General features: G+C 42.5%; 3 protein-coding genes across 11 annotated transcripts in view; 2 read left to right on the top strand and 1 right to left on the bottom strand.

Moving 5' to 3' along the window:
* The first annotated feature begins 41,440 nt into the window (after positions 1–41,440).
* On the top strand, positions 41,441–105,125 carry LOC147887013 (uncharacterized). Of its 8 annotated transcripts, none has more exons than XM_087394022.1 (6): positions 41,452–41,701; positions 59,964–60,060; positions 77,384–77,434; positions 93,588–93,645; positions 103,768–103,815; positions 104,149–105,125. In XM_087394022.1, the coding sequence occupies exons 1-6, from the start codon at positions 41,676–41,678 to the stop codon at positions 104,211–104,213; spliced, it is 345 nt and encodes a 114-aa protein (XP_087250148.1). In that variant the 5' UTR covers positions 41,452–41,675; the 3' UTR covers positions 104,214–105,125. The 8 variants fall into 8 exon arrangements, with proteins under 8 accessions (XP_087250145.1, XP_087250150.1, XP_087250148.1 ...); XM_087394023.1 differs by having other exon boundaries at positions 41,453–41,701; positions 103,768–103,831; positions 104,142–105,125; XM_087394026.1 differs by having other exon boundaries at positions 41,454–41,701; positions 104,142–105,125.
* On the bottom strand, positions 96,768–97,763 carry LOC147887014 (D-amino-acid transaminase, chloroplastic-like). Its single transcript, XM_087394877.1, has 2 exons — positions 97,058–97,763; positions 96,768–96,971 (listed from the first exon to the last, which is right to left on the bottom strand). Exons 1-2 carry the CDS (start codon positions 97,761–97,763, stop codon positions 96,850–96,852), a joined length of 828 nt encoding a protein of 275 aa, XP_087251003.1. The 3' UTR covers positions 96,768–96,849.
* Positions 105,126–142,360: 37,235 nt separating the features above from the next.
* LOC147887012 (UPF0481 protein At3g47200-like) overlaps positions 142,361–144,179 on the top strand; it is a 2,127-nt gene continuing 308 nt past the window's right edge. The window contains exons 1-2 of one of the 2 annotated variants that reach the window (XM_087394847.1): positions 142,361–143,432; positions 143,569–144,179. The exon at positions 143,569–144,179 is cut by the window's right edge and continues 308 nt beyond it. In XM_087394847.1, the coding sequence (XP_087250973.1) occupies positions 142,417–143,432; positions 143,569–144,179 (1,627 nt within the window). In that variant the 5' untranslated portion in view covers positions 142,361–142,416. Of the gene's footprint in view, positions 143,433–143,556 lie in introns of both variants that reach the window. The other variant, XM_087394846.1, reaches the window with a different exon arrangement.

The following is a 144,179-nucleotide window of genomic DNA, read 5'->3' as shown; positions in this document are numbered from 1 at the left end:
TGTTTTTATTTCTACAATTTCAATCCACCTATTAATGTGTTCTACTTTCTTTAGAGACACAGACAGGTTGCTGGTGCAAGAAACATAGATAACCAAACTGTCTTAATAGAATTACTTACTGAAATCAAAATGCTTTTCAGAATTTGCACTATATAACAATTCCATCAGTGGGTGAATGGCAACTTATTTTTTAAAAGCTAAAGAAATAACATATTTAATTGTTTTACTGAAAGAATGCTTTAGAAATTAGCAGAAACAAACTATTTCTGGAATGAATAACCATATTAATTGATTTTATTTTCTACTCCAATTTAAAAGGAACTTTCAAATACTGCTACAATCGAGAAAAGGAAATACAATAGGAAATTGTTGCATTCTTTCAAAGAAGAAACAAATAATAGTTCACAATTTCAGTTACTATGTTCTATGTAATGGAAAATATACAAAACATTTTGTTATTAATTACTGAAAAGTAAAAGTGGAGGTTGACAATAGTAAGAAATAATAGATACAAAGTTAATGTTCAATGTATATTACATTTTTGGAATAATGATACATTTTCATAAATATGGAAAACAACTTTGAACAAAGATGCTCTTTCTTTAATCTTTACATTAATAGTCCATATGGAATGTTGGGGGCTCCTACTATACCTATCAGACAAGCATAACAATTACATATAGAGTTAATGCATAGGAACACTTCAACATAAAGAAGACCAAACAATATATGAACATACACAAGACCAAAAGCATACAACAAGACCAACAGCAAAGTACTTCTCTCTCACACACAGTATGTAGCCGAAGAGCTACACAAAAAGAGCTTCTCACAACATAGAAAACTCAACAAACAGGAAAGTACATAGCGCAGTCTAGCAGAGACACTCTGGAACACTCACTATGTAGCAGACCACCTACACAGTAAATATCCAACACAAAGAAAAGAGACCTCTATACCATTGTGTTAGGCTATGAAATGAAAAGAAGAAGAGGTCTCTGTGCTCAAAAGTAGAGCAGACCACCTACATAGTAAATATCTAAGAACACAAAGAAAAGAGACCTCTATACGGTTGTCTTAGCCTATGAAATGAAAAGAAGAAGAGGTCTCTGTGCTCAAAAGTAGATCCGAAACGAGAACAACATGAACAGGCCAGATGGAACAGTCTGTGACATCGAAATAAGCACGGACCAAACTTTTGTCATGCAATAGTTAGAAGAGGACCACACCTTCACAATCAACCATCTTGACGTCCAAAGCGAATGAGATGCCACAACCAAGACTCATAAGTGGAGAATAAGCAACCGTGTACGTTTCACAACTAGGCATGTTTATATAGACACAAATGCTTCACTGAAACGAGATAAGCATGGACACACAGGAAGCACACACTAACCTATATTGATTCGGTACAGCTATAAGCTGGCCGAATCGATAAGCCCCCGTTTACTTACATAATAGACCCCTTAATCATCTGACAGAGAATAGAAATGCTCGTCACATGTGGGGCCTTTAGAAAACTACAATAATCAAGAATGTTCATGGAGAATGCAAGCCTGTCTGACTCGATTCGCACCTACAGAACTAATACCTGCATGAAAGAAATAATAATTGTGGGGGTTAAAGGTCACTGTGCCTTTACCCCGGTTATGTACAATACTCAAACACATATATAAATGAATGAAAAAGAAGATTAGGGTGGTTCTGCACCCACCAAAACTTGTGGCTCTCTGTCTCTCTCTCTCTCTCTCTCCTTCTTCCGTTCTTGCTTCCGTTGAGAGCACTCTTAACTGGTATCAGAGCCTGGGTGATCTAGCTGAGCGTGCGTGAATGCTTGAAGCTCAGCAGCTCTGTGGGAGGAAGGAGAAGCTCTGTGGGAAGCTTTGTGGGTGACTTTACTTGCATCTGAGTGTGTGGAGACCTTAGAGGAACCTTTGGAAAAGTCACTTTGGTTTTGCAAAGTGGTTTTGAGAGCCTGTTAAGTGTTTTCAAAGAAAAAGTCGTTTTTTGAGCTTTTCCCTGTTCCGTTCGATGACAGAGACTCCATATTGACTTGTAGAGGCAACTATTGCTTGCTTTTGGTGTCCACTTCACTTCCGGAGCTTGGACACACCTTCATTCTTGAATCTGGGTTCATTTCATTGGATTTCTGACTCACTGTGTCAGTTTTTGCGTTTTTTGCCCGGGTGTTGGAACTCAAGTTTGGAGCAACCATTTGTAGATCTGTCAGTTCCAGTGGACTCAGGAGGTCCTAAAACTTCTATGTTGCTCATCATTCGTACTCCGGTGGAGTTTACAAATAGCTCTGTTTCCAAAAACGTTTTTCAGTCCGTGTGTTGGACCCAGTGATTGAGACCACGGTTTCCAAAACCGTCTATCCCATTGTGTTTCGGACGCCTAAAAACCCCTACCTATTAGTTCCTGCACGATTCGGTGGAGGATTTTCAGAGTTATAGATCTCTGTGTATTCAATTTCATCTCTCTGTTATGCATTTTTCATTCTAAAGTTTTTGAAACCTTAAATTTATGCCACATGGCAGTGGATAAGTGTTGACTCCCATTTCTCACTCATGAGTTGGGATTTTGGAGTTTTGGCAGAAGAGAGATATTTGCAGATTTTCTTGCTGAGTCCAATTATGCAATGGTGCCCATGTTTTGAGGCATCTCAGATTCTATTTTCAGTAGCGGTCATTACCGTGGGACTATGATTTCTTGAGCATACCTTATGCAGATCACTCTGGTTGCAGTTTAAGCAGTGTTGTGCACTCATTCGTGGTATGCATTGGGTTGCAGTGGATGATTTATAGGCCATTTGGATGCATTGCGGTCCTTATTGGATGCACTGATAGGCCCAAATTGCCTTGTGGGATGCTATTTTTATGGACGCTTTGCACATGGATGCTATTTTATGCTGAGGGACAGCTTTGACACATTGCAGGTGATGCACTGATAGTGCTATGCTCTCTTGGATGAGATATTATTACTGCATATGCCAGTGGACGGTGTTTATGCTTGAGTCATTTGGCACTTATTGGCATTTTGGATTGCCATTGCAGTTGGCACTTTCTTTTGGGCCAGATTTGCTCATATGGATGCATAGTATATGCACATGAGTCAGATGCATCTTTTGATGCTTTCAGCTTTGAGTTTTGGTGATATTTCACTCTATTGTGGCATACGCATTTGGGTGCACCTGATATTTGGTCTGATTCTCTCTTGTAGGCACTAGCATTTGGGATTTTGCTTCATTTGCATCATGGCATCCTCTTCCATGTCTGAAAAGGAGTTTTTCAGCATTAAAAAGTTTGATGGGACAAACTTTTCTTTGTGGAAAGAACAAATAAGGGATGTGCTTATTCAAAAGAAGTAGACTAAACCCTTGGCAGGGATTGAAGCTAAGCCTGCAAATATGTCTGAGCATGATTGGAATGAGTTGGATGCATTAGCAAAGTCTACTATTAGACTTCATCTTGTAGAGTCAGTTTATTTCACAGTAGTAAATGAGCAGATTACGGAAGATTTGTGGAAGAAACTGTGTGCCACTTATGAGAAGGAAACTGCCTCTAATAAAGTTTACCTCATGAAGAGGTTTGAGCTGCAGATGAAGGAAGGGGTCTCCATTGCTTCTCACTTGAATGAAATCAATATTATTTTCAGCCAGCTTCAGGCTCAGAAGATGAATTTTGATGTGGAGACTAAGGCAATATTTCTCTAATGTTCATTGCCATCCTCATGGGATACCTTCCATACAGCTGTCAGCAACTCTGCACCTGGTGGAGTACTGAAATTTGATGATGTTGTGGGTAGCTTGTTGGCTGAGGAAATTAGACGGAAGTCTATGGATGGCAACAAGCAGGATGTAGCCTTAAATGTGCAAAGGGGCAGATCACAGTTCAGGGGGAAGTCCCAAGAAAGAGGGAAGTCTCCTCGAAGTCTCGTAGCCAAGGAACATTGAGTGTTACCACTGTGGCAAGAAGGGCCATATGAAAAAGGATTGCTACAAGCTAAAAAGAGAGAAAAAGGATAAGAAAAAGAAAACAAATTGGGGTGCAAACCAAAAGGAAGAGAATCCAACGGAGGACAAAGGAAAAGTGAAGATCGAGGAGATCAATACAGTCACACATGATAGTGACAATGACGTTCTCTTCATGTCTAGTTTATCTGTAGAGTTGCTTACCACTTCAGATGATGCATATTCCCAAAATTGAATTTTGGATTCTGGTGCTTCATTCCATGTTACTCCCCATAGGGAATGGTTCTCCACTTATGACAGTGGAAAGACAGGTTGTGTGCATCTTGGAAATGACTATGCATGTGACATAGTGGGAGCAGGTGACATAAAGTTTTCTTTTGCAAATGGGTCTGCATTTGTTTTGAAACATGTGAGACATGTGCCTAAGCTGACCAAGAGTCTTATTTCAGTGGGTCAGCTAGATGATGCTGGTTTCTACACCACTTTTGGCTTTCAGAGTTGGAAAATTCAGAAGGGCTCTATGCTTTTGGCCAGGGGTGCCAACTGTGGGACTTTGTATCCCTTACATGTATCAGGGGTATTTGATCATGTTGTTGCAATAACCAAGCAGCCAAGCACTTCTTTGTGGCATTGCAGGTTGGGGCACATGAGCCAGAATGGAATGAAACTCTTATGCCGTTTGGGTTATGTACCGCATTTGAGTTTCTCTGATTTTGAATTTTGTGAGCATTGTCTCTATGGGAAGCAGATTAAATCAGCCCATAAAAGAAGGGGAAAGAAAGAGTTTGAAATGCTTGATTTGGTGCATTCAGACGTATGTGGTCCCATGCCTACACAGTCATTAGGCGGGGCTGAATACTACGTGACATTCATTGATGATGCAACTAGGAGAGTGTGGGCTTATGCTATAGCTCGGAAGAGTGACGTGTTCCAGGTATTTCGGAAATGGCTGGCCTTGGTTGAGAATCAGTCAGGTACAACGCTTAAATGCCTACGGACTGACAATGGTGGAGAGTATCTCTCTCATGACTTTCAACATTTCTGTGATACACATGGGATTAAGAGGGAGCTCACATCCCCTCGTACTCCAGAGCAAAATTCAGTTGCAGAAAAGATGAACTGTACCATTCAAGAAAGGTTGCAATGCATGCTTTCCAATGCAAGTCTTTCTGGTGGTTTTTGGGCTGAGGCAATGAAGACTGCAGTGCATGTGATCAATAGATCACCTAGTAAGAGTTTGGATGGTGGTATTCCTGAAGAGACATGGAGTGGCAAGAAGCCCTCTTACTCTCATTTGCATATATTTGGGTGTGAGGCATATGCACATGTGCAAAAAGAGCTTCGAAAGAAGCTAGATCCTAAGTCTAGGAAATGCATCTTTCTGGGTTATGGTGAAAGTGGAGAGATGGGATATCATCTCTGGGATCCAAAAGCAAAGAAGATCATACGGAGCCATGATGTGGTCTTCAATGAGAAGAAGATGCATAAGGCACCCATGAGGGATGTGGAAATGAGAAGAATCACTTTCCAGGATGTGAATCCACCTACATATGTTGATAGACAGCAAGCTGTCCATGCACCAAATGTGCAAGAAATGGTACCACCAAGTACTCCCACAGGTATACAATCAAGGGTAGATGATGGATCATCTATTGGTGGAAATGATGAGCCAAATGTGCCTGATATACAGGTGGGACAGCAAGCTGAAATGCCATTGAGAATATCTTCTAGAGTGTCTAGACCGCCTGATAAGTTTATTCCAGGGGTAGACTATGTGATGCTTACTAATTGGGGGGAGCCTTCTTGCTGCAAATAGGCTATGATGCACGAGGATCAACGCAAGTGGGAGTATGCTATGCAATCAGAGATGAGTTCACTTATGAAGAATAAGACTTGGGACTTGGTTTCTTTGCCACATGGAAAGAAAGCATTGCCATGTAAATGGGTCTACAAAATGAAGGTCACAGGTGATGATGTGCCTAGGTACAAGGCCTGTTTGGTTGCTAAAGGGCTCAAGCAAGAGAAGGGTGTGGACTTTGATGAGATATTCTCTCCGGTTGTGAAGATGACCACACTTAGATGCATGCTTGGACTAGTGGTAGTAGAGGATATGGAGCTTATGCATATGGATGTCAAGACAGATTTCTTGCATGGGGATTTACATGAGGAAATTTACATGGCACAGCCGGAAGGCTTTGAAGAAAAGGGCAAAGAGCATTTAGTTTGCAAGCTTAAGAAGAGTCTCTATGGTCTTAAGCAAGCGCCTAGAGAATGGTATCAGAAGTTTGATGCTTTCATTCGGTCGTAGGGTTTTAGAAGGAGTGAAATTGATCACTGCCTCTACACTAAAAGGGCTAAGGATAATTGCATGATAATCTGGGCACTATCTGTGGATGATATGCTATTGGCTAGCAAGAATACTCATGAGCTAGATGCATTAAAGGCCAAGTTGCATGAGGCCTTTGATATGAAGGATTTGGGACTCGCAGGTCATATTCTTGGTATGCGTATCACGCGTGATTGGAGTAGGAAACTCCTTTGGCTTTCACAAAAAGAGTATGTTACAAAAGTATTACAGCATTTCAATATGGAGGGGGGGAAGGCAGTGAGTACTCAATTGCCTCCATATGTGAAACTGAGTCATACAAATAGTCCCAAATCAGAAGAGGAGAGGGCCATGATGGCCAAGGTTCCTTATGCATCAGCGGTTGGGAGTCTTATGTATGCTATGATAGCTATTAGACCAGACATTGCATTTGCAGTGGGAGTTGTTAGCCGGTATATGGCTAATCCAGGAAAGAGGCATTGGGAGGCAGTTAAGTGCATCATGAGGTACATGAAGGGTACCAAGGAGATGTGCATCTGCTTTATGTTCACCTTTGCAGGTGGTGCAGTGTCGTGGATGTCTCGCGCACAGAAGTGCGTTGCTTTGTCTACCACAGAGGCTTAGTATGTTGTAGCCACAGAGGGTTGCAAGGAGGCTATATGGCTTGATCGGCTAGTGGGAGATTTGGGGATTCATACAGGTGTACCGACATTGCATAGTGATTCCATGAGTGCTATTCAGCTAGCACGGAATCCAGTCTTTCATGCAAAGACCAAACACATTGAGGTCAGGTACCATTTCATCAGGGAGGTACTTGAGGACAAGCACATGGAGCTTGTCAAGGTTCATACAGATGATAACCCTATAGATATGCTGACGAAGAGTCTACCTAGTCAGCAGTTTGAGTATTGTCATGTATTGATGGGCATTGGATAGTATGCTCACTGGTTGTTCTCCCTTAAAGGCACATTGTCCTTTAAGTGGGAGGTTGTGGGGGTTAAAGGTCACTGTGCCTTTACCCTGGTTATGTACAATACTCAAACACATATATAAATGAATGAAAAAGAAGATTAGGGTGGTGTTGCACCCACTAAAACTTGTGGCTCTCTGTCTTTGTCTCTCTCTCTCTCTCTCCTTCTTCCGTTCTTGCTTCCGTTGAGAGCACTCTCAATAATAACACTTGATTCACCAACCAATGAAAGATCTGCCTCTTATGGCAAATCTGCATGCAAGATCCGCACTATGGCAAATCTGCATGCACTAACAAAATAGTGAAATATGGAATACACAAGCCAGCTGCAGAGATCAAAGAAGCCTCTAAGAGGAGCGAACACACAAACACATTTGCGTTTTTAGATCCCTGTGCCTGGAGCGCTGTAGGACAAATCATGGTTCAGTTCAATAGCCAGCACCTCAAGTTCACTGTCCATGAGCTCCGCATGCAAAGGAACTGAGCAAAGAGTTCCTTCCTATTGGTTTGCAGTAGTGTGCTTCAACGAGGCCGGGGTCACCAATAGCAGAATAAGGAATACGCAAGCCAGCTGCAAAGATCCGCACTTGGCGTAACGAATATGCAAGGCAGCAGAAATGTTTTGAGAACCGGCATGAAAGCCATTGCAAATAGCCTATTCATCTTCGCCACCAGGAGAAAGAAAGCCATGGTTGGCAAAAACAACAGGCTGGTATTAGCGAATGAAAATAAAAGAGCCACCGATTTCAAAAGAGCTACACAGAGAGGATTGGAGCGGGAGAGAGCCACCGATTTCAAAAGAGCTACACAGAGAGGATTGCAACGAGCAAAGAGGAGAGAGGATTGTAGTGAGAAGAGAGGATTTTGGTGAGCAGACAGGAGAGACGAGAGCACCAGGGAGAGGAAGATCAATCCGGAAAGCATAGCTGCCACCTCCAGAGAAGACAAAGTCACTTACAACCTGACAAGAGAACAAAACACTCAACCCTAAAAAAGCCTAACTCACCTATTAAACAAATAAAACTAACCCTAAACCTAACTTAAACCACACTTAGTCTTAGTCAAATTGACCAAATGTACTCAAACAAAAACAATGGCTCTACTTAGCACACAATAACACCACAACCCCATAGGACCCTTGCAAGGCTAAAAAACAAGCTGAATGACCTTTGTCATTCATAAGGCGTGCCTAGAAGAAGTTGGAGGTGCTGGAGGAACAAGGGTGCAACTTCTTGGCTTCATTGCGATGGCTACATTGCGATAATGTGGGCATGGAGATCCTTGCAATTAAAATTTTGAAAATAGCAAAGACCAAACACACCATGTAGTGAGTAATGTGTGATTCACCCCATCCATCTACCATGGCTTCAATGAACTCTTTCACGATGACTTTATATAGTTGCACATCATCATCGTCTATGGAAGGCTTCGTCAAGATCGTTACCGGATTATCCAATTCTTTCCAAACACGAATTCTCAAGGTTCTAACATGAGGATCAGCTTTCAAATTAGTGGTGCAATCACATAACTTTTTCCAATAATTCCAATGTAGATTTAATGGATGTTTTCCATGATTGGACAAAAACCTTCGTGCCTTAGAGCCTCCCATGGACACTTTATTTGGAAGATTTCCTGACAATTGTGCGTCTTTGATTAGCTTTACATTCCCCGATGTAGGCCCATGCTCAAGAGTAAAGCTTCAACCCTTGCCATACATGATGCTGCTCTCTCCTCCGGTTTCATGTTCCATGCATATACAATGTGCAAGTAAAGCAATTTATCAATGAGCCGCATCTCCGCATGTAACCACAGAAATGCACTCTTTGTAATGGAATGTTTAAAATTGGATCCCAATTTTTATCATTCTGATCTTTGTTGGGCGCAGCATCCTTGCAGCTCATTACTCCATTGCTCCAATACATCCCGTTTGTTAGCCTCATCATCTATTATGTCATTCATTACGCCTTTAGCATTCCCAAAGTCTTTTCCTTTTTTAACTTGCTTTTTCCCTCTATGTATTCCTATGTTACTGCCTCGAGGTTGGTGCGAGTGCATACAATAAAGACATGGATATGTCGCATTTGCACTCAATTCCATTCCAAAATACACTTCAATGTCTTAAGATCTCCTGCCATGTGCCATTCAAGTTTAAATGATTCAAACCCTTCAACTTGAAGCAACTCTCCTTTTGTTTGTGCATCTATGACACTTGGAATTGGAGATCTATCAAATACCCATTTCAAGAATGAGTGTCTCTTTAGGAAGTTCCAAATATGCTTTTCCGATTACACACTAAAATCTTCCCTAATTTCCTTATCTTTGGCATGTCCGAGGGCTTTATTCATCAAAGTAATACTAACCCTCTCCAACTTGTGGCCGTTTACAACCTCACACTCATCCAATTTGATAATGAATACTAACTTTCCTTCATAATTTGAAAGATTAAAAGATTTACATGATTAGAAAAGATTTCAATAAAAATTCTAGCTCTCTAAACAATATAATTTTACCATACCCCATGCTTTCATGTTGTAAAACTCCACCATTGTAGCTTGGACCCTACATACATCCAAAACAACATTATTATGCTCTGTGTACTCAAAGGTTCTTGGTCCTTGCTTTGCCCCTTTGGTAGTTGGTCCTCCTTTCTTTTTGCTATGTTGGACATTTGTCTTGTTTGTGCCTTCCAATGTCATGCTTTCTAAGTTGTGTATAAATTCACCCAACAAATCTTGAACACCATAATTTGTTTCTTTCCTTGCATTTCTAATGTATATTGGTCTCGACAATAGAGGATTCTTAATGCCTTGACCTCGAAGTGCATTTACAAAGACATTATACACAGATAAGTACCCTTGCCGACTAATGCTAGCAGCATCACATGCATGGACAACTTCCGATGGATCTACAAGATTCTCTAAATCAGTTGCAACCTCTTGTAATATTGCATGTCGCAATGCACGTTGGTGAGGGTCCCTAAGAATAGAAATGAATTCTTTCTTCTCAACTACACTCTTTACGGCACAAAGTTTGTCAGAGGAATTTCTTCCAATAACCTCCTCCATAAAATTTTTGCAAAAATCATGATAACATTAGAAAAATAAATGACTCATTTGTAAGTAATGCTTCATAATTACAAAATAGTCCAAATATACATACCTGTAGCTTTCACCATGCGTTTCCTTGCTCCACCACCTTCCTTCACTTTGCATTTCCTTGCAAAGTGCTTAAGATAGAAGGAGTATGAATGTGGGATTGGAAGATGATTACGGTGATAAGGAGTAGGATTTAGATGTTGAAAAGTGATTTGGGTGCATAGGCATGGTTTGGGGGAAAGTTTTGAAGAGTTTTGGGCCATTTTGGGCACTTTTGAAAATTTTCAAAATTTTGGGCTAGGGTGTATCCGTGAGACTTTTTGGGAATGTGAACCACCTAAAGGTTGTAAAGAGAGCTAACTTTTTGAGAGTAGGGGGGCCCTTCAACTGGGAGAGGGAGGTGTACTTTTGGGGACCACCAAGGACCTAGGGAGATGTACTTTTTTGTTCCCATATGGGGTGATGGGACCCTTTGTAGGCCTTATTAGTTCTTAATTCATTTTGCTAATCCACTCCTTCTGAGGCCCTTTTTTAGTCCAAAAATCCCCTAATGAGTGAAACTCATTTTAAATTGTTTAAAAAAGAAAAATCTAATTTAATTCAAGTTTTCAGAACTTTGTCTTTTCACACACTTTTCAAGTTTCCACATGTTTTTGTTTTCACACACTTTTCAAGTTTCCACACATTCGTCGTTTTAAACACAAGGGTTCATAGTTTAAAAACAGGTGAGAAATTTGAAATTCAAGCTTTCACACATTTCTCTTTTCAAACACCAAGGTTCATAGTTTTGTTTGTTTAAGTTTCGACTAAATCACACACCAGGGTCGATAGTTTTGTTGGAAGGTTTCCACAGTTTACATTCTCCTTCACTATCTCTCCTCTGATATCCCTCATTGATCATAGCTCCCACATCCCTCCATCAAAACATCTCTCCTCTATCCCTCCTTGATTGTCGCGCACTCATTTCTCCTCCTTATTGGTAAGATTTTCTCTCTCTCTTTCATTCTTACTCTCTCTCTCTCTCTCTCCCTCTATCTCGTACTCTCTCTCACTCCCTCCCTCTCTAAATTTTCATCTCTCATCTCTCTCTCTCTCTCTCACACGAGTACGCTTCTCTCTCTCTCTCTCTCTCTTTCCTCTCCTCTTCATTTCCTCTCCCCTCTCCTCTCCGTTTCCTCTCGTCTTCATTTACTCTCTCTCTCACTCTCTCTCTCTCTCTCTCTCTCTCTTTCTCTCTCTCTCTCCCTCTCGCACTATTGCTACTGTGATAGTGGCCCTCTCTTCCTTCACCTCTCTCTCTCTCTCTATCTCTCTGTCTCTCATGCTACCGTGACAGTGCACCTCTCTTCCTTCACCTCTCTCTCTCTCTCTCTCTCTCTCTCTCTCTCTCTCTCTCTCTCTCTCTCTCCGTGCCTCTCTTCCTTCACCTCTCCCTCCCCCCCCCTCTCTCTCTCTCTCTCTCGCATGTGCATGCATTGCCTCTCTCTCTCACTGCTGTGGCAGCGCGCCTCTCTCCCTTAACACCTCTCTCTCTCTCTCTCATGTCCTGTTGTGGCAGCACACCTCTTCCTCTCCCTTTCTCTCTCTCTCTCTCTCTCTCTCTCGCTCGCTCGCGTGTGCACGTGTTGCCTCTCTCTCTCTCTCGCACAGCACGCCTCTCTCTCTCTCTCTCTCCCTCTCTCTCTCTCGCATAGCACGCCTCTCCCTCTCTCTCTCTCTCGCTGCCTCTCTCCCTCTCTCTCTCCCTCTCTCTTTCTCTCTCTCTCTCTCTCTCCTTCTCTCTCTCTCTCTTGTGCAACCCTCTCTCTCTCTCTCTCTCGTTGCCATGATAGCGCACCTCTCTTCCTTCACCTCTCTCTATCGTGCGCGCACTGCCTCTCTCCCTCTCCCTCTCTCCCTCTCTCTCTCCCTCTCTCTCTCTCTCTCTCACATGTGTGCGCAGCCCTCTCTTCCTTCACCTCTCTCTGTCTCTCTCTCGCTTCGCCTCTCTCTCTCTCTCACTACCCCAGCAGTAGCACTCTCTCTCTTCCTTCCTCTCTCTACACGTCTCCCCTCCACCTTTCTCTCTCTTGCTTTTTTATTTCTCTCTCTAAGTTCTCTCTCTATAATAAAATTTCAAAGAATAAAATTTAAAAAAAGTACCTAGAAGAAAGTTGAGATGTATGCTTGTGCTTGCTTTTGCTCTTGCTCCTCCTTTTGCTTCTCCTCTTGCTCTTCCTTGTTGAAATATGAGAAACAATGAGAGGAGGAGAGTATATATAAGAAAAGCTAGGGTTTTAACTGCTTCTCTCTCATTGGTTCTTACATATCATTGTCTCCTCTCCCATTGGCCTCTCCATCACATTATCTTCTCTTACATTTGTCCCTCCATCCAAGTACTTGCTCTTCCACTGGTCTCTCCTACCCTCTCCTCTCCCACCTCTCCCTCTTCCACCCACTCCCATCCTTCGACCCCCACCCCCACCCCCACCTCCCCCATTCCCACTCCCTCTCCCACTCCCACGCCCACCTCCCCTCTCCTACTCCCACTCCCACTCTCCCTTTCTCCCACTCCCACCCTCCCACCTCAACAAAGCATCCATGAGGATTAAATCTGACCTGCAAGCCTTGCTCAACCATTTGACCAATAGAAACCAGGTTCTTGGTGATGTTCAGGACATGAAATACATCAGACAGGTATTTCTTTTTCCCATCCTGCATAGACAAAGGAATTTTACCAATTTGCACAATAGGATGTGCAGTATCATCACCAGTCTCCACAAATCCTGGTCTTTCCATTTTCCTTGCATCTTGCATCCATTCTGCATGACCTGTCATGTGCTTTGATGCACCTGAGTCAACATACCACACATCATTGCTTTCTTCTGCACTTGTCATAGAATTGGTCATGTGCTGCACCATAAATAGATGCTCATTTCTGTCATCACCCTGTCCACTAGAAGATGCATAATTGCCTTACTGCAATTTTCCATTCATAATGTCATTCTGCTTTTTGTAGCAGTCTTTAGCCATATGACCCATTTTACCATAGTAGTAGCATTCAACATTGCTGTTTGCATTTTGGCCTCTCTGCCATCCACCACGACCTCTTTGGCTCCCCCTGCCTCTAGAGTTACGACGTCCTCCTCCAAAGGACTGGTTTTCTTGAGTTTGCTGCATATTCTAATTTCTACCACGGCCTCCAGATTGGCCTCCTCTACCTCTACGTCTACCTCTTCCAGCATTTGAGTAGAAGATAGTTTCTTTTGAAGTTCCTCCTAAAGAAGATGCACCACCATTTCTCTGCTCTTCAGAAATTAGAAGAGCAAACAACTCCTCAAAATCAAGAAAATTTTCACGGATCGCAATGGATGTCCGAAACTGTGTATAATCCTTTCCTAGACCATTCAAGGTCATAGAAACCAAATCATCATCTTCCACTGGCGACCCGATGGAAGCAAGTGCATCTGCAATTTTCTTCACCTTCATGTGGTTGATGCTCATATTTTCTCTCTACACATTGTGCAACTCTTGCTTGAGTTGCATTTTCCTGGCTTGCGTATTTGTGCTGTACATTTTTGCCAAAGTATCCCATGCCTCCTTTGGCATACTTGCATCCTGAATATGCATAATCATAGAATCTGAAATACTGATAGACAGCTAGTACATAACTTTTCTAGCTCTCTCATGCCATCATTGAAATGCCTGCATTTCCTATTGATTGGGTACATTAGGAAGAACTGGTTCTTCTTCATTTCCTGTAATGAACTCCCAATAGCCTTTTCCCATAAGGAAATTCGTCATTCTAAACTTCCATGCTTGGAAGTTGTTCTTGTCAAGCTTTTCAGTGACAATCTATGAAAGAGAATCAAACGCCATTATAGAACACTGCAAAATATTCTGTCACTGCAAAAAACACAGCTTCTACCTCACACAGGCAAATCTGCAAAACTGACGAAAGTGGTATTTGACCACACAATCACTTCCTAGTGACGATTTTGCATCAACCGGCAAAAAGAATGATTCTGTAACTCCTAATATCTCTGTGCACAGGCATACGATGCAATTTTTACGGCAACTTTTCACCGACCTGCAGAGTAGTGGTCGCACAGCAAAAATAGGGCCTTTTTCTCAGTGCTTGCGGAGAACTTTCGCCTCCAAAATGGGCCTCGAAATGGCCTCGAATCAGAAAAATAAAGTCACCATGGGCTTCGCCCTCACCCGCAACATATACTATCCTCTCGCCACACGGCGAAGGGCATCTCAATCTGAGAGAGTGCACTCTTGCACTTCCGGCTGTGCTACTTGTAGAGATTTTCTCCCAAACTCGAAAAAGGAAAGCCACACTGGTCCTCTTACTAGGACACCGCGAACTTGGTTTGCTTTCTTGAGCTCCTTACCACGAACCAGGCTCTGATACCATGTGAAGATAGTGGGAGAGAAGGAAGGAAGCTCACTTGCAACTTTCTCACATACACAATGGGGGAATATACACAAAGGTGGAGGCTGAAAACAGTTTTCCTCTTCTTAGTTGTAAAAGCCAAAAGAACTCTAGTACAAAGAAATAGAAGAACCCTATATGTGGGTCTCAAACCAAACTCAGCTAGCTAAGGTGGCATACTAACTGAGCCACAAACTAGAGTACATAAGGATGGCTGTCATCCAGCTATTATTCGTGGGTGGTGTACCAACCACATCTGCAGCTAACAAGTCGGTGACACAAATGCACAACGGTCACCCTGGCATATCACGAGTGGAGCTCAATATCTCAACAGTTGGTTCTTCCCACATTTCTAGAGGGTTTGGCTCAAGTGTGGTATGAGAAGCAGGCTGAAGACGTTCACCAAAGCTGGCCAAGGTTGACAGCAGTGATGATTGAGTATTTAGGCAAAGAAGAGGAGCCGGAGAATGTGTACCTGCACGTGGCAAACTTGAAGCAGTCAGAAGGTGAGACAGCGTGTCGATATGTGGATCGCCATGCTCCTGGACCATTTAATTGCCATGCAAGAGGACAATGCTAGATTTTGAGCTAGAATGACTCAACATGTGCTGGGCTACCTTGTAGTAGGAGTAAGTGACGAATTCCGCCTCAAGCTTAAATGGGAGAATCCAAAAACCATGGTGCTAGCACATGACCCCGCTTCAAAGAAGATGGTTGTCCCTCCGCAACCCCTCAATTCTTGCAACAACAACCTGAGGGGTCCAACTCAGGGGCGTACGCCCACCCCCCATCAGGGATGTATCCACCACCTCCACCTCAAATGTATAGTCCTCCCTTAGATGCTTATGCTCAACAAGGAGTATATCCTCAACCTCCGCCTAGAAGATTTCCCCAACCTCACCCACGAGCCCCCCTCCTTCCTACACCCCTGACCCCTCTTGCTAAAGAACTCGGAGTCAATGACCTAGCCAAGGCCCTGAATGATCTTTGGCTTGAGGTGGTAGGCATCAGAAATCAAGCCAATCACCCTCCAAGAGAATGTGCCAATGTTGTGTGCTACGAGTGCCACCAGAATGGTCATTTCCACACCGAATGTCCCAATATTCCAAGGGTGAATCTGTAAGAAAATAATACAACGTCTGTGCTTGACAGATAACAGGATCTCGTATGCAAGAGAGAAAACAAGATAGTATGGAGAATCAAAAATTTGATTACTGTAGAACTGATACAATAGATGGCGTTGCCTCCCAATCGTGCGCTCCTGTGAAAGAAGCTTCGATGGCATGTTAGAAACAGTAGAAGACGAAGGATGGATGCTAAGGAATCAGGGTTGCTGTAGCCAGTGATGAAATGGGCTTCACGGGCTTGCTCTTATATAGCCACCAGTCGTAGTCAGTTAGGCTCAATTGGGTGACCGACCCAGTCCGCCCAAAATGGTCGACTGGGGGTCGGATAGGCCACCGACCATAGGATAGAACCGATGCGCAAAACAGAGCAACTAACCTACAGTGTTCGTTCGGCCAAGAGCCATCCAGGATCATCTGAGGCTCCAAACACGGGCCTCGCAACCCGAGAGTGGGCTGCCCCGAAAAATGCTCCATCTACCCTCAGTGCGGTTAGTCAAGGGATGCCTTCCTACACTTGCATGTAGCCTAGTTGGCCATGTGCCAACTCTATCTGAAGCCGTCTAGCCATCAGGCCACACATCGCCCCCATCTGGTGTCCAAACCAGGACCTACCAGATAACCGAGCTACTCAAATTCCTTCTCCTCATATGGGGGGGCTTACAAGTAGAGTTAGCTGGTTCCCACGTAGTTACACGAGAGTGAAGCATTGATATCTAACACCCCCCCTCAATGTCCGCCTGCAAGTGAACTTACTTTTTCGGCCCAACGCCAAGTCGATGAAGCTGCCTCTCCAGCAAGTCTCTTCCAAGAGCCTTCGTGAAGATGTCTGCAGCATTCTTTGTAGTCAGACAGTACACCAAGTCGACCTCTCCATCCATGATGAGCTCACGTACAAAGTGATATTGAATCTCAATGTGTTTTGTGCGAGCGTGGAACACCGGGTTCTTTGCAATCGCCATGCAACTCTGATTGTCACATGATAACTACGTAGGCTTGTTCTGCACTTTACCCATGTCCCCCAAAATCCTCCTCAACCACACTGCCTCGCAAGAAGCAAAGCATGCAGATTTGTACTCGGCCTCGGTAGAAGAAAGAGCAATTGTGGGTTGCTTCTTGCTGACCCATGACAACTCCAGATCCAAGTGAGAAACAGTACCCTGTCACTGATCTCCTACTATCCACATCTCCTGCCCAATCCGAGTCACAGAATCTAGTCAAGATGTTGCCCTTGGTATAGGTGATGCCATAATCAAGTGTGCCTTTGATGTATTTTAGCACTTGCATCCTTGCCCTCCAATGGTTCTCCCGAGGCTTATTGGAAAACCTGCTTAGTACACCAGTCACAAAACTGATGTCCGGCCGTGTGTTGCATAGGTAAATCAAGCTGCCCACAAGCCTTCTGTACTTCACTTCGTCCACCAGTGGTGATGAATCCTCGTTTGAGAGCTTCGCATCAACCTCCATAGGGGTACCAACTGTCTTGCACTCAGCCATGCCAAATGCCTTCAGTATCTCTCCAGCATACTTCAGCTGTGAAATGAAGATATGTTTGGGCTCCTGCCAAACTTCAATCCCAAACAAAAATGCATGAGTCCAAGGTCTGTCATTTCAAACTCTCTTCCTAGTAAATGCTTTGTCTGCGAGATCTTCTCTTCATGGTTCCCTGTTATGACAAGGACGTCCACATAAAGGACCATGATCATACACCTGCCTCCTTCTCTGAAGATATACGAATTTGCATCAGATGGACTCCTCCTAAACCCGTTTTGCAAAAAGTAGGCATCAATTCGCTAGTACCATGCTCGTGGGGCCTGTTTCAACCCGTAAAGTGCCTTCCTCAGTTTGCAGACTTTACCTTCTGAACAGGGGATCTCAAAACCTGGTGGTTGTTCCATGTATACCTCCTCATTGAGATCTCCATTCAGAAAGGCGGATTTCACATCCATCTAAAACATGGGCCAACTTCCCTAGGCAGCTAAAGCCAAAACACTGCGAATTGTGGTTAGTCGAGCTATGGGAGCAAAAGTATCTTAATAATCAAAACCATGTACTTGTGCAAATCCTTTTGCCATGAGCTGAGCCTTGTATTTATCCAACGTGCCGTCCGACTTGTACTTGGTCTTGTACACCCACTTGGTTTCGATTACCTTGCATTTTGGTGGTCGATCCACAAGGTCCCAAGTGTTGTTCTTCATTATGGAGCCATACTACGACTGCATAGCCTCCATCCACCTATCATCACCCTGTGCCTCTTCACCTCTTCAAGACACTTGGGTTCATCAGCACGGATCACTTCTATCATCAAAGCATAGTTGACCAAGTGTTCCTGCTCCCTTCTTTGCTCCTCTAATCACTTGTACCATCGGTGTTCAGATGGTCCCTCCTCAATGGCTGGAGGTTCTCTTCCATCCAAAAGCTGCTTTACCCACTTCGGGAATGGCTGTTGCCGTTGTGGTTCTACAGGCTCTTCTTCATCTTCTTTCTCTTGAATCCTCCCAAGCACCGTTGGGGGAGTTCGGTCTGCTACTAGTGGCGGTACTGGATGGATATCCTAGTCCTAGTTGTTTGGAAAGGAAGCATCCTCCTCCAATTGATGCGGCTGTTCTGAGAAGACCACATCGCGACTTACAATTACCTTCTTGGTAACAGGGTTATAGAGATGGTAACCCTTCGCCTCTTCACTGTAGCCCAAGAAAATACACTTCTGGCTCTTCGGTTCCCATTTGGTCCTGGTAGCATCAGGGACATGCACAAAACAGTCACATCCAAAAACTCTAAAATGTGCAGCTGAAGGTTTCTTACCAGAAAAGGCTTGCAGTGGAGTCATCCCGTTCATAGCCTTCGTGTAGCTACGATTCAAGATGTAAACTGCAGTGTTACATGCTTCAGCCTAGAAAGTCTTTGGCAAATATTTCCCTTTCATCATACTCTGGCCCATTTCGCAGATGACGCGTATCTTGCATTCTGCTACTCCATTTTGCTGTGATGTATGTGGCGGGGGTTTCTGCCTCTTGATTCCGTGACTTTTGTAGTAACTTTTGAATTCAGTTGATGTGAACTCTCCACCTCTGTCTGATCTCAACTTCTTCACCTTCCTTCCCGTTTCTTTCTTGACCATTACATGCCATTCCTTGAACCTACTAAAAGCCTCGTCTTTAGTCTTCAGGAAGTATATCCATATCCTTCTACTATAGTCGTCGATCAGGATCATGAAGTAGTAGGAACCACCCAAAGCTTCCATCTCCATCTTTCCACAGAGGTCTGTGTGAAGAGCTCTAGAGGAGCCTTTGCCCTGTTGGCCTCTTCAGGAAAGGGATGCCGATGCTGCTTGGCCATCATGCAAGCTTCACATACATTGGGTAGATCTGAAATTTCTGGTAGGTTCGCAATCATTCCACTTTTATGCATCTCCTTCAAAGAACTAAGGTTTAGATGACCAAACCTCTCATGCCACAGCTTAGTGTTCTTCACATCCGCTCGAGCACTGAAAGCTGAGAGTTTGTAAATGTTGTTGCGCTGTGTACCTTTACCAATGACCTTCCCTTGAAGATTCAGAATCTGTGCACCATTCTTATCGAATTGAACTTTGAGGTCCTGATCCATGATCGCAGAAACGGACAACAAGTTCCTCTTGATATTATCTGGCACATAAAGAACATCGGACAACTGTTTTACAACTCCATCAGACTTGAGAGCAATCGTACCTTTTCCTTTTGCTGGACATTTTGCATCATTGCCAACTGCTACAAGATGTCATTCCCTACTGGCTATAGAGAGGTATACCAATCCGTCTGACTGGTCATGTGGTGCGATGCACCACTATAAATGATCCATAGTTCATCCACAGGTACATGAACTGCCTCTATGCAAATCTCCTCAATTGCGACGAACAGCTCTACTAGTACTGCCTGCACGCTGTTGCTGGACTATTTCTTTACTCCGTTCTTCTCATCTGCAATCTTCTTTTGCATTCTGCTTGTGCCTTGCCTTGTTGCAATAGAAGCACTTGATCTTCTTCTTTCTCTTTTTATCATCAGAAGAATATGGATTACCAAAGTCCTTACCCTTACCTTTCTTTGATCTGGTCCAGAAAGCTGAATCTTCTCCAGTCCTCGTCTTTTGACGCATCTCCTCCTTTAGAAGCATCGCATTGAAATCCTCAAAGTTGAGGGGCAAATTTTTGTTCTGTGTATTCAGTGCCATAACAAGACCATCGTACTTTGGTGGGAGAATCCGTATGCACCTTCGTGCTAGATTCTCGCTGGTGATGGTGATGCCAATCGCAGTCATCTTATCGCACAGATTCTTCACCCTAGTGATGAATTTCTCTGCCGCTTCAAACTCAGACAACTTCTCGTTCGCGAGTTGAGTCTCCCGATTTTGAATCTGCGTCTGATTCGTGGTCTCGTACTGATTTTTCAAGACCATGCCTCCTCCGCTGTGGTGACATGTTGAATTAATGCCATGACGGAATCACTAACACTGCAGACAATAGAACTCAGCGCATCTGCATTTCTTCTTGTCCACATGAGAATCTCATCTGCAATTGGTACTATCTATTATCCTACATTGGCTATATTCGCCGGTCTCGCAATCAGCCTCACGTCCACCCCAGTAGCAGTGTCCCAAAGCTTGTATGCACTTAGGATGGTCTTCATCTTGAACTTCCAGAGTGGATAGCTAGAGCCGTCCATCTTTCCGCTTTCGCCGAACGGTGGGATTCGCAGTCTTGTGGGCTGGGCCATCTCTCACAATTTGCTCGCAAATAGAAACACACTACCAAATCTTCTTGCTAGAGTCTAGGCTCTGATACCATGTAAGAAAATAATACAACGTCTATGCTCAACACATAACATGATCTCGTACGCAAGAGAGAAAACAAGATAGTATGGAGAATCAAAAATTTGATTATTGTAGAATTGATACAATAGATGGCGCTACCTCCCAACCATGCGCTCCTATGAAAGAAGCTTCGATGGCGTGCTAGAAACAGTAGAAGACGGAGGCTGGATGCTAAGGAATCAGGGTTGCCATAGCCAGTGATGAAATGGGCTTCACGAGCTTGCTCTTATATAGCCACCAGTCATAGTCAGTTAGGCTCAATTGGGTGACCGACCCAGTCCACCCAAAACGGTTGACTGGGGGTCGGAAATAGGCCACCGACCATATGATAGAACTGGTGCACAAAATAGAGCCATCTGGGATCATCTGAGGCTCCAAACAGGCCTTGCAACCCGAGAGTGGGCTGCCCCGGGAAATGCTCCATCTACCCTCAGTGCAGTCAGTGCCTTCCGGCACTTGCATGTAGCCTAGTTGGCGGTGTGCCAACTCTATTTGAAGCCGTCTAGCCATCAGGCCACACATGGCCCCCATCTGGTGTCCAAACCAAGACCTACCGGATAACCGAGCTACTCAAATGCCTTCTCCTCATATGGGGGGGCTTACAAGTAGAGTTAGCTGGTTCTCGCATAGTTACACGAGAGTGGAGCATTGATATCTAACAGAATCTTCTAAGTGGATCAGGCACCAAGAATTCTGATGCAGAGGTCCTTGACCTCAGGAAGAGAAGTCAAACCACCTCAGACTCCTCTCTAAACTGTGGACCGGGCCGCCCCAAGATGCCCCAGGAAGAAGGTGTCCTTCTTAGAGCCCTCAGATGCTGAGATGGCAGACCCACCAACAAAGAAGACTAAAAGATCTCGTAGGAGTAAGTGGCCGCCCTCGGATTTTCCTATCAAGAATACTATTCAGTCGTTCAGGACCTTGCTCATCGGTCTTTGAGCATCACGCTTCCTCAACTAATAGCATTAAGCCCTAAGGTGAGACGTGAGCTGCAGCAAGGGCTCTCAACAAGGAAGAGCAAGAAAAAGGGAAAGGTACGAGAGATTTCTTTGATGGGGGAGCTGCATGTAATATCATGATGCCTCGTATCATGAAGAAGTTGAATTTGAAATGCACCAGGCATTCCTCCACTCGAATCAAGGTAGTAGATGGTCGACGACTCACCACCCTAGGAGTCATTGAGGATTTGCCCATCACTGTCAATGGGTTGACCACCATTGTCAATTTCTATGTAGTGGACATTGAAGATATAGGCAGGAGTTACCCAGCCATACTTGGGTGACCATGGTTGAGAAAGAGTGATGCAGTCAGCTATTATCTCACTTTGGGCCATATCTCACTAAATGAATTAATACGCATGTCGCACAATGATTTTTGATAATTCATTTCACTTGCAAGAGTGAAGGAGATTAGTTGGTACGTTAAAAAGAAAGCTAGTACATGGAGATCCTTAAGTAAAAAAAGGCTTATTGAAAGAGAGAGAAATATATTAATACTTTGGAATTACAATCACAATAAAGTGGAATCTATTAATGCCTCAAATAGCAAAGTTTGTTTAATTGCAAGAATGGTAGAAGATGAGAATACTTTGGTGAAACAACAAAATCAATTCATTGCATATGGAGATTTAATACAATGGATCAAGAAGTTACAACACTTCTCATTATATTGCCTCTTGGGCTTCTTCCACCTTTGGCACAATATATGCATTCACCATTCCAAACATGTTGATTAGGAAGTGGCCTTCGACTTTCTTGTTGAAAAGATTAGACTTGAGCATGTGAGGGTTGTCTTGAAGGAGATCCACAAAGGGACGAGGTAATTGCAATACCTTGTCCACAATGCTATCTTTCAAGATAGCTTCAACCGTAGCTCCCTCTGTACTCCTTACAAGAGCCTTAATTTTTGGGATTTTTACAATAGAAGTTTTTTTGTTACATGCCAAACAAATAACTTTTTCCCGTTCCCTTGAAATTTTGTTCTCTTTGCAAAGAGAGCATGCTGACTCATACAGAGTGGCATTAACACTTGTCACGGATAATGTTCCAAGAACCTGTGTGAAAACAAATATAGTCAATAAATAAAGTAATGGAAATGAAGTTGCAATTTCAAAACACTATGATGTAGTAAATAATTCATGTTGGGACTTGGTTCCCATAGCCAATATGTTGTATGTGAGTGGTGAACACTCTTTGAAGGAAAATTGTCAAGTTTGGATCTTTTATAGGTGCAATGATTGTGATGTCCAGCATGTTCAAAGAAATGGGTTGCATGCTCTTTTTGCAACCAACATTGTGAAGAACAAATTACACTTCACCAAAGACCTTAAACCTCTTTGCCATTTTGATGTAGTCAGCACGCCTCTTGGACCAAAAAGGAAGCTGCAAGAACAATTTTCAATCCAAGTCAATCAATATTTGATTTCTTATGGTAGGTTAATAACTCAAAGGTTCTCAATCGCAACTTCAAACAAAAAGGGCTTACTATGATAAGATCATCAGGATACTCCCCATCTCCCACTATGACTTCGTCGCGCTACTTGTATGATGCACCAAGCTTTATGATTGTCACAGCTAGTGTGGCTAAAGGCAGCTGATTGCCTTTACCTTTGTTAATGAGATTCTTGCATTTCTCCTTGTATTCTCACATTGTTTGCTCCGGGTAGATCTCGAACAAAATACTAAAAGGTGGTATGCATTTAATATGTGTGGAAGGGTCAAAGGCTATGCGAAAATCAGTGGTTCCTCTATCATTTCTAGGATTCTTTGTGCATACTAAAAAGTTGGTTACACGTATGCAATCCCCAATATCAAGAAATCTAATGAAGTCACTGTAATAGAGCTCCTCTATGTGTAGAGTTATACAACCTATACCTTTTCTATCAGCGAGGTCGACCTTTAGGCATGACATTTGAGAACATACAAGTACCATATTTGTTAAGAACCTTTCCATCAAAAATGGCATTCTTAACACTCAAGTCAATGTCTAAAACTACAATAGCATTCATAATTGGTCCATTGTTTTCTTCTTCCACCCAATTTTCTACTTCATACAGAGCAAGGAAAGGCACAGTATCCACAGATGGGAAGGGTGACGAAATTTCCTCCTTCACAGCAACAATCTTTGGCTTCTTTTCAAGGGAATTAGGTGACTCAAACAGAGCTCTTTCCACTCGACTTTTATTTTGGACAATAGGGGGGGTGAAGAGGCTAGAAGGGAGGCAACACCATTGATTAAAGAAATGAGTGTTTGAAGGGGAGGCCTCTTGAGTGACAACATTCTTCTTCTTGGTGTTTAAAACAATATACACCTCTGTTCACAACAACAATGTAGTTAAAATCAGCTAGCATTACTAACTTTCTACAAAATTCTTTGTAGTATGTTGCCACAAACAGTGCGGGGTTTTTTATATTTAATAGAGACAGCACATCTGTTACAAATCTTTATGTTTGATTTTAGAGTTTCAATCACAATACAAAAGCATTCTGCTATGCTGAGAAGCAAAGAATACAACACGTGATTTTTCTAGCTGTTGAAAAACAAACACAAACATTTGCTTGAATACGATTATAACAAAAAAAGAATAAATTAAAAGTAGATCTATAAGTTCTTTTTATTTATCTAAAAAAATACAAATCTATTCCAAACATTTGTTTTTATTTCTACAATTTCAATCCACCTATTAATGTGTTCTACTTTCTTTAGAGACACAGACAGGTTGCTGGTGCAAGAAACATAGATAACCAAACTGTCTTAATAGAATTACTTACTGAAATCAAAATGCTTTTCAGAATTTGCACTATATAACAATTCCATCAGTGGGTGAATGGCAACTTATTTTTTAAAAGCTAAAGAAATAACATATTTAATTGTTTTACTGAAAGAATGCTTTAGAAATTAGCAGAAACAAACTATTTCTGGAATGAATAACCATATTAATTGATTTTATTTTCTACTCCAATTTAAAAGGAACTTTCAAATACTGCTACAATAGAGAAAAGGAAATACAATAGGAAATTGTTGCATTCTTTCAAAGAAGAAACAAATAATAGTTCACAATTTCAGTTACTATGTTCTATGTAATGGAAAATATACAAAACATTTTGTTATTAATTACTGAAAAGTAAAAGTGGAGGTTGACAATAGTAAGAAATAATAGATACAAAGTTAATGTTCAATGTATATTACATTTTTGGAATAATGATACATTTTCATAAATATGGAAAACAACTTTGAACAAAGATGCTCTTTCTTTAATCTTTACATTAATAGTCCATATGGAATGTTGGGGGCTCCTACTATACCTATCAGACAAGCATAACAATTACATATAGAGTTAATGCATAGGAACACTTCAACATAAAGAAGACCAAACAATATATGAACATACACAAGACCAAAAGCATGCAACAAGACCAACAGCAAAGTACTTCTCTCTCACACACAGTATGTAGCCGAAGAGCTACACAAAAAGAGCTTCTCACAACATAGAAAACTCAACAAACAGGAAAGTACACAGCGCAGTCTAGCAGACACACTCTGGAACACTCACTATGTAGCAGACCACCTACACAGTAAATATCCAACACAAAGAAAAGAGACCTCTATACCATTGTGTTAGGCTATGAAATGAAAAGAAGAAGAGGTCTCTGTGCTCAAAAGTAGAGCAGACCACCTACATAGTAAATATCTAAGAACACAAAGAAAAGAGACCTCTATACGGTTGTCTTAGCCTATGAAATGAAAAGAAGAAGAGGTCTCTGTGCTCAAAAGTAGATTCGAAACGAGAACAACATGAACAGGCCAGATGGAACAGTCTGTGACATCGAAATAAGCACGGACCAAACTTTTGTCATGCAATAGTTAGAAGAGGACCACACCTTCACAATCAACCATCTTGACGTCCAAAGCGAATGAGATGCCACAACCAAGACTCATAAGTGGAGAATAAACAACCGTGTACGTTTCACAACTAGGCATGTTTATATAGACACAAATGCTTCACTGAAACGAGATAAGCATGGACACCCAAGTATGGACACACAGGAAGCACACACTAACCTATATTGATTCGGTATAGCTATAAGCTGGCCGAATCGATAAGCCCCCGTTTACTTACATAATAGACCCCTTAATCATCTGACAGAGAATAGAAATGCTCGTCACATGTGGGGCCTTTAGAAAACTACAATAATCAAGAATGTTCATGGAGAATGCAAGCCTGTCTGACTCGATTCGCACCTACAGAACTAATACCTGCATGAAAGAAATAATAATTGTGGGGGTTAAAGGTCACTGTGCCTTTACCCCGGTTATGTACAATACTCAAACACATATATAAATGAATGAAAAAGAAGATTAGGGTGGTTCTGCACCCACCAAAACTTGTGGCTCTCTGTCTCTCTCTCTCTCTCTCTCTCTCTCCTTCTTCCGTTCTTGCTTCCGTTGAGAGCACTCTTAACTGGTATCAGAGCCTGGGTGATCTAGCTGAGCGTGCGTGAATGCTTGAAGCTCAGCAGCTCCTGTGGGAGGAAGGAGAACCTCTGTGGGAAGCTTTGTGGGTGACTTTACTTGCATCTGAGTGTGTAGAGACCTTAGAGGAACCTTTGGAAAAGTCACTTTGGTTTTGCAAAGTGGTTTTGAGAGCCTGTTAAGTGTTTTCAAAGAAAAAGTCATTTTTTGAGCTTTTCCCTGTTCCGTTCGATGACAGAGACTCCATATTGACTTGTAGAGGCAACTATTGCTTGCTTTTGGTGTCCACTTCACTTCAGGAGCTTGGACACACCTTCATTCTTGAATCTGGGTTCATTTCATTGGATTTCTGACTCACTGTGTCAGTTTTTGCGTTTTTTGCCCGGGTGTTGGAACTCAAGTTTGGAGCAACCATTTGTAGATCTGTCAGTTCCAGTGGACTCAGGAGGTCCTAAAACTTCTATGTTGCTCATCATTCGTACTCCGGTGGAGTTTACAAATAGCTCTGTTTCCAAAAACGTTTTTCAGTCCGTGTGTTGGACCCAGTGATTGAGACCACGGTTTCCAAAACCGTCTATCCCATTGCGTTTCGGACGCCTAAAAACCCCTACCTGTTAGTTCCTGCACAATTCGGTGGAGGATTTTCAAAGTTATAGATCTCTGTGTATTCAATTTCATATCTCTGTTATGCATTTTTCATTCTAAAGTTTTTGAAACCTTAGATTTATGCCACATGGCAGTGGATAAGTGTTGACTCCCATTTCTCACTCATGAGTTGGGATTTTGGAGTTTTGGCAGAAGAGAGATATTTGCAGATTTTCTTGCTGAGTCCGATTATGCAATGGCGCCCATGTTTTGAGGCATCTCAGGTTCTATTTTCAATAGCGGGCATTACCGTGGGACTATGATTTCTTGAGCATACCTTATGCAGATCACTCTGGTTGCAGTTTAAGCAGTGTGCACTCATTCGTGGTATGCATTGGGTTGCAGTGGATGATTTATAGGCCATTTGGATGCATTGCGGTCCTTATTGGATGCGCTGATAGGCCCAAATTGCCTTGTGGGATGCTATTTTTATGGATGCTTTGCACATGGATGGTATTTTATGCCGAGGGACAGCTTTGACACATTGCAGGTGATGCACTGATAGTGCTATGCTCTCTTGGATGAGATATTATTACTGCATATGCCAGTGGACGGTGTTTATGCTTGAGTCATTTGGCACTTATTGGCATTTTGGATTGCCATTGCAGTTGGCACTTTCTTTTGGGCCAGATTTGCTCATATGGATGCATAGTATATGCACATGAGTCAGATGCATCTTTTGATGCTTTCAGCTTTGAGTTTTGGTGATATTTCACTCTATTGTGGCATACGCATTTGGGTGCACCTGATATTTGGTCTGATTCTCTCTTGCAGGCACTAGCATTTGGGATTTTGCTTCATTTGCATCATGGCATCCTCTTCCATGTCTGAAAAGGAGTTTTTCAGCATTAAAAAGTCTGATGGGACAAACTTTTCTTTATGGAAAGAACAAATAAGGGATGTGCTTATTCAAAAGAAGTAGACTAAACCCTTGGCAGGGATTGAAGCTAAGCCTGCAAATATGTCTGAGGATGATTGGAATGAATTGGATGCATTAGCAAAGTCTACTATTAGACTTCATCTTGTAGAGTCAGTTTATTTCACAGTAGTAAATGAGCAGATTACGGAAGATTTGTGGAAGAAACTGTGTGCCACTTATGAGAAGGAAACTGCCTCTAATAAAGTTTACCTCATGAAGAGGTTTGAGCTGCAGATGAAGGAAGGGGTCTCCATTGCTTCTCACTTGAATGAAATCAATATTATTTTCAGCCAGCTTCAGGCTCAGAAGATGAATTTTGATGTGGAGACTAAGGCAATATTTCTCTAATGTTCATTGCCATCCTCATGGGATACCTTCCATACAGCTGTCAGTAACTCTGCACCTGGTGGAGTACTGAAATTTGATGATGTTGTGGGTACCTTGTTGGCTGAGGAAGTTAGACGGAAGTCTATGGATGGCAACAAGAAGGATGCAGCCTTAAATGTGCAAAGGGGCAGATCACAGTTCAGGGGGAAGTCCCAAGAAAGAGGGAAGTCTCGTAGCCAATCCAGGGCACGGAACATTGAGTGTTACCACTGTGGCAAAAAGGGCCATATGAAAAAGGATTGCTACAAGCTAAAAAGAGAGAAAAAGGATAAGAAAAAGAAAACAAATTGGGGTGCAAACCAAAAGGAAGAGAGTCCAACGGAGGACAAAGTAAAAGTGAAGATCGAGGAGATCAATACAGTCACACATGATAGTGACAATGACGTTCTCTTCATGTCTAGGTTATCTGCAGAGTTGCTTACCACTTCAGATGATGCATATTCCCAGGATTGGATTTTGGATTCTGGTGCTTCATTCCATGTTACTCCCCATAGGGAATGGTTCTCCACTTATGACAGTGGAAAGACAGGTTGTGTGCATCTTGGAAATGACTATGCATGTGACATAGTGGGAGTAGGTGACATAAAGTTTTCTTTTGCAAATGGGTCTGCATTTGTTTTGAAACATGTGAGACATGTGCCTAAGCTGACCAAGAGTCTTATTTCAGTGGGTCAGCTAGATGATGCTGGTTTCTACATATCAGGGGTATTTGATCATGTTGTTGCAATAACCGAGCAGCCAAGCACTTCTTTGTGGCATTGCAGGTTGGGGCACATGAGCCAGAATGGAATGAAACTCTTATGCCGTTTGGGTTATGTACCGCATTTGAGTTTCTCTGATTTTGAATTTTGTGAGCATTGTCTCTATGGGAAGCAGATTAAATCAGCCCATAAAAGAAGGGGAAAGAAAGAGTTTGAAATGCTTGATTTGGTGCATTCAGACGTATGTGGTCCCATGCCTACATAGTCATTAGGCGGGGCTGAATACTACGTGACATTCATTGATGATGCAACTAGGAAAGTGTGGGCTTATGCTATAGCTCGGAAGAGTGACGTGTTCCAGGTATTTCAAAAATGGCTGGCCTTGGTTGAGAATCAGTCAGGTAGAACGCTTAAATGGCTATGGACTGACAATGGTGGAGAGTATCTCTCTCATGACTTTCAACATTTCTGTGATACACGTGGGATTAAGAGGGAGCTCACATCCCCTCGTACTCCAGAGCAAAATTCAGTTGCAGAAAAGATGAACTGTACCATTCAAGAAAGGTTGCAATGCATGCTTTCCAATGCAAGTCTTTCTGGTGGTTTTTGGGCTGAGGCAATGAAGACTGCAGTGCATGTGATCAATAGATCACCTAGTAAGAGTTTGGATGGTGGTATTCCTGAAGAGACATGGAGTGGCAAGAAGCCCTCTTACTCTCATTTGCATATATTTGGGTGTGAGGCATATGCACATGTGCAAAAAGAGCTTCGAAAGAAGCTAGATCCTAAGTCTATGAAATGCATCTTTCTGGGTTATGGTGAAAGTGGAGAGATGGGATATCATCTCTGGGATCCAAAAGCAAAGAAGATCATACGGAGCCATGATGTGGTCTTCAATGAGAAGAAGATGCATAAGGCACCCATGAGGGATGTGGAAATGAGAAGAATCACTTTCCAGGATGTGAATCCACCTACATATGTTGATAGACAGCAAGCTGTCCATGCACCAAATGTGCAAGAAATGGTACCACCAAGTACTCCCACAGGTATACAATCAAGGGTAGATGATGGATCATCTATTGGTGGAAATGATGAGCCAAATGTGCCTGATATACAGGTGGGACAACAAGCTGAAATGCCATTGAGAATATCTTCTAGAGTGTCTAGACCGCCTGATAAGTTTATTCCAGGGGTAGACTATGTGATGCTTACTGATTGCGGGGAGCCTTCTTGCTGCAAATAGGCTATGATGCACGAGGATCAACGCAAGTGGGAGTATGCTATGCAATCAGAGATGAGTTCACTTATGAAGAATAAGACTTGGGACTTGGTTTCTTTGCCACATGGAAAGAAAGCATTGCCATGTAAATGGGTCTACAAAATGAAGGTCACAGGTGATGATGTGCCTAGGTACAAGGCCTGTTTGGTTGCTAAAGGGCTCAAGCAAGAGAAGGGTGTGGACTTTGATGAGATATTCTCTCCGGTTGTGAAGATGACCACACTTAGATGCATGCTTGGACTAGTGGTAGTAGAGGATATGGAGCTTATGCATATGGATGTCAAGACAGATTTCTTGCATGGGGATTTACATGAGGAAATTTACATGGCGTAGCCGGAAGGCTTTGAAGAAAAGGGCAAAGAGCATTTAGTTTGCAAGCTGAAGAAGAGTCTCTATGGTCTTAAGCAAGCGCCTAGAGAATGGTATCAGAAGTTTGATGCTTTCATTCGGTCGTAGGGTTTTAGAAGGAGTGAAATTGATCACTGCCTCTACACTAAAAGGGCTAAGGATAATTGCCTGATAATCTTGGCACTATCTGTGGAGGATATGCTATTGGCTAGCAAGAATACTCATGAGCTAGATGCATTAAAGGCCAAGTTGCATGAGGCCTTTGATATGAAGGATTTGGGACTCGCAGGTCATATTCTTGGTATGCGCATCACGCGTGATTGGAGTAGGAAACTCCTTTGGCTTTCACAAAAAGAGTATGTTACAAAAGTATTACAGCGTTTCAATATGGAGGGGGGGAAGGCAGTGAGTACTCCATTGCCTCCATATGTGAAACTGAGTCATACAAATAGTCCCAAATCAGAAGAGGAGAGGGCCATGATGGCCAAGGTTCCTTATGCATCAGCGGTTGGGAGTCTTATGTATGCTATGATAGCTATTAGACCAGACATTGCATTTGCAGTGGGAGTTGTTAGCCGGTATATGGCTAATCCAGGAAAGAGGCATTAGGAGGCAGTTAAGTGCATCATGAGGTACATGAAGGGTACCAAGGAGATGTGCATCTGCTTTATGTTCACCTTTGCAGGTGGTGCAGTGTCGTGGATGTCTCGCGCACAGAAGTGCGTTGCTTTGTCTACCACAGAGGCTTAGTATGTTGTAGCCACAGAGGGTTGCAAGGAGGCTATATGGCTTGATCGGCTAGTGGGAGATTTGGGGATTCATACAGGTGTACCGACATTGCATAGTGATTCCATGAGTGCTATTCAGCTAGCACGGAATCCAGTCTTTCATGCAAAGACCAAACACATTGAGGTCAGGTACCATTTCATCAGGGAGGTACTTGAGGACAAGCACATGGAGCTTGTCAAGGTTCATACAGATGATAACCCTATAGATATGCTGACGAAGAGTCTACCTAGTCAGCAGTTTGAGTATTGTCATGTATTGATGGGCATTGGATAGTATGCTCACTGGTTGTTCTCCCTTAAAGGCACATTGTCCTTTAAGTGGGAGGTTGTGGGGGTTAAAGGTCACTCTGCCTTTACCCTGGTTATGTACAATACTCAAACACATATATAAATGAATGAAAAAGAAGATTAGGGTGGTGTTGCACCCACTAAAACTTGTGGCTCTTTGTCTTTGTCTCTCTCTCTCTCTCTCCTTCTTCCGTTCTTGCTTCCGTTGAGAGCACTCTCAATAATAACACTTGATTCACCAACCAATGAAAGATCTGCCTCTTATGGCAAATCTGCATGCAAGATCCGCACTATGGCAAATCTGCATGCACTAACAAAATAGTGAAATATGGAATACACAAGCCAGCTGCAAAGATCAAAGAAGCCTCTAAGAGGAGCGAACACACAAACACATTTGCGTTTTTAGATCCCTGTGCCTGGAGCGCTGTAGGACAAATCATGGTTCAGTTCAATAGCCAGCACCTCAAGTTCACTGTCCATGAGCTCCGCATGCAAAGGAACTGAGCAAAGAGTTCCTTCCTATTGGTTTGCAGTAGTGTGCTTCAACGAGGCCGGGGTCACCAACAGCAGAATAAGGAATACGCAAGCCAGCTGCAAAGATCCGCACTTGGCGTAACGAATATGCAAGGCAGTAGAAATGTTTTGAGAACCGGCATGAAAGCCATTGCAAATAGCCTATTCATCTTCGCCACCAGGAGAAAGAAAGCCATGGTTGGCAAAAACAGCAGGCTGGTATTAGCGAATGAAAATAAAAGAGCCACCGATTTCAAAAGAGCTACACAGAGAGGATTGGAGCGGGAGAGAGCCACCGATTTCAAAAGAGCTACACAGAGAGGATTGCAACGAGCAAAGAGGAGAGAGGATTGTAGTGAGAAGAGAGGATTTTGGTGAGCAGACAGGAGAGACGAGAGCACCAGGGAGAGGAAGATCAATCCGGAAAGCATAGCTGCCACCTCCAGAGAAGACAAAGTCACTTACAACCTGACAAGAGAACAAAACACTCAACCCTAAAAAAGCCTAACTCACCTATTAAACAAATAAAACTAACCCTAAACCTAACTTAAACCACACTTAGTCTTAGTCAAATTGACCAAATGTACTCAAACAAAAACAATGGCTCTACTTAGCACACAATAACACCACAACCGCATAGGACCCTTGCAAGGCTAAAAAACAAGCTGAATGACCTTTGTCATTCATAAGGCGTGCCTAGAAGAAGTTGGAGGTGCTGGAGGAACAAGGGTGCAACTTCTTGGCTTCATTGCGATGGCTACATTGCGATAATGTGGGCATGGAGATCCTTGCAATTAAAATTTTGAAAATAGCAAAGACCAAACACACCATGTAGTGAGTAATGTGTGATTCACCCCATCCATCTACCATGGCTTCAATGAACTCTTTCACGATGACTTTATATAGTTGCACATCATCATCGTCTATGGAAGGCTTCGTCAAGATTGTTACCGGATTATCCAATTCTTTCCAAACACGAATTCTCAAGGTTCTAACATGAGGATCAGCTTCCAAATTAGTGGTGCAATCACATAACTTTTTCCAATAATTCCAATGTAGATTTAATGGATGTTTTCCATGATTGGACAAAAACCTTCGTGCCTTAGAGCCTCCCATGGACACTTTATTTGGAAGATTTCCTGACAATTGTGCGTCTTTGATTAGCTTTACATTCCCCGATGTAGGCCCATGCTCAAGAGTAAAGCTTCAACCCTTGCCATACATGATGTTGCTCTCTCCTCCGGTTTCATGTTCCATGCATATACAATGTGCAAGTAAAGCAATTTATCAATGAGCTGCATCTCCGCATGTAACCACAGAAATACACTCTTTGTAATGGAATGTTTAAAATTGGATCCCAATTTTTATCATTCTGATCTTTGTTGGGCGCAGCATCCTTGCAGCTCATTACTCCATTGCTCCAATACATCCCGTTTGTTAGCCTCATCATCTATGATGTCATTCATTATGCCTTTAGCATTCCCAAAGTCTTTTCCTTTTTTAACTTGCTTTTTCCCTCTATGTATTCCTATGTTACTGCCTCGAGGTTGGTGCGAGTGCATACAATAAAGACATGGATATGTCGCATTTGCACTCAATTCCATTCCAAAATACACTTCAATGTCTTAAGATCTCCTGCCATGTGCCATTCAAGTTTAAATGATTCAAACCCTTCAACTTGAAGCAACTCTCCTTTTGTTTGTGCATCTATGACACTTGGAATTGGAGATCTATCAAATACCCATTTCAAGAATGAGTGTCTCTTTAGGAAGTTCCAAATATGCTTTTCCGATTACACACTAAAATCTTCCCTAATTTCCTTATCTTTGGCATGTCCGAGGGCTTTATTCATCAAAGTAATACTAACCCTCTCCAACTTGTGGCCGTTTACAACCTCACACTCATCCAATTTGATAATGAATACTAACTTTCCTTCATAATTTGAAAGATTAAAAGATTTACATGATTAGAAAAGATTTCAATAAAAATTCTAGCTCTCTAAACAATATAATTTTACCATACCCCATGCTTTCATGTTGTAAAACTCCACCATTGTAGCTTGGACCCTACATACATCCAAAACAACATTATTATGCTCTGTGTACTCAAAGGTTCTTGGTCCTTGCTTTGCCCCTTTGGTAGTTGGTCCTCCTTTCTTTTTGCTATGTTGGACATTTGTCTTGTTTGTGCCTTCCAATGTCATGCTTTCTAAGTTGTGTATAAATTCACCCAACAAATCTTGAACACCATAATTTGTTTCTTTCCTTGCATTTCTAATGTATATTGGTCTCGACAATAGAGGATTCTTAATGCCTTGACCTCGAAGTGCATTTACAAAGACATTATACACAAATAAGTACCCTTGCCGACTAATGCTAGCAGCATCACATGCATGGACAACTTCCGATGGATCTACAAGATTCTCTAAATCAGTTGCAACCTCTTGTAATATTGCATGTCGCAATGCACGTTGGTGAGGGTCCCTAAGAATAGAAATGAATTCTTTCTTCTCAACTACACTCTTTACGGCACAAAGTTTGTCAGAGGAATTTCTTCCAATAACCTCCTCCATAAAATTTTTGCAAAAATCATGATAACATTAGAAAAATAAATGACTCATTTGTAAGTAATGCTTCATAATTACAAAATAGTCCAAATATACATACCTGTAGCTTTCACCATGCGTTTCCTTGCTCCACCACCTTCCTTCACTTTGCATTTCCTTGCAAAGTGCTTAAGATAGAAGGAGTATGAATGTGGGATTGGAAGATGATTACGGTGATAAGGAGTAGGATTTAGATGTTGAAAAGTGATTTGGGTGCATAGGCATGGTTTGGGGGAAAGTTTTGAAGAGTTTTGGGCCATTTTGGGCACTTTTGAAAATTTTCAAAATTTTGGGCTAGGGTGTATCCGTGAGACTTTTTGGGAATGTGAACCACCTAAAGGTTGTAAAGAGAGCTAACTTTTTGAGAGTAGGGGGGCCCTTCAACTGGGAGAGGGAGGTGTACTTTTGGGGACCACCAAGGACCTAGGGAGATGTACTTTTTTGTTCCCATATGGGGTGATGGGACCCTTTGTAGGCCTTATTAGTTCTTAATTCATTTTGCTAATCCACTCCTTCTGAGGCCCTTTTTTAGTCCAAAAATCCCCTAATGAGTGAAACTCATTTTAAATTGTTTAAAAAAGAAAAATCTAATTTAATTCAAGTTTTCAGAACTTTGTCTTTTCACACACTTTTCAAGTTTCCACATGTTTTTGTTTTCACACACTTTTCAAGTTTCCACACATTCGTCGTTTTAAACACAAGGGTTCATAGTTTAAAAACAGGTGAGAAATTTGAAATTCAAGCTTTCACACATTTCTCTTTTCAAACACCAAGGTTCATAGTTTTGTTTGTTTAAGTTTCGACTAAATCACACACCAGGGTCGATAGTTTTGTTGGAAGGTTTCCACAGTTTACATTCTCCTTCACTATATGATGCAATTAATTTAAAATGCAATCATTGTTCTTTTTTATCATCGTTTAATGATGCAAATGAGGTGGTGCGATTCTTCATTGATTTTTATATAGTCATCATACATGTATGTCCTTACAATACACCTCATGTAATATGTGGTGGAGCATCGCACTATTCATTTTGTTGTGTTCTAGCTATTAATGAAGTTGTAAACCTTTCCCAACACACTTTCACCGGTAGTTGATGGCACAAGATGATGAGAAATGAAAATTAAATAGAAGATTACTACCTAATGAAAGTGTAAGGGAAAGATTTATAACTTTGTGAAAGGCAAATTTCATGTGTTACGTGTGCATGGCAATCCTACAACTACTCAAAGAATTTGTAAAGATAGCACACCTAAACCATTAGCAAAATGTAACTTTAAAGTGTAATTTTAGTAACTACACAGTTTACATTACCTACTAACAATTGACATATAGTAAGCATAATTATCAAGCAAACATGACAGGAGCTTGTTGTCATATTGTATATGGGCAAAGTATACATGGTGAGCCACATTGGATATGAGCAAAGAACAAGGGATGCTCATTTAGCCAAAATTTTAAGTACAAGTTATGTGGCCAAAAAATACAAGGAGTGCCCATTTTGCAAAAATTACGATTACATTGATTGTGGCCAAGAACCAAAAGGCAATTCCATCTGAAGAAGAACAAAAAATGTTGTTGTTTTGCAATGCCAAGCTCAAATGTCAATTCGCCGTTCCGCATGAACAATTGCACTGTTTGCAATTGTTCAACAAAACTTTGAAAATGCCACACAATAGGATGATCACCACGACGGTAGCTAGGACAGAAAGTAAAATCACCAACATCTTGACGGTTATAGAGCATCTGAAAGGCACCAATTTGCAAAACTCAATGATTAAAATAGCATGTAGCCGATATGCAGATGTGCCATTGAAATATGTCAATATGTGTGTGCCTAAGTAACATGGATATAGATAACTCAAAACTCAATTCTAGAAATAACATAAACGAGTTAAAAATATGCAAATACAACATCAAAACTTATTATAATTTCTTGCTACATCTCAAAAATCTATTAACAAAATTGATGTATGTCATTACAATATATGTCCATAGGTTCTAGCATAACTAACTTGGATAGAAGTCCCACAGTTTGCACAGCCAAGGATTATCAAGAGTATCATACAATTGTCTAGCTAGAGGAGAATTATAGGTTGGACATGCACTCGTAACCTTTTAAGTATTTACAAGTCAATCCAAGTGAAACCATGGTGACATGGGAGAGCATAATAACGCTTCCTGACAGCCACGCCCACAAAATTTGGATCAAGGTTAACACTAGTTTGGTAGCATAATAGGACATAAAAGTGTCCTTTTGAGGTTTTGGCAAAAAAATCACAACTTATTGTAGATGTGTTTTTTGGTGATTTCCTCTCTTGAGCTTAAGGTAGACTCATAGGAATATTATCTAAAAATATAAGGAGCACAAAAAACTATTACATTTGATTACAAAATGCTCACAAATGTATGATAACACAGTCTTTCACCTAGATAGTACTCAGATTTGAAACTTTATCTAGCATGCCTGAAAGTAAAATTGATTTTAAGGAGCTATAATTTTTTACAAAGTGTTTATAAGTATATCAAACACCTAAGAGTGATAAAATTTTGTTTAGAAATCATTTTGGCTAGATTAATTTATCAATTAACAAGAGTGGTTAGCCTAGTAGGTTGCATTATAAGTCGCATTTCATAAATAAGCATCTTTATATATTGTACACATAATAGCCACAAAACGTCATATCTTAAGTATAATAATATTATATCATAAGGGAAAGTCACTCGTGTCCTAGGACATTTTTATGTCCTTCTACCAAACTAGTGTTAAGAACGCGGCCTCCTCCTTCGATATCTTGAAGTCTCGCGCTTGCTGATGATATGAAGCTACAATTTGGCATTGCTCCTCATAGACATTTTCAATGTCTAACCTTTGTCCAAATTGATGGTGTGATTCATTCAAGCAATTCGTTTTAGCAAGGAGCCGTTCATTTTCACTCACTACCCATCGGCATTCAAACATGGCATCTCGAACTATGATGTTGGGAAAAGTGAGATCTTTCCTTGAAGAATATGGGTCATGTTCACCGTCATCCCCCTCTGCACTTTCACGCACATTCATGAAGAGCACTGGAAGTCACAGAAACTACACGATGCAAAACAATTCTAATGAGTGCATGGTCATCGATATAACAATTATTCGAACAAATGGAACAAATTGGTTGCCAGGGTCTAGAGGCCATGGTCCAAGGTGGGAGAAAAAGTGGAGACTCCCGTTCTAAATCCATCCTAGACCACTTGATCTAGGATGATGACAAAAAGATCCCCATCCTAAACCCATGCTAGTCCCATCCATGTGCTAAGGCCCAATTTCATGTACTCAAAGTGAGTGGCCTCAATTTCGAGTGAGTGGCACTGCCTTCCAGGCAACGCTCTACCTACACTTTTGTTCCCACATAGTTTGTTGCCAAGTCTATTTTGGTTCTCTCTACACACACTCACTCACACACACTTTCTTTTTTTAAGAAAACTCTCTCTCTCTCTCTCTCTCTCTCTCTCTCTCTCTTTCTCTCTCTCACACACACACACACACAGACTTTGCAAATCTCTTTGCATTTGCAAGTGGTCGCATCGTCCATTCATCTTGACAATCATTTGCATTTGATAGAACTTAAGCTCTAAGGGAAATGACCGGGGGAGGCATTTCCCAGTTGGGAAGTGGCTCGGAAATCGATGAGCGGCCGATAGGCCGCGAGCGGTTTTTTGACCACTTCTCGGTCGGGAAATGCCGACCACGGTCATTTCTCGAGCGTCGAGGTCCAAAGGAAGGGCCACGTGTTGGTGAGGGAGCAAGGTTACCGCCATGCATCGATGAGGGAGCACGCTTATCGCCACGCATCGGTGATGGAGCACAGTTACCGCCACACATTATTTTTTGGCAACGGTTTGGTTTCATTACTGGTGATATGTGTGCCTCTCATTACTGGTAGTGGTGTGTGTGGTGAGTGGTCCACGTGTGCATGTGTTATTCGTTGTTTATGTGAGTGATACACGTGTATGTGTGAGTGGGTGTTTGTTTTGTGTTTGACGCGTGCTTGTGGTGCATGCTAATTGTGTTTTGTGATCGTGGTTGTGTTGTTTTGTCATTCTGTTTGGGTTTTGTGATGGTGGTCGAGGCTGATTGAGTTTGTTGCAGAGGGTTCAAGGCGGTGCGAGGTGGTGCGTGACAGACGTTTTGTTGCGGAGGTGTTTAGTTCTGTTGGACGCGGTGGACGATAGGCATTTGCTGCGGAGTGTCCTTCATTCGCGGTTTGGATTGTGCTGCGGATTCAAGATGGAGTCTGCTGCGGAGTGTCCTTTTTCGCTTGGGCTCAATGAGGACGTTTCTGCTATTGTGGATTTGGTTTTTGATCCTAAGTTGGTTGTCTATTTGGGCGGAGAGGCAGATATTGGCTGTGAGAATGTTTGTTTTGTTGGTAGTGCTGCATGCGACGTTGCTGAGGATTTCTGCGATCATGGACGTTTGGAGTTTTCGTTTGTGTTGTGTGTTATTTCTTTGGTTGTTTTAAGTGTTTTCTTTGTGTTGTGTGTTGTTTTAACTGTTTTCTTTGGTTGTCAGGTACGAGATCTATTGTGGAAGCTTGTGTAACTTCTGCTGTTGGTTTCTTGCCGCTTGATCCTTCTTTGGAGAAGGAAGTAGAGGGTGGAGCGAACAGGAGCTTGGATAAAGACAATTGGGCTCAGGGTCGATTTGATTATTGGCGGCGTCTTGAGGGTCTTGACGTTTCTATCCCTATCGAGCAATTGGATTTGAGGGTTTTTGCTGATTTGCTTGGTAGGTTTATACTTCAAGTGTGTAAGAAGAAGGGAGAAGGTGGGTTTTACCCTCCTGCTACGTTGCATGCTTTGTTCAAGTCTTATAATCGGATTTTGAGGAGGTTCCAAGATTGTCGAGTAGCTGCGACAGGTGTTGTTGAGGTTCCTTTCGATTTGTGTAAGAATCCTTTATTCTCGAAGGCATGCTCTTCCCTTATGAGTGCAATGAATCGCTTTGTGTGTGTTGATGGTCTGAAACCTATAAAGAAAAGCGATATTGTTGGGTTGAAGGATGAGATGGTGGTGTTGAAGGATGCGGATTTCAATGCTTTCCATCCTCGGGGTCTACATAAACAATTTGCTTTTTACATGCTGCTTCACTTTGCTATCAGAGGTGGTACTGAGCTGTATGGAATACAGGGTGTGCAATTTGTTCATGCTTCTGATGTTTTCTGTCAATATCTTTAGTAAGTGTTGTTTGTTTTTGTTTTAAGTTTTTTGCGTTTGATTTATTTGTTTCTGATGTACTTTGTTTGTGTTTTGCAGGTTTGAGGAGCGATTGACGAAGAATCATGTGACGAGCCTGAACCATTACAAAGTTGAGCATCTCTGAAAACCGTTGAAGAGTTATGAAGCGGATTTTGTCTTCACTTTCGACCAGCTTATGAAGCATATGCCCGCTATTGTTTCTGGTGATGATAATTTGTTGTATGTTTTCCTTCAGCCGATCGACAATCCCAAATCTGTGGTAGGTGTTTAGTGTTGTATCCTACTTCTATTATTTTATTTTTTGATGTTGTGCTTTGTGTGCCTATGTTGTGGGTGTGGTACAATCGGAACCGTGTTGGTGTTAAGACTTTGAAAGGTCTTGTTTCCTGCATGCTTGATACTGTTGGCGGTGGTTCTAGGGGTAAATATACGAACAAGTCTTTGAGGTCCACTGCGTTTAGCAAGTTAGCTTTTGCTGGCGTTCCTGCGGAGGTTGCGACCAAGTTCTTTGGTCATAGGTGTATTTCTTCCTTTGAGAAGTATAATGCAACTGAGGAAGTTCAGCTGCGAGCTTGTGAGAGTTTGATTGAGAGGCCATATGATCAATTTGGAAAGAGGAGGGTTTACGAGGAATGAATGCATGGCTTAGTACGCTACTGTAGTTGATGGGATTTCTTTGGGTGATTGTCCTTTGGATCTGATTCCTATTGGTGGTTTATCGCCTGTTTCTTTTGGTGATGTTGTCAGTAATAGTTGTGGTCTCTTGATTGGCGATGCTCGGGGTGTTTCTGAGGTTCCAAAGTTTAATGGAGGCGAATGTGCGCTTACTAGTTCTTCGGTTTCCTCTGTTGGCAGTGTTTCCGAGTCTTCTGGTGGTGGATCTTCTATGTAATCTGTTCCAGTTGGTGCTGTGTGTTCAGTTTCTATTGCTGATAAAAGTTTCAAGGATGTCGAGAATATTTCTGAGGCATTGAATGAAGACGAGGACTTTTTCAAGGAAATGGTGCGGTGCTGCTTTGATGGATTTGATAGTTTTGTGGACCGGATCAGTGGTGGTACAAGTTCTTCAAGCTACAGTGTTGCAGGTTCTTTCAAGGGTTGTGTCTTTAATTTTTACGGTGGAGGGCATGTGGTGCAAGCAGATGGAGGCGGTGGGAAGAAGAAGCTATAGCTGAAATTTTGGTTAAATGTACAAGTGAAGGTTGTTTTAGTATAGTATTTTGTCGGAACTGCCATTTTGGCTTTGATATACTAGAATATTATATGGAATATGGAATATACTTTTGATGTTACCTGCTGTTGCAGGTAACTGTTTATATTAATGCATACAAATGTTTAATGTTAATCTTGTTTAGGTTATTTGCTACGTGTTTAATTTTTACTGGTTGTTTTAGTTCGTTTCTGATTAAGTGTCAGATGGAAGTTTGTTCTGTTGATTATTTTCTTGTATGTCGATTTTTGGTTGATTTATTTTGCGGCGGCAATGTATTGTATTTTATTTCTGCTTTAGAAATGACCTTGATCCAACGGTCGGGATTTAATTCCGCCCGACCTCGGACCTTGACGGCAGTGCTCACGCAGTTGTTGTGTAGCTTCTATGAAAAAGCCAAGGACAGTTCCAGATGAAATTGACGTCAACCCGAGAAAGATGCTACCACGACGTTGAAAACCCCAACGAAAAGGACGCGCTTCAAGAATAGCAGACTACGTCGTACGTGTGAAAAAGTCACCATATGAATGCAGATGTCACAATCGCTTCGTAAGGATTCTTTTCGCCTCTTATAATTGCTTTGTCCGTCAAGTGTACGCAATGCCAACTCCATCGTAAGTTCTTTGTATTCAAAATTTATCTAGGCCCGTTAAGTATGCCGATGCATGGGATCAAGGAAGGCGACGTGAGGAAATCATTTTCGATTGGAATCATGGAAGGGCACTGTATCGATTTTATGGCCAGGACCTGGCTATCTCTTGGGAGAGGGACAGGCAGTCCAAGATTGGATACTATCGATTTCAACCTTGCATATTGTGAATTGCATCTGTCGGCGTTTGGGAGTATGCAAAATATTGAATTTCAGAGTTAGCTGAAAAAGTGGCCAAGACCTTATCCAGGTACTGTTTATCCATGAAAGACATACAAGCCTAAGGAAAACTCGCCTCGACACCTTTCGAACTTCGAGACCAACGGTGGTGAACTCGACCACTGGAATGACTACAGAAAAGGCTGTGTACTAGAACAAAATTCAGATTGTACATTAAAAGACTACTTCATGTACACATCATCCAACAAGCTATTCTCTTGTTTCTGGGGTCTCCAAGGGCACTCCACTCCTGAGGGAAGATGCCTGCACATTGATTGTCACTGTTTCCAAGCATGAGTAACAAGAAACCAATGCTCTTCACAACATCCTTTTGTACTCCAACTAAGAAAACTTCAATTCATTAAATCTGCAAAGATTTATGTAGTAACTCCTTTATGCAAACGGAAGCTGAGTGGAGTAAGAAAAGACTGTGCACAGCTGACTATGTGGGATTGAACTCATGGCCTGATTTTTGTTAGTAACAAGGCTATATGAGAGCTATCTAAAGCTTGCTGTAATTGCTTGGCTGCTTAATGGAGCAAGAAGGCTGGCATTTGGCTGGATCCTGGCACTTAGCTGGTTGACTGGACTCTGGGCTGAGCATGAAAGCCTGGCAATTAGTTGGCTATATCATTGCTCAAAAGAGAGAAGAAAGAGGACAGAGGTCCTGAGTGAAAAGCCTCCTGCGGGTTTTTCATGAACGTCAAGGTCTGGGACCCTTTTCTCAGCGAGGTTGATCTTCAGCCTGCCATGTCAACAAATCCTCTTTCCGGACCATTTTCTCAGGCTGATGGCTACGCCTTGAGCCTGGAAAATGATGTTGACTGCTGAAGCATGCAGATTCATCTTCCACGGAAGAAGAGTCAATGATCATATGGCCGACGTTGTCTTCCAACCAGCCCCAGACTGTGATGTTTATGTACTTTGCAGTAGGCAGAGAAGGCAGAAGTAGCTCCATTGGAGAGGGGAGAATGCAGGAGCTCCAAGGAAGGGCATTTCAATGAAATAGGGAGGAGGGCAGCTCCATGAAATAGGGAGGAGAGCTGTAAAGGGATGCATGGCCTCCCTCCCTCCCTCTATATGGGCTGGGCATCCCCCCAGAAGAAAGGGCGAGTTTTCCCTCCAAAGAAAGCGGGGATGGGTGGCCTTAGTATAGCATGTTGACCTGGTTTTGGTTATGAATCTGTCATGCAAAGATGTGCTTCTGATCCAAATCCATAGGAATCTTGAGTGAGGGTCCGCGTTGCTCCACTGAGATCATCCTAGTGAGAGATGATAGCTATAGAGCTACGACATCCTTGTACCCCGCTGGTCTCTCTGGTCTCGTCACGATGAGTCTTTGTGTAGAGGACAATTAGTTAAGGGAGTCTGGTATGGCATGGGTATTTGATGGGGATGAGACTTGGGGGAAGAGGATACACTGAGAGGGGACATAGTTAGAGACTGAGGGGAGTCGAGGGGGATTGTTGGAGGGGCCCAAGGGCTAGGGGAGTCTCCAGGAGGGGGTGAACTGATTCCCACTCTGAGTCAACCTTGTGTTTAGCTGGTCTTTCATAGTATTCGTACCCTTTCCCTTCTTCTTCTCCTTCTCCGATTGAGAGAGAGGTGAGCAGTGCATGGGCACACCTGAAGGAGAGCTGCTGCAGATTGCAACTCTTGGAGATGGTTTTTGCTTTGCGGTATACCAGGCTGAATACTGGAAAGCTAGGGGATTGCTTTTGGAAGCTTTCCCAACAGCTCGATTTCCCTCTGCTTTTTGGACTGCTTTCCCAGAAGAGCAGAGGGCCTGGATTATAGGAACTCCGCCTCTCTATTTAAAAGCATCTACACTACTAGCAGGCCATAATTGCTATGAAGTGAACCACAGATTGAACAGTTGCGAATCAGTTGCAGCTGGAAAAGACTAGTGAACTTGTAGAAAATTGCCTTGGAGCTGCAGCAGAAATTCAACTCTGTTGGGACAGCAACTTGCTGTTGCAGATTGCCATGAAGCTTCAACAGAACTTCTGGAATTCTTACCAGCAAATTTTCTTCTATAGAGCCTCTCTCTTCTCTCTTATTCTGAGTGCACAATTCTGCACAGATTTCCAGCTGCTTTGTCTCTTTGATTCTCTCATCTACTTGCTGAATCCTTCTCCTCTGTTCTATCCTCACATCCCTCTCCTACTCTCCTACCATTGCTGAAGGGAACCGCATCCTTGAAGACCCTATAGACAGTGTGCCTCCACTCGAGGAGCCTCAAGGAGAGGAAGGCGATGAGCTGGATTTTTGAGCAGAGAACCTTGTGTTACAGGCTTGGTAGCGGGAACACCATGGTGGGAGTATACCTGTGGTGCCCTCCGTCACATCTGAGGCCTTCATAGTGAGGAGCACCCTCCCGAATGCATTGATGCATGGTTGAACTAGTGGCAGGTACACTTTTCCTTCCATCCCTTTCCTGATGCTTCAAAATACAAATGGGCGAGGGATGTTCAAAGGCGCTAGCTTGTCTTAGAAAAGGAAATCCCACTAGAGGGTATCCCGCAGCAGCGGAAGACTGATAGATGAGCCTACGAATTACACGTGGAAGTGTTTCACTATGGAATTCATACAGTGTGTGTACTTCACAACCATTCATGTGTGTGCAAGCTAGAATAGACAGTGCATCCAAGACAAATATAGAAGCAGCACTTATGTATTTCCGTCCGTCCACAAACTGGCACCTCTAGATCTCTGAGCCCACGTGCTCCTCTGATCTTATGTAGACTCTCTGTCCAAAGATCCCTTCCAGGTGTTCCAAATGGACCAAGTGTCCTACCTAGCCTATAAGGCCATACTAGGGCTAAAGTGGCAACATATATGGCCATTCTCTCGACAAGTATATGTGAAGCATCTCCGCATCATGTTGGCGAGACTAAGGCATGAAAAGCTGTATGTGAAGGAGTCTACGAGTGAATTATTTTGTAAAGAACTCTTGTACCTTGGACATAAAATTCCCCGAGATGGCATGAGTGAGAGGATCCAAAAGGTATTGGATTGGCTAGTTCCTTAGATAGTAAGGCAACTTTGTGCATTCCTATGATTCATTGTCTTTCTTAGGAAGGCAGTGATGTATTACTCAAAGCTAACCATTTCTTTGATGAACCTCCTTAAGGGACGTGGACTTCTGTCCAATAGTCCTGTCTCCTGAAGTGATAATCTTGGTGAGGCTTTTCAGACTCTCAAGTTTAAGGTGAAAGGAGCACCTATATTGACTTTACCGCATCCCAACAAACCATTGGTGGTCGAGGTTGCTAGTGTTTTCGCTGTGGGTGCACCTTTGTTCTTGGAGGACCGACTTGTAGCTTTTGATAGTAAAAAGCTAGACACTAAAGTCCGATGGCCAACTAAGGAAAAGGAACTATATGCGGTCATCTACGTATTGAAAAGTTGGAGACATTATCTATATGGAGCCAAGTTTGTTGTATTGATGGACCATGAGTCTATCAAATACATATGTGATAGGCCTTGAGTGTTGGAAGTAAATGTCCCCCACCTGTGAGCCCCCATATGAGGAGGACATGGGGGGGGCATATCAGTGTGAGGGGGAGGGATTATGGGGGGACATGACTGGAGCGATCCCCTGGCAGCCCCTTATATAGGCTGCCCAAGGGGGGCTAATTGGATCAACAAGAGGGCCGATTGGCAGTCTCGTCCAGCCATCTGACTAAGGGCTGGCCCCCTACCCTAGAAAACAACCAGGAGGTCGGCCATTTCCAGGGACTGCCAGCCCCCTTGCCCCACACATTCTCCATCAGCCACAAAAGCCATCCAAGGCAACACGGGGCAGGAAAAGACCCACGAAGAGCTCTCAGTTTGTAGTCCAGCACTTGTGGGTCCTTATGTGCTCACTTTGAGCTGTGTTTTGCCCATTACTTAGTGGAAGAATAAGATTTGAGTTCCCTCTCACTGTTCATACTCTGTTCTTTGAGTGAGGTATTCAAGTGTGGTCTGTATCATTGAGTGTGGGATGGAGCTGTTCCTATTCCGCATAGGTTGAGAGGTGAGAGAGAGTCTTCCTCCATTTCCAACATGGTATTAGAGCACGATTCCCAGCTCTAGATGCTCTCACATCGAAGGAAGGACTTCTTCTACTTGAAAGTGACTCCGATGCAAATCAAGTTTGCAGAGTTCTATTCTGTCTGCCCCACAGGTGATCCTTTGCTGTGTGAAAATTGCAGCAGACATGTCAAAGTCAGAAACCTCTTCAGCCACTACTCTTCATACCTCCTCCTCTAGTCATGTCCTTCTTATACTATCTTTAACTTTTGAGGGTCTGGGAAGCTGGATGGGACCAATTATCCCATCTGGAAGGTAAAGATCCGGAGTCATCTTGTGGCTCATGTTGAAGAAGTGAAAGGAAAGCATGAAGCTGAACACGAAACAAGAGAATTCATATTGAATGAAGAAGGGTGATGTCCATATGTAGGCACCTCTACATGAGCCACCAAGCTCCACAATCATCTCCTCAATCAACTCCTAGAATCTCTCAATCAGTCTATGTGGCATCTACCACCACCTAACAGTGCTTATGGGCATCTAACTGTGCCTCTAGCACACACACACATAGAACCCAAGTTGGCATGGGGCATACACCTTGAGATATCCCTACAAACCCCCCCCTCAAGGGAATGCCTCAGGCTATGTCAAGGATACATCTAGTCACATAGTGTCTCAAGCGGTGGTGACTACATGATCATAATCTTTAGGCATACTTTTGAGCAATACTGCCATTGCATCATCCGTAGTGATTGGAGAGTTGATAGAAGCAAGTTGAGTCATGAGACTCCGCATGTGATTGACATGGGCAGCCAAGGGAGTGCCACTAGCCATCTTCAATTCAAAGAAAGCAATCTTAAGTGACAATTTTGAGATGTGAGAACTAGCACCAAAAAGAATATCAAGCTTTTGCCAAGCTTCAGAAGGAGACTCCATATCATAAATGTGATGAATATAGTCATCTCCTAAGCCAAGAGCAATAATGCCATAGGCTTTCTCCTCTCTAGCAGGATCTTGTGCCGGGCGTGTAGGAGCTGAGGATTCTCCAGCATTAGAGGCTGTTGAAGAAGAAGTTGAAGCAGGTTTGACAAGCCTCTAGAGGTTTTCCCTCATCAATGCAAACTTAATTTTCATCTGCCATGTGTGAAAGCCTTTACCATTGAACTTATCAATGTGCAAGAAGGTAGCCATGAGAGGGTCTAACCCAAAATGGGAGTGTCTACTCTCTTACAAGGCTAGAAAAAACTGAAAAGCTTCAAAGTATAAGCATTTGGTGTAGCAAAGATTTGTAACAAAATTCCATAAAAAATCATAGTGGAAATGATACTTCAACTTGCATGCTTCATAGAGGTGGCTAATGAAAGTATTCCAAGCAAATCTAGGTATAGCAACCTAAAGGAAAGTTGTAGCCACAATTGTACTGATGCTATTCAACACTTTAAAATATGAGAAATGCCAAAGTAGCATCTAATGTAGCACCAAATTCACAACACTGACAAAACTGTCCAAAACAAAGGCCTAATCTTGGAGGGCTTGTATCTCACTCTTCAAGGCAAAGAAAAGAGGGCTTTCTAGGTAGAAATAAAGCTGGTATACCAGAGAAGAGCCACTGAAGAGGAAAGTCGAAATGCCGTGTCCTGTCGCCAGAGCCAGGAGCTTGATTGTCGACTGGTTTTTTTGCATTTTCTCCCTTCTTGGTGGACCATTTCACTTCAAATTTGGACAGGGGCTAGCTCATGTTGTTGTGCAAGCGTGGCTCAGAGGAATTTCGAAATGGTTGCTCCAACAAGTCGTATTGCACGAAATGGCGTCAGAAAGAAGCGGCTGTTGCGCGGGTCTGAGGGCACCATTCCTTAATTGCTCTGACGTGGAAGGTCGCCTATATGAAGGGTCTCTCCAGCCAGAAGGACTCTAGAAGAGGTCGCTTGTAGGAGGAGCATTCAGCCCTCCAAGTGGTTGGGCAGAAAGGTGCAAAATGGAGAGGAAGGTGAAGAAGAAGAAGAAGAAGAAGATGATGACATGGCATAAATGGGCTCAAGGAGGATCATAGTGCTCTGATACCATGTTGAAGAAGTGAAAGGAAAGCATGAAGCTGAACACGAAACAAGAGAATGCATATTGAATGAAGAAGGGTGAGGTCCATAACCTCTACATGAGCCACCAAGCTCCACAATCATCTCCTCAATCAGCTCATAGAATCTCTCAATCAGTCTATGTGGCATCTACCACCACCTAACAGTGCTTATGGGCATCTAACTGCGCCTCTAGCACACACACACATAGAACCCAAGGTGTGCCTGGGGCATACACCTTGAGATATCCCTATAGCTCAGAAGCTGCGGAAGCTCACAATGGAAGGGAGGCAAAGCCAAAGGATGTTTTAGACACCAAGGGGAGGATTCTTGAGCCGGTATATTCAGATGAACTTGAAGCATGGGAGGATAGAGATGCTCAAGCCCTAGCTTTAATCATAGGGACAACAGTGGACTGTGTGATTCCTCACATCCAAATGGTAGATATGTCAATAGAGGTGTGGGCCACTCTGAAGGACTTGTACAACACTGACAATAGTCCTTGTATATTGGCTCTACAACACCAGCTATTCAATATGAGCATGGACGAGGGAGAGTTTGTACATGACCACTTGATGAAAGTCAAAGTGATGAGAGATCAACTAGCATCGGGTCAAAAGGTGGAGTCAAGTCAGTTGGCACTGCTGACACTTGGTATGCTACCTCATAGCTTCAAGGGATTCGTCACCACTATGACAGCAGGAGAAAACACCAAGCCCCTGACATTCGAAGAGCTTGGGCCCTTGTTACTGCAGGAGGAGGACTGGGAGCAGTTGTACAACAAGGACGACGATAAAGCACCTCTGGCGAAGGACAAGCCCGGTAAGTGTAAGCCCAAGGACTCCAAAGGCAAGGCCAAAGAATTAGAGAAGAAAAAGAAGGTAAAATGTTTCTACTATGAGAAGCTCGATCATTATGCAAAGGACTATTGGAAGAAGAAGGTAGATCAAAAGAAAAGGAAGGAGTCCAAGAGTAAGGATGAGCCAAATACAGACTCGGCCAATGTCACTACAGGATAGCTCTTCTTATGCATAGAGGACTGCTCTGCTCATGTAGCGAGTGATAACAAGGAGGGTTGGTGCGTGGACAACGACGCTTCCAAACACATGCCCAATAGGAAAGAGTGGTCTAAAACTATGGAGGGGATCCATCCCGACTCGAAGGTGATCGTGGGGGACAGCCGGACATGGCTTGTGAAGGGTATAGGCATTATTCCGTTCATCACCACAGTAGAAGAAGAAAAGGTAATACCTGGTGTGCTGTATGCTCCAAGTCTTTGCAAGAATCTACTCTCTGTGAGTCAGATGGATAAGGAGAAGATGTTAGTACTTTTCGAAAATGGAGAAGTTACCATCACATCCAAGCAAAATGGACAGGTGGTGGCCCAAGGTGTCGAGGAAATGGTTTATATCGGTTACATGCCTTAGTAGTACATGGTGACCATAGACACTCAAAGTTGTGGCATGAAGGGTTTGGTCATGTCAATTACGGCACTCTTACAGAAATGCAAAAGTTGAAGATGGTGGAGCGACTTCCACCGATCGTAGGCATAGATAAAGTCTGCCAGGCTTGCTTGGAGAGCAAGCAGCACCAGGAGAGATTCTCACAAGAGGCTACATCGAGGGCTTAGGGACCATTGGAGCTGGTCCATTCCAACATTTGCTGACCAATGTCAACAAACTCGTTTGCAGGTCCAAGGTATTCTCTTCTATTCATTGATGACTTTAGTCGGATGACTTGGGTATACTGCCTAGCCAAGAAATCTAGGCATTTGAGAAATTTAAAGAATGGAAGGACAAGGTAGAGAAGAAAACATGAAAGGATGTCAAAGCATTCTGCACTGATTGAGGGGGAGAGTTCACCTCCATACTTTCTGGTGCAAAAAGCATGGAATCAAGCGTCAACTTCCTTGTGCCCGCACATCTCAGCAGAATTGGTTTGTTGGGCGAAGCACCGAATAGTTACAGAGATGGGTTTGACCATGATCAGAGGGAAGGATCTCTTGAAAGAAGAGGTCATTAAAATTCCCAGAGTTCCCGCACCAAGTTGACCATTATTGAAGAAGAGAGAATATTCCAAGGAGCTAGAGGAAGAGTAAAATGCACTAGAGCCACCCCCGAAGTCAACTTCCGATGAAAAGAAGTTACTGATGTGGTATTTGAGGACCTTGTAGGAATCTCGGGTCACGTACATTCTTGAGACACGTTCTAGAGCTCGACAGTCCAACGCAATGGTATTTGAGGACCTTGTAGGAATCTCGGGTCACGTACATTCTTGAGACACGTTCTAGATCAGAGGGAAGGATCTCTTGAAAGAAGAGGTCATTAAAATTCCCAGAGTTCCCGCACCAAGTTGACCATTATTGAAGAAGAGAGAATATTCCAAGGAGCTAGAGGAAGAGTAAAATGCACTAGAGCCACCCCCGAAGTCAACTTCCGATGAAAAGAAGTTACTGATGTGGTATTTGAGGACCTTGTAGGAATCTCGGGTCACGTACATTCTTGAGACACGTTCTAGAGCTCGACAATCCAACGCAATGTGTCTACACCCTTAGCCAACTTTGCCATGGTGGCTCAGATTGACGAGCCCATGACATTTGAGGAGGCGAAAGATATACTAGAGTGGCAGGCTGCCATGAAGGCATAGATGGACACTATTCTTAAAATTGACACTTGACGGAAGGTAATCGGTACCAAGTGGATGTACATGCTTAAGATCAAGTCTATTGGGAGCTTGGACTAGTATAAAGCCAAATTGGTGGTGAAAGGCTATGCTTAGTCAGAGGGACTTGACTTCGATGAGACCTTTGCCCCCACGGCCTGTATGATCACTATTCAGACGGTGATCGCTTTGGCTGTCCATCATGGTTGTTCCATATTTCAGATGGACGTCAAGTCAGCAGTCTTGAATGGAACCCTGGAGGAGTATATGTGGATTAGCCACTTGGTTTTTAGGTTCTAGTGGTGCCACTTCAAAGGTATACAAATTGAAGAAGGCATTATATGGGCTGAAACAGGCCCCAAGAGCGTCGTACCCGTGCATCGATGAGTTCTTCTGGAAGATCGGGTTGATACATTGTGGTTGTAGGCCATCCTTTGGTGGTTCTAGTGATGCCCTATAGGCCATGGTATGTGCCTTGTAGGCATAAGTGTAGGCACTTATTGTGTTAGTGCCTTCTATGCCACATAGGACACATAGTCCTATGTGACACCTAGGACACTTAGTCCTAGGCCTAGATACAAGTACTTTGTACTTGTGTTTAGTAACGTCATCCATCTATCTAAGTTTGTGTGACTATCATCTTCGACTCGTCCTGTACTGCATACACACACTCTCTCTCTCTCAATCGTTACTTCAGTGGTATCAGAGCAGGTTTTGCTCTAGCCTTCTAGATCTCCTCAGCCCCGAGCCTCCATTGCTCATTGGAGTTTCTTCTGCCTTGCTGGTCGACAAGTAGGCGCCGTACATCTGCGTTGAAGGACGCCGTACACCCGTCGGCGCCGTACAGTTGTACCTTCCGTACGTTAGCAGATCTGCATCGTCGCCGTACATTTGCGTTGAAGGACGCCGTACATCCGTCGGCGCCGTACTGTACTCCGTACTTGTGTCGTACATCTGCCATACACCCGTACCTGCAGTTCGCCGTACGTACGGTACATTCATAGTACTTCTGTACCGTACGCCATTTTGTACCCTCGCCGTACAAGGTACATACGCCGTACGATTGTACCGTGCGTAGGAGTACAAGACATTTGCAGATTTGGGGCTACGCCGTACGATTGTACTTGCGTAGGAGTACAAGGTACTTCTACCGTACCTTCAGTCGTCAGCGACATTTGCAGATTTGGGGCTTTTGCAGGACATTGGAAAAATTGGAGTTTTGGGATTTGTTCTGCAATTTCTTGTTTAGATTGCAGAACATTGAGTCATTCTTGCAGGATATTGAGTCAGATTTGCAGGACATTTGGTCAGATTATCATCCATTGGGTCACATTTGCAAAATTTCAGCAAAATTTGGGGCTTTTCTACATTTGCCCTCTTTTTGGCCTATTTGCCCTCAATAAATTTGGGGCTTTTGCCAAATCTGCTGTTAATGCAGTGAACATTGCCTGTCACAGTCACATTTGGGTCAGATCTGCATTTGCCCTTTGATTTGGGTCAGAAATTTGCAGATATTTGCTGTCATTTTTGGGACAGCCAGCTTATTGCAGTGATAGCCTTGAGGCTTTTGGGTTTTCAGGTCTTTTACAAGTTATCACAGTTGCTATGGCTGGGAACAATCAAGATTTATTTGGAGTTCTTCGTGAAGATGATAAGTTGGATGGCACCAACTATCCGATGTGGTCTTATCTCATGAAACATATTCTTGTTGCAAAGCATTTGTGGAATATTGTTTCTGGGGCTGATCTGAGGCCAGCCAATCCTTCAGTGGTTGTTTCTACTGCTGCACCTTCTGCAGGTGGTACTACTGATGCCTTTTCCTCTAGCACTTCTGCTGTTGCTCTTCCAACTCAAGAACAGTCTAGATGGGATGCAAGAGATGCAAATGCACATTCATGCATTGCTTTATCATGCAAGAGAATCATTATTCCACACATCCGTTCTTGCAGGACAGCAAAGGATGCTTGGGATAAATTGGCTTCTCTATATCAGATTCGCAATGAAGCTCGTGTTGCATATTTGAGAAGGCAATTACAGGAAGTGAATATGAATGAAGGTGAGTCAATGGATGCATATTTGACAAAGGTCAAGGACCTCATGGAACAGCTTGCCAACATTGATGAAGTGGTGCCAAATTCACAGCTTGTCAGTACTACATTGAATGGACTACCATATACATATCAAGGGTTTGCTACAACCCTTCGATTAGTGGCCATGGGTAATCCAGACCACTATTCTTTTGATCAGCTTGTTACTTTGCTTTTGCAGGAAGAGCAAAGTAGAGCTAACAGACAAGCAATTATTCCTGATCATGCATTTGCTTCACAGCAAACAGGAAGAGGCAAGGCTCCCAAGCCTATGGGCAAGCCAAAATCTGCACACAGCAGCTGCAATTCCTCTACGCATAGCAGCTGCAATTCCTCTCATGCATCTAAAAATACAGCAGATAAGGGAAAGAAGAAAAGATGCAACTATTGTCGCAAGCCTGGACATGACATTTCAGAATGCAGGAAGCGCATTGCTTCGGAGAAAAAGAAAGCAGGATTGACTGCTAATGCCTCACATGCCATTGAATCCCATGAGCCAGCAGATGCTTCACATGCACATGCTCTTCAGGATGATTGGGCATGGGCTGTCCATTGCTCATTTGATCCCTCCAAAGCTGATGCACTTTTTACTTCTAATGATGCTCAGTCCTGGTACTTTGATAGTGGTGCTTCCAAGCATGTCACATCTTGCAGACAGTTGTTTCATTCTTTAGCTGATGCACCTCGAGGGGGGACTGTTACATGTGCCAATAATGCTTCATATGCTGTAAAAGGAGTTGGAGATGTGCAGCTCACATCCATTTCCAGTCATCCTGTCACTCTGACAAATGTTCTTTTTGTGCCTGGAATTGAAGTCAACTTGATTTCAATTTCAGCAATTGCTACTTCAGGTTTCAGAGTAATTTTTGATGGCTACAGATGCCTAGTATATGATCTTCGTGATGACAATGCCATAGTTCTCACTGGCACCTTGCGGAAAGGGCTTTATCACCTTGATCATCATGCAGCTGCACTTTACACCGAAGCATTGGCTATTTCAGATTCACAGCTTGCTGAAACTCATCTGTGGCATGAGAGAATGGGCCATCTAAATTATAGAGCTCTTGCAAAGCTGCATTCACACCAGATGGCTAATGATGTACCTCAGACTCACACAGTTTCTAAACATGTGTGTGAGGGTTGTCTTTTGGGTAAGATGCATCGATTTCCTTTTCAAAAGAATTGTCCAAAACTCTCACAAAGGAAATTGCAGCTAGTACACAGTGATGTCTGTGGCCCAATGAGGACAAATGCCATTGGAGGATACAAGTATTTCATGACTCTCATTGATGATTTCACAAGGTATTGTTGGATATATCCTTTAAAGGCCAAATCTGAAGTTTTCTTATGCTTTCAGAGATGGCTGAATATGGTTGAGAATGAATCAGGCTGCAAGCTTGTCACCCTCAACACAGATAGGGGGTGAGTATATGTCAAAGGAGTTTGATGCATTTCTTTCCTCAGGAGGCATTATTCACTCATGCACTACTCCTTACACTCCTCAACAGAATCCTGTTTCTGAAAGGAAAAACAGGTCCACAATGGAGATGGCCAGATGCATGCTCAAGGCCAAGTCTTTGCCCAATAAATTTTGGCTTGATGCAGTAATGTGTGCCAACTATGTGCTGAATAGATCACCTACGCGGGCATTACAGACTATGACACCTTATGAAGCATGGAAAGGCAAGAAGCCTTCACTTTCACACATGAAAGTTTTTGGGTCTCTTGCGTATGTTCATGTACTATCTCAGCTGAGACATAAGCTTGATGACAAGGCAATCAAATGCATATTCATTGGTTACAGCCAGGAGAGCAGAGGGTATCGGTTATATCAACCAAATACTGGGAAGATTATTGTCAGTAGAGATGTGATTTTTGCTGAACATTCAGCTTCTCCTCTTGTGGACTGCAAAGCAAAGCCAGATATTGATATGTTTGATGCCTTTGAATCTTGGTTACCTCTACCATCATCAGAAGAGGATTTTGAGCAGCAACATGCGCCTCCTGCAGGCCCTCCACAAAGCAATAATCAGCCTCAACCTCATGCTGATTTGCAGGCTTCTCTTCCGGCACAAAATGATCCCATTACTCATGATGCAGTCATTGAAGAAAGAGCTGTTAATAGACAGCAAAGGCAAGTTCCCAGATGGCTTCTTGATACATTGAGGGACAGCAAACAAGATCAGCCTTTTGCTGCCCGGACAAGATCAGGGAATAGACAGCATGGTCACTTTCTTGAGTTTGCACTCCTTGCTACAGCTTGCAATGAAGAGCCTTTGTGCCATAAAGATGCTTTTGACAGCAAAGAGTGGATGGATGCAATGAAAGCTGAGTTACAATCTATTGCCAAAAATGACACTTGGGAATTAGTAGATCTTCCACCTGGCAAGCATGCCATTGGAACGCGTTGGGTCTACAAATTAAAAAGAAAATCTGATGGCAGCATAGATCGATACAAAGCCCGTCTTGTTGCAAAAGGGTATGCCCAACAACAAGGCATTGACTTTGAGGAGACATTTGCTCCCACATCCAGGATTACTACCATTCGATGTGTCATTGCCATTGCAGCCCATCATCATTGGCAAGTGCACCAACTTGACATCAAGACTGCCTTTCTTCATGGGGATCTGCAGGAAGAAGTCTATGTCACTCAACCTCCTGGTTTTGAGGTTGTTAATTCTGAAAATAAGGTATGCCGGCTTAGAAAAGCCCTTTATGGTTTGAAGCAGGCACCCAGGGCATGGTATGCCAAAATTCATGCACACTTACTATCCCTTAGTTTTCAGAATAGTCCCACAGAACCCACTCTTTATTTCCGTGGGAGTGGATCTGATTTTTTAGTGCTGATTTTATATGTGGATGATATGCTTATCACGGGCCCCGATACTCAGCAAATTGCAGCTTTCAAGGCTGATTTGCAGCAGATTTTTGACATGTCAGACATGGGACGGCTCCATTATTATTTGGGCATTCAGTTTGCTCATGTTGAGGGGGGTATCATGATGTCTCAGTCCAAGTGTATTGGACAGCTCCTTGATCGTTTTCAGTTTGAGGATTGCAAGCCAATCTCTACTCTAGTGGACCCTGGCTTCAAATTCTCAGCTCATGATGGGAGCCCACCATGTGATATCACTCTTTATCAGCAGGCTGTTGGATGCCTTATTTATTTATGTCACACCAGACCTGACTTGCAGTATGCAGTATCTCAGCTCAGCAGATTCATGCACATGCCCAGTTCATAGCATTGGCAGGCAGTGAAAAGAGTCTTCAGATATCTCAGAGGCACTCAGGATTTAGCCCTCTTCTATGGTGATCAGGGTTCACTTACCATGCATGCTTACACGGATAGTGACTGGGCAGGATGTTCCGACACCAGAGTGTCACATACTGGCAATTGTTTTTTGCTTGGCAATTCATGTATTTCTTGGCTCAGCAAGAAGCAACCGATAGTTGCCACGTCTAGTTGTGAGGCTGAGTACAGGGCAGCCTTCACCGCTACAGTAGAGTGTGTTTGGCTTCGACAGTTACTTACAGATCTTGGTATTTGCCAGACATCCTCCACTATTGTCTACACTGACAGCCAGAGTGCTTTGGCCATTGCGCGTAATCCAGTGTTTCATGCGCGTACCAAGCATATTGAAGTTCACTATCATTATGTTCGGGAGCGGTTGTCAGCAGGCGACATAGAGTTGTCCTATCTTCCCACAGAGGACAACATCGCAGATATGTTTACAAAGGCACTTCCTCGTCCCAAGTTCGAAGTCTTCCGACAGGCTTTACACTTGGTTCCCTTTGTTACATGATCTGACATTCCTTGTACATTCATAGGTGGCTATATCCTTTCGGATGAACATGTGCCACCATGACCAGAAACTACCAGGTATTCTGAGACGTTTCCAGAATACTTCAGCCCATCCCATGGAGGGGGGTTTGTAGGCCATCCTTTGGTGGTTCTAGTGATGCCCTATAGGCCATGGTATGTGCCTTGTAGGCATAAGTGTAGGCACTTATTGTGTTAGTGCCTTCTATGCCACATAGGACACATAGTCCTATGTGACACCTAGGACACTTAGTCCTAGGCCTAGATACAAGTACTTTGTACTTGTGTTTAGTAACGTCATTCATCTATCTAAGTTTGTGTGACTATCATCTTCGACTCGTCCTGTACTGCATACACACACACACTCTCTCTCTCTCAATCGTTACTTCAGTGGTGACATGGGGATCGGCCTACAATGGCGTCATTGAGAGGGGGTGTTGGAAGTCAATGTCCCCCACCTGTGAGCTCCCATATGAGGAGGACATGGGGGGCATATGATTGTGAGGGGGAGGGATAATGGGGGGGCTGTTATAGGACAGCAGCATATAGGGCTGCATGGCAGGCCACAAAGGGCAGGGACAGCAAGGGTACTGAAACTTATGCAAGACTTTAATATGCAGATTAGATATTGGAAGGGTAGCTTGAACAAGATTGCCAATGCTTTGAGTCACACTCGTGAGGTGAAATCTTTGAGATTTACTGAGATAGATCATAGGAGATGGCCTTTACGAATCCCTGAGAGGGCTATGTAGGACCGATAGTCATTTTGGTCAGAATTGGCTGGAGGTCTAGGTCCAGACAAAGAACTCCACACAAATAGACCAAGACTCAGGGGTCATACCATTTGTTCCAGTGGGAGGTAGTCAGTTCTACATTCAGAATGGTTTGCTGTTCTGAAATGGAAAGGTTTGCATTCCTAATGACGTAGAGGTTAGGAGGAAGATCTTGAATGTCATGATGCTCCAATCGCAGGTCATCCGAGAATTCAACGAATCTATGACTTGGTAAAATGGATTTATTACCCTAAGATGAAGGTTGAGATTACTGATTATGTGGTAAATTGCCAATAGTGTCAAGTAAATGCTGCTGAATGCCTCAGGCTGAAGGATTGTTACATCCTTTAGACATCCCTGAAAGTAAATTTGAGAGTATTTCCATGGACTTCATTGTGGGATTACCACGAACCTAACAAGTGTTTGGGCTGTGGAAGATTGCTAGATTTTTACCTACAAAGTAGTAAGGGCTACAGAACTGGCTTATCAGGTTGAGCAGTTGTTCAAGCTATATGGGTTGCCTTGCGATATAGTTAGTGATAGAGATCCGAAGTTCCTTGGGCACTTTTGGCAGGAAGTGTTTAAGAAGCTAGGAACCACCATGAGTATGAGTTCCGCTGATCATCTTAAGTCTGATGGGCAAACAGAAAGGGTGAATCAGGTCTTGGTTGATATGCTTTGGGCATACGTCCCCAAGAGGCCATCCCAATGGTGAAGTTTGGCTACAATAGTAGTGGTTTCAGCCTGTTTATGCTTATATATGGATATCAATGCAAGTCTTTTGTGACTGTTGGATTGAACGGTATTCAACTAGATGCAGCTGAAGATTTCTTGTAGGATATGCAAGATATGCTAGTAACTGCAGGAGGAGTGCCTCAAGATAGAGCATGATTTTATGCTGATAAATGGCATTTGCCCAGACAGTTTTCCAAGGGAAATCTGCATATACTTGCGAATACCAAAGAATTCAAAGATTTTACGGATGGGTTTGGTAGAAAAGTTATCCCCTAGGTATAGTGGACCCTTCTGAATCTTGAAAAAGATTACTGAGATTGTATACAAACTAGAATTGCCTCCACATTTAAAAAGTTCAGCTGGTCTTTCATTTCAGGAGATTCCAAGAGGTGATGGGGATTGGAGACAGTCTCGTTTTCCCCCAAGAACTTATGGAAGTTGAGCATTTGATCTATGTTCACATGAGCTTGAAAGAGTTTTTATTTCAGGGAAAGAAAATTTAGGAATAAGTTAAATTTGGAGTTCAAAGTTAAGTGGAAGGACAGGTTAAAAGAGGGAAGAATGTTATGTACCTAGATGCTAATCCTTCAATTAATGGACTTAATGTGGCGGGGTTAGGGGTCACTGGGATTAATGGAAGCAGGCTTATGTGGAACTAGAGGAATCGAAACCTATCAAAGGCCTATTTAGCCAGGATGCTTTCCATAAAGCAGGATGCTCTTCTATATAAGATTGGTCAAGGCTAGTGTGAATACACCACTGGATGGTCTGGTCTGGAACATGGCATCATGGGATACTATGCTGAAGGTTCATTTGGATGGGTTCTGGTGGTATGGCACGCCATAGGTAGCCCATGTGCTGGTGGGTGGGGAGCGGGGGAGAGGGGGGTGAGCAGGGCGGGGAGGGAGAGCCCAAAGGGGAGTGGGGCGGCAGGGAGTCAGGGTGGGGAGCAGGGGAGCAGCGAGGGGAGCGGTACACCAGGGAGGCAGCGGGAGAGCAGGCTGGGGGTGGGGGAGCAGGGTGGGTGAGCAGGGGAGCAGGCTGGACAGTGGCTGAGCACGCGGGGTAGTGAGGGAGCGGGGAAGTAGGGAGGCAGGGTGGGGGAGCAGGCAAAGAAGCTAGTCTGAGAGAGGTCTGTAAATATGTGTAACAAGAAGTAAAGAAGGAAGTTAAGAGTGAAACTGCCAAAAGGAATCATTGAGATCTTACATGAGGTATGAAGTGGCAGTTGTAGTTGCTCTAGGGTGCTCTCTGAGATGGGAGGAAGAGAGTGTGGTGAGCCACATCCATAAAAAGCAAGGTTGTGAAACAAGGCTCTGCTTTCTTAAATGTCCAAGTGATATCTAAGAGCGCAGGAGCTTTAACACCCTGGGTGCACCATGTAGTGCATTAGCTGCCATCTCATGCACTACATTTAACATGCCATCAAGCACCTCTTATGGGTTTACTCTTGTTTCCCTCCATGTTTTATTGCAGACACATACCAGAATGATTTCCCCCTGTTTTCCCATCAAATAAACTTGAAAACGAAAAAAAGTATTCTTTTGTCTGGCCGTCTCCATACCACAGAACAATAAATTATTATTTCCTCTTGTGCTGGTGCATATTCTGATTTGGTGATTGACAAGGCTTTTTTGAACTCAAAAGTGTTATATGGACGACAAGTACATTAAAAAGAAAGCCTTTTGTTGGCCAATAGGCTGATCAATGCAGTGCCAGGCCTTGATCCTTATGGATTGGAAAACCCTCTTATTGTATTTATTTTCCTAATTGAGCAGAAGGCAGATGATGGCTGGTGAGGAGGTACAATATCTATTGCTGGAACTGGAAGAAGGGTTGGCTCTGCCAGCAGCTAATTGCACATTCTCTCTTTCAGTAAGTGCTTGATATGCTCATGCTCATTTTGTCTTTTGATAAGTGCTCTGGTTAAGCCTTGACACAAGAAGCATATTGCTAGCAAAATCTTGGCAAATTCGTAAATAAATATTGTGTCTGACAAATTGCATCATTCATAGCATTGGAAGGCCTGGGTGTAGTTTGAACCCAGAAACAAGGTAGACTGGTCATTGAAGAGGACAATTTGTATGATAATAACAAGAGCAAGTGCCTTCTTTTTTGTTCAAGCAGCACTAGCATGAAACCATTGGTAGATGTTATTGAAAATATTATACTTGCTACTTCAAATCTTCAAATTCCTTCAAGTAGCTCTGGGCTGGTTTAACATTATTTGGCAATATAACTTCCATAAAGTGAAAGGATGTCATATATTAACTTGTTTTGGTTGGTATCATTTGCAAATGCTAATTCCTCAAGATTTGTGTTTGGTATTCCACATTTTCTTAACAGATGACTCTAGCTGAATACAGGGGAGAAATAGCTATGCACAAGAAGATCAGAGTACTTTGTGGACTCTTTCAAGGAGCATGGAATGCAACATTGAATTTTTAAAGACAGTATCTTAAATAGCACTGTAGGATGGGATGCTTGTCCTTGGAGAGCCAATCAATTTAGATCATGGGGGAGAGTCTTAGGAATATGAAAGTCTGCGACATGCATGATAATAGGCTGCACCTCTTTTTGTGGAGCTTTTACTCATGGGAACGCAGAGGGTGGAAACCATATGGTAATCCTGCATTTAGTAAAGCATGCATTGGGGCAGCCAAGGAGCCAAAGGCATTGTAGAAGCTGCATGAGTCTTGGCAGCCAAATAAATTACCGCATATTTATAAGGCATGCATGAAGTTCTACAGGCTGTTCACACATCATAATAACAGCCTGGGAACGGCCATGCAAGCAAGGGACTGCAAATGCAGATGACACAGGAAAATCAAGGGCATGCAGGGTTGGAGTGGCAAGAGACGACAACTTCGGTCAAAAGGTCAGCTTAGGCTTTTGACTGACTTGGTCAAATGGACTATTGACCATTGACCAGACTGACTTGGTGATGGGGAGGGCCTATATAAACCCCCACAAAGCCCTTAATCATTCCTCATTGAGCTGTCAGCCCCTCTTGAGGAGAGTGAAAGAGCAACACTATGAGCATTGATTGTAGCATTTGAGCAGCCCCCTTTTGGCTTGGAGGCGCTGCAGCCCCAAGGCCTAGAGGTGGATGTTCTCGAAGTTTTTTTTTTTGCAGCGTTTGTGTTAAAGTATGTCTGCATTATTAGTAAGCATGCTTTGATTTTAGTTCTCGAGTTCCATGCACGTTACATTGGCACAGAGGCAAGCTTCTGAAAACGCTCACAATATTTTTACATGGTGAGCATGGACAATGGACCACAAGGATTTTGGGGAAGGAAGCAAGACATGCCTTGTTGTTTTGTTGACCAACCTTGACTTCCGATTATCTCTTTTGCACACAACACATGTTCAGTCCAGCAGTGGCATTTCACTGCATGTGATGGTAGAGGATCTTTGCCACTACAAGGAAGCTGTGGGTTCAAGCCTATGCATGGTACTGTTGGGTCTGGGAAACCCACTAGTCAGATGGAGAACTTAGGTATCTACTAGGACCCATATCACAAACACAATCCTCAAAAAGGCACGCAGTTTTAGACCAGGTCCTTCTCCTTTCTTATGCACATGGGCTTATTTATGGAATTGTTGATAGTTCAGGTGTAGACAATGATGCAGGACATGCAAAGCAGAAGAAGTACGTGAGTCAGGCCCGACAGATAGGTCATGAAGAGAGAAGAAACAGAAATGGAACGCAACCTCTTCTAGCTTGTGTATGAGAGCAGATAGTGCAAGAGGAAAAAGAAGAAGATAGTGCTAGAGAAAAAGCAGCACGACATAGAGAATATAACTGTGTGGGCCGCATAACGCATGAGGACAGAGGTCGAGAGGAAAATAAGAAAGGGACTCTTGAAACTAAGGAAGCAGCAGAAATTGGTCGCCTATCATCCAATGTACGACGTTGGAGAGAAGCTAACATGATCAGCCTCCTAAACCACATTTCTTTTGGTACAACTGATCTCTTGGTATTGATTACATGGATTTTGAGAGTTGATTTTTGGTCGGTGCTTAGAATGACAACGACAAGTGCATGTCGGCAAGTATGTATCCATCGAGGAAAGCCATGACTGGGTGGCACAACTATTTCAAAGAGCAGACAGTAGTTCAATCTTACTAGATCACCCTCCAATTGATCTTAGATCATCAGTATGCCACAATTGAATGAGCTGTCGGCAGGTTTTCATACCCATTAGAATTTTGATACCCTTAAGTGAGTTCTTGATACGTTCATATTGCAGATGAGCCTTGGTGGGTTAGGCCATGATGCTTAGTTAACGAGATCAAAATCAGACTACCGTGTAAGGTAGACATAATCTTCAGAATTACATTCTTTTGAGTGTTTTCTCAGATTCCACAGGTTTGCCTTGATCACTTACATGTACACTAGATAGTGTCCATGAAGACCTAACACAATCTTGGTTAATGTAGCATCTGTACCTTTGATTACTATATATTTGGGAACTCTCATTCTATTTTATTTTATGAACATGTTCTGCTGACCACACACGTGAGTTTCTTTGTGTGGGTTCTGTGTCAGGACTTCACATCCTGGCTGTTTATCTTCTACATGTCTTGTGCACACAGTTATTCTCAGTCCATAGCTCTTATCATGGTTGATCACCATGTATGCTATCTTCAGTATAGCTCTAGTCACCTTCAGCATGACCATGTTATTTACAGTGCTATCTTTAGTATAGCCTTTGGCACCTTGAATATGTCACCTTGAGCGTGACTTCATTTACCTTTAGTGTGATTTGTCATCTTCAATATGACTTATTTATTTTACCGTATTTAGTACCATATTTAGTATGGTCATGGGTCCATCATAGTCACATCTAGTGACGGGTTGCTGGAAGCTAGTGCATGGGGTGGACTTCACATTAGTAAGGTTATGAGTTGATTGACTATTCGTTACAGGATCACTGATATTAAATTCTCAACATGCCATACAAGAATGACGATGTTCCGCACATGTGCAGGGGTTTCGTAATACTCAAAATTTATTCCTAGCACCTTCAGTCTGGCTTTGGGGGTGAGCCTTGGTGTGTTAGGCAATGAAGCTTCACTCAATGATGGTAAATCAATATCACGTAGTATTGAACCGGGAGGTGGATGCAATCTTTGGAATCTGAAAATCCTTGATTGCTAGGTCTAGCACTACCGAGTCGCAAATGTGCACCATGAGTTAGTTACGTTGAAGTTAGTCACGTCGAGAGCTGAAGGAGGGGTTCAGCTTGAGCAAATTTGAAGTTGTCTAGGTTTAGTTATGATCGGAGTAAGTCTAAATGTGCATTTGTGCTAGGCCTATTAATTAATGATGTGCATTGGTAGAGTGGTTTTGGAATTTTAAAAAGTATATATTTAGCACAACAACTTTTAAACATTTTTTAAAAAGTTTTTTGTTGCTTCTTGGGACTTCTTTTTAGCTTGTCCCACTTCTTATCTTTTACTGCTATCATGAGATCGAAACTGCACTATATTGTGTTTTTAGAGGATGAGTTTGGGAATGTTCCTAGACTCATCTAGGTCTATGCTTCTGCCGTATTAGTGAATTTCACCTTGTGAAATTTTCGTCCATGTTGCGGCCTGTTGGTATTGTGATAATTCTTTCTATCTTAAATGGTGCGTTGCCCTATCAGCTAGATTTAGATGCTCGTTTGGGAGAGACTAAAATGAAATCATTGAGACTTTACAAGTAGTTGTAGCTTGAATGAATAGATTTTGGACTACTTTTTCATTAGCCTTCTCCTTTAGTGCTAGCCTTCATCATGGCTGAGTTTGCCCTTCACCTCCGGAGTGCTGACAGAAACTCAGTACAAAGACTTTGTATAAATGGATGCTCAAGTATGTGTGGGTGTGTGGATTTGTATGTGTGAGAGCATACTTTTATACTATGGTCTACACCCACTGTTGGGCGCTGATGACGTCAGTGGGGATGTCATAGTAGCTAGTCCCTGCTATGCGTGATGAAGTTTATGGTTTTCAATCTTATGAGTGACTATCGTAAGATCAAAACTACACGATGTTGTGTTTTTAGAGGATGAGTTTGGGAATGTTCCTGGATTCATCTAGGTATATACTTTTTGATTAGCCTTCTCCTTTAGTGCTAGCCTTCATCATGGTTGAGTTTGCCCTTCACCTCTGGAGTGCTGACTGAAACTCAATACGAAGACTTTGTATAAATGGATGCTCAAGTATGTGTGGGCGTGTGGATTTGTATGTGTGAGAGCATATTTTTATACTATGGTCTACACCCACTGTTCGATGGCTGATGACGTCAGTGGGGATGTCATAGTAGCTAGTCCCTACTATGCATGATGGAGTTTATGGTTTTCAACCTTATGAGTGACTATCATGAGATTGAAACTGCACTATATTGTGTTTTTAGAGAATGAGTTTGGGAATGTTCCTAGACTCATCTAGGTATATATATATTTAGCTTGTTCTTGCTTTTTGCTCTTTCAGAATATAATCAGGCCTCCAACTCTAGGTGACTCACTTCTCTTGGGCGCTACATGGCTACCTCGCTGCAAGATTATCCACCCTCTCCTATTGGTGCACTGTAAGCTGCACTCTTGATCCAAACACTCATCTTCTTGCATGCGCTTGGTGAGTCTGCTGTCCTCGACCTTCATCACTTATCTCACCTCTCTAGTTTTGCATTATTTGCTACATCACTTGCTATCTTGCTATTCGCCTACCTCCTACTATTCCTTCTCCTCCAACTTGACGTATTGCTGAGAGTTCTCTGGGATTCTTGCTATAGGTTGCCGCTTCTACAATTTCCACTTCCAAAACCAGCCACCAGGCAAGTATACACTCCATAATTGGCTCACTAACTATGCCTACATGTTTTTTAATGCTGCTTCCTCATAAGTTAGTTACTTCTCTTGTCTTCTAGGCTATCACAAAGTGATTTTAAGATCTCATAGGGCTTTCTAAAACCGATTTATTATGTCATAGGGATTCTAGGTCAAGTTGGGATACTGGTTGAAGGTTTGTATTACTTTTGTAATTGGAACTAAACATCATTGTTAATGTTTTAGAAAGAAACATTAAGTCTCCAACTAAACATCATTGCTCTTTCAAAGACTTTTAGTAAACTTTCTTTCTTTCTTTCTCCCTCATGTTCCCCTTATCATGCTATAGGTTGTCAACCCCCCCTCCCCCCCTTGCCCCCCCCAATGGTCTCTTCATTTGGGGGCTTACAAACGTGAAGTTGATCCTTATTCTATGACATCAAGAGCTCTTGTTTGTGGCAGAAGCTTTTCATCGCTTTTCTAACTTCTACTTTCACCTTGCTCTCTTGCTCTTCAAAAAATAAGAAAAGCTGCCCTAAGGATCTATACCCCACTTAGGCAACTTTGGCACGCCAGGACCAAACAAGGATACCCAAGGAATAGTGTTATGCAGAAATTGACAATTTCTTATCACAAACAAGAGCTCTTGATGCCATAGAATAAGGATCAACTTCGCATTTCTAAACCCCCAAATGAGGAGACCATTGGGGGCGGGCGGGGGGTGGGGGGGGTTGACAACCTGTAGCATTATAAGGGGAACATGAGGGAGAAAGAAAGAAAGAAAGAATGAAAGTTTACTAAAAATCTTCGAAAGAGCAATGATGTTTAGTTGGAGACTGAAAGAAATTTGATACGATGAGCTGATAAGGTGGAACCTCTAATTGGGTATCATCACCCATGATGAATACGACATAATCAAATCATATCCAAATCTAAGACATGAGAGAAGGCTGTGATGACATGAAACGTGTGATGGAGCATTGACTGTGGTCTATGTATGTGATCCACTGTGTTCTCCTAGCAATGGCCCTACGTCTAAGAAGAGCCACTATAATGCTCGTCCATCGTGCCTCCCATCTAGTAAACATGGTCATGTCGAATCTTAACTGAAGTCTGAAATGTGCCGAAGCTTAACCAGCATGCCAGAGAGAGAAGGGAAGGTCCCAAGCATGTCGTGCATCAACCCACTCTCAAGCCTGTCGTGTCACTGGCTTGGTCTCGGACTGGTCTCGGACTTGCTAACTACCTGTGATTTGCTGGTCTATATGACCTGGTTGGAAAACCTCTGTGACATGCTTTGGGTAGAGTCTATCCGTGGGCCTTGACCCCTCCTTTGTATCATGAGCAAGTGTTGTCTGTGTCTGATGATCTCTTAGATGAAGGAAGCAAGGTATCTCTGAACTGGGTAAGAGAGGAAGCTAGAGAGGGGCTGAATATACAGTGATAGCGACCTCGAATCTCATAGGATATAGGGCACCTGAATGCTCCTCCAACTCAATCTCATGGCAATTACATATGGTGCATATGTGCCTCTCTCGAGGTATGCCCTTAGCCGGTCCACTCTTTCCTCCCCCCCCCTAGAAAAAGGAAACTTCTGTTAATGCCTGAAAAACACCATACAAATCAGCTTCCAAAAGGAGCTAAGGATACAAAGAGAAAAAGGTGACTGTCAGAAAAGAACCAGCCTATTTCTAAAGAACCTAGCTCACTGCTAGCGAATCTCTGGAATTGGAGCTAACAACCATGGAGGTGGTCTTACATGCATCGAATATCTCTTGTAGGAAAGGGTGTAAAACACTCCTGTAGGCCAAGCCTTGCAAAAGCGCTCCAGCCTTTCAGCGGTCGCTCTCGATCTTGGAGTACTGCACTCCTAGATGGCGCGCAAAGTAAAGATCATGTCCTGCTAGATGGCGACCATGGCAGCCGTTGGAGGGGCCTGTTGGCCGCCCATCACCGGGTTGCATCGAGCGACCCAGATGTTCCAAGCAGTAATGCTGGACATCATCTCCCAAACATTGTCCTCTGGCGAAGACGTTAGGCATACATGGGAAGGCGGCGATGCATTATATATCTTTCTTTGAGAGACCTGCTGGCCATGAAACCTGTAGGTTGGTGAAACTCCCCCCCGTGAGCCATGCAACCATCCCCCATGTGAAGCCTCGTGTTGCTGTTGCTTGTAAGCCACAATCCTGAAGGTTGCTAGCCAAATCCTTTGAGACACAGGACAACCCCCTAGGCAGTGGGGGATCGTCTCAAGAACTCTCTTTGTGCAATAGAAGCATCTGCCATCTACCTGCATCTTCTTTCACCAAGGGGCGATGGACAATCTCCCATGAGCCAACCGCCAAAAGAAACAAGAGATCTTCCATGGTCTTAGGTTGGTCCAAAGACAAGGCCAGAATTGGGAGATGACCTCCCAAGGAACATCCTACCCAATCGAATTGCGCTCTCTCGAGGGTGTCCAAGCTGCTACCTCTAGCTACAAGTGTCTACCGATGCGAGTGATGTAAGAGGAGAAGGGACTTCTCTACATTGTCTGAGTGTGCAACTCGAGCTGGCTAGAACCACTTCCTTGGATTTTATTGAATATCACGGAGAGGCCGGCCCTCCCAGAGCCACAGCCGCCAAACTGCTCCCTTCGGGGTAGGATAAGACTGTGTGTGGATCAATGTGCCAACCTTGTGCATGCAGCTTATTATCTTGATCCGTTGCCACTCTAAATCATTCAAGGCCGCCTCATCCCCGTCATACGGTATACCTCTCTGTGTTAGCGTGCAACAGGCCTCCTGGCCCTGTCCTGTAAAACTTGTGACGAAAGGGCCCAAGGGACTTCGAAACAACCGAACCCTAAGAGGCACCCTTGTCCGTGAAAACTGTCCAGACCAGTTGTGAGGGTTTCATGGACTGCGTAACCCCTTCCCACCAGGAAGCGGGGATCACTGCGTCAATCTTTGCCATCCGGGTGCGTGCCCCCTCAAATGCGAGAGAGCGCACGCCCTGGCCTCTATATCCCTATGGAGCTGTCTCCAAACCCCAAAAGATATGGCTGGGCCATTGTCTCATTGTGCCCAACCACTATGCGTCTGTTGTCCTAGAATACGCCCCTCCGAGTCTCGAACCTCTTGGTGCCATATGAGCGGCTGCCTCTCGAGCTCCTCCTTGCAAGAAGGGCTGGCCCGAATGAGCCCCCTAGTCAAATGCTACCAGACCCTAAAAAGACCACTGCCTCGCTAAAGGTGAAGATGTTGTCCAAGATACTGCATTCCCGAGCAAAGCCGGTGTGTGTGTCATGAATGAAATCAAGCAGGTGGGGCCTCAACCACAAGCTCAAGACCTTGGCCAAGATTTCATAAGCGATATCCAGTAGTGTGATTGGTCTCCACTATCGAATGTCCGATCTATCTCCCTCCTTCGGGATGAGGCAAATCTAGCCTCGGCTCAAAGATTGCGGATGGGAGCTTGAGTCGAAAATCTTCTTGAAAGCCAATTGAAGCGGAGCAAAGATATTCTCCCAAAAAACATCGGAAACAACTCAGGGTCAAGCCATTCTCCCTTGGGCACTTCTGAGGAGGGAAGGCCTTGAGGCCCTCCTAGAGCTCCTCATCCATGAATGGAGCCTCTAGTGGACTGCTCAAGCTCTGCGGGACAACTGACGAAGTGTGTCATGTGCATGGTGTACCTAGGGTTGGATAGCAGGTGAACGTGGGTTATGGGTTAGCATAGGGCCAGATGGCTATTTTTAGGCAAGATTGCTATATATAGAGATTGCTTCATATATAGTGCTCGCTTTATATGGAGGGAGCTATTCATAGCGGGTTTCCTTCTATATAGAGTTTAGTTGAGTGCTCCTCAATTGATGCATGGGGCTTGGACCCTGGTCAGAACAAGACTTCGGCCATCTACATGGCAGATCATAGGTGGTGTATCAAAGGTCCTTTGGACGGGCTCAGGTGGTATGGGACACCTAGGTTAGATACGGGCCTGTGGATGAGTCGATCTGTAACCCCTTCTTGAGTCATGTCCAACGGGGAACCATTCTGATTCTCGCTCTTTTAGCTTGAGGTCATGGATAGACAGGATTTAGGAGTCGTTAGGGATGGTACCTACTTTTTACTTCTTGGACCTATTGGTTGGGGTATTGTGACACAAGGGGGTTAAGACAAGGATTGAGAACGGATTTGCCACCCAGACTCAATCTGGGATGGTCTGAGTTGAAGAGGGATTGGCTACCCTGATTCACTCATATTGTCCATCGAGTTTTTATTTGTAGTATACCTTGGTGGTACACCAAGGTATGTTACATTTAAGATTCTTTGATGTGGTGGTATAATCCAATGTGAAGCATTACCCAAGGACCACTAGGGTGAAGTACAAGTAGGATGAATTAAATTGGGGACAAGTTGATTAGACACTTTCCTAGGATTGACTAAGATTCTTTACTTTGAGAGAAGCCATGTATCTTTGGGTTCAACCCTGGAGCTCCATAGTCTAGACTTAATCTCAAGGAGGGTTACCACATCTATTATGATGCTGGTTTGTTAGTGCCTTGATTTGAACATGACGTTCCCGGATTAGAGATCCTAAGACCTGGATGATCCTGTGATAGGAGCAGTTTATTGTGCACATGTTTATACTGGATATCCGATAGTGGATCTTGTTTTGAGAGATTTCGGATTGTATATTTCCATAGTCTCTGGATCACATAGGATGTTATTCCTACGATAGTTGACTATATGCATGTCTAGAACGTGGATATAGCCAACTGGATACATACTGATTATCCTCATGCAGGGGCATCCGAGGATGGATCGAGGGACCATGTCTTGGGTCGGGATTTTGCCCATTGATACTTCCATGAAGACTCTTCCATCATGAGTAAAAAACTGATGGTCTACTAGTTTTTCTTGATTATTCTCTCTTGGTGTTCGAGTTTGGACATGGAATATACATTGAGAGAATGCTTCTTTTGAAGCAAGATACTTGGAAAGATGGATACCTGATCATTCTGTGATGAAAGTCTGTCATGTGTTTCAACCCAAGAATTTAATTGCAAGGGTATTCAGTTGATGGATTTTCTTTCTGAATACCAAGTAATTCAGGAATTAGGGTTGATAGAAATTGCATTGACCTCGAGGGACTCAATTCAAGGGGTTGTTCGAACAATGATTCCTTGATATCAACCTAAGAATTTGAGTTCAAGGGTATTCAGCATGATGAATATTTTTTTACGCATCCCAAGTTAGAACTCAATAGACAAGGCTAATAGAATCATTTACCTTCAGGTACGGATTTTACCATGCTTCTACACGGATATGTCAAAGGAACTAACTCTGTGGATTCAAGAGTTACTTGATTTCTCGAGAAGAATACTCGAAGATAGATAACCTTGTTCAGATTGAGGGATTTACTTTCCTTGAGTTGGTTATCAAAGATTGTGGCTTGGCCTTAGATTCTCTCCGATTTGAATCTCATGGAAAGTATACCATACTCAAACTAATAGTCATAGTTTAGTTATTGGCATTGACTGACCTTCACAAAGAGTTTTCAAGCTTTCTGGTGAACTCAGGAGTGAGTTCTTAGAGGAAGGGGAGTATGTCATGTGCATGGTGTACCTAGGGTTGGATAGCAAGAGAACGTGGGTTATGGGATAGCATAGGGCCAGATGGCTATTTTTAGCCGAGATTGCTATATATAGAGATTGCTTCATATATAGTGCTCATTTTATATGTTGGGAGCTATTCATAGCGTCAAGCTATTTTCTTCTATATAGAAGGAGGGCCAGTGCTATTGTGGAGTTTAGTTGAGCGCTCCTCAACTGATGGATGGGGCTTGGACCCTGGTCAGGACTTTGGCTATCTACATGGCGGATCATAGGTGGTGTATCGAAGGTCCTTTGGACGGGCTCAGGTGGTATGGGACGCCTGGGCTAGATACGGGCCTATGGATGAGGCGAGCTGCAGCCTACGTGCTCGGGGATGGTTGGGAGGATCGAGGCTTGTGCACAATGATTCTGGTTGGATTGAGAACGAGATTCCAGGTCAGTGATAGGGTTAGGTCGTGTGGGTTCTAGGTTTGATTGTAGGCTTGCCATGTGGCATCCTGATGTACTACACTCTATTGTGTGCTGGAAAGGTTTCTAAACCGGTCAATAAGGGAGGAACTGGCAAGACAAGTTAACGAGTTGGACAGAAGTTTCATTACCCACAGCCAATCTCCTTATCAGAGCCCTTTTTTGGGAATTTTGTGGGTGAATATTCATTATTTTGTTCTGAAAATTGGAGCATCCTATCTTGATCCCAAGGGCTACCCTTGTGCAAAATTTCATCTTCAGAAGCCCTAGATTTTACTCTGCCATGTGTCGTCCTGTGAACAACCTTAATTTCTAAAGTTCTTAGGTTTTGACAATTTTTGTATCATTGCGTGAGGAAGGTCCCCTGATCAAAAGCCCTCAGTATCGCAGAAAAATTACAAGTTTGAAGCTTGGAAATTGCTTGGAAAACAATGTGCTACTAGGATAGTTAATCTGCTACGATTTGCATCATTCCTTCTGCAAATGATGATATGTTTGCATCGCCTCAGCTGTTAGAATGTATGTGGCAAGTTTGGTTTTGATTGTACTTCATTTGCCCATCCATCTAGCTAGAAATATACTCCAGCAGGTGCAAATTAGGGTTTCTCTCTACCTACAGACCCTAGAAATTGGGGATTTTCCATTTACATCCTATCCTGCTCTATTCTGTTCTGCCTAACTCTAAATTGGAGCATACATTGATAATGAGGCTTTAATGTTGGAAAATTGGGGCAGACACTCTGATATTTGTTATCACATTGAATTTGCTCTAAGCAATAACTCTATAGTGTTCATATATAGTGGCATTCCCATTGCATTTGAGTCTAAACAATGCATTCAAACACTTTCTCTGCAGTGTTCTAAACATAATCTAAACAGTGCCTCAAATAGTGATTTTCTATTCAAAACAGTGTTCAGACAAAGAGTCTACTGCTCAAACACTTTTAGACAGTTACAGACAGTGTTTTGATTGCTAATTGATTTGGATCATAGTAAGCTGCTTCTAATTCTAATGGCTCCAAGGAGATCTGGCTCTAACTCTAGGAAAGGGCAAGTCTATAAGAGATTGCAGACCTGAAGGGGAGTGAAGCATTGGCCCTTAGGGATGATGACCTGGACAGTGATCATGAGCCCATGGGGATCCTTCCGAAAGTTCCCATGACCACTCACCAACCAAATCCCCTCACACCAAGGCTAAGCTTGATTTCGAAGGTTTCATGGCAATCATGTTGGAGAAGCAAGAGCAAATGATGGACAAATAGAGCAATCCGATGCAGCAGCTTGTGGACCAGCAGCAGAAGTTATTTGGCCAATTAGGGCAACTCAATTCACTGTTGGAACAGAGGGTTGAAGGTGTGGAAAGAGAGTCCAAGGCTAAGTTTGACAATGCTTTCACTCAGTTAAGGATAATGAGGAATGATGTGGACTTAGTTAGGAGCAGAGTTGAGTCAAAAGGGAAGGAGATTGCCAGGGAAGAGCCACTCAAGAGGTCTATGGATCAAGGCCAGGCTGGAATAAATCACAAGAGGAGTGAGTTATAGCTGAAGGTAGAAGGACACATCCACAAAACTCTCCCAAGTCTATACCCTCATGGAACACAGCTCACTCTGGTCATTCAGAATATGGTCCAATCCATGGAGCAGCAGGCCCTGAGGATGTACCCAGCTCTTCCAAGGCATATTAGGCTGCCCTCACGAGGGCTGAACTCCTATCTCAACAATTGATGGTCTATAATCCGTCAGAACTTGACGTGAGAGAAGCCATGACCTTGACACAATTTGTGAAGTCTACACAGGGTGATATCCAGAAAGAGCTGGGTCAAGGGACAAGTGTGGGCAAGGACTATAAGGACAAGATTGTCTTACAGAAGTTCAAGGGGGAGTCAACCTCACCTAATGAGCTGCATGAATGACTAAGCAAGCTAGAGGACTACTTCAGGTTAAGTCCTAGGGATGATGTTGCCAAGATTCACTTTGAAGTGCTACACCTTGAGGAGTATGCTCACACATGGTAGAGACATTACCTACAAGAAGTTGATAGTGGCCTCAGACCAGCTATGGCTACTTGGGCTATGGTTGCAACCTTTCTTTCCCCTCTGATTGTGGATCAGTAAACAGATTAATTAGACACTACATCAAACAGTTTTGGAAGCTCTCCTTGTTTGTCTAGGGAGTAGATGAGAAGCATAGAACGATCAGATTTATACATGGGCTGTATACAGGCTATGCAGGTGGTAGAACTATATGAGCCTAAATACAACTCTAGAGAGAAGTCAATCGGGATTGGGACATTCCAAAAGTCATCTATTGTGGATCATAAATTAGAGAGAACCCATTGGTGAGCAGAAATTTCATGTGGGTTCCAAGCCATCTCAACCAGCTGATGGAGTTAAGACTGACCTAAGGTCAGGTTACCATCAGATAAGGATTAAGGAGGGTGATGAATACAAGACAGCTTTCAGGACAGAAAGAGGACACTGTGAGTTCAAGGTGATGCCTTTTGGCCTCACAAATGCTCCAGCTACCGATATTCTAGACTTTTATTTCACACCTTGCTAGAGACCAATATGTATGTTTGTTGTGGGATCTGTTCCAGTAGGGAACAGTGAAGAATTATATCAAGCACTTCTGGAAATTATCTCTATTCACTCATGAAAGGGGCAAGATGCTCAAATTTACTCATGGGCTTCATCCTAGCCTAGCTTCTGATGTTTCTGCTCAAGGTCCAGAATTTGAATGAGGCAATGCAACTTGCTGAACATTATGATCCCAAGTATAACTGGCAGGAGGAGGTATTGGTATTGGGCATTTTGGCAACAAACCCTGAAGCAAAGTTAGCCCTCCATTGGACCAAAAACCAGTGGTGTCCTCATCAGTTCCCTCTATTCCCATATTTCCTACTGTGTATGGTAGTACCATGGGACACTATGAATCCTAGTAGGTTGATGATGCTAAGGCCCTGCCTAAGCCACCTAGCAAAGAGGATTTGGGGGACAAGAAAGAGAAGTTTTTAAAGCATCTCTCTCAAGCTCTTATGGAGCAAGGAAGAAGCAGAACCTATGTTACTTTTTTTGGAGAGAAATGGTCCCCTGATCATAGGAGCAAATGCAAAACTAAATCTGGAGCTAAAGTTAGCATGATAATAGAAATTGATGAGGACTCAGCCTCTGATGAAGCTATGACGGAAATGGAATTCCATGATTGTGTGAATGATAGTAAATAGATGATGATGATGTTGCTAAGGATGCGTACTTCTTCCCTTTGATCCAAGTGGTTCAGCAAGTGAGCATTCAGTGAAAAAAGTTACTCCCCAAGTCAAGTGTCAATGTGCCACTCAGCCTCTGATGAAGCTATGACGGAAATGGAATTCCATGATTGTGTGAATGATAGTAAATAGATGATGATGATGTTGCTAAGGGTGCGTACTTCTTCCCTTTGACCCAAGTGGTTCAGCAAGTGAGCATTCAGTGAAAAAAGTTACTCCCCAAGTCAAGTGTCAATGTGCTGGTCAGCAATGGAGTATTGAAGTTGTACATGACTTTCGTCTTGATGACAAATTCCTGATGCATATCCTTGTGTACAGGATGATGAGAGTTATTTCGATGCACATCTGAACTGTACACATATCTACAGATGCTATAATGGGCTGTAAAGGAGCTCAAACTGTGTGTTTGAGAGGATTCATAAGCAATAGACCTGTCCACTTACTAGTTGACATTGGTAGCACTTTTCATCAACTCAAATGTATTACAGTGGAGGTGGGGGATGGGCAGCACTCCCATAGTAAGCAATGTTGCCCAGCCATAGGATTCAACTATCTGAGGAGGACACAATTGCTGGTGATCTAATTGTTCTTGACATGGGCCCTATTGATGTGGTTTTGGGATGTGAGTGGATGAAGGCATTGGGTGAGTTAATAAGATGCTAATAAAGTTTTGTCACGTGGGTAAGCGTATTACATTGACTGGTCTCAATTCTCTTAAGTTAGCTCTCATATTAGCAAGAAGACTGGCCAAGGGCCTCAAAAGTGTCTGTGGTATCTATGCTGTACATCTAGCTGAAACACAAGATGATGGTATTCTGCCTTGGAGCCATATGTGCCCAAGTGCTTGTAAGAATGAGAGAGAGTGGAAAGAATGCTAGGGTTGGCCCTCCCTTCAAAGGGTGGAATGTATAAAAGGCTGAAAGTTCAACTTTAGTTTTCATTGTTGTTTGCACAAGTTTGGAAATAGAGCTCTCTCTTTATCTTCCAAGTGTAGTCTTCTCTTGCTTCCATTGTAGTGCCGTTGTGTTTGCCACTCCATCCCCCTTCATTCCCCTCTTCTCTTCCCCCCTCCTCTTTCTTCTTCCATCTCCCCTCCCCCTTTTCTCTCTCGTGGAAACACAAGGCAACAATCCAAGAGTCTTGAGACACAAGTTGTAGCGAACATCTTTAGTGATTTCACTGTAGTGCATGAGATTACGGCGATTCTAGTGTAGGGCTGTAGGTCTACATATGGGCATGTGCTGGAGCAGATGGAATGAAGTTTTGATGAGTAACTAGAGAATTAGGGCCAAATTGCACTTTCAGTCTGAGGGTGATAGTGGCATGCAAAATTCACAGCTGAAGTAGATGGCACCTTCAAGCCTATATAAAGCTTCACAATTTTAGAAAGTTGACAAAAATATATTTTAGTGTTAGAAGTAGCTAACGTGGAGTTTAAGCTCTTGTGTGTAATTAACTTAACCCTAATCCATAAGCTTGAAACAGCTAGGTTATTGATGGGGTTGACCAGTGTCCATAATTTGCCCAAGCTTACCGCACATGTCCTACAGAAGTGTCGACCCAGTTTCTGCCCTGAGTCTATCCTGGTCTACTGCACCCGCGCCCTCCTTGTGTGGGTCTCACAAGTGGTGCAGCGAAGTCTTCTAATAGAGGACCCCTACTATAGCAGTCTTTGCCAGTTGCTCTATAAGTCTAGAATGACATGCTGGGTGGATGTGATGACACTGCATATCTGACAGCCTTAGAATCACGGGTAGTCTCATGCAGGGATAAGTTGAAACCATCATTTGTTACTCAGTGGCCCGATGGGCCATATGTGACTAGAAAACAGGCACTGACCTACGCCCATGTAGCGTTGCAATGTTATTATCTGCTTCATAGTGCCTTGAAGCTATTACTTTAGCTTGTTTGACAAGAGCAACAGCAAAAAAGCACCATCTCGGGAATGCGGGAGCTTTATGGAATGGTAAGAAATCTTTGTAGCAGCAACAAGATGGGATAGCTCCTCTTCAATTATGGTTGCCATTGGCTCCTTTCTTGTAGAGAGTTTTGCCTATTGTAGCGAGTTCAACTGGGAAAGGTACAAATGCCTTTTTAAGGAGAAAATAACAAAGGGAGATATCTGCAGACGTGCAAATTCTGGCTTCCGAGCCAATGCTCTTTCTTTCTTTCTTTCTATCTCCTTGAGAAAGAAGTATGACTCACAATTTGTGCATGCTTAAAAGCCTTCTCATAACTAAGAAACTGAGCTTCATATTCTGAGACATGGTCACCTCTTTTGTGCCCCCTGGGACCTCGGGTTAAAGTTGGACCTACATTCTATATGCAAGAATCAAAAGCGTGGGAAAGAAGGATCCTACATCCCTGTGAAAGAACAATGACAATCAAAAGTGGCTAAGAAGGGGAAAAAAGGTATGAGCAAGAAGAGAAAAGAAAGAATGGACAGCCTGAGAGGTTGGGAAGGATCAAGAGCTTGAATGTGTCAGGGAAGCCATCAAAATCATGAAGTATCCGTGGAGTCTAGGATGTGAATTGACAAATTCAGATTTGTACCTTGTCTTCGTTTCCAGGATCACAAGGTGCATACTGAATTCTGGAAATTCTGTGTATTGTAAATCCAGGTTAATAAATTAAGCAATTTTGAGTTATATGGGTTGAATGAAGTCCTTAGGTGAAAAGAAGTCAGGTTCAAAAGGATTATCTACCATACATTTACAGCTACAGTAACCTTTGGACCTCCACCAGCCACATAAATATCTTGGGGGCGAGTCTTGCTACTGTGCAATTGTAGCTTTGATTGTTGTGTTTTTATATGCAGTTTATTATTATTCTATTTCACTGCGGTTTGAGTTATTCTAGTCCAACATGTTCCTGACCTTTTCTTCTTCAGCTTTAATCTAAGAAAAGTTTAGCACAGGTTTAAAGAGAATGACTGCATAGAATGCAATCTGTTCATGCTCGGGGGAGAAGTAGAGACAGGAGGAATGATTTAGGATGATAATAATTTTACCCAATATATTCTCTACATGCACTGCACATGCTGTTTCAGGGTTTGGACACTATGAATCCGATTCTGGAACTGGGAGATGGCAGGAAACTGGTACGAATTCCAACATCCACCTGTATACCCGACCAATATTGTACTATTCTTGCTACTTCAAATGCCTAATGTAGAGATGTATGTGTTTGTTAACTTGAACAAAATGTGCTTGATTGTACTATGACGTTTATGCTCATTGAGAATTGTTATACCCATGCTCTTTTGAAGGCACCACCCTTCAACAACAACAACAATCCCCCCGCCCCCCGTCCCCTGTCCCCCCCAATCTCGTCCCAAAAACACACACAAAAGAACACACAGGCTTGTCGTATGCTCCCCACTTGTTTTCTCAATAGTCTCCAAATAGAACATGTGTTGCACTTCACCATGGCAAAATCTCCCCATGGCCTAATAGTAATAGTAGAAACTCAGCATGCTAGTTTGTGTGTGAATGTATGACCTCTCAAGTGGACATATGCTTGTGCATGTGACCAGCACCTGCATTTGGATGCTTGATGATAGTGTTGAGGGGTCATAGCATGAGCCCTTGCTATGTGTAGCACATATTTATTATTTGAAATGTTGTAAGTGGACTTGTGTGAAGACTTTCAGTTGTTTTTATTTATAAAAGACTACATGGTTTCCTCAAGAAAGCCTCAACAATTCAATCATACGTTGGCTGATTGTGGTGAATTTCCTTTGATTATAAACAGGCTCCCAGAAGGTTAGAATTGTGTCTAGGTTGCATGAGGCTGAAAAATTTGATTTTACCTGTCATGAATGAGGTCTGAAAGAAATGCTCTCAGCTAAAGACTGGGAAGTCTTGTGAAGAACACTTAACACATCACAATGGGTGCCAATATGTAAAGTGGATTGGCGGGAAGAGACAACATGGAGCTATAGAGCTGGAGGCACATAGGCCACACGGTGCAGAGGTTGAGTAGAGCATGCACAATGGAGGTCTAGTGATACATAAGCTAACATAGAGAGCTCTTCTGCAATGAACCACCCAGCCATAAGACTCCGAGAGAGCTCTGTATGTGAACCGTATCTCCCGTTCCCTCCTTCCTTCATCCCCTCAGATGAATTTGTCCCTCTCTAGAGCCTTCTCCCATGCCTAGCACTTGCCAAATGGCCTTGTTGCTTGGTGCCGTGTGCCCCACAAGGGATTGTTTCACAAAGCACTCTCATAGGCTCCTTTCGCACCTCCTCATTAATACCTAGGCCTAGGTGTGACCCTTGAACTCTCTTCAGATCTATCTTTCTACTTAACTAGACATTCGTGACATATTTTTTCTTGTCTATCTAAAATTCTTTTGATTCATAGTCACAATGAAACACGTTTCATTGGTAACGAAACGTTTCGAAACGAAACGTGGAGTACCTTTACTTGTACTAACCTAAATCAAAGATATTAATATTTCAGTAAACTTTAGTTAAAAAGTTTGAAATTTAAACTTTGTAATCTAGATTCTAGTCTCTATATTACTAATTTTGAAAGTTCATAGCTCACACTCTAATTTAAATTATCTCTAGTCTTCTGTAAAAACTAGCTAGTAGCAACTTACAGGCTAGAGTACTTCCAAAGTCATTGGGCATTATAGGCATTGTATGAAGGCATTTTGTGATTTTTTAGCTTAGTTTGCATAGTTTCAGCATACTATTTGTATGCAGGGCATAAAATTTGCATTTTGAAAGACCCAAATATACAAACTGGATTTCTGAAACTCCCTCTGTTTTTTTGAAACGTTTCACGTTTCTAAGTATTGAAACGTTTCTTTGAACTATGTTTTGGTTAATGTTGTAAAGTAGCAGGCTCAATGAGTTCCATTTTCCAATGAGATTGTCACCATCTCCTAATTTTCTTTTAAGCCAACTTACATAAAAAACTGGATGTACTCTACATCCCTCTGATAAGGCTAATTTGTAAGCAAGTTCTTAAGTGTTATGAATGGTCCACAATACCTAGGAGACAACTTTGGACATTTACTTGTCGTTTTGGATTTTGAAGATTTGGGCATCCTAAGATAGACTTTCTCATTTGCTTCAAACTCCAACCTTCTACGTTGTGGGTTTGCATAACTTCTTGCCTAAAGCATTTGATTCATATCCTCAAGAAAAGTCTTTGGCTGCTTGAATGTAGTAGGGAGAAAGGCTAACTCACTCTTTGTAGTCACTATACTTGAACTAAGAGGAAATATATACTCGACACACATGTGGAATTGTGAAGCGAGTGTGGGACTTTGAGGGAGGAATATAAAAGAGACCTCCGAAGAGGGAATAAATAGCTGAATATCTGTCTGCCCCTATAGGGCTGAAATACAATAAAAGAATAACAATTATGGAGGGAAGAACCCTCACTGCAAAAGGAAAGAGAGAATACTAATAGATGGGATAACCCTCATTGTAGAGTTGGAATTGAGGACTGCTGTGAGGCAGTCCCTATTGTCTGTACTGGACTGAACCAGTCTAAGAAGTAACTGGACTGCTGTCCCTTTCTTGCTTCTGAACCTGTCCTAGAGAACTGTTGCTTCGCTGAAGACTAAGCTCTGAAGGTGGATGAGAAATGAGGGCCAAGGGACTCCTTTTTAATAGGTCTCCTTAGGCCTAGAACTGACCGACTTGGTCAAGTAAAAATCTTGACTAGATTGCTATTGTTGGCCGACTAGTCCAGTTACTTCTTAGACTGAACCAGTCTAAGAAGTAACTGGACTGCTGTCCCTTTCTTGCTTCTGAACCTGTCCTAGAGAACTGTTGCTTCGCTGAAGACTAAGCTCTGAAGGTGGATGAGAAATGAGGGCCAAGGGACTCCTTTTTAATAGGTCTCCTTAGGCCTAGAACTGACCGACTTGGTCAAGTAAAAATCTTGACTAGATTGCTATTGTTGGCCGACTAGCCAACCTGCCAATCAACCCTGCCATGTGGCTATCATGTGGCATTGATGTGTCATTGACTTGGCGCCTGTATTCGGATGATGGCAGTGATTGCTTGCTGTGTTGGCGAGGCTTGCTGACGCAAGCAAGCATATCCTCCATGACTTGACTAACCCTTTTAGTTTGACTATCACTTTGTGGATAAGTCGTAGTGCTCATATTCAAAGTAATTTCCAACAACATGAACAAAAATGGTTGTTAAATTTGCTATCCAAGTCACTAAAAACACCAAGTAGTAGCCCATACAATCTATAGATATGCTCCACAAATAGCTTTGCTAAATTTGGAGTTTTAATCTCTTAGTTGGTTGGAATAAAGTGAGCCATCTTGGTCAACCGATCTACAATTACCCACATAGAGTCGTGCCCTCTCTGTGTCCTAGGTAATCCAACGATTAAATCCATGGAGGTACTTGTCCATTTGCTAGACGAGATCTCCAAGTGATGTAGGAGACCTCCTACCTTAAGGCGTTCAGCCTTATTGACCTATAATTTTTGGCATTTCAAATTTCAATACATAATCTTGCATCTCCTTGTCCATAAGAATTGTCTTTTCAGAAGCACACACGTTTTCTGTATTCCTGGGTGTATAGCACTCGGACTATCATGATGCTAAAAAAGAATTTGGTGCTTAATGTAATTATTATTCGTGACACATACTCTACCCTTGTAGAGAAAGTCTTCAATACTATATTTTTTCCACTTAAGTCCTTTATCACCAACTTGTGGTGTGCCACCATTTCCATGTGCCAACTCCTCAATTTGTTCGATCCCTCCTCATAATTCCATTGGGCATGGTCTAACTTCTTGCTTTCGAAACCCACTGGTCGACCCAACAGTAAAATTACTGGCGTCTTTTTCAACGACCAATGGTTTATTGGGATCCACTACCTTCAAGATAGGAGATGATACTGTAGCCACTTTTAACTTTTCAAAATTTAAAACTTTTCTTTTGAGGTTTATCCCATATGAAATTAGGATGTAGCCATTTCAATATGGCCCTTACATTTTCAGGATCCATATGAATCCTTTCTTGGGATCTAAGTACTTCACTTCTTTTGCAAAAAAATTAACATTTGGATTCTTTAGCAAAAAGAGAGTTATGTTAAAGAAACTTGAATACTTTTTTCAAATGTTCCATATTCTTTTTTCTTGTTTTATTATAGATAAGGATATCTTCTAAGAATACTACAACAAGTTTCCTAAATATGGTCTCAAAACACTATTTATAAGTGTCATAAAAAGTTGTTGGAGCATTTGTTAAATGAAGTTGCATTACTCTAAATTGATAATGCTAGTATCTAGTATGAAATGATGACTAAGGGACATCCTCTTCTCTAATTCAAACTTGGTGATATCCTGATCTTAAGTCAATTTTAGTAAACTATTTTGCCCCTTGTAATTGATCAAAGAGCTTATCACTGCGAGGCATAGGATACTAATTTGATATTGTGATTATTTAAAGCTTGGTAATCTATGCATAAATGCATACTACCATCGTTTTTCTTGACCAGTAAAATGGTGAAGACTAAGGTGGGCTACTTGGCTGAATTTTTTTGTTCCGAAGATATTCAGTTAATTGTCTTTCGACCTCAAGTCATTTTATTTGGCTAAGTCTATATAGTGGTTTACAAACAAGGGTAGATCCAGGAATTATATCTATCTTATGATCTACTTCTCTCTCAGGGGACAAACCATTAGGCAAATCAGATGGAAAAACATATTTAAATTCAACCATTAAATCATTGAAAGAAGAATTATACTTTTTATAAATATCATGAGAAAATTTACTATTTTCATATGCAGAAGAAATAAAATCACTAACAAAAGCTCACAGAGATATACCTCGCATTCTTGTTGGTGTAGAAGTCGTTCCAACTCCATCGAACAAATAAGGGGAGAATGGGTACATCATGTTCTCCTTGCAATTGGAAGACTCTACCATCTTTAAAAAAAATGATAGAGTTAATTGAATAGCTCCGCTGCTGCAAGCTATGCCCAAGACTATATACCCATTCTCAATCTAGAATAGCATTTGTTCTGTTGAGGTGCATAATTTGGAATTTCAAGGCATCCTAATGGCCTTGAATATCCACCTCTACACCATGTATGATGTCCTAAATCTTTTTGTTACTCTCAGGCAAATTCAGTTTCTTACCTAACGAGTAGGTTAAGAAATTATGTGAGTACTATCATTTATCATAATTCTTATATTTTGCCTCTTAAATTTTCCATGAAATCATGAGGAGAAAAAGTGAGCTACCACAATTCCAATGATAGGCAACACATGTGGGTGCTATCCTCGTGATTGATCAATCTCTATCTCATGTACTTTTCAATACTTTTAAGCGGTAATATTTGCAATGCGTGTACTTGTTTTTATATAGGTTTATTTGGGTCCTGGCTCTCGTGTGTTTATTTCTAGGGTAGTTTCAAGCATCATGATCTTTGCCTAAATATTTAAAGCAAAGATTTGTCGGCTTGGCCTTCTCATAATCCTCTTTGTTCAGAAGAGGATTTCTTTGTGTTTGAGGTTTCTTGGGTGGTGCCTGAGAAACCTCCTTCTTAAATTGCCCCTTTCTTTTTAGATTGGGGAATTTGTTCCACCTAGGAACAAAACCAGTTTGTTTCGAAGTTCCAACTCTAGATTTCCCTTTAGTATCATCATATATCTGGGCATACGTGATGGCTTCCTCAAAGTTTTGGGATAATTTCTTTTCACCTCAACCTTGTAGGTGTCCTTTAAACCCCTCACAAAATCTCTTCTCTTCTGGAATTCATTGATTCCTTTTAACTTAAGGATTGTCTGCCTATAATTTGCTATGTATTGGAATCAAGTGTTTTTTTCCACAGTGCAATTAACCCACGCTTCCCATGTTCTTTCAAACTCATTTTTTAATTAGGAAAGCTTGCTCAAACTCAGCCCAATACTTTGAAATCCTATCAATTTCCCTGAGGCTCATCCACCATTTATACGCTTTGTTTCCTAGGGAGACTGGCTTCCAAGACTTGTTTTAAGGAGAGGTATTTCTAAGCTGATGGAAGTCTCACCACTTTCGCAAGAACATTTTTATGGCATCTTTGTTTCTTTCTTTTTCTTCCTCATTATATATTGGTGGCTTTTTAAGTCCTTAAGAATATTCAAGGTTTCTTTAGGACGAGAGGTAGTTGCCTCAATTCGACTCGGAGAAGTGGGTGATTTTACAATAGGACTTACCAATTGCGAATGGGATCACTTAGAGATGACTGCATTTAGAGTTTTTAATGAGCTATTAATAGACTCTCACTGTGTTTCTATATTTTATGTTCGGGTTTCTAAGTTTTATAAAATCCGAGTACAGAATTTTGTAAGCACCTTAATCCACATCCTCCAAATCCATAGTCCTCATGTGTTTCCTCTTCCACAATGGCCTTCCCTTTTCTCGCCCTTTCCTTACTCTCACTAATCATTTTTCTCTCTCTGGACTCGTCATTATAAAATGTGAATTTTTCAGAAAGGATAAAGCATAAAGCTTTATTGAAGAGATAAAAATGCGATGCGTACTTCCCTGTTATAGGTTTGAGGTCTTGGAATTTGAATTCAAAGTGAATTTGAATTCAAAGTTGACACACTCTTTGCTTCAAAGTTGACATGTTCTTTGCTTTCAATCCCGCTTGAGTCTCCTTGATTCCGACTTGATCTTTTTCCTTGAATTTGGTGAGACAAATGGTTAGATGTGTTAGATGCGTTGAACCTTAGAGAGAGGGAAGGATGGGTACAGAAATCCTTGAAGAGGGGTAGAAAAGAAAAGATTTCGTGGCTTTTTTTCTCTAAGATTCCTAACCTTATGATGATGTGGCCTTTGTGCCTTGCGAATCCATCAATACGTTGAACTACTATTTGGTAGAAGCTCATAGTTTCCAAAATAGAGAACTTAAGCAATTCGCAGAGGGAAACAAATGGAAATTTATCACAGTGCCTTGCTTCTGAGCTACATTCCACGCAAATAGACCCTTGCACGTGTTTGAGAAACCTTAAATGGTCTTGTAAAATTTGAGGCATAATTTTTTCGGTTGTTTAGACTATAATTTAACAAAACAGTTTTACAAAACAGCCACTGTCTCTCTACAACAACAAAGCATGTTAAGGTTATTTCTTATTGCTTTCACAAGACATGTTAAGTGAGATTAGTTTATAGGTAGAGCTGCCATGATCTTTTGTTGCTACGCTCTTGGACGCTTTCTGTTCCCGTGCTGTGTGCTGTAAAGGATTGGCTGCTGAAAGAACCTCTTGATTGACTAATCACAAGGAAGATCCAATCAATTTGAATTTAGTTTGAAGCATAGGACACAAAGCTACTCACCCCCCCTCTCGGAGTGCGTGGATTTAGAGCTTTTCGGTCGCCCTTTGTATTGGAGATAGGGAATAGCAGCCCTCTACCATCCTCAGGATATGGCCACGCCATCGTATCTACATGTACGGCTAGGATTCTAGGAAGCGAAATGGCTAGAGCATGGGAAAATAACGATCCCGCCAGAGTTTTGGGGGATTTTCCCGAGGCTTTGGGATCTTTTGTAAACCCCATGTTCAGTGTCATATCGCAAATATTAGTCGTATGGTGGATATTAAGGGAAGTAGAAGCTTTCATCGAAGGGTGGAAATTCAATGGGTTAGGAATGAGCCAGGGGAATATACAAACCTTTGTCGCGTTGCGAGCCTTCTTTCAATGTGCAGCCATCTCAATTCTTTGCATGACGGGATACGCAGCCAACTGGGGTGCTTCCTCCCACAAACCGACTAGCTTTGATACCAGTGATACGCAAGCTAACATAGAGGGCTCTTTAGCAATGAGCAACCCAATTGTAAGACTCCGAGAGAGCTCAACTTTCATGTATGTGAACCATATCTCTTGTCCTTCTTTCCTTCATCCCTTTAGATGAATCTTCTCTCTCTAGAGCCTTCCCCATGCCGAACAATTCCCGAATGGCTTCCTTGCTTGGTGCCATGTGTCCCACAAGGACCTTTTTATAAAGCCCTCTTATAGGCTCTTTTTGCAGTGACCCTAGACCCAAGCCTAATGTATGTGTTGTGGAGTCCTCTGGTTTTCTGCCTCACCATAACCAAGCCTTAGGCTTTCACGATGATGGCTGACGTTGCATCCAACCTATCTCAACTCTACTCAGAAAAGACGGTTAGAGTAGAGGTGTGTCACGGGGACGTGAGTTTTCTGGACCTGTGAATACCTTTTACCTCTCATTGATTAGAATTGTAAAAGAACTAATCTAGTGTACTAATTCCATGGGCCTAGGCAAGAGCTGAAGGGCAAAAGAGGGTAAAAAATCCCATTGCTAAAAATAGCTCCGTGGGCCATGTTTGGCCAGCTAGCTTGAGAAGCAAGCAGAAAAGTCAAAATTCTCGATGGACGCAGGTTTCTGGACCATAGGAAGGAAGAGAGAGGCTAGTCACAGGATGGAAAAGTGTTGAAAATGGGGAGAGGGTGAGAGACACATGATTGGAGACAAAAGCTGAGGCACGAACTGATGTTGATAGATAGATAGATAGTGTATCACAGCAAGTACATTGCCTCTTTTATAGGCTGGGCAAGCCTTATCTTCTCACACTGATACCTCATAGATGAGGTCACACACAAGAGAATCTAGATCCTATAATCTAGGGGAGGAATCACACGTACCACATGAGGTGGCACAAGTGGCCTCAAGATTCTTCACACTCACACAATTGTAGGACACTCCTAGGACTCTAGGACCAATAGGACCACACACACTAGGACTCCGATTCCAACAAACCCCCCTTCTGAGCTAGGGTGAAAAACTATGACATCATCCAGACTGTGCATCCCAGGCAATCTCAGAGGCTAACAGCTGAGCATAATTCAGAGGTTGAACCAAGTACTCTCATAGCTTAGGTGTCAACGTGATCAGAGACTTAAATCTGAGCATGGATGCATGACCAACTCATAGGTCTAGGGAGTACACCAACATCCTGGAACTCGGCCAGCAGGCCTGATAAAGGAAAGACATAACAACCCCCCTGTCTCCTAACTAGGTACATGGAAATAAGTGGAGCCTTTTATAGGACAAGGCACACAAAAATGACAAATTATTACATCATTTTAGGGGGACTACCCAAGGCAGAGTACCTAACACACATGACTCTAGAAAGCCCACTCTTCATCTATCACCTCATGGAGGGATAGACCAGAAATAGCAGCAGTGCATGCTTGTTCCTCAGGTCCAGAAGGTGTAGCTTCATCGTCTTCGTCCTCGCTTTGCTCCGCAACCAGATTGGCATGTTCTTTGGCTTGTACCTTTGCCATTTTCTTGAAGCAACGATCCTCTGGATGGCCAAGTTTCTGACAGTAATTACATTTAAGAGGTTTTCCTTTCTTCGTGGGCTTATTCTTGAGAAAGAATGCTTTGCCAGATTCGAAGGAAGATTCTTCTTTCTCTGTAAGCCTACGGTCCTCATCAATGAGATGAGCTACCATATCCTTAAAGCTCATATTGCGGCTGACTCTTAGGACAGCAAGGATCTCATTGTACTTGGAAATGTCTTCAATACTTGTGAGAAGTACAGCAACTTGATCATCATCTTCAACAATGGCTCGGATGGCAGATAATTGTTGGAGAATTCACCCAAGATTGCTCAAGTGTTCATTGAGCGTTTCAGTTTCCTTCATCTTGAGCTTGAAGAGTTTTTGTTTGAGAAATGCTTTGGAATTATTGATCTTATTTCCAAACAAATTCTCTAATTTTTTCCAAACGTCATTTGCTGTCTTATCAAAATCCACATGGTGGATAATGTTGTCAGCTAAAGCTAGGCCAATGATAGCCATTGCTTTATCATTTTGGTTCTCCCACCAACTGATTCTAGCATCATCACCTTGGGGTTTTGGCTCCTTGCCATTGGTGATATTCCATATGCCTTCTCGCATAAGAAGAAGCCGGAGTTTTGTCCGCCAAGTTGGGAAATTGCTCCCTCAGAATTTCTCGATGAACGAGGAGTTTTTTATGCTATCCATTGGTGGGAAGGTCTTAGCTGTTATTACAGCCAGTGTCTAAATCCCTTACAATGTTTACTCAGATTTCAAAAAAGGCCCAAATTTTACATGGTAGAAGCTTCAATTATGCCAAAGGAAGACACAGGATAGAAAAGCCCTAAATTTTTGGGTTAGGGTTGCTGCAAAATTAGGGTTTGCAGAAAATTGGGGCTTTTCTAAATTTCTGACAGAAGAGTTCTCGTTCAACGGTTGGGAATCCTCACATCATGAAAACACCCAAAAAATTCGAGAAGTTGAGCATAAATTGTAAAGGGGCGAAAAATAGGGTTTTGGGCAGGAAATCGGTCACGAACAGGGCCTGTGGCAGTCAAAATGATGACTGAATTGCTGCAGCGTCTGATCCGTTCCGACTGAGGGAATTACGAAAGGGGAGCTGCAACGTGGGCAGAGAGGTGCAGCGTAGAGCAGCAGTTGCATGGGCAGGAGCTGTAGCGTAGGCAAGAGCTGGAGTAGCAGCGTGGGCAGCTTCGGGTCAGTAAGAGTTGCGTTGACGTGCGAGTTGATGGCCACGGCCCTCAGATCCTCAGTTGCCAGTACATGCGAGACGCCGCCAAATCATCGACGGATTTTGACACCTTCGTAGGAGCTATCGCAAGTCTAGGTATGTGGGCAGTAGGAGAAGTTGCGTGGGCAACTAGAAGCAGCGTGGGTGTTGGGTGTACGGGACTCAGCAAGCTGGAGCAGGTAGAAGATCCGCAGGATGACGGGCAGAATGGCGTAGCATCAGGGAAGATAGCGGAGAGGCGGCAGCAGCAATGGGCAAGGCGTGAGTAGATTGCGAGGGAGGCTGACTGCTTCAATCTGTTGCTGGTCGGCAGCTTCTCCAGATCTGGTGGTGCATGCAGCGTAAGTAGAGGCAGCAGAAGAGTGGCGCAGGTGTGGCAGCGAAGGATGGGCAGAACGCTTCCTCCATGACGAGTGCTTCCCCTTTGCTTTCGCTCCCCTTCATACGCAGCTATGGAAGGTAGGTGTGCAGCTCTACGTTGATGAAGCTCATCACCTCAAGGGAGGCTAAGGAGAAGAGGAAATCACGAGTAGCCACAAGAGGAGCTCATGAGGAGAGGAATGCCATCAGGCAGGAGCTTCAAGGTGGCTCTGATACCAACTGTTGAAAATGGGGAGAGGGTGAGAGACACATGATTGGAGACAAAAGCTGAGGCACGAGCTGATGTTGATAGATAGATAGATAGTGTATCACAGCAAGTACATTGCCTCTTTTATAGGTTGGGCAAGCCTTATCTTCCCACACTGATACCTCATAGATGAGGACACACACGAGAATCTAGATCCTATAATCTAGGGGAGGAATCACACCTACCACATGAGGTGGCACAAGTGGCGTCAAGACTCTTCACACTCACACAACTGTAGGACACTCCTAGGACTCTAGGACCACTAGGACCACACACACTAGGACTCCGATTCCAACAAAAAGTGCCCTAGGGCTGTTCTAACAATCGCCTTGCTGATTTTTGACGACCAAAGCAGTCTGTGGGCTGTTTGGGAGCTACCAGGGCTGCCACAAGCTCCAAAACGAAATCGCCTACAACCAGGGAGCCTCCAGAATGGCTAGGAGCCTCCTAAACTTGAATCGCCATCAACCAAGGAGCTGTCAGGGCTGCTAGAAGCTGCAACAGCAATTTGCCTTTTACCGGGAGCCTCCAGAATTGAATCACCATCGACTAGGGAACTGTGAGGTGTATTCGCCATCAACCACGGAGTTGCCAGGTAAATTCGCCTTCAACCAGGAAGCTGCCAGGTGAATTCGCCTTCAATCAGGAGCAGTCAGATTGACTCACATGCCTACCAGGAACCTCCAGATTATTGGGTCTGGTGTTGCGTGCCAAGACAGCATAGAGTTGCTTCCAGAATTCTCAATCTGACAGTATGCATGGAGAGTAGTTTTCTTTTCTTTGTCAGCTAGAGTATTCCCAGGAGGGCAGGAGAGGTTTGGTACTAGTGACAGCCTGTGAGAGCTGTGTGGCTGAGAGGACCGCTTGTGTGCAAACCTTGTGTCTGAGAGATTGATGCTTGGACAGCGAGGAAGAGGGTGATATTGTCTTGTAGGTGTTGTTGGAACTGTTGGCCATGGATTATGAACTGGATTTGGATGCCTTTGAGCCAGGAAACGAGCAGGTTGCTTGTGCCATTCAGTTGGGCTGTGTTTGGACAGGTATGAGGCCATTTAGCCTTGCTGTAATTTTGCCTTTTGAATAAAGAAATAAAGAAATACCGAAAGGGGCGCCAAGGTTTGGGTCCATTTGGGTGTCTAGTTCTGAGCAGGAGCAATCTAGCTTCCCATTGTGGGTTTCTGTGTTCTTTTGGTGTTGCTGAAATTATTCTAAGTGGCTGAAGTACTGGTACTTGCTGGTTAATATTTGTTTTTTACCGCCCTTTGGTTTACCTGAAGGCTGGTTTCAAGGTGTCAAAGCACAAGGCATAATCCAAATGCATGTCACAGGTAAAATCATCAAATTGAACCTCATGAAGCATGTACCATCGATCCAAGCGTGACCAATATTGAGTGAATGCATTATGATGGAAAGTATATCCAACATTGTCAGGCTTAAGATGCTGCCATAAGTCACAAGCCGGCAAGGTATTAACCATGAATGCCTAGGCATTCCCTTTCTCTTCCTATCATATGTGAACGATGCGTTATGCTATCCTCATTGACAGGGGAATTATTGAAATCTCTGCATATAAAAGCATGACCCTCCAAGGATATTCAGCCAAATGATGCCAGCCTGAATTGTAGATGTAGAAGATCCAAGCAAATTCATAAGTTTCTGCATTGATTATGCATTTGACAATAAGATAACCACCATGCGGGTCATTATAAACCAATTGCGGCAGCTGTAAATCATTATGAACTAGCATGGCAACCCTTGAAAAAGAAGTTCGGCTAGCATAAAAGCTGCGAAATTCTGCAAATAAACCTTCATGCACCGTGAAGCAATGCTGATCGTGTTCTTGCATACAAACAACATGCAGCCTATGAGCAGTAATATAATCCTAAAGCAGCCTCGATAGATTTATATTGTTGAGGCCCTGAACATTATATGTAATGCATTTGAGCGGTATGTATACATTTACAAACCATTAGGTGTGACTTAACATCAAACTATTCTTGCATGGCCACACCAAATTATGGCGGACCAGCATATTCCTGATATGCATTCCCTGGGTCATCCTCCGAAATAGGACCTGGAGGAGGAGGATAAGCAAGATTAACATAAGGCACATCTGTCATCAAAGGTGAACACAATGAATCTACACAACCACTGCATACCAAAGTTTACCAACCCCAAATCCATCTACTACCACATTCTCTTTAGAGGATGATGCATTCTTCATCCAATTCCCATTGGCCATTTCCTTGGCTTGAAAACTTTTTTGGCAAATTGGCAATCTGATGAAGAGGGCTTCTCTCTAGTTGATGTTTTATCAGACGCCTTGGAAAGTGTGGCCTGCATTTTGACTTTGCCCTTATCTGTTGCAACGGGCAAAGAAGCATTTCCCGCACCTCTAGCATGTTGTGCAGTTGCAGGCTTTGCCAAAGAAGCATTATTTGGGCATGTAGCCACCCCGGGGGGGTTTTCAGTAACACCTGTGGAGATTTAGACTACATATGCCAAATTTAAAACAAGAGCCTGCAAATTCCCCCCATTTCAACGTAAAGAAAACTGTTGGGATGGCGTGCCTACCATATCAACTTGCAAAGCCACATGTGGAGGAGTGGGCCTGTCAGTGTCCCACAAAACACAAAAGCGATTTACATTGCCAAGAGCACGCCGGGGACAAACCACTTTCCCCAGAGCTTATGCCAAGTAAGGCAATGCCGTCTTGCAATATAATGGCAGATCAACCACCCCAACCCATACTCGGCATCTATGACCGGTAAGACGTTGATAATCCTTCATAGGCATCCAAGAATACACACCAAGTGATTGCCACAAAAGAGTGGAGATTTAAGCAAAAGCTATTTTGCTTATATTGGGCATTCGTAAAAATAACTTCATAAAGCCTGTATCTGCTTTGTAGCAACCCTCAACAAAGCAACCCTTGAGCAGGGATTTTAACCATTGCGCCACATCCCTTAGATTAGGCATACAACTTGGAAAAAACAAAACCACTGCTCTTTGAGCCAAGCTCATAACCGGTGCAAACAAAACCGGTCCCGGAATAGAGACCTGAAACTTTGTGACAGGCTCATCGCCCAAGCTTGATGTATTTCTGAAAATCCTTCTTGTAATATATCCAGGAATGGTTGCAGCTCCGGCTTTGTGCATAACTGGGAATTCTTCAACCACTTGCTGATGCTTCGGTTCATTTCTGTTATGTTTGTTGAGACTACATTTGAAAAGTCTGAAAGAAAGAGAAAAAACAGAGGCAAACAGGGCAGGATAGTGAGCACACAGAAGAGGGGAGACATGGACAGGAAAGGAGCAAGGTAGAGGCGAGGTTATTCGAGGGTTATAAGCGGGGAAGGAAGGCTGAACAGGGCTGGACAGAAACCAGAAAAGTAGAGGGGGTGAAAGCCGGAAAAGAGGGCTATGAACAGATGAAGGCAAAGAGCAAGGCAAAGGCTATGAACTGCAAAGCAAACCGGCAGTAGGAGATGGTGAGTTTAAAACCTATTGGCAGAGTGATGAAAGGCCACATTGGGAACAGCAACAGCTCATTAACTGGGGCGACTAAAGAGGAAGACGAGGGCAGAAGACAGTCGTGAAGAAAGTAGCACATCCAGGGGATCTACACGCAGCCTGAGAAGGCCTCAGGGTGAGGTGCACAGCAGCCGTGAGGTGTAGTAGCAGGGCCAAGAGCAGCTGCGAAAGGTAGGAGGACCTTGGCGGGGGGTTGGAACTTGGAAGGGCTGAAAGCCCCACTGGGGGGACAGCTGGTAGGAGGACCTTGGCGGGGGGTTGGAACTTGGAAGGGCTGAAAGCCCCACTGGGGGGACAGCTGGCTAGCTGACTTGCACACAGGAGGATGAAGAGGAGCACTAACCTGCTCTCTCTCTCTCTCTCTCTCTCTCTCGCTCGCTCGCTTGTTCGCTCTCCTACACACACACACACACACACACACACATATTTTTTTGGGGGTGAAATCTAGGTATGTTTATATTACAAAGGGCAGTCCCCAAAGTGGAGACATGCAGTTACAATATTAGAAGGTTTCATTGTGAGACAAGTAAACAGAGTAATCTATCTTACGAACAAATGTTTGCCTGATCGAAATCCAAAAATAGTGAAGCATTCAAAGACTCTGTGGTTTCTGTCTTTCCACAAAGTTTAGAGTCCTCGATACCGGACCCATGTGGAAAAAAGATCAAAGTCGTGCCCCCGTAGGTGAATGTCAAGGAGCCAAAAAAGCTTGCCAAAGCAAGCAGTAGGAAACTAGAATTGGAGACGTTGTTGGAGAAAGATCAGAAAGTCAGGAGAGACAAGGCAATGCCCGAAAAGATGAAGCAAGGATTCCGTCAGAGCGAAACATCTGTGACATATAGCAGGAGCAATATGCTTACGTGCCAAGAGTTGGCCAAGGCCAAAGGGAATAATGCCAAGCATCACTCGCCATAGAAAAACCTGCTGACGAAGTAGGACCAAGGCTGCTGCAATCTTTTACAACACCATTAGGCATTATGATTCATAGACTGAAGCTGATTTCTCTATGAGATATCCAAGGAGGCGCATCAAAACCCTGTATATACTTATATATATAAATATATATTCTACGTGTGTGTGTGTGTGTAATGAAAATGATTTCAAATTCAAGTTGTTTAGGTACTCCCTTACTCCTCAATCCGATATCTTTAGGAATTTGTTGTAATACTTCGATCTCATGGTTTTAGTTGATAAAACTAATGTTGTTTTGTGATGAGGCATATGGACTATCACATCTACTGAACAATGAATGCATTAAGAAAGTCTTTGTGCTGGATGGTAGTACAACTTTTTTCCAAATTTTTTGAGTAAAAATTGACTGTGTGTGTGCGCAATAGATATCTGAATGTGTACATTCTCAGGCATGCACACTTCTCACATTAACCCTGCCACAACTTAAAAGATATGTGGAGCTTGACTTTCTGGAAGTGCTTGCAACTCTCAAGTACTTTGAAGAGTTTGAATTATTTGAGTTTCTTTGCGAGGAGCACCTAATAGAATGCTATGACATTGTTCGACGTTTCATGATTTTGCATCTTTTATTTTTGTTGTAGATTGGACACTATGAGGACATGATTGGTACTTCCCTAATGTTCGCAGAGCAGGAGGAAGGTGAGATGCTGTAGAACAAACTTTTATTGTGAATATAGACTTCAGTGAGCTTTCAGGATCTCGTGTGCATGTGTGGTAAAACATGTTTTGTTCATGAATATGGCTTGTCTTTCAACTCTTCTATGTGGACATGCTACATTATGGGGATTGCATTTTGTTTTTTAACTTGAGGTTAGGAACAAGAGTTTACGACAAATTCTTTTTAATAAAGAGCATGCTGAATCAGAGATTTTCAAATGAGACATGGCAGCTTGGAATAGACAATTTGTAATTGCAATTTCTGGCTTTATTTCTGCTATCCTTCAATTCCTCTATTATGTATGGTCTGAGGTGGAATTCACAAGTGGCCTGAAATACAAGTGCTCAAAAGTGTATCTCATAATTTATCTTCTATTCTATCCCTAGGATGGACGGCCTCATAGTTTTTATGCCAAATACTTCACCCATGCAACTTGTTGCTTGCAGAACAAATACTTCACTTTGGGTGGGGTTGCTACTCAAAAAATGATTGATCTAATGAAATCCTTTCACTTGTGATGCTTCTTTCATCCAATATCACAAGAATAGAGAACATTGAAGGAAGAAGCTTAATCTCATATGTAACAGATGACTTTGAAGAGTAACCATCATATGCAAGCATTTTGAAAAATTAATTCAATGATTGTGGCAATAGAATATGCATTATGTAGAATGAGCTGAAAGTGAAGTGTGTGCAAATACGTTGAAATGGATACTTTTTTTTTTTGCGCAAAAAGTAGTGCTAGTTATATTGCTTGAAAACGAGAGTACAAGAAAGCCTAAAGGCCAGCGGGCTGTAATCACAAAACGGATACAGCCCGTGGTAACAAAATAATTACAAGCCTCTCAGGGCATAATCATCTGAGTGTGGACAAACAGCCACGGTGGGGGGGAGTAATGCCACTGAAGACTCTGAGCAGAGTGCTGGAAGAACAGCTCTTGATGGTCCCAGTCGCGAAGGAAGCGCTGTTGCTTCTCCTTCCCTGCCCGGGTCTCCCCCTGAATCTGATCCCACTGACCCTTGAGCATGTGAATGATCGTGCTCCAGATATCCGCAAGGGTCTTGGTAGCAGAAGAAGCTTGATCTCCTAAGGTCTGCGTGCATCTGGAAGTCCAGATATGCTAGCCTGCAATACTCCCTATGATCTCCCAGACTGGGTGCCGAGTCATCGCTCCTACATCTGTCTCTGTCAGATGCCAAGGGAAGCTGTCCATGTATGCCCAGGTGGCCTGCGTGATGAAGAAAACTGGATCCTGCCGAGAGAACTCATAAGCCAAGTGATGTCCCATCTCGATGCTGCACCAGCAAACGGCTCCCCAAGTGACCGGTCCTGGGTGCAGCCCTTGCTAAGATCCCCATGACTCCCTTCCACACTGTTTGAGCATGCGAGCAGCTCCAAAGGCAGTGCTTCAGGGACTCCTCCTGAAAACACATCTGGCAGTGCCCCTCCTGCCCCATCTGCCTCAGCCATCTTCCAACTGGTAGCCCCTTATGGACCACCATCCAAAGAAAGTAGGAGATCTTCCTTGGCCGCCAACTTGCCCAAAGAGTCTTCCAGAATGTACGAAGAAAAACTAGAGATATCCCTTGGGCATACCAACTATGTGCTTGGGTGGGTAGCCTGCGTTGGAGAGCCCCAAAAGCACGCCTACCAGTACGTGCGCCATATGAGAAGAAGGGGGTAGGGTTCTCTGAGGTCTCCAGTGGTGGCCAGCGCCACTCCCCTGGGTCCCACTCCACCTCTGTCAAGGAGCGGCCCTCTCAAATCTAGAGTCTCTAGTCGTGGTCCTGAACAATCAGGGGGTCTATATGCCACGTTTTCCTTTGCAGCCCTATGATGCGAAGGCGCTGCCAGGGAAGCTGGGGGTCGATCACGGCCTCTCTGCTGTGGAGACGGCTACCATCAACGATGGAGAAGAAGTGAATCGAGGAGTCCGAGAAAAGGCCTGCAACAACCAAAGGAATGCCGCGGGGTGTGAACTGCCCTAGCCACCTCTCATCTCCTAGAAGGAGTTGTCTGGTGATCATGGTAATCCTCCAACCTGCAGGAATGGCACCATCGATCCCCGCTCGTCGAGCCTGGATCCCACGTGCCGTACCTACTGCTGTTGCCAGCTTGCCTGGGCCCAACTGGCTATAGACGTCCCTCCAAACCCGAAGCTAGCGCGCAGGCCCACGCGCCCAGAGCGCCCATGGGATATGGGATCTCTCTCCAAGCTGGCGACCTGTATCATCTGTCACCTGGCTCCTCCAGATCAGGGGTTGTCTGTCTATCTCCTCTCGACAGCTGGGGGGAACCTGAGAGAGGTTGTGCCGCAACTTCCTCCAGACCGAGACGAGGCCGTGGAGGAAGGGGGAACGGGGCTGAGTCAATGGGGCTGAAGTGAAAATCCACCGGATAGACGGCTGCCAATCACCCCCTCTCTGGGGGATACACGCGCTGAGACCATGCTGAAGCAAGAGCTTCCACGTCTGCCCTCCTGGGGTTAGACCGCGGATGACTAACTTGCCAAGTAATGCCTGACTCTGCAGTTCTGGATCTATGATGCCAAGACCGCCCTCAGTCTGGGGGAAAATGACCATCTGCCAGGCGACCCGGGCTCTGGTGGTGCCCAAACCATTTGAGCCAGACCACAGAAAGTTTCGCACCAGTCTCCTCAGTTGGGCTACACACGATCTCGAGAAACACCAGCAAGATGCCATGTACCAAGCGGTGGCTAGAAGCACCTGATTGACCACAAAGGCCCTGCCTGCCAAAGATAGCCGAGCCGTGCTCCAGAAGGCTAGCTTCCGTCGTATGGAAACTAGGACCAGTAGGAACTGCTGAGCCGGCGTGATATCCAGCCCTACTTGGAATCCCAAGTAACGTGTCGTCTGGCCTCTAGGGATCCAGCGAAACCCCAGGAAAATACCCCACTGTGAGCTGGCTCCCGGATCCGTAAGAAAACCAACTGACTTATGCCAGTTGATTTTCGCCCCAGCGGCTAGGCAAAAAACCTCTAAAGATAGTCTCACTCGCTCCAGTGACTCGATATCATCCTGCACATATAGGGCCATATAAGATTTCATAGGAGAGTTCAATTCATGATTTTACAATGTATTTTCTGTTTATCATGACAAAATAATGTCAACAGAAATTTGGCCATGAATGAAACGACCTAAGAACCTTAAAGCTATAGCAGAAGTTATGCAGAGATATCCGGTTGCCTGTCTTTGTAAGGGATAGGTTCACGCTGTGTGAGTGGACCATAAAGCATATCTTTCTTCAGAAGATCCAGCAAAGCAAGTGTGACAGGACCTGGTTTTCCTGCAATGACATCAGACAGAAAAAATCACAAGACAATTATTGACTGCATAACCAGCAACCTTTTTCTTTGAACTAAATGGCCGTACCATCACCAATCTGTTGTTGGTCCCACTGAATAACTGGCACAATAGGAAGGCCACTGCCAATCACCATCATCTCTGATGCATTCTTTGCTTCTTCTAGTGATATTGGACGCAATGCAATGCCTTTTAAGTGGCCCACATGTTGCTCTGTATTTGATTTGATTAGCTCCTGAGCAAGAGTAAGTGTCCTCTTGGCTGTGCAACCATATAAAATATTGTCAAATGCAGGCATTAGCAACTCCCCTGCCTGGTTCACAAATGCTACTTTCATGTTAGGACCCTCTGCAACAAATCCTTCATCATCTAACCAGATGCCAGCAAAAGCTCCTTTTTCTTCAGCCTCCAGAAGCGATAGTGCATTTGGAAGATAGTTGACACTTTTCATGGTTACAAACTGGGGAGGTTTCATTGGTATGGAAGAGGTTATCAATGTAACACCCTCTTCATGCGACTCACGTTCATACTCAAGGGCTATCGCATAGAAGGAAGCACTAGTACACTGTTTAGAAGAAAGACTAAAATTGCCTAGACCTGCAGACAGCCAATAGCACAAAGAGCCATCCCTACAATCTGAAGCCACTGCAGTTGCCACTAAAATTTCTCTCAATGTTGACCTATTAAAAGGAGGAGTTATTATTGCCATTGATGCTGATTTCAGAAGCCTGTCCAAGTGAGCATCGAACTCATAAAGAAACCTGCAGACAAGCATTCACACTGTGAACAGTCATCTAGGAAGTTAGTGACACACTACCCAAACATTTTCATTCGTCCATTGCTCATTCCCGTCACTGGTGATAGTGAAGGAATAGCTAGGACCATCATGGGGGGCAAGGACGGACACCTTACCCTCTGCCCCCTTTCGGAGGAAGAAGATGCTGATGTCTAGGCATGCAGGGAAGGAGCCAATACCAGCTGCATCCAAGTAATCCCAAGGTTCTGCTCGGTAAAACTCCAAAGGTAGAGCTCTAAGAGCTGCCCTTGGGTGTGTGGACGAAGATGAGGAGTCAGAACCAGAAAGAGGGGTGTTGGCTGTCGAAAGAGCTGGAGTGGTGCTGGTCGTATGCGGGGAAGGGTCTCTTCCCTCCACCGGGCCAGGGGGGATAGGCGCGGAGGAGGTCTGTGCTAGCTTCGAGGCTGTAGGCGGATGGGGGGGTTCCCGCGGGATCATGCTCGAGGGGGAGGGGGGGGCTGAAACCAAAGGTGCCGGGGGGGATCTCGGAGGGGGGGGAGGTAGGGGAACCGAGGAGGTGGGGGGAGGAGGGGGGGGTACGGGGGGGGGCGGGGTGAAGGACGAGGGGGAGGCTGGCTGACCTTCTCCTTCCCTTTCTCCTTCCCCTTACCGGGCTGCTGCTGACTGGTGACCACAGGGGTCTCTTGCTAGAGAGGGGGGGGCTTTTTTGTTGCTGTTTTGTTTACTTTCGGTTTCCTTTTAACCTCAGTCCAGCCTTCGGCTTCGGAAGGGGGTGTCGATGCCTTGGGGGGGGATCCCGAGTTGCCTGGGGGGGGATGGGGGCCATCTGAGGTTTTGTCCTCGTGAAGCGAGGGCAAGAGCGCGCCTGGTGCTCGAAGCCGTGGCATCTCAGACAGTGATCTGGGCGACCAGTGACCATAATGTGCTGCATCACCACACCTGTGTCCGTCTCAATCTCGAACTCCGACGGGATACTCTACGGATCTAGGACTGCCACTTTGACACGTGGCACCCCTTGGGATGCCGCCGCATCAACGAAGGTGTCCTGCATGAGCCAGCCAAAGTGCGCCCCCAAGTCCTTGATGATCGGGCGAAGCTCTGTTGCGAGGCCTGGGAAGATGAGGGTAACTGGATGGCGGGGAATGCGGAAGCGGGCATCGAAGTCCGCTACACTGAAACCCCTATACCAAGGGACCATTAGGATGATCTTCCCACCCACAGAGGTAGAAGACCGTCTGACCATATCGCTCGCAGCTTGTGCTGAGGAGAGCTTGAGCCAGAAGATACCACGTCCCATGAGTGCGACCTCCTCAATGTGGCTGTCCTCAAGGTAAAGGGTGGACGGCAACCAGTCCCTGATGTCTGCTCGTGAAGGGGCGTAGCCAATGACTCTCTCATAAACGAATGTCTGGGAGAAGTCAGTGGCGGCCTGCTTCACCGAGGAGACCTGATGCTCCGCCAGTGTTATGCGGTAGGCTGAAGGAGGGGGGGGGGTCCGTCTGGGCTACCGATTCCGGACTTGCAGTCGCCATACCGCACCGACAAACTGCGAAAGCTCCAAAAGGCGGGGGAAAGGATGTGGCAGAGGTGAGGGAGGGAGGAGTAGGGCGGAGGCGGGGGAGGAAAGAAGGAGGGATGGAGATGTACGAGGAAGCGGGGGGAGGAGAGGCGGTAGAATGGGGAGAGAATGGCGAAGGAGGGGAGGAAAGGAGGAGGGAGGGGGGGTGGCAGCGCGGCGTAGGACGGGGAAGGGGAGGGAGGAGAGGTGAGGGGGTGGCAGTGTGGCGCGAGGGAGGGTGGGGAAGCAAGGAGGAGAGGAGGGAGGGGAAGGGGGGGGGGTGGGCAGCGTGGCGCAAAGGTGGGGAAGGGGGAGGAAAGGGGGGCGGGGGGGTGGTAGCGCAACGCGAGGGGGGGGAGGCGAGGAAGGATGGAGGGGCGGAGAAGGAAGGCGAGGGGGGGCGGATGGCGGGCGGAGAAGGAGGAGAGGGGGATGGAAGGGGATGCGGCGGCTACGAGCAGGGAAGCGGCACAGAGGGAGGAGGGGAGGGGGAGAGCGGGCCGCATAGCGCGAGGGAGGTATACGGGAGCGGGGGGGTGGGAGCACTCGCAGGAGCAACTCCTGTGAAAGTGAAACGTCCAGATTTTGACAAAAGCTCACCATTTGAAATGGATACTTCTTCAATGATTCCAAAAAATCACACCGCAAATAGACCTCTCAAACACCCCCATGTGATGTGGTTATCTCCAGTAGGGGCTTTGCCTAAATTTTGAAACCAATGTTTCATGTGCTCCATCCACTTTGATTGTAGGATTTGGAGCTGGCTTTTCAGAGGAAGCCTATCGGCTGGTGTGATTTGCACCTTGTGTGCATATTTGACTACTCTCTTTATCCCAAACAATTCAAGACTGTTGGCTTTTGTTACAGATGCCCTTTGAACTTTGATGCAGTTCATGCGTGCTTTTATTAGAGATTCTCTCTAAGTTTGCTGCAAAATTTGTTTTGGAGAAAAAAAAGAAAAGAATGTTTGTTGAAAGTCTTCAAAAGACCAAAGAGACTAAAAATACATGATACAATGAGCTAGCCATAATCAAAACAATTTCGATACATGGAGAGAAATCTATGAATCATGGTGAGGATGGGAGCTGGCGACGCTATGCTGACCATCTGGGAACTGGCGGAGATGTCAAGCCGAAGCTGTGCGAGGTTGCTGGGGGGAGAGAGAGAGAGAGAGAGAGAGAGAGAGAGAGAGAGAGCTTTATTAACATATGCGAAAGACTAAAATGGCTATGAGACCAATAGCTGAAATGCATCACAATCAAGACATTTCATACACTACGCCATTTTCAAGGATGGCCTTGTAGAAAGTGAGGCATCTTGACGTTGTGATGCCGCAGGCCTATTACCGTGAATGGGGCACCTACTAGCTGGTCGTGTAGACTTCCTCTTGCTGGTGTGGTGGTTATGAAGAGTGGGCTTAGGGTCCCATGTCCTACAATGGCCATTCAATGTGGCTCTTCATCTGTAAAGAAGCATCTATGATCCTCTATTGTCTTAGGCTTTGATCTACGATTGTGTCTTAAGTGCATGAGTGTTCTCCTAAGTCTTGTGACCTGGGCATCAAAAGTGCGGCACATCATTGGTCAAGGTAGTCAATAGTTTGGCTCATCTGAGCTCGTGTGTCACCATGTTTGCCTCATCTCTAGGTCTAGGTAGATGGAACCATACCTTAAGGTGTCATTATATAGTTGGCATAACGTTCCCTTCGTCTTAAGTGATGTTTATATCCTCAAAAATAAAAATGGAAACTTCCTTTGGAAATTTACTTACTTTCTCCTTTGGTTTGGGTGGGGAGGGGGGGTATTGGGGGGAGGTGCATCTAGTTAAATGTCTTTTATTACTGCTTCTAGTTTTGAGTAGTAGCTGTTTCACTTTGGACAGCTATGAATGCACATTTTTCTAAACGAAACATCTCTTTTACACAAAAAAAAGTTCTTGTATGTGTGGGGGGCTATCTACATGGTCATATTCCTAGGTATCCCTTTTCTACTCGGTTACTCCATGATTGGCCACATCTTCTGGCTCATCTACATTGGTCAGTATGTCCTCTTGATCCTTGGAATACCTTCATTTGTAGAGCATCCATTGCAGTAGTGTCTTCACTCCCCCTTTAGCTCGTCTTCGCCTTTGTACAACTAAGGAGTCTTTTATCACTCAATGTAGTAATTGATCACTTTACTAATTCACAAGAGGTATAATCCAAGAAAAATAATGAAAAAAGTACACACAATCCTAGATATGAAGTCTTTTATCTATGGTGTATCGGCTTTAGGCATGTTTAGAATGATTGAACATGAGCTGAAAACAAAAAGAAGGGAGCTGAATAGCCCGTTTTTCTTTTAATTTCAAAAGAGAGTTTCATTGAGTATCCTTGTGCTTTCTAAGTTAGGAATGTAATTTTGCATCTTTTAGTTCTTTATGTTTAAATAAGAGAGAGAGAGAGATTTTATTGGAAGATTTATTTCTTGATTTGCTTGTTTAATTTTGCTTAGTCACCTTCTTCCTTTCTTCTTTATTTCTTGTTTTCTTTCTCTTTTGTTTATTTGACGTATTTTAGTAAGCACTGGGTTTGCCCAAGAGACCCCACGGGTCTTTAGAAACCTAGTATAGCTGCTTATGCTTGGGCATTTATGACGACATAACTGTTGCTTTGCTTGCTAAGTATGCCTTCCTTTTTGTTTTAAAAAAAAGTTTTTGTTACCTCTTTTTTCTTCTCTTTCGTTTTCTCTTTTATTTTGTGTAGATTTTTGGAATCAACAAAAAATCTAAATTTGTAGGATTGGATATATTCTAGTCTTACAAAGTATATACTGTTTTCTGCATCTCTTGGGCATTTCTATAGTGGATGATGTGGTGCATGATCGGGGCTTTACACTTTCCTTTCCTTAGACAAGGAGTCAGTTTTGTTTGGGTTTTGCACATAGGCCTATTTGGCATGCTCGACCTTTTAATCCTGTCCCTTGCCGCTCTTTCTCTAGTGGAAGCTTGATCAGGGCTCCTAGGTTATTCTCCTTTTTCATTTGCAGATCTTATTGCCAAAAAAGCCTATCATATGTTTCTTTCACAACCATGGATTCAGGAGCGTGGCAATCATATTTGGCATCTTGACAAATCTCTTTCGTGGAAGGTTCGTCTCTCCGGCATTTGGAACATCAAACTTCCTCTTAGACAATGGCTTTTTTTGTGGCGTTGTTGGTAGGCACACTTCTGATGGGCTCTTGCTTGGCTCCCTGGTGTAGCTCTTCCTCAGTTTGCCCATCTTGTTTACTTCCAAGGGAAACTGTCCTCCACCTGCTCTGGACTTATCTGGCTGCCCGTGATCTCTGCCTATCTTCACACTCGTTTCCTCGGCGTCTCTCTTGGAAAGAGGTTCTGTTTGTTTGGGCAATATGCCTCTACACCAAAATTCAAATTATGTTCAGTTCTTCATCTGGTGTCCTTACTGGGCTTTATGGTCTCTATATCATGCTTGCAACATTGATTTATATACGGCAATTCCTCGCTCGATGTTTATCATTTTTCCCGTTCCTTCCTACATTAGTCCCTTCAGGACGTGCATTTTCTTAAAGATCTTCCTCTGGCCCAGCTTAGAAGTGTCTATCACTATTTTTAGTTTGAGTAGCAGCTGCTCCTTTTTGGAGCATCCATGATTGTATTATTATTTTTAATAAGATACTAGTTTTTACAAAGAACAAAGTATGTGTGTGTGTGCACGTGCGTGCGTGCATGTATGCACGTATGTATGTATGTATGTATGTGCTCTCGTCTAGTCTGTCTTCCTCCTAACTCGTCCCTCTTGATATATAGTGTATGTTTGATTCTTTTTTCTTGTTTATCTAAACTTCTGTCGGTTTCATGTGGAAAGGTTGTGGGTCAATAAGTTCAGCTAGGACCTCTTCAGCTAGAAGATCATCATCATCCAATTTTCTTTTTAGTCCACTTAAATAAAAAGTTGGATGTATTAGACATCCATCTAGTAGAGCTAGCCTTCAAACGGAGGGCTGCCCTCTTATACCTGCTTCAGCGGTCAATTAGTCCCGCAAATTTAGCAGCCATGATTACTTATGCATTTGGGACTCTTCATGATGCATTACAACTTATTCAACTTGTTGCTTCCCTGCTTCTACTTAGGCACTAGGCTTTCATGTGTTGAAATGACTAACCGTACTTCAAGGTGTGCCTCATTCACTACAGGTTTGATAGTTATTCAAAGTGGGCGCCCCTGTGGTACATATATAGCCTTCTCTCTTAGCTTTTGCCTGGAGGGATCTGCAATCAATATCCTACATGGTGTAGTGTAACTCTTTTCCTGGGAAAGTCTACTTACTCTTTTCTGATAAGCTTTCTGCAAGTTCTGTTGCGCAAAAGAAAGCGCTGGAATCATGTGAATATTTTGAATCTGGATCAAGCAAGTTGGAAAGAATGAAAATTGGCCAAGCTACTCTTTGGGTATGCTGATTACAGGTGACGCTGGACTGGAGGGACCCAACGACAGCAAGACAGAATCAACTTGTGAGCCCAATCCCCTGTATGTGAAAGGGTTTCCAGAGAGCAGTGTACGCAAGAATAAGAGAGCACAGGCTGTGTGTTGCGTCCAAAAGAAACTCAAATTTCGTACTTTTTCTGACAATGATGAATTAGAAAAGACAATCATACTCCAAAGATAATTCAGGTCCATTCTTCGTACTTTTCAATGCCTAAGGTTGTGCAGGTGTTACGTTCAACATCTGTTATCTTTTCTTGGTTAGACAATGTGCTGTTTTTTGCAAGGGCAGTAACAATTCCAAGTCCTATATTTCACTGATGACGGCTTCAATTCTGTTGCCCCCTCCCTTAAGCTCGCAGGTGCGCTCTCTTTTCCTGACTCAAGAGAGCAGAATATGATGCAAAGATGGTTTGTGAGGACGTGAATGTTCATGGGGACATGACAAGTCTATAAAGCAGTGCAACACTCGATGAATGGTGATAAAAGCAAAATACAAATGGATTGTAACTATTCACACGTGGTTGGTTACGTAAAATGAAACGCCTGAGTAGGGACACCATGGGTTCTTGCAGAATTGAAGTCACTTATTAGTAAGCAAAATGTTTACATTCAAAATAGCGAATGGTTGTTTTGGGATTGTTAGCACCATGGTTTATTGCAAGAGGATGAGGTACATTGTTAAGAATGGACATGAAAATGCTGGATTGGACTCGTGCACAATATCATTTGTGGGAAGAAACTCTTCTCATCACGGCTAAAAGGGAAATATGTTGGGAGATGTTTTTAAATCGATTTGAGAGCGTTAAAAAGAGCTCCTATCCCACCACAAGATGAGTCAAACTCCAATAAGGCGGGAAATTGAAAGATTAAGTTTCACATCTTAAGCCATGTTGGAAGGATTCAAACTTTATGCCACAGGTGCCATTGGATTGACAATATTTGGGGGGTAATGCTTTGCAAAAAGGCAATGCGGCGGAGGATCTAAACACACAAATACAAAACTTAAGTTATGGAATATCTTAAAACTCCTAAAAGAAACTTAAATATGAGAATGCAACATTGCAAGGGAGAAAACTTGAGAATGTAGCATTGTGGAAGCTTTGGCCTTATTGATATCAAGCTTTATTGTGGTGATTGATGGTGTCACGCACTCCCATATGCACGTGACCCATGAACGTGCAAATTGTAAGGGAGGAAGCTTGAGAATGTAACTTTGTAGAAGCTTTGGCCTTGTTTATTTGAGGTTCATTGTGGTGATCGATGGTGCCGTGCCACCCATCTGGACATGGAATCGGTGTGACCCATTAACTTGCAAATTGTAAAACGAGACTCTCAAAATGGGTTCTATAGATTAGTTTAAATGTCTTTGATGGAGTCATTGCCTTTATAGAAGATCCCTTTCATTGCATATTTTGCAAATTCTTTCATCATTGCTTCATGAATGCTAAACCTCAATTCGTACACATACATATGGAAGGTATATGTTTTTCTTGGAAAAATGACAAAGTTTAGTAAAACAATGGCTTGACATTGGAAACAATAACTAAATAAACAAAATCCTTTGATTCAATCCCTAGAGCTAGGTGAAAGACATCATGAAGGTATTAGTAGGCCTTGTATAATTATGGTCTTTGTATAACGATCAACAGACATTCAATATTACATAATTGGGTTTTGGTATTGCATTGGGATTATAGTGAGATGCTATGGACAGTCTTTGGTCATCATTGTCATTTTTTGTTTGGTTGCAAGGTCATGTTTCACTACTGCAAAAAACTTAGAATTTGTAAAACATGCTTGAGAGTACACATGTGATAGAGATTGCACCCATCGACATCTTCCCTCCATGTCATTTTTTGGAAGAGTATTTACGAGCTTCTATATTTATCTTTGTTTAAGATAGTTGTGTTGCTCTTATTGATTTCTTAATAAATCATAATAAGCTTGCCTTTGACATGTAATGACATCATGACATATATTTGGTTTTGTATTGTCAAGTTTTGCAACGTTACATTTCAATTCATTGGTTTCTTATATGCATTCTTTTCAAACTTTGGATTCTACTCCATAAGGGTTGGCAAGTATGTGAGTGAATGTTTTCGGGTTTAAGTTGTCCTTCGTTTTTAATTTATTTCTAGGTAAGTTGTCTACAGAACTTTGTGCTAGCTCATCAAGATGATTTTACCTCTCTCTAAAATACCCCTTGCAACCACGGATGTAATGAATTACATGATAGAGGAAGCGTGCGTCAAACATTGTCCACGTTTTAAGCTTTTTTGGGTCAAAGGCGCACACAGATTTTAAAAGCTAAAAGCGATAAGTTTAATGACGATTAAGAAATACATCATGGCAGAGTTTGCTAATGCACATAACTTGTAAGTAAAAACGGATGAAAAGCAATGAAAAGTAAGGCATACACCATGTCGCCACCATGGAATGGAACAAAAATATGGAAAAGTAAGTAAAATTCAAGTTGAAGAAATGGCCAGAGAAAGGAAGATGAGTAGCATGACATTGCTATGCAACATGATCACAATTCTTCCCACATGGTGTGTGAAGCCAAAAGTGGATATATATAAGTCACAGGGTAAGGGGATAAGGTCACATGTCCTATATGCACACTAATGGTGCAATTGACATTCTTATGAGTTTAGGATGGATTGCAATGGAAGTTCTTATGAGATTCAGGTGGATTGCAAAATAGAAAGTAGCTCTAAAAGCAAACAAGGTGAATTATATTCACTGAGCTTGCCCTAAGTTTTGGTTAAAGTTGGTTTGAATTGCACGTATAAACAATGGAATGGTCACTCCCATAACTAAAGTTTGTTCCACAACAATTTTTTTTGGATTGTGTGTTTGTCCAGATGTGATCCAGTGTAGATCCATATATTGTTATCGAAACCTTGATGTGTTGCTTCATGTTTTGCAATGCCATGAATTCATTTAAAGTCGATAGTTGTTTGCTTGTTTTTTAGTAGTCAATGTTAAAATCACCAGCAATATATGTCTCAATGTTAGGCTTTACTTTGTTGCTATTTCTTTAAACGATGGTGTCTCAAAAGTACTTAGTAAGCTTTGAGTGCCATGCTCGTGGATGTAGTAATGTTGTAGGAGCTTTAGATTATTTTTGTAATATGTTCCACTTCCTACTCCATGTTTGTGAATGTAAGTGAAACCGTTTAGGTGCATCTTATCATTCTCTCATATTGTTTCCTGAATGCACAAAATTATTGTTGCCATGATGTTGTGTATTGTCATTTCTATGCGAATGAAATTGTGATGTGTTAAGTGATTGGATGTTTATATATTGTGTTGCAAATCTTTGAAGTTTGTTTGGTTAAACTTCCATTGTCTTGAAGTTCTCAACCTTTCAATCTCATGTAAGACATCGTTGTCCACTTTGATATGTTTTTTATGTAATTTTTTCAGCACATATAGGCGATTTGGGTTGCGTATTCTTAAAAGTGCCGCGTACACTAGGTCGTGTGATTTTTATGTTGGAGGGATCAAATGTAAGGGAATTCATCGATAGTCCCTGAGAGCGGGAAATTGTCTGTACAGATGCAAGTTGAATAGGAAACTGTGTTCTTGCTATAGTGTTTAGGTGGTTTTTTCCTATTTGGAATTCCTGTTGTATTTGTAGTATTGGTGTCCAGTTGTTAGGTATGCTTTCATTATATTTTATAGCGTGTTTGTTGTCCCGTTCTTTCATCTTCAAATTTTATCCAAGCTATTGGAGGTCTCCTTTTTGTATCTGAATGCACAAAGGTTCCATTAGCTCCATTGACAATCCCATCCATTATGTCTAAGTTTCCTGAGCAAATCTCGACGATCATGCCAACTTTAAGTGATAGTTGCTATATGTACACCTGCAGTAGACTTGGGGTCATTTGGTATTTTTATTAATTTGCTACATGTTTTGTGTCGTTTGCCTATTGCTTGTAGAAAATGTGGTTCAACGTGAAGAAGTTGGAATACTTCCTCGTTATATTTGTCTTTTAATGCATTTGTATAGAAGAGCTTAGGTCCTGGTGTTTAGGTACTAATTCTTTTTAATGTGGTTTTCTTTCGTATAATTTTTTAGAGTTTCAATGTCATCCTCTATATGTTTTCCTGTTCTTATTCTATTGAGAATTTGTAAGAATGTTTGATTGTCTTGCCTCATAGGTTTTAATAGCTCATAGTAGTGAACATGATCTTTCCAAAGTGATGTTGTCAATGTAGATGGAATTATGTTTAGAAAAAATCTAAATATCTTTAGTTGGGCTAGCTTGGCACAAGTCTCCACATAGTAGCACATCTACGCCTCCAAATGGCTATAAATGGCTGTGCTTGATTTTACGCATTTGCATGTCTATTGCTAGAAAAATATTCTGCCCTACCAATGAAATTTCATCAATGACTAATACTTCAACCTTTGAATATAGTGTTGATAGTGCTTGCAATTTATCTGGTGTTAATGCAGTATAAGTTGATGCGAATAGTAATAAATGTAAAGTTGAGTGTATGGTACATCCTCCAATATTGTATCCGGATTTGCCGGTGTATGCTATAAGTAATGTTTTAGTTCTATCTGCATATTTCGTATCCTTATGTGTATAGTGTCCAGGAAGCATTTGTACGAGAAAGCAATGTGAAATTTTTCTCTGTTCCAGCAGTTCCAAAAAGAAAGAGAACAAATCTTTCTAATGGGTCGGCTCTTTTTTAAGCATAATATCCTCTATAATTATGCATTGCTCGTTATTTAATTTTTTGAACATTGCATGATGTTCTTTGTTTGACACCTTTTCATATGTTTTTTGATTGTGTGTTTGTAAGTTTGTGCATTTCGATGTTTGTTTCATCTCAATCCCCAAGTCAAAATGGTTTCTTATACGTCCTGTATCAACTGAACTATCGGAGTTGCAAGTGTCATTGTTATTTATTTCATTTTCATTAATTGGTGTTATTGTTTTGTTAAAGTTTGAATAGTTTGTGTCAATTGTTTCATGATTAGCAACATAGAAGTCGTGCCAAGTTGGTATGTGTGTAATCCAAGCAGTGCTCACTTTCTATAAATGGTAGGTAAAGCAAGCATAATTCCTTGTAAAGGTTCTCCAGATCCTTGTTTTTGGTGTGGTTGTTGAATCATATAATTTTTCATCATTTTCTTCGTTTGCTTTTGTTGCCGACATTGGTAAACTCAAATGTATACTCTGTTAAGCAGATGTTGTGAAGCTTTGTTCTTCTTTTTAGGTACTCATGTAATCACATCGAAAAAAATATCCTTGCTTTGAGGGTCCATTTCTTGTAGATGTTTTTATGTTTTAGCAAAAGAGTGCGTTCATCTGCAACACTTGTGTTGATGTATGCAAATTCTTCGGCGCTGCTAGTTAGTCGTAGCGAGAGTGCGAGGTACACTACTGCTATGAACTTATGTGTTGTGTGTTCATTATTGCATTGCCCATTTTTAGTCCCCTTTCATTCGTCGATGCGTTCATTGCAATGCATTGGTTTAAGGATTCGTTTTGATAGCTTCTGTGGTTGCTTTATCTGCTTTGGCCATGTATGAAGTATAGTATGCTACTAGACCATGGGGGTTTAAGATGAATTGTATATCAGTATTAGCACCCAATATTTGGATAGCTTGGGATTAAAATTGTTTGTATACATGCCTTTTGGATCCCTTCTCAAATATATACTCGATTGTGCTATTATCGATCAAAGAGCAAATATGTATTGTTCCTCTATTAACCCTGTGCATTGCAAGAGACCATCAAAGTCCAACTTTTTGATATTGCTTTGTTGCAGTATGTCAAAGATATGCTTTGCATTTGAAGTCTATTTTCCATTGTCTTCTATTGGTGTTAGCACTCAGGGGGGTCACTCATCATATGTAACCCTATCACGTGAGTTCAACACAAGGATATTTTTTATTTCTAAAATTTATAGAAATAAATATACATAAGGGAATATTTAAAATAGTTTTGGAAAAAATTTACAGATTTGTATAGAAAAGGGGTACATTTTATTAATGAAAAATTTACAGATAAGAGATTTTAAAAATAGGCCTTAAACGCATGTGATATAGAGGGTTTATACATAGTGACCTACCTAAGTGTTAGCAACTTTGTTTCTCACATTAGTGGTCTAGGGAATCCAAATCGACACCGTGTTCTCTTCTTCAAACATGTTCTTCTGTAGCTATGCTTTTGGATGTCAATTTCTTGGAGATCAAGCCAGCTAGTGTCAATTGTAATATATTTGTTTATGAACTTGATGATATCTTCGGTTGTTGAATGCTGAAGTGATGGCACATCATGGATCCACAATAAGCCATGGTCATGTTGGCTTGCCCTATTCTGAAATTCAGCCACAAAGAAGTAATGATCCACAACACCAATTATTCCCTTATCTTTTAGCAAGAGGTTTTTAAAGGCTTGAAATCTATGAACATAGTAACGTGCTATTGTGATTGGGTCGAATCTAATCAAATCTCTAGTTTTTGAAGATGATCGTTGTTGCAAGCATTCTATTAAAGGTGCCTAGAGTCTTTTAGCTGCAAATAGTGTTATGAAGAATGTAGGTGCACCAAACTAATGCAACATGGTAAAGAGGTTCTTCTTTAGCTTGTTCTTATAGTCCAGGGATGTTTGCAAGCATATAAACTCCCTATATTTGATATTTGATTGTAGTAGTTTCTCAATGTTTGTGTTAGTTACAGCCTCTTTTGTGCATATTGTATGTCCTCTCAGTTGCGCTTTTCACATATTATATGTCCTCTCAGTTGCGCTTTTCGCATTCGCACCCATGTTGATGATAATATTTGTCTAACCATGATTTTCATTGTCTTAAAGAAAATGTTTCCAATTGATAGTGCAAATCTTTTGTTCCCTTGAATTTTTTCTTATTGATATAATATGTTCTTGTAGAAATGATTTGTTGTTAGTGGACATCGGTTTTAGCTTCCTTTAAAATGTTAATGTATCACAACATAGACATGCAAACCTGGGCGAATCAAGTATTTTCTTGTTATATGGTTCTTCTTTAGATTGGCTTGGCCTCTTTCTTTTTTTCCTTGTTTCTTATTCGTGAGGTTGCTCTGTAGACTTCCTATAACTTCTCATAGCTTTGTTGTATTCTTTAGATTTTTTTAGTTGTCCCTTCAACTCTGCAATATCCTTCACTGTGTATTGTGGAAACTTGTCTGAGTTATAGTAGTTCTTGCTCATCAGTTCTACTCCATAAAGCATATCTTCTTTTGCAAGTCATTGGAAATAGTAGTGATATAGTAGGGGGATCCTTGGTTTCATCAAGTAATATTTCTTTATAGTCTTTTGAATAGAAAGAACCAATGTTGAAGAGCTTTGTTGTGTTTTGACCATAAAAAAGAAGAACATTGTATCACACCTTAAAAATATTTGATAGATGAGCAAGGCTATCATGAATCAAAAACCTTGGAGATGATGTTGTGCGTACATATGTTGCAATGCGTTGTTGTGTTAGATCACTTTCGTTTATCTTCTCCACAATTCTAGCTTGGAGAAACCAAGGCAATGTTTGTATTGATGTGGATTTACCAATTGACATAAACAAGATATTGAGTAGTCCATTGTAAGTCTTATGTGGAAGAAGCTCTAATAAATAATTTATGATGTCCATGTTACTTGGGTGAGCCACGTTGAACTCTTCCACTTGCTTAAAGTCATATAGATACATTTCTTTATTATGCTCTATTGTCTTTATATGTTTAAATAATAGGGATACTTCAAGATATAGATAGGAGTGAATGACAAGTTGTAATTATTTTTAAAGCATCAATGGACAACACATTCATGTAATATTTTCTTGTTACCAAAATGAGGGTTAGTCTCCCTCTTTATTACCATCGAGGCAAAAGGAAAGAAATTTTAATTCAATAGTACAACGTAGCTCAAAGTGTCAATGTATTTCCTACCAAAATGAGGTTTGGTATCCCTCTTTATTACATCAAAAGTAATGACATGGCCAAAGCTATTGATAGTAAAGTATCTAGTGGGCTTCAACTCTAGTAGCATAGAGTGAGTGCGTGTGACATTGTCATCATGGAACACCAAGAAGGGAGTTTGCAGTGAAAGAACATTATGTGGACCAACAACCTATGCACAAATACATCAAAACTGTCTTGCACAAGAATGCATCCCAACAGAGATGGGACTGCAATAGTAGGGTGGCTAGCCCCACAAGTGAAACAATAGAGACAATCAGGATCTCACTAACTCGTGTGCTAGCACAACTCGAGCATTGATACTCCTCTAGATCACCATTGAGACAAGTAAAGTGGAAAATACCGTGAACCTGCAGAAAAAAAAAAAAAAAAAAAGGTTGTCTTATGATGAGTTGTAAGGAAAAAGTGTGAGGTTTTCGCTAATACCTTTCTACCATATCTAAGTTCTGAGAATTGAGTAATGAATACTTGCTTCAACTCTTCCATTTGATTGTCTTCAGGGATGTCACTAGGGATAGTGAAGTCATATACACATAGGCAATCACATGCAGACATGTATGAGACATTCCTTAGTGTGTGCATAACAATCCAGTTCTCATGGAATTCTTGAACCACCTGTGTGTGGACGCTCATTAACAAAGTTTAAGATTACAAAATGGAAAGTTAGAATCTCTTAGGTTCGAAAGGAGGGTCCAGATGAGCCTTGAGAAGGAGTGGTTTGTTTGAAAAGAGATAAAGTAGATTACTATGATTAGAATGATCCACGGAATGGACAAGATAGGCATGAAGGGCATGGAAAGCATGTTAAAGTGGAAAAAGTAGCTAAAAGTGGGAAAAAAGTAGGTCGTACCTTCCCACAACAAAAACAATAGTCACTATTTTTATCATAACTTTTGATCCAAGACTTGGATTGAGGCACTCTTTTTTTTTGGTTGGAAAGATGAGATTAGATATACACCTTAATAGAAGAAGTCAAGATCAAATTCGGCGATCTATTAAGTCGAAAACTTAGAGAACACAGAGAAAGCAAGATGGCATATCCAAGAAGCTCTAAGATTGAGAGTGAGAGTGCAAGTGAGAGTAAGATTCATCTTCCATCTATTGTTGTATCATCTTAAATGAGAGTGAGATCCATTGCAATGCCTTGATGTGATCACGTGAGTGAGAAATCTGATACAAATGAGAGTGAATGAGAATAACTGGGGGGTGGTCGGGTAGTTCGAACTCCGTATATGGAGTATTATGTCCCTAGAATTGATTGTAAACAATTTTGATAGGTAAATGTAAGAATTTACAACAATGACAAATGACTTACTATAGCTCTATCCTCATTGCAAGGACTATCGGCTATGATCAACATATCATTCTTTGAGCCCTTTGAGTCAACCTTTATGACCATGAACACAATTGTTCCAGCAACACCAAAGATGTTTCCTAGTCCTACCTTTATAGTACTTGGAGTGCATGGAAAGTAACATGCAATTGTAGTTTTAGGTAGAAAGCAAATGCAACCCTCAAAAGGCTCTCCATGACCAATGGCAGTTGTTGCGTTTACATGTAGGAAAAAGCTTGATATACCAACCTCAACACTACCCTTTGAAAGCACCGTGGAACCCTCTATAAGATAAAAGGCATCCACCTCTAAGTAGTTCCTATATCACTCAACAAATCCATGTGGAACAACTAAGGTGATTGCCTCACACTTACGCTTGCCACAAAAGTCGGCTCGAATGTAGATAGGGTAATTTGGATTTCTAGCCTTATATGTTCCATATTTTACGAGTAACTTTCCCTGAAAAGCGAAGCGATGGTGGATGAACTCTAAGAGAACATTGATGGATAGTGTGGGAGGAGAGTGCCCTCTACTAGTAGACTAAACTAAGGGTACAATGGCATGCACATTATAGTGGTTTCTATCAAGTGGTGGTGCGTCAATACATGTGTTGTTTAGCAGTGCATCTGATGTGGCATCATCTTTGATATCCTTTTTTGAAAATGATTGGTTGCTTGCTGGAATATAAAAGAGAACACATACATAATAAAGAGAGTCATTGTTTATAGAGGAAACTTAATGTAACAAAGTGCATCTCTGAATAAATGTGAATGCGTCAAAAGAGTTGGTTTATGCACCTAGAATGGCAGACAAGATATTTCGTTTTGAAAAACAATTACACGTCAATAAAATTATGTCTCACACAAAGTTGCAGTCGAATGGGTATTTCATTTTGGAAAAGAATTATGCTTCAATAAAATTATGCGCATGTTCCTTGGCAACAATCTGCAATGCCGGACTTTCCTATGCCAGAATGCTTTACCAAAGTGTAGCCCAATTTTGGATTCCTCGACGTGCCTATGTCATTGTCAGAAACAACGGACCAAGCTTGGGTAGCTGTAAACGGTTGCAGACATTAGCAAAAATGCCCAACAAACAGAAGCCGCATGTGCATCCAGCTATGTGCAACTATGCTCACCGAGAGCAAAACCTGTCTGAGCCACGTTCACCTCTTCACCCGTGATAATTGCTTTTCCACGAGAAGGATCTCTCGCATATACGTTCGTGCCCAACCCTACATGAACATTCAAAACACGTTCACACACCAATAGGAACATATGCGACCGGGACAAAAGTCACAATCAAAATAGCAAGGTACCATGCATACCCTTCCCATCGAATTCCGGTTGGTTAGTATTCGGCTCAGTCTTCATCGCAACTCAGAGGGCATAATTCACACCATCTACATATTCTCTCGGTATACGCACGTCCGATAAATATCGACCTCCTCTTTTACTTCCACTGAACATGAATCAAGTGCAAACCACAAAGGAGCATATTGTGAGTTGTCTAGGAAGAACTATGAAGCCATTACCATGTGGCATATCCGATTTTCCGTCAACAAGTACTTTAAAAACTGCAACTTCTCACCTAAAATTGCAATTGCTCGTGTAGGTTCGCTCGCCAAAACTGCAGCCGCTTGCCTATATTTTTCACTCGGCAAAAGGACCAACAGCTTCTACTAGATTTTTGTGATATTATGGGTGGAGTTGTTGTTCCTCCGGATTGTTCTCTATTTGATTATTATGAGGAGGTGAAAATGACGTACATAGAAGACCTCACGACAGATTGCCCTCAGAATCTCCTCCTTGAATAGGGTCGGAGAAATTTCGTAGCTCTGGAGCGCTAAAAATGTTGAGGTGAGAAATGGAAGATATGAAGGAAGGAATAAGAGAAGGAATACAGAAAGGCAAATTTCAACGATTAGAGCAGTTGGTACCACGTTCAAAATTGTTTCTGTGGTCTCCATAGAGTCACCGCAAAAGTCAGCCTTGGAAGCCATAGGTAGATAGGAAAGGGATATACGAGATACTGTTCCACAACAATGCAAGACCGTCCACTCACCTGGTAAACCTCGTCCATTTATATACATAAAAAAAACACCGACCCCAAGCAACTTGCTTGACCACCGTAACGCTCTCCAACGCTCTTTCCACATGGCAAGGGCTTACCAAAGAGAGTCACTAATGGCTTGCTTTCGGCACCAGTGCTAACATCAAGCATGCCATTCATAATCGCCCTGAGGTTTCCTGACGGTGTAGGAGAGGCGCACCAAACGGACATCTACACATGCACGGACTTCCAATGGTACAAGAAGCCCAACCCTTGGGTGTAGAGGCGGCCGCTCGACCACGCAAGTCGCATAGCCAATGCTACGAGATAGGATTCCACGAAAACAAAAGGCCAAAGTGGTGATGAAACAAGAGAACGTAAACAAGGATCGACAGAGGAAGGCATGAGAGTGCACATATCCAAATCAAACACGTGGACCACCAAAAAGCTGGGAGGTACATTGTAACCACTACACATTATACACATGGATGTCCAAACGGGGAGCACATGGATGCAAGCCTTTCAACCAATCGCCTCAAGACAAACGTAGCACGTGCAAAAGGAGGGTTAATCAAATAATCCAAAAAAAAAGAAAAGGAAACCTAATTTTCCTTTCCAAAGACAATTGCCTTCACTGTAGCCTACCCCCCTAGGGTAGGCCAAAAATTAATAAATTGCCATAACTCCAAGGAAACTTGCACTAGCATGTGGTTTTCCCTCTTAAGTTTCTTGGTCAATCTAAGTTGTAGATAGTTGAGCCAAAGCAAGTTGTAGATAGTTGAGCCAAAGCAGACATTCAATAATTTTTAATTTGTAGAGAATTAGCATGAGTGGTGAGTATTGGTAACCATAAGGTAGGAAAGTAATCGACTTACACAAGAAACCTTAAAATTTTTTTTGTGCTTCTCTGCCATCTTGGGAAGACTGCCATTGAGCTTGAGGCCCAAATGGTCCAAGACCCATTGAAGGCTACACGCACTCGAGACACACTTGCAAAAGTATAGAGGTACACTTGCCGAGGGGCCATTTCTACGTCAACGATGAGTAGGGTATGGAAGACTTCAGACATGACAAAAGCAATGCAACTAGGTGAGTTATTTTAAGATAAGGAATTTTTCGCTCTCAGGAAAGAAGAACCTATTTGCTAAAGTGCTTTCCTCTACTTTTGAATCTCTTTAACTCCTCTTTCCTTTTGCCCTGAATTGCCTATTTGACTAGCTATTTTATCACAGTCTCTTATAGTTCGGCACCCCATAGCAAGTCTGGCTCACTGTCTGTTGTTTCTATTCGATAGTGGGAGAAGCCCTTAGACGTCGATTGTAAGGCTTGGGGGGATAGATGAAATGATTTGTTCTAACATTCATTGGTGAAGCAGCTGAGGCTTGGCGAATCCCAGAGTTTTGTTGCCCAATGTGGCCAAACGTTCACAGGAAGGACACATGTTGAGCGTTGCTACGGGCAGCGGCATGTAGAGGTCGTGGGCAATCACGTAGGGTGATGCAACCTTGAGTGCTCGTGTGGCATCATTTCAAGGTCGAGTTTGCTCCCCACATTGATGGGTACTGCACCTTCGTGGTTGTCCTCCCCATGACACCGTCTCTGTGCACGTCTATCTAGAAGCCCAAGGTTAAACAACCTTAGGACCCATGGAATTTCCACATCATCATCCATGTGGCAGATGAGACTCAATCCTAGTCTGGTTAACTTAACCCACCATGGTTGGAGTTAGGGTTAGTTATGCCACATTAGCATGGTTAGTTAGGGTTAGTTATGTCACATCAGCATGGACAGTCATCAATGCCACCCAAGCACTGTCCCTTTGTAAGCATAGTCCTGCATGCATCATATGAAGCCTTGAAACACATCATCAATTGGACCCCTCTTCTTCATAAAACTTTGACAAGCCATATAACTTCCAATCTAGGAAGAATTTGCACATGCTCGAAAAAGAAAAAGTGATCGCCCTTTCGAGCTCTAGGTGCCTATCAAGTCAAATTTATTGTATGCAATTAGACACTGCCAATTTAAAAGTTTCTTCAACTGGTAAGACCTTTGCAACAAATGGAAATCCAGCGCATGCAAAAAGCACAAATGTGTGAGATGACCATAACATAAAGCATGGCATCCACACATAAAGCGTTAAGGCACATGGTAGAACAAAGCATCATGCATCATACTACATAAGCAAAGAAGAGAACGCCATTGACATCAAGCATTGAGAAGCAACAACCTTGCCACCTTTAGCCCACATGTTTGTAAATCAAGGTTGACGACCTGAGAGTAGCTATGAAAGCACACAGGCGAGGTATTGACATGTAAAAACCACACTTGACCACCTTAAGTAGCAATGCATGCACTAAGGGGAGGTGATGGATTTGTAACTCACATCTGACCACCTTGATGTAGCCAATGGATCATGGCACCAAGGGGAGGTGTTGAGATATGGTTCCATGAGCACATATTAGAGGCTAAGGTATGGTATAGGAATGTATTAAAGTAGCCACCCTAGGATGTGGACTACATGATGTGGAGATGTGGATCAAGGATATCCACAAGGAGAGATGTGGATGAGAGGATCCCATAAGTGTTGACTATTCTAAAAGGCTCTCTCTATATAAGAGGCCTATCATGTATTGTTGAATAGAGAAATGCACATTCACTCAAGATTTTGTTTATGAGTCCAAACTAATCTATCTTGGAACCTAATTGACTTGAGGTACATGTCATAAGCATTCTCTTCATCATGTTTCCACATAGGTTTCATCCACTAATGCCTTGACATAGTTTTATTATAGGAGTGTAAATGTGATGAGGATGATAGCTTTTGGTTCACTTGTCAATAGTTAGGCTTTTTGGTATTGGTTAGCTATGTGGTGAGGTGCGGAGGAGGGACAGACATTTTGGCTTGCGGTTCTCATGGGTTACAAGAAATTTTTCATAATAGGGAGGGTTGCTTTCTAACTACTATTGTCAATGGTTTTGGGTTCACCATTCATATAATGAGTGGTTATACTCCAAGCTATGCTAGGACTCATAGCTCCCACTACAAGGTATTGGCCACTTTTCGATGCATATTTCCCTAATGGTAACTAATAGCATCAGTATAGGTGTTGGACCCCAATGCTCTTTCTTTGTTTTTGTGGAGCAGGTGGAGCTTATTTTAGCCCCATTCTAATCCCACTGTAATCAAAATTGAAATCCATATCAAGTACCATTTAAGTATTCCATAGTGTTAGGTTCAAAGAGTACATGCAAAAGAAAAGAGACAAAAGGATAATGGGGAAGGGCATGGGGAAGGGGAAGGGCTCAATTTTGGTAAAATTATGAAAGGGGAAGAGGGTAAGAGAGATGAATTTTGGGAATAGGGAAAGGGGTAGATGGGGAAGGAGATGGTGAAAGGGAAGGGCTGAGTGTATAGTAGAGGAAGGGAAAGAGTAGAGGAAAAAGGAAACAAGGAAAGGGATGGATGGGGAAGGGTTGAATTCGGGAAATAGGGAAAAGGATGGATGGGGAAAGAGGGAAAGGGATGGCATGTTTATATCCAATTCTCCCAATGCCTCTTGATGTAGCTGAGCTAGTACATGCTCGGGCTGTTGAAAGCCTCCAAGCTCCAGTAACTAGTCATGGACTCCAGGACTACTAAATTTTGTAAGTTTGCTTCCCCTTTGGAGAGATAAATAAGATGAAGATGTTGGTGTTCTTCTACAACCCACACTAAGAGCTACCAATGCGTGTTGTTTGATTTTCCCTTAAGATGGAGCATTATGCGATCATGAGATTTGTGAGGAAATTCCATTTTTGAGAGCTAGAGGGCGATACGTTCCTCTATCATCCTATGGTAATGGAAATCATAGGTCGTCTGTTGTTGTGAATTTATGACAATGTGGAGGATGTCACAAACAGTTTCCCAATGGACATTACTGGAGTAAACTAAAATGCACTACTGGAAGATCTAAAGGTTAAGTTTCTTTATGTGGCTATTTCCATTCTAGGGAATTGGCCATTTGATCAAATGCCTATGGAATTTGCCTATAAGTGATTGAGCGATGTGCACAAATGTGACACATGATAGCTGAGAAAAATGAGTGATGTTATATGTGAATGGATACGTGCAATTTTTTACTTTTGCTAAGGGTTTATGAAAATTGTGTGTATTGGTGGGTCGGGTGCAAGATGCATAGCTATATGCAACTGTGTGGGAAGCCTTGTAGTTGGTTTGGTATTTTTTGGTATTGACATTTTGTGTATTTTTGTAGTTGAAAGAATTGAAGTTAACCCAGTATATGTACCAAAGGTGGGCAAGACAATTGTCGGTAGAAGGGATAAGAAGATTAAGGATTCATTGGAGCTTGCAATTCAGTATTGAGAAGGCCAAGCAAGGGGAAAGAGGGAAAGGGAAAAGGAAAGGAATGGAATGTAGAACGAAGGGGAAAAGGAAAAGGGAAGGAAAAGAGGTAAGGAAAAATCCTATGACATCTCATTTGCAAATTCTTAAGGCATTGCAAATGGCCAATATAAGAGAAAATATCAACTAAAGAGAGAGAAATAAATAGTTTTTTTACCTAGCTAAATGATTGTTAAGTGTTTAGGGCTAACCCCTACAAAACAAAAACATAATTACCAGTTCTTTGTGGAATGTACATGAAAATCAATATATGGAAGGAGGTGAGATGAATACTTACTTATGTACTAGGCGTATGGGGTAGATAAGGGTTTGAGGTGGATGCCTACAAATGAAAAAATAAATTTTTTTTGTAAGAACCATGGGAAGATCAACAAAAGGAGAGCAAAGCAATGCAAAGGTGTTCAAAGAAATGCAAAAGGAAAACAAAGGAGATGGAAGCAATGCAAAGGGGATACAAGAAAGTAAGTGGTATTCTTCTCGTTGCAAGGTTTGGGCATCATATCTCCAAGAAAATCTCGTTTTTTCATTCATGAATGCCAACCACAAAAGGAAAACATGAAAGGGGATTAGCAAGGGGTAAAAAACGAACTCAAATGCTTAGAAAATGAAATAGGATGAAATAAGTACTATGAAGAAACTTGAAGAGATTTGACCCAAGAAATTGTGGGTTTGAGCTTGGTGGAGAGAAAGCAAGTTGGAGAGGGATCAAGGTGTAGGGAACCTTGGCGGAGAGGGATCAGTTGGAGAGAAAGATTGGTGGAGAGGGAGCAAGGTAGACGAGCGACGAAGAAATAGGCAAGAAGTAGAGGAAATCAGGTGAAAACAAATGTTGAGATATCGAGCTCCACACTCGTGATATGCCAAGATGACTGTTGTGCATTTATGTCACTGACTTGTTAGCTGCAGATGCGGTTGGTACACCACCCATGAATAATAGCTAGATGACAGCTATCCTTATGTACTCTAGTTCGTGGCTCAGTTAGTATGCTACCTTAGTTAGCTGAGTTTGGTTTGAGACCCACATATAGGGTTCTTCTATTTCTTTGTACAAGAGTTCTTTTGGCTTTTACAACTAAGAAGAGGAAAACTGTTTTTAGCCTTCACCTTTGTGTGTATTCCCCCATTGTGCTTGTGAGAAAGCTGCAAGTGAGACTCCTTCCTTCTCTCCCACTATCTTCACATGGTATTAGAGCCTGGTTCGTGGTAAGGAGCTCAAGAAAGCAAACCAAGTTCACGGTGTCCTGGTAAGAGGACCAGTGTTGCTTTCCTTTTTCGAGTTTGGGAGCAAATCTTTGCAAGTAGCACAGCCGGAAAGTGCAAGAGTGCATTGTCTCAGATTGAGACGCCCTTCGTGGTGTGGCGAGAGGGCAATATATGCTGCGGGATGGGGCGAAGCCCTTGGTGACTTTATTTTTTTGATTCGAGGCCATTTCGGGGCCCGTTTTGGAGGCGGAAGTTCTCTGCAAGCACTAAGAAAAAGGCCCTGTTTTTGCTGTGCGACCACTACTCTGCAAGTCGGTGAAAACTTGCCGCAGAAATTGCATCGTATGCCTATGCGCAGAGATACTAGGAGTTATTTCCTGTTGATGCAAAATCGTCAGTAGGAAGTGACTGTGTGGTTAAATACCACTTTCGTCAGTTTTGTAGATTTTCCCTTATGAGGCAGAAGCTATGTTGTTTGTAGTGACGGAATATTTTGTAGTGTTCTGTAATGGCATCTGATTCTCTTTCATAGATTGTCACTGAAAAGCTTGACAAGAACAACTTTCAAGCATGGAAGTTTAGAATGACAAATTTCCTTATGGGAAAATGCTATTGGGAGTTCATTACAGGAAATGAAGAAGAACCAGTTCTTCCTAATGTTCCCAATCAACAGGAAATGCAGGCATTTAAAGGATGGCATGAGAGAGCCAGAAAAGTTAAGTACTAGCTGTCTATCAGTATTTCAGATTCTATGATTGTGCATATTTAGGATGCAAGTATGCCAAAGGAGGCATGGGATACTTTGGCAAAACAGCACAAATACAGAAGCCAGGAAAATGCAGCTCAAGCAGGAGTTGCACAATGTACAGAGAGAAAATATGAGCATCAATGACTACCACATGAAGGTGAAGAAAATTGCAGATGCACTTGCTTCCATTGGGTCGCCAGTGGAAGATGATGATCTAGTTTCTGTGACCTTGAATGGTCTAGGAAAGGATTATGCACAGTTCCGGACATCCATTGCCATCTATGAAAAATTTCATGATTTTGAGGAGTTGTTTGCTCTTCTTCTTTCTAAAGAGCAGAGAGATGGTGGTGCATCTTCTTCAGGAGGAACTTCAAAAGAAACTGCCTTCTACTCAAATGCTGGAAGAGGTAGAGGCAGAGGTAGACGAGGCCGATTTGGAGGCTATGGTAGAAATTAGAATATGCAGCAAACTCAAGAAAACCATGACAGAAATGAGCATTTGTTTATGGTGCAGCACATGACCAATTCTGTGACAAGTGCAGAAGAAAGTAATGATGTGTGGTATGTTGACTCAGGTGTGTCAAACCACATGACATGTCATGCAGAATGGATGCAGGATGCAAGGAAAATGGAAAGACCAGGATTTGTGGAGACTGGTGATGATACTGCACATCCTATTGTGCAGATTGGTAAAATTCCTTTGTCTATGCAGGATGGAAAAAAGAAATACCTGTCTGATGTATTTCATCTCTCGAATATCACCAAGAACCTGGTTTTTGTTGGTCAAATGGTTGAGCAGGGCTTGCAGTCAGATTTAATCCTCATGGATGCTTTGTTGAGGATATGAAAAATAATGGTCGCTTGATAGCAAAAGGAAAGAAGAAGGGCAGGATGTTTACGTTGGATGTGGACATGCCTGAATTGAGTGCAGCAGTGTTTGCACATGGGACCGGTCTAGTTGCAAATATTGATATCTGGCATAAACACATTGGTCATGCTAATGTACAGTGACTTAAATCAATGCATGCCCAAAACATTGTTGCAGGATTGTCTAAACTCAAGGTTGCAGAAATGCATAAGGTATGTGAAGCCTGTCAATTTGGAAAACAGGCAAGGAAACCATTTCCTAGACATGTTCAAGAGAGTAAGAAGCCATTGGAATTAATCCACTTTGATGTGTGGACTACTAAAGCTGCATCTATTGTAGGCTGTCATTATTTTGTAACTTTTATTGATGACTACAGCAGAAAAGTTTGGGTGTATTTTATGAAAAAGAAAAGTGAAGTGTTTGGGCATTTCAAAGCTTTTAAAGCTATGGTTGAAAAAGAAACAGGCCTACAAATAAAATGCCTAAGGCTCCGTATATCCCTGCGGGATTAAGGAGGATTGCTTGCCGAGAGGTGTGAGTACCAGTAGATCAGATGGAAGGGGAGAGTACCTCTCAAATGAGTTTGCAAGGTTCCTGCAAGAGCATGGCAGCAACAATATTCATGCAGTCATACCCCACAGCAAAATGGACTTGCAGAAAGGAAAAACAGGCATGTTGGAGAGGTATCTGGGGCCATGCTAAATGAAAAAGACCTACCAGATTATTATTGGGCTGAAGCAATTGCTACAACAGTTTACATAATGAACAGGACTCCCACTGCAGCAATACATGGCATGACACCAGAGGAGATGTATACTGGTAGGAAACCAAATATTTCTCATTTAAAAATTTTTGGTTGCATTGCCTATGTTCATGTGCCAGATGAGTTGAGGTCCAAGTTGGATCCAAAAGCTGAGAAGTGCATCTTTATTGATTATTCTCTGTAGCAAAAAGGGTATAGATGCTATAACCCTTCTACTTGTAAGTTTACAGTGAGCAGAGATGTTGTTTTTGATGAGATGAGAAGTTGGCATAAACTAGTAAATGTGATTGATGATGTAGATGCACAAAATGGTAATGCTGCACATAATTCACAGCAGCAATCTCAAAATATTACTAGACCTGCAGTGTCCTCTACTAGTGGTTCACATACTTTGCCATGGATAGGTAGATTGAGATCAGGAGAATCTCCTCAAAGCAATGCAGATAGTGGTATGCAAGTATCACGAAAAGGAAAAGAGAAGGTAGATCAGCCCATGTGTGATGTGAATGCAGGTCACTCTTATGTGGATGGTGAATCCAGTGGCTCTAAACAGAGCATTAATGATGAGTTGGGTATTCCTTCTATTGTTACACCTGGAGTAAGGAAGACCAGGGATGTTTCGAGAGCACCTGGAAGTGAGCCTACTTGCGCAGGTCTACTAGAGCTAGGTATCCTGTGGATAGGTTGAAATATGATGGATTTATAGCCATATGGTCAAAGTGATACAGGAACCAGAACCCACTTCTTTTCTCAGGGGGGTCAGTATGTATAAACCCTCTATATCACGTGCGTTCAAGGCCTATATTTAAAATCCCTTATCTGTAAATTTTTTCATTAATAAAATGTACCCCTTTTCTATACAAATTTGTAAATTTTTTCCAAAACTATTTTAAATAGTCCCTTATGTATATTTATTTCTGTAAATTTTAGAAATAAAAAATATCCTTCTGTTGAACTCACGTGATAGGGTTACATATGATGAGTGACCCCCGCGAGCTTCTTTTGAGCAAGCCATGGGAAAAGAAAAATGGGAGAAAGCCATGGATGAAGAAAAGGATGCCTTGGAAGCAAATGCTACATGGGAATTGGTGCCTTTGCCTAAAGACAAGAATGCAATTGGCTGTAAGTGGGTTTATAAAGTGAAGCACAATGCACATGGTTCTGTGAACAGATATAAGGCAAGATAAGTTATCAAGGGGTATGCATAGACATATGGCATTGATTATGAAGAAAAATTCAGTCCGGTTGCAAGGATGGCAACCGTAAGAGCAGTCATTGCTATGGCTACATCAAAGGGATGGTCTTTACATCAGATGGATGTAAAGAATGCCTTGTTGCATGGTACATGCAAGAAGAGGTCTTTATGGAGCAGCCACCAAGATATGTTCATGCTGTTCATCCTGAGTTTGTTTGCAGGTTGAAGAAAGCCTTGTATGGCTTGAAGCAAGCACCCAGAGCATGGTCTGACAAGATAGGACAGTATCTTGTCACTATTGGCTTTCAGATTTCCAAGGCAGATTTCTCACTTTATGTGAGAAAAACAGAGAAAGGTATTATGCTGCTTGTCATTTATGTTGATGATTTGATCATCACAGGTGATAGTAATGAAGATATCCTTCATGTGAAAATGCTATTGAAGCAGAAGTTTGAGATGAAGGATTTGGGAGAGCTGCATCATTTCTTGGGCATTGAGGTGATTAGATCACCAAGTGGGATACGGCTCTTACAGAGGTAGTATGGATTAGACATGCTGTCCAAATATGGGATGACACGCTGTAAGCTTATTTTAGTTCCTTTGGAGTAGAATGTGAAGCTGAGCGCAGATGCAGGTGAGCTTTTGGAAGACCTACTATGTACAGACACATAGTAGGAAGTTTGATTTATATGACTATTACGAGGCCGGATTTGAGCTATGCTATTGGATTGGTAAGTTAGTTTATGTAGGCTCCAAGGAAACCGCATTTGGATGCGGCTAGATGCACACTCAGGAATGTGAAGTCCACATTGCAGTATGGACTATTTTATGAGGCCGGGGTTCAGATACAGTTGCATGGATACAGTGATGCTGATTGGGCTGGTAGTATTTTAGATAGACGATCTACCAGTGGATATGTGTTCTCTTTGGGGAGTGTTGCAGTCACTTGGAGTAGCAAGAAACAGCCTACAGTTGCCTTATCGAGCACAGAGGCTGAGTAAAGGGGTGTAGCAATGGCTGCATGTGAGGTAGCTTGGTTGCATAAGCTACTTTATGATATGCATCAGTCTATAGATGGGCTAGTTGTCATTTAATGTGACAACATGAGCAGTATACACTTGGCAAATAACCCAGTCTATCATGCTAGAACAAAGCACATTGAGGTGCATTATCACTATGTGTGGGAGAAGTTTTTACTAGGTCTTATTGATCTAGTTTATGTCAACACAGAGGATCAGGTAGCTGACATATTCATGAAGGCATTGGGCGCAGAGAAGCTGCGCAAGTTCAGAGACCTGCTTGGTGTGCAGGAATTGGGATTGAGCTTGAGGGGGAGTGTTGAGATATCGAGCTCCACTTGTGATATGCCAAGGTGACCGTTGTGCATTTATGTCACCGACTTGTTAGCTGCAGATGCGGTTGGTACACTGCCCATGAATAATAGCTGGATGACAGCTATCCTTATGTACTCTAGTTCGTGGCTCAGTTAGTATGCCACCTTAGTTAGCTGAGTTTGGTTTGAGACCCACATATAGGGTTCTTCTATTTCTTTGTACAAGAGTTCTTTTGGCATTTACAACTAAGAAGAGGAAAACTGTTTTCAGCCTTCACCTTTGTGTGTATTCCCCCATTGTGCTTGTGAGAAAGCCGCAAGTGAAACTCCTTCCTTCTCTCCCACTATCTTCACAACGAATACGTAAATAAGAATGAGATGAAAAAGTGCCTTGATTTTGCATCGATCTAGGTGTTGATATATGAGTCTCAAAAAAGGAAAAGCATAGAATGAGAACATGCATTAGTATAGGCATCAAAATACATAACATGCCTATATTGATGATAACAAAGTATTAATGATATTTTGTTCTGATTTTGATCTTTGCAATGGTTTTGGATGTGTGTAGATGAATAGGAGGAGAGAAACCTCATTAGATGAAGGCCTGATGCTTGGGAGCTCAAAGTGGCTTAGTGATGGTTTGCTTTATCCTTGCACACACTACAAGTGACAAATTCACATCTTGTCCTATGTGCGAGATTATGGGATGTTTTCACGGGATGCTTTTCAAACTCGTGATGTTAATGAAGCTCGTTCATCAGTGAGTCAATGGTGTTCAAGTTTGTGATTTCTTGCATATTGCACACAGTAACATTATTTACATGAAATCATTATGTAGAATGAGGAGGGCGAGAGAGCACCTACAGCTCCCATGGTTACACCCGACTTGGCCATGCTATCTAAGAGACTTAGGCAAGATCGAGGAAGTGCTAGAAAGAGGCATAGATCACACTTGGAGCCTGAGGATGGATTTCCCAATGGCTGAGATGAGGATAGTTTTGTTGATATCTGAGAATAGGGCATGGATGACATGATCGATGTGAATTTTTAGCTCATGACATCACATGTACACATGATGTCCGAGTCTAAAAGCATCACATGGGAGTTGCAATCAACACCCTTCATATGGTGCCCCCATGTCAAAATTATGGGCTTGCCTTTTGATCCTAAATTTACAAGCAACATAAGGTTGGTTTGACACCAGTGTCTCAACTTTATTGAGATTGGTACATTAAGGTTTCTGCAAAATATGTTGGCTAAACCAAATACATGATGCATCAAGAAATGAAGTGAAAAAAATGTTAACTGTTGAGATGGACTATAACAATATCCATGCTTGTCTTGATGATTGTGTTATTGTTCTTCATGCACATGAGGATATTTATAGTTTTCTAGAGTGTGGGGCAAATCATCATAGGTAGGACTTCCAAGGTGAGAGCATCCCAATAAAGGTCTTGAGACACTTTTCGCTCATTGCAAGAATACATCATATGTTTAGGTGCAAGTCCATAACAGAGTTAATGACATGGCATGCTACACATCAATCAACTAATGATACTTTGAGCATTCCTCTAGATTGTACTACTTGGAAGCACATAGATAACATGCGGTGGGATTTGCAAAGGATCGATGTAACTTATGTCTTGGGCGCATGATGGATGACCCGTGAATCCTTTTGGGTTACACTTTGCATCTTGGTCAACATGGCATGTAGTTTGGGTGAATTATAACATCCCACCATGGCTGACAACATAGAAGGGCACCTTATCCTTGCTCCCCTTGTGCCAAGGAAGCACAACATGAAAGAATATGGAGGGTCATTGTTTGCTTGGGTGTAGCCATCTTTGGTGAGGCTCAAGGAATTTTTTGAATATAGGTATCTTGAATGACCCAAAACTTATGCACTGCTCAATGAAATTCGGCAAACTTTATCTTCAAGTTGTAGTACACATCTAAACTTGAACACGAGACCAAAAAATTATGGAATAAGTATTTGAAACGAGACCGTTAAAGCATTACAAATGCTATGCTGCATGTGAAGCATGCATCCTGAAGACTAGAGGATATAAACACTTATTTCATTAATTTTGGACTTGTCAATGCACAAATTCATTTTTATAGATACTTTTGGACTAGATTTTGGATAAAATTTAAGAAAAAATCCATTCTTCAAAACAAAGATGAAAACATAAAAACAAGCAATATTTTAGAGGCTTTTGAAGGAAATTAAATCAAAATTATAAAATTTAACATGACACAACTTAATACATAAAAAACACATATAAAATCTCATTAATAGTTACATCAAAAGACTTAATTTTTTCTTAATTATTTACCTAATTTATTACAATTTAAATAAATTAAAAAATTTTAATTGCATGAATAAATAAATTAATATATGTATGTATGTATGGCGCATGCATGACATTAATTTACTATAAGAGTCCTCTAATGTATGTATGTATGTATGGCCCATGTATGACATTGATATACCATAAGACCTCTAAAATCTTCAAAATATGATAACCGTATCAATAAACACTTTTGAGAGTTTAAAAACTCTAAAATCTCATAGATATGGTGTCACACACGACATTGCACATGCATGCATGGAAAGTACATGTCCTTGGTTCATCGAATGGAAGGCCATTGATACATATGATGGGACCACTGCAATGCACTTGTCCACTAGCATAGGCATGCCTACAAGGCTTTTAGTTGATTCATGTTCATGTGGGATTCACGCTGGGACTGTTGTGATAGAGGGGAGGGAGGGGGAAAGAGAGAAAGGGAGGGAGGTAAGAAAGAGAGGAAAAGGAAGGGGAAAGGGGAGGGGAGGGAGAAAGGAAGGGAAGGGAAGGAGAAGGGACATGGAAGAGGAGGGGGAGAGAGAGAGAGAGAGAGAGGGGGGGGGGGGGAGGGGAGGGGAATTGAGGGGAAGGGAAGGGCAGGGGTGAGGAACGAGGAAAGGGGAAAGGAGGGGAGGGAGGAAGGGGAGGGGAGGGGAGGGGAATGGGGAAGGGGAGGGGAGGGAAAGGGAGAGGGGTGAGGAAGGGAAGGGGAGGGAAAAGGAGGGGAAGGGGATGGGGAGGGGAGGGGAAGGGAATGGGAAAGGAGGGATCCAAGGGCTGAGGGGAGGGGCAGGGTGAGGGGAAGAGAGAGGTGAGGAAGGGAAGGAGTGGGGAGCGGGACTCCCTAATGCATGCTCTGGCGGCCGGCTGCCAAGCCCCTAATGCATGCTCTTGGAAGGGAAGGGGAGGGGAGGGGTGAGGGAAGGAAGGAGAGGGGAGGGGGCTAACAAATACATGTTCTGGCAACCGCGGCCAACAAGCCCCTAGTTTTTTTTGAAAAGAGGCTTAGGGCTGCAGCTATGCAATTTTTGTTTTGGATTGAAAGGGGGGAAGGGTGAAGGGAAGAGAGAGGGAAGGGAGAAGAGAGAGGGAGAGAGGAAAGAGGAAGAAGAAAGAGAGGGGAGGGAGAAAAGAGAGGGAGAGGGGAGCAGAAGGGAAGAGAGCGAGAAGAGGGAGGGAGAGGGGAGAGAAAGAAGAGGAAAGAGAGGAAGGAGAGGGGAAGGGAGGGGAGAAGGGACAGGGACGAGAGGAGAGAAGGAGAGGGGAGAGGAATGGGAAAGTGAAGGGAGGGGAATGTGAGAGGCTATATATAAGCCACGAAACCCTAAAGTTTTGAGTTTCCCTCTCTTTTTCCTCTCTCCCTCTCCCTCCCTAGAATTTGAATGTCTCACTCTCTCTCCTCACCATTCTCTCCCTTCCCTCTCGAAGAATTCAAACTTCCACTCCTTTCTCCTCTCCCCGTTTGAATTCAAACTTTTAGTGTGTCATGCCTTATATATCAGCATTCCTCTCCCATCTCCCTCCCCTCTCACATTCCCTTTCCGTCTCCCTCCCTTTCGCTTTTCCCTTCCTCTCCCCTCTCCCTCTCCCCTCCCCTCTCTCTTCCTCTTCTCCCCTCTTCTCCCCTCTCGTCCCTCTCTTCCTTCTTCTTCCTCTCCCCCCTCCCTCTCTCATCTCCCTCCCTACCCTTCTGCTCCCCTCTCCCTCTCTTTTCTCCCTCCCTACCCTTCTGCTCCCCTCTCCCTCTCTCATCTCCCACTCTACCCTTCCGCTCCCCTCTCCCTCTCTTTTCTCCCTCCCCTCTCCCTCTTCTTCCTCTACCTCTCCCTCTCTTCTCTTCCCCCTCTCTCTTCTCCCTCCCCTCTCTTCCCTTCAACCCTCCCCCTTCCAATCCAAAACAAAAATTGGGTGGCTGCGGCTGGCAAACACAAAAAAAAAAAAACTTTTTTTTGGGGGGTTTTTACAGGGGCTTGGCAGCTGCGGGGCGCCAGAGCATGTATTTTTGTGAGCCCCTCCCCTCTCCTTCCCTTCCTCATCCCTCCCCTCCCCCCCCCTTCCTCACCCCTCCCCTGCCCTTCTCCTCTCCAGTTTTCTTTTCCTTGTATTGTTTCTTTAGGTGCTCGGTGGCCGTGGTCGCCAGAGCATGCATTAGCGAGCCCCCTCCCCACTCTTTCCCTTCTCCCCCCTCCCCTCCCCCCCCTTCCTTCTCCCCTCCCCTCCCCCTCCCTCTTCCCCCTCCCCTCCACATCACCCTTCCCCTCCCCCTCCCTTCCTCCCCCCCTCCCTTCACCCTCCCCCTCCCCTTCCTCCATTCACCTCCCCCTCCCTTCCTCACCCCACTCCCTTCCCCTCCCCCCCGCTTCCCCATCCCTCCCCCTTCCCCTTCCCCTCCCCCTCCCTCCCCCTCCCCCTCCCTTCCTCACCCCCCTCCCTTCCTCTCCCCCTCCCTTCCTCACCCCTCTCCTTTTCCCCTTACCTCCCCCTCCCCACCATTCCCCTCCCCTCCCTCCTCCCCTCCTCTCCCCTTCCCCCTTCCTCACCCCCTCTCCCTTTCCCTCCCATCCCCATCCCCATTCCCTTCCTCCCTCCCCCCCCCCTCCCCTTCCCCTTCCTTACCCTGCCCTTCCCTTCCCTTACCCTTCACCTCCCCACCCTTCCCCCTTCCTCACCATGCCCTTCCCTTCCCCTTCACCTTCACCGCCCCACCCCTTCCCTTCCCCTCCCCCCCCCTCCCCCCCCCTCTCTCTCTCCATTCTCTCCCCTTCCCTTTCTTGTTTCCTTCCCTTCCCTTCCCCCTCTTCTTCCCTTTCCCCTTCCTTTTCATCTCTTTCTTACCTCCCTTCCTTTCTGCCTTTCCCCCTCCCTCCCCTCCATCAACAATAGTTGTCGCAGCATGACACCAACACATATCAACTAAAAGCCCTATAGGCATGCCCATGCCACATGGACAAGTGCAGTGCAGTAGACCCACCATATGTATCAATGGCCTTCCATCGACAAACAAAGGACATGCACATTCCATGCATGCATGCGTAGCATTGTGTGTGACTCCATGTCTACTAGATTTTAGAGTTTTCAACTCTCAAAATGTTTGTTGATACCTTATGATATCTTGAAGATTTTAGAGGATTCTTATGGTAAATTAATATCATGCATGGGCCATACATACATACATACATGCATGCATGCATACATATAATTTTTTCATACCTTTATTTTTAATTAAATTATTAATTTAAATTGTTATTAAATGCAACATTATAGAGAGAGGTTTTGAAATTAATTGTGGAAATGACAGTGCCAAAAAGTAAACTTTTGATTCTCAAACAACATTTTCATAAAGTAAACTTTCCATTTGGGGAGGACTAAATTTAGGATAAGTCAAAATGTGTCTATATGAGTCTAAAATTAATGAAAAAAGTGTTTATAGAAATTTATTCAAAAGAATCAAAATTTTATTCTGTATATACATGCAACCAAGTAATCATTCAAAGGTACATTGCATGAGCTTCTCCTCAGGCCAAGGACACACCTAAATGAGAACATTAGGCATGGGGTAATGGGCCTCCAATGTTGTGCTAAAGTGATGCATCCCCATTTGAGGGCATGCTCCATAACTTTTTTTAATTTGTTCAAAACCAAAACAGATTGAAATTTTGAAATCCAAACTAGTGGGACTACTGCATGGTGGTCTTAAAACATTGATAGTTGTTGATATTGTATCTAGATTCACCCTAAAATAGAAGAAGTTGAAAATGTGAAATTTGTGCATGTGCAAAGACCTTTTAATAAATCCAACATTATTTGTAATTTTGAAGTGTTTTCTTTTCCATGCACTTGCTTGCTATATGGCTCATAAGCATGCCAAAGATTGCTACATTTCATAATACATGGCATCAAACCCAATAGCGTGTCCTTTGGCCTATTTGTGTTTTAAAGCATTTTAGGCCACATTGCACTTGTTTGGGATATCCAATTCTACTGACATGTATCGCTGGAGGGGGAAACCCAACGGCTGAAATTTTGGTACTCCCACAAATTTGAAATTTTCACACCTTCCACCCATCGAATCTTTGAATATTAAGTACTTCCAACCTATCCCCACCCTACAAATTTCCTATAACCCACACGCACCTCAACGTGACCTTGCGCAAACTTTAGTTTGGCATTGTCTTCTCTCGAGCACGTTTTCTATTCTTTGCTTGTCTCACAAGCTAGCTTGTCTAGGTCTATTCGAGACTAATCGTGGCCATCGTATCAATGGCAACATGCAGCTCACCATGGCTTGCAAGAGAAGTAGATAGAGGCTGTAAGACAGGAAAGTTGAAAATCTTGGTCAAGGCACAAGGAACAGATTGTGGGATGAGGAAAGTAATGGCATGGTATCGAAACAGAAATGGAAGACATTTTTGCAACATTTGCAAAGGTAGAAACAACGAGAAGAAAGAAGTCTCCTTACAGAATAGTAGCAGGAAGAAGTTGCAGATGCACGCATTTGATCATTGCCGTCAGAGCATTCAAGGCAGTAACATCAGGCCATTTGGGTGAATACCACTCTCAAGTCTTCACAAGCTTTATCCTGTGTCCTAAAGTTCATAGAGTAAGAACCATACCAACACCTTGGGAGATGCACGCCCAAGAGGCAATGCTCTCTAACTTGAGAAATGGCCTAGAACATAAACTGAAAGGTGTGCACAGCTTAGATTATCTAGCTACAAAGAGGGCAAAATTAGCTATGTTGGTGTCCCTTGAAACAAAGGAGAAATGGCTTGGGTGCACAATGTCAATTTGTTGTCAATCAGAAGAACCAATGTGGCTCCATTGGTTGAACATAGAGAAGAGGCAAGGCATGATCATCTCGATTCAATAAGTCTGTGGGCTTCAACAGAACACAAGAAAAGGAGAGACATCCTAAGTGCATAAGTCATTGCTAGAGTGACGATGTTATGGCACATAAATACGAGAGTTTGTCTAAATAAAAAGAACATTTGTAAAATGTGACTAGCACGCAAGGTGTTTGAGGGGCACATCATACACATGCTTTGATACAATGCAAGTCATTGGTGCCTAAACTAGCTCGATGGTTGTTTGTATTGAGCTTTGGGATAGTTTACTTGTTTCATTTCTTAAACTAGGCTTGGACTACATGTAATTGTCCTAAACTAGTCCGATGGTTGGAACATTATGCAACTGTAGGCTAGTTTAGCTCAAACATCAATTATGTGATTACCCTGAACTAGCCTGGTTGAGCAGACATTAGTTGTTGATAAGCACCGATTTAATAAATTTAGAGAGGTGAGTTATCCATTGAGTGAAGTAAAAAATGAAAGATCATAAATGTGAGAGACACATGAGATGATATATTTTAAATCGGTTTAAATCTATGAAATAAAGTGATTGAAGACAAGAATAATATAATTATTGGACTCCCTTCTTTTGTCCATCCTAGTGCTCCTGGGGGCACATTCTTTGTTCATCACTCTTAGTTTATCATCTCTCCACCCACCATGGATGTCCTTGGCATCGTCGGAGACATGGAGTCTGGAATTGACAGTCTCAAAGGATGGATTGCTGACCAAGGAGCAAGGAGAGATGCAAGAATTCGACAAGGCTCTCTACTGACATGGATGGAGAGAGAGCAAATTCGATGCACAGAGGTGGACAAAGAGGGAGGAGATTCAGAAGATAGCAGAGAGCAAAAGACTTTTACAATGTATTATAAAAGCATGACAAGATCTCTTGGACTTCTTAAGCAACCTACGTTATCGAAGCACTCAGTATGGTCGATTTGATGCAGATGCTAAAAGAACAATAAGGGCCTCCCAAAGAGATTATAAAGAAATAATCTTTGACTCCTTGAATTCCTTCCTTCATTGTAATTATGTTGAGGATACCGACATGGAGTCCGTGGAAGATTGGGTTGTTGACAAGATAAGAGATACTAATGATGAGATCTTCTAGTGTGATCTCGGCCTGTGTAGCCTATAATAGTCGTTAATCTTATTTTGTATTCTCTGCAACAAGTCTGGTAGGGCTGAGTAGATCATATTAGAATTACTAATAAATTTTATTTTTTAGTAGAAAATTCTCATGCAATGTGGCTCTTATGACTCTATAATGTTATAAACTTTGACCCTGTAGTATGATTTGAGTTATCTTATTGTTTTTAGTCACAAAATCAACCAAAATAACATTGTGAGAGAAGGAAAACAAGTCACACATTTAATATGTATCCATGATGAATGCCCATTGTGTATTCACATTTTATACAATCAACCAAAATAACATTTTGAGCAACAAAATCACAAATACAAAGCTTTGTGACTTTGCACTTTTACATGCATCACTTGCCAATAAAGTTTTTCTACTTCAAAAAATAACTCATGTATATGCTAAACCCCATCATAAAGCTTCACAACAATGAAGTGGATTTTGATGCTTCCTGTGGACTCCATTGTGATGGTTTGGAAGTAGACTCTATCTCTCGAGGCTTTGATGTTTTAGGCATATATGGACTCTTCCTTCGTGCATAGAATTTGTCTACTTCCAAGTGTGGACTCTGTTGTTATGGTTTAGGCATAGAATCTAGTGGAGATTGTGATTCCTTAGGCATATATTGAATCTCTGCTTTTGAGTGTGGGGTAGACAGGGATTCCTTGGGCATAGACTCCTCGGGAGGGTGTGATGCCAATGTCATGCACAACCATATAAAAACATGGTCCTAAGTGTGTTTTCCCAATAAGTACTTATCGAATGGATGTGCCACTTTGCAAGCATGTAAATACCACCTAGGTTGAGATAAGTGCAAAGTATTGTGTCCATTGGATATGATTTCCATGGTCGATCATGCATTATACACCGTTTTCCCTCTAGTGTTATGCACCATCATAAAAAAACATAGTCCTAGGTGTGTTATTCGAACAAGAACTTATTGTATGGGCATGAAAATTTGCACCCAAGTTCATACCATCTAGGTTGAGGTGTGTGCAAAGTATTGTGCCGATCAGATATTCTTTGCATGCTCGATCATGCATTATATATCGTTTTTCGCCTAGTGTTATGCACAACCATCAAAAAACATGCTCCCAGGTGTGCTATCTGAACAAGTACTATCGGATGGGCATGCCACTTTACACACAATTCAATACCATGTAGGTTGAGACATGTGCAAAGTATTGTATCCATCGGATATGCATTGTATGGTCGATCAAGAATTAAACATCGTTTTTTCCTTACTGTCATGCACAACCATATAAAAACATGGTCGTAGGTGTCTTATTCTAATAAATGCTTATCAGATGGATGCATCACTTTGCAAGCATGTAAATACCACCTAGGTTGAGATGCGTGCAAATTATTGTGTCCATCGGATATGGTTTGCATGGTCGATCATGCATTATACACCCTTTTTATTCCTAGTGTTATGCACCACCATAAAAAAACATAGTCCTAGGTGTGTTATTCAAACAAGAACTTATCGTATGGGTGCGCAACATTATACACAATCCCATACCATCTAGGTTGAGGCATGTACAAAGTATTGTGCCCATCTCATATGCTTTGAATGATCGATCAAGAATCAAACATCATTTTTGCCTAGTGTCATGCACAACCATATAAAAACATGGTCCTAGGTGTGTTATTCCAACACATGTGTACTTATCAGATGGGTGCTCTACTTTGCAAGCATGTAAATACCACATAGGTTGAGGTGCATGAAAAGTATTGTGTCCATCAAATTGGCTTTGCAGTGTCAATCAAGCATTAAATACCGTTTTTGCCTCAATGTCATGGTCCTAAGTGTGTTATTCCAATAAGTACTTATCGGATGGACACACCACTTTGCAAGAATGTAAATGCCATCTATGTTGAGACATGTGCAAAGTATTGTGTCCATTGGATATGATTTGCATGGTCGATTACGCATTATCCATTGTTTTCCCCCTAGTGTTATGCACCATCGTAAAAAAACAAAGTCCTAGGTGTGTTATGGGAATGAGAACTTATTGTATGGGTGCACAACTTTGCAGTCAAGTCCATACCATCTAGCTTGAGGTACGTGCAAAGTATTGTGTGTATAGCATATGCTATGAATGGTCAATCAAGAATTCGACATCTTTTTTGCCTTGGTGTCAGGAACAACCATATAAAAACATGGTCCTAGGTGTGTTATTCCAACATGTACTTATTGTATGGGCACTATACTTTTCAAGCATGTAAATAATACCTAGGTTGAGGTGCATGCAAAATATTGTGCCAATCGGATAGGCTTTGCATTGTTAATCAAGCATTAAACACCATTTTTGCCTCAATGTGATGCACATCCGTAAAAAACACACTCCTAGGTGTGTTGTCCAAAAAAGTACTCATCGGATGGGTGCACCACTTTGCATGCAAGTCAATACCATGTAGATTGAGACGTGTACAAAGTATTGTGTTCATCAGATATGATTTGCATGCTCAATCACGCATTATAAAACACTTTCCTCCTAGCTGTCAATAAAAGTGCTCCGAGGTGTGTTTTTTGAACAAGTACTTATGGGATGGGCATGCCACTTTGCATGCACATCAATATCACCTGAATAGAGACTTTTGCAAAGTATTTAGGTGATCAGATATGATATGCATGGTTGACAAAGCATTAAACTCCGCTTTTGCCTTAGTGTCATGCACAAGCGTAAAAAAACATTGTCCTAGGTGTGTTATTCCAACAAGTACTTACCGGATTGGGATGCCACATTTCATGAAACTCAATACCACCTAGGTTGAGGTGTGTGCAAATATTTATGTGCATCGCATATGCTTTGCATGCTTGATCATGCATTATATACTATTTTTCCCTTAGTGTTATGCACAATTGTCAAAAAATGCACTCCCAAGTGTGTTATTTGAACAAGTATTATCAGATGGGCACACCATTTAATACCATTTAGGTTGAGATACATGCAAAGTATTGTGTCCATCGGATATTCTTTGTATGGTCAAGCAAGAATTAAACATCATTTTTTCCTTAGTGTCATGCACAACCATATAAAAACATGGTCATAGGTGTGTTATTCCAATAAGTACTTATCCGATGGATGCACCACTTTGCAAACATGTAAATATCACCTAGGTTGAGATGCGTACAAAGTATTGTGTCCATTGGATATGATTTTCATGGTCGATCATGCATTATACACCGTTTTCTCCCTATTGTTATGCACGTGCACATCATAAAAAAACATAGTCCTAGGTGTGTTATTTGAATAAGAACTTAGTGTATGGGCATGCAAATTTGCACCCAAGTCCATAGTATCTATCTTGAGGTATGTGCAAAGTATTGTGTGCATCGCATATGCTTTGAATGGTCGATCAAGAATTAAACATCGTTTTTGCCTTAGTGTCATGCACAACCATATAAAAACATGGTCCTAGGTATGTTATTCCAACATGTACTTATTAGATGGGCGCTCCACTTTGCAAGCATGTAAATACCACCTAGGTTGAGGTGTGTCCAAAGTATTGTGCCTATTAGATAGGCTTTGCATTGTCAGCTTAGTGTGATTCACATGATCCGTAAAAAAACACGCTCCTAAGCTTGTTATTGCAACAAGTACTTATCAGATGGCACAAAACATTGCATGCAAATCAATAACACCTAGGTTGAGGTGCGTCCAGAGTATTGTGGCCATCAGATATGCTATGCATGGTCGATCACACATTATACACCATTTTTTCCTTAGTGTTATGCACAATCGTCAAAAAACATGCTCCTAGGTGTGTTATCTGAACAAGTACTTATGGAAAGGGCACACCACTTTTCATGCAAGTATATACCACCTAGGTTAAGGTGCATGCAAAGTATTGTGCCCATCCGATATGCTTTGCATGGTTGATTCTCTCATTAAACACTATTTTTGCCTCAGTGTGATGGACATCCATCAAAAAGCATGCTCCTAGGTGTGTTATCCAAAGAAGTACTTATCGAATGGGCACACCGCATCGCCTGCAACTCAATACTAAATTATTTATACTATATTTTATAATTCTAAACTGTAAAATCACAAATTTAAATTAGAGATTCTATTAGCTAAATGCTTGTATCCTTGTATCACCATCAAAATGTAATAAAATAAAGTAAAAGTAAAATATAAGAGATTAATTTAATAAAAAGTTACAACTAATAGGAAAAATATTCAAAAGAGACTTATATTTTCTACAATTGTTCCACAAGAAGATGGCAAAAGATTACATTCCTGGGATGGAGGTGATATTGTGTTGCCAAAGAGAAGTAGTTCAATTTGCTACAATCCATGATAGTGATCCAAATTCTCTTTGTCACTTTCAAAGAATTGGCCAAGATAAGGTTGCAGTTATTGTATCAAAGATTATTAGTGCACATGTTGAGCTAAAGCATAAGTGTGGAGATATGGAAGTACTTGAGATGTTATGCCTTATAATGTTTTTAATAAATCATTTATTGCATGGGATAGAGATGAGACTTATCCAACACATATCATCGAGAATACAAAGTGTAATTTTTTGGATTTTCAGTGTGGGATATATTTTATAAATGATATCATTTGCAAATAAGAACATAGCGGAAGGTCAAGTTTTGGAGTTTGAACATTGGGATAAGTGGTCATTTGCGAAGATGAGGATTGTGAAAGTTACTAATGATGGTATGGATGATAACACAATGTCATTGGATGGTCCCTATTATGAGGAAGGAAAAGATTTGAGATGGAGCATGAAATTTTTGAAGATTAAAAAGGGACATGTGGTTTTCAATGATAGAGATAGAGTATACTACAATTTCAAAGGACTTAAAGAATATGCCTATAAGCCAAGCTTTGTCCCTTCAGACATGGATGATTTCAATGAACTCAAGTACATAAGTGACATCTTGTCAGGAGTGGATGAGTTCATGATACAAAGAAAGATAAAGAATTCAGAAGCAATGCTTGCTTTGGAGTGGATTAATTCTTGCATATTGAGAAAGGCAAAGGCATCAAAAGTGTTGTCTCTTCAAAATTAGATGATTTCAATTCAATCCTCTAGAGAAGTGACATCTTATCAGGATTAGATGAGTTCAATGGTACTGTGAAGGCAAAAGACTTCAAAAGCGATGTCTTATCAGGAGTTGATGAATTCACACATGTCGAGAAAGATAAAGATATCATCGATGGGTTCAATGGTACTATGAAGTCAAAAGACTACAGAAGTGATGTCTTATCAGGAGTCGATGAATTCACGCATGTCAAGAAAGATAAAGATATCATTTGTGTTGTCTCCTCAAACTTGGATGATTTCAATGCACTTAACTATAGAAGTGATATCTTGTTGGGAGTGGATGAGTTCATTTGGTACCAATAAGGAAAAAGGTTTCAGAAGTGATGTCTCATCTGGAATGGATGAATTCATACACATTGTCAAGGAGTGCAAAGATTTCAAAAGTGTTGGCTTATCAAACATGGATATTGACTCAAATGGTCTAAAGATTACTTCAAGGACAAGAATGAAATCAACAAAGGACTATTCAGTATTTGACTTTGATAGTGACAAGATAAATAATGCGACATCCCATGAAAACACGGTGACAAATAAATTCAACGGGGAGGTGTATAATTTCCAAAAACTTGGATGTACAAAAGAAACCAACAAAAGACTATTCTGTATTTGACTTTGATGCAACATCCCATGAAAATGAAGTGACAAATAAATTTGATAAGGAGGTGTACAAACATACAAAAGAAATGGACATATATATGCATGAAAAGAAAGCGAGTCCAGGCAGATGTAGAAAAGCAACCAAAGAGAATAAGAGTATTGGAATGAAGATGTTATGCTAAAAGCAATGCAATCTACATGTTGAAGCGAAGTTGTATGCATTCCATTAATTAGTTGACATCAAGGGATGTAGAGAAGGTGTGGCAAAGAAGAGGGAGAAAAAGAAATGAATACCTATTCACGAGGCTCTCTTGCTTTCTGGTAAATGATACGAAAAAGGCAAATTTCAAAAAATAGATAAAGCCTCGTATAAATGGAAAAAGTATTTGCAATAATGCACATCGCATTACTACAAGATTATCACATGGCACATACTGGGATTTGGCAAACAAAGCAAAGTATGGAGTAAAGTTTAACATTCATGGATACACAAGAAGGCCCAAAACAAGATCCTCAACAGTGTCAGTAACAACAATTTTAAAAGACTACATTCATGAAAATGCTTTACCTCAACCCCATCTATCTGAAATGCATCTTTTGATAAGTTTGACAAAAAAAGAAGCGTTTAAGTCTATTGGAGAAACATAGAGGCAAAGAGGGCATGCTCTGACATCTTTTCACAATTTGTATACTCTTTGGAAGAAGAGCTTTGTACATGTTAAAATCCCAAAAAGGCAAAAAATGTCAAAGTGCAATGATTGTCATGATCTAAAGCGAGCACTTAAGAGTGCAACGTCTCTAGAACAAAGAGAATCATACAAAAAAAAAGATAATCTCATCATGGACTGGTTCAACATTCTAGACTAAAATATGCATTTTGAAAGGAGCAAGCTATTTCTCATCCAAATGAGTACATGTGCGTTATTGTAGATGGTATGGATTAGAACACAACAACATTACCTCGATTCATAGATACTCCACCTAAGCTATAAGGAAAATACTTTTTGAAGACACATTTATGTGGAGTGTTAGTGCATGAATTTAAGTTTTTTGTAGACATATGGATTGATTCCTTGCATCTACATGATAGCAATCAAGTTGTAACGTTAGTTATGAAGGCAATTCATAGTGTACATGCAGAAAAGGTCATCTACTAGCAAATTTGAGAATATAGGCAGACAATTGTGGACGGGAGAATAAGAATGTACTTGTTTTTCATCTTGTAATAATAGAAGCAAACCACCATGCTAGTGGCAGTTCATATCCTAGTGTGCAACCAACCACCTCGCTGGCGACTACTTATCCTACACTATCGCCATGCTATCCTAAAATTTGTTGCAAAGTGCTATACTAAAACAATTTAGGCTAGTCATCTCTAACTATCAAATTTCAGCCACCAAGCCACTTAATACATTAGAGTAGTCATATTGCATCACTTCATCCACCTCACATATTAAGCAGTCATGTATAAACCCAAGATGCATCCGAGTTTACTTTGGTCGACTAAAATAAAATCGGTTAATAGTTTACTCGAGCAGACCAAAGATAATTCTTATATATTCTCACAAATATTACACTCACATATTATTGACACTAAGAATAAATCAACTATCTTTCCAGAGACATTTAAGTATTAACATGGAAGCAGGTTGACACAAAATCAGGTATTATGAGCACCATAGCACCCAAGCAAACAATGACCATCTTCGAGTTCCCATCATCAGCTAAAGGATCTCCTTTTGCCTGCCAATCTTCAACAGCTCTGTGAAGCATAGTTTCCAGTCGTTACCCACAGTAGGTCCACGCTAGTAACATTACCGAAAGACGAAACCGAAAACAAAACAAAAGAATGAAAATGAACACGAATGTATCCCTCCCAAAGTTCCCACTTCTGATATCCATGGACTCTGGGGAAGCAAGAACAATGGCCATTCCTACAACCAGATCATTAACCCCCACAGACCTGGCCCAATCAGCAATTGCTTGATGCAGCAAACAATGCAAGACAAGTTGTAGGAAAGCACACCACCCTCGTCAATAGTTATAGGAAGCGAGCATCTGCAAGAATTAGATTGTCTCCAGACTCTAATTCTAGCATCCAATTTTGACCTCGAAGAGGGACATCATGAATACATGTGTCCACTGAACGACACGACCATGGACACACCACAAGCTCAACGTCAATTGATTGCCTACACTCCAAGCCATGCCAAAAATGGCCTTGGTTTCTCATGGGCCCAAAACAGGCACTAAGTCCTCCTATAAGGCAAGAAACCTCGAAATTTTGGAAGAGAAGTTATTTAAATTTGAGGTATATTTTAGTGAAAAGAGTTGAAGGTTTTTGTATTGGTTCCCAAAAATGTTTTTGGTAAGACTGTTCAGAGCTCAAAACCAGAAGATTAACTATCGACTTTTCTAGGGCAGTAATCGTGAGATAATCTAAGGTCTCGGTCTATTCTGCCACTAGTAGTCGCTCATCTGTCAATTCGGAACAAAAGTTCCATTAAAGTTCACTGAATCGTCCTGAAAATCTCCATGCAGCTTTAGTGACCTGGAAAAGAATATATGGAGCCCGTGAAAAAAAGCTTCTACGGCGTCCACAAAGAAGCGCACCAAGGAGCTCGTACTGCGCACCAAGGAGCTTACATATTGTAGATATTCAGGTCGCGGATGGCCAGATTTCACATACAGTTCCCGTCAGATTTCACATACAGTTCCCGTCAGTGAGTAGCCTGCCATTTCCGGGAGCAAGAAAGAGATGACTGCGGCCAGTCAAACAGGCGTTTCTACAAGGAAGAGAGAGATGGTGGCCAAAGAGGCAGCCGTTTCCAGAAGGAAGAAAGAAACGACTGCCAGAGCGGCCCACAGTCGCAAAAAGGGTTTGGGCCAATTAGGTGCTCTCCGGGATGCGAAGATCGAAATGCTATCAGTTTTGCCTGAAATTAAGATCGCTAAGGATAGTGAATGGGATGACCCGTCTTCCCAAAAGAATTTGGGTTCCAATGGCACACATATCTCTAAGAAAGGAGGAAATCGTTCTACGATGGATGGGAGTCCGCGTGCGGAGGCGGAACGGTTAGATTTTTTCTTCGGACCTAATCCTGCCTCGAGTGTTTTCGAGCAGCCATCGTCCGAAGACATGTTTCTGAAGAAAGTAGAGCGCCGCCAGCGCAATAGTAATCCAACTGCGTACAAACCAGAAGTTTTCTCGGTTGGTCCATACCATGCCGAACTGATGGTCTCAGAGCAAGACCACTTCAAACGTCTAGCAGTGTACCACCTTTTTGGCGAATCGCCTAGTAGGCTATACTTCGATAAGCTCGTCGCCGAAATCGAAAAGAAGGATTCAAGAGTGAGGAGGATCTATGTAGAAGGGGGTGAGCCGTTGGCCAAAATGCCGCCTAAGATCCTGGCTCTTCTGTTAGCTGTGGATGCTGTATCTATAGTAGCATTCAGTCTATACCAGGATACCATTCCTTTCGGAGAGAAGACCTCCGTTGCAAGCTCATTCGACAAAGACGTCATTCTTGTAGAGAACCAGATCCCTTTCTTTGTGCTTATGGATGCAATCAAAGCCATCAACACAGCAGTTGACTGCAAGAGGTTGATATTGCCAGAGCGAAGGAAATCTGATATGACGTCCATCCTAAATTTCTTTCTGAGCCGGTTCTGCCCGTTTGAACACTTGAACGGATCACTGGAGCTCCTGCAACTAGCAGACTTTTCCAATCAGAAGCTCCCGTTGCTGGGGTGCCTTTATGCAGCGCTCACCAGGTAATACCTTACTGAATACTGATCAGCTGTTTAATCTAGTGCTTCATCTAAAGTGAATTCAGTAAATGCTTTGGTAAATTCCTTCCTAGGATTCAAGCTGACCAGCACTGTCTGAGTGATGAAGGGGGAGCCAAAGAGGGAGCCAAGCCCAGAAGCTGTCTAGTGGCGCCAGCTCTGTTGATAGTAGGGGCGGCGCCGGCAAGCTTCCCTACCTGCCCACAGCGTCCCGCCTGGAGAGGTGTGGGCTGAAGTTCAAAGCATCAACAAGCAAAGATGCTGACTTCAAAGGCATCCTTTCGAAGCGTGGGGCGCTCATATTGCCGAGGATCCAGGTGAACTACGAGACGCAGCGGTTTCTACTCAATCTGCTAGCATACGAGGGGCATATTACGAACGAGAAGCCAGTAGCGTCCTATTGTATGGTGATGGACGGGTTGATCAATGACAGGGAGGATGTGGAGGTGCTGGTGAAGCATGGGGTGATGGTAAACAGGATGGGAAGTGCGAGGGAGGCGGCGGAGATGTGGAACAAGCTATGCACGAATGTAGCGTTTGCGAGGACGAGGAGGGACGCAGAGGTGGTGGGAGAGGTGCACGCCTTCAGCCAGCGCAAGCTCACAACATGGAAGGCCAACTTCCTGGAGACGTTCTGGGAGACACAGCCTTGGCTTCTTGTGTCTATGGTAGTGGGCAGTATCGTGCTTGTGTGCAGCATCCTCCAGACTACCTTTACCATCCTCCCCTACT

The sequence above is a fragment of the Dipteris shenzhenensis genome, chromosome 23 (genome assembly GCF_047967505.1).
Source record: "Dipteris shenzhenensis isolate YYH24624 ecotype China chromosome 23, Dip_SZ_1.0, whole genome shotgun sequence".
Classification (NCBI taxonomy): Eukaryota; Viridiplantae; Streptophyta; class Polypodiopsida; order Gleicheniales; family Dipteridaceae; genus Dipteris; species Dipteris shenzhenensis.
The sequence above is the reverse complement of the archived record's forward strand: the minus strand, read 5'-3'. Positions and strand labels throughout refer to the sequence as shown.

What these genes read in the sequence shown, in the direction of transcription:
- LOC147887013 (XM_087394019.1), top strand. Translation starts at nt 41,676, where the DNA reads ATGAATGCAGATGTCACAATCGCTTC. An exon ending in ATTGCACATTCTCTCTTTCA is followed by an intron (nt 60,061 to 77,383) that starts GTAAGTGCTTGA and finishes ATGCTGTTTCAG; the next exon opens with GGTTTGGACACTATGAATCC. An exon ending in GTTCGCAGAGCAGGAGGAAG is followed by an intron (nt 93,646 to 102,502) that starts GTGAGATGCTGT and finishes CGTTGTTGGTAG; the next exon opens with GCACACTTCTGATGGGCTCT.
- LOC147887014 (XM_087394877.1), bottom strand. Translation starts at nt 97,763, where the DNA reads ATGCTTGTCTGCAGGTTTCTTTATGAGTTCGATGCTCACTTGGACAGG. An exon ending in CCAACAACAGATTGGTGATG is followed by an intron (nt 96,972 to 97,057) that starts GTACGGCCATTT and finishes ATGTCATTGCAG; the next exon opens with GAAAACCAGGTCCTGTCACA.